The sequence below is a fragment of the Gobius niger genome (assembly GCF_951799975.1).
Source record: "Gobius niger genome assembly, chromosome: 10".
In the NCBI taxonomy this organism is placed as follows: Eukaryota; Metazoa; Chordata; class Actinopteri; order Gobiiformes; family Gobiidae; genus Gobius; species Gobius niger.
The window spans coordinates 24,212,581-24,343,382 of record NC_136861.1 but is presented as its reverse complement, the minus strand read 5'-3'; the positions used below and the strand labels follow the sequence as shown (position 1 = coordinate 24,343,382).

At 40.5% G+C, this 130,802-nt stretch overlaps 16 protein-coding genes and 1 long non-coding RNA gene across 25 annotated transcripts; 5 read left to right on the top strand and 12 right to left on the bottom strand.

Annotated features, from left to right (window-relative positions):
* Window positions 1–14,232: 14,232 nt before the first annotated feature.
* On the bottom strand, window positions 14,233–18,096 carry LOC306969069 (deoxyhypusine synthase-like). Its single transcript, XM_079564673.1, has 10 exons — window positions 17,952–18,096; window positions 17,571–17,767; window positions 16,085–16,240; window positions 15,877–15,998; window positions 15,699–15,795; window positions 15,526–15,612; window positions 15,338–15,443; window positions 15,138–15,241; window positions 14,932–15,057; window positions 14,233–14,418 (listed from the first exon to the last, which is right to left on the bottom strand). The coding sequence occupies exons 2-10, from the start codon at window positions 17,763–17,765 to the stop codon at window positions 14,323–14,325; spliced, it is 1,089 nt and encodes a 362-aa protein (XP_079420799.1). The 5' UTR covers window positions 17,766–17,767; window positions 17,952–18,096; the 3' UTR covers window positions 14,233–14,322.
* Window positions 18,097–19,233: 1,137 nt separating this feature from the next.
* Window positions 19,234–21,812, bottom strand: fbxw9 (F-box and WD repeat domain containing 9). Its single transcript, XM_079565049.1, has 7 exons — window positions 21,727–21,812; window positions 21,501–21,651; window positions 20,470–21,406; window positions 20,237–20,385; window positions 19,897–20,100; window positions 19,758–19,823; window positions 19,234–19,675 (listed from the first exon to the last, which is right to left on the bottom strand). The coding sequence occupies exons 1-7, from the start codon at window positions 21,792–21,794 to the stop codon at window positions 19,601–19,603; spliced, it is 1,650 nt and encodes a 549-aa protein (XP_079421175.1). The 5' UTR covers window positions 21,795–21,812; the 3' UTR covers window positions 19,234–19,600.
* A 1,101-nt stretch (window positions 21,813–22,913) lies between these two features.
* Window positions 22,914–28,511, bottom strand: LOC306969278 (deoxyhypusine synthase-like). Of its 2 annotated transcripts, XM_079564889.1 has the most exons (12): window positions 28,423–28,474; window positions 28,268–28,329; window positions 28,045–28,187; window positions 27,525–27,721; window positions 27,245–27,409; window positions 26,094–26,215; window positions 25,633–25,729; window positions 25,474–25,560; window positions 25,271–25,376; window positions 24,478–24,581; window positions 23,650–23,775; window positions 22,914–23,097 (listed from the first exon to the last, which is right to left on the bottom strand). In XM_079564889.1, exons 4-12 carry the CDS (start codon window positions 27,714–27,716, stop codon window positions 23,014–23,016), a joined length of 1,083 nt encoding a protein of 360 aa, XP_079421015.1. In that variant the 5' UTR covers window positions 27,717–27,721; window positions 28,045–28,187; window positions 28,268–28,329; window positions 28,423–28,474; the 3' UTR covers window positions 22,914–23,013. The 2 variants fall into 2 exon arrangements, with proteins under 2 accessions (XP_079421015.1, XP_079421014.1); XM_079564888.1 differs by having other exon boundaries at window positions 28,045–28,329; window positions 28,423–28,511.
* Window positions 28,512–29,172: 661 nt separating this feature from the next.
* Window positions 29,173–34,303, bottom strand: LOC306969280 (deoxyhypusine synthase-like). The gene is made up of 9 exons (XM_079564891.1): window positions 34,101–34,303; window positions 32,393–32,554; window positions 32,088–32,209; window positions 31,890–31,986; window positions 31,733–31,819; window positions 30,309–30,414; window positions 30,128–30,231; window positions 29,484–29,609; window positions 29,173–29,393 (listed from the first exon to the last, which is right to left on the bottom strand). The coding sequence occupies exons 1-9, from the start codon at window positions 34,290–34,292 to the stop codon at window positions 29,304–29,306; spliced, it is 1,086 nt and encodes a 361-aa protein (XP_079421017.1). The 5' UTR covers window positions 34,293–34,303; the 3' UTR covers window positions 29,173–29,303.
* Window positions 34,304–36,821: 2,518 nt separating this feature from the next.
* On the bottom strand, window positions 36,822–47,638 carry LOC306968508 (transportin-2-like). 2 transcript variants are annotated; one of them, XM_079563890.1, is made up of 25 exons: window positions 47,523–47,638; window positions 46,508–46,607; window positions 46,342–46,417; window positions 46,064–46,213; window positions 45,555–45,661; window positions 45,207–45,340; window positions 44,941–45,022; window positions 44,745–44,867; window positions 44,538–44,656; window positions 44,401–44,461; window positions 43,083–43,251; window positions 42,857–43,009; window positions 42,262–42,487; window positions 41,912–42,083; window positions 41,731–41,817; window positions 41,150–41,257; window positions 40,794–40,952; window positions 40,625–40,712; window positions 40,437–40,535; window positions 40,107–40,202; window positions 39,958–40,033; window positions 39,777–39,876; window positions 39,609–39,683; window positions 39,270–39,417; window positions 36,822–39,092 (listed from the first exon to the last, which is right to left on the bottom strand). In XM_079563890.1, exons 2-24 carry the CDS (start codon window positions 46,604–46,606, stop codon window positions 39,310–39,312), a joined length of 2,667 nt encoding a protein of 888 aa, XP_079420016.1. In that variant the 5' UTR covers window position 46,607; window positions 47,523–47,638; the 3' UTR covers window positions 36,822–39,092; window positions 39,270–39,309. The 2 variants fall into 2 exon arrangements, with proteins under 2 accessions (XP_079420016.1, XP_079420017.1); XM_079563891.1 differs by lacking the exons at window positions 46,342–46,417; window positions 46,508–46,607; window positions 47,523–47,638 and having other exon boundaries at window positions 45,207–45,366; window positions 46,064–46,079.
* A 197-nt stretch (window positions 47,639–47,835) lies between these two features.
* On the bottom strand, window positions 47,836–51,428 carry il12rb2l (interleukin 12 receptor, beta 2a, like). The gene is made up of 13 exons (XM_079565061.1): window positions 51,412–51,428; window positions 50,945–51,099; window positions 50,720–50,862; window positions 50,475–50,619; window positions 50,314–50,390; window positions 49,961–50,192; window positions 49,671–49,862; window positions 49,435–49,539; window positions 49,028–49,162; window positions 48,783–48,953; window positions 48,608–48,689; window positions 48,346–48,439; window positions 47,836–48,261 (listed from the first exon to the last, which is right to left on the bottom strand). The coding sequence occupies exons 2-13, from the start codon at window positions 51,039–51,041 to the stop codon at window positions 47,872–47,874; spliced, it is 1,863 nt and encodes a 620-aa protein (XP_079421187.1). The 5' UTR covers window positions 51,042–51,099; window positions 51,412–51,428; the 3' UTR covers window positions 47,836–47,871.
* A 22-nt stretch (window positions 51,429–51,450) lies between these two features.
* Window positions 51,451–52,335, bottom strand: LOC306969440. Its single transcript, XR_013793324.1, has 3 exons — window positions 52,167–52,335; window positions 51,878–51,969; window positions 51,451–51,535 (listed from the first exon to the last, which is right to left on the bottom strand). It is a non-coding gene; the product is annotated as an uncharacterized lncRNA (long non-coding RNA).
* Window positions 52,336–55,616: 3,281 nt separating this feature from the next.
* rln3a (relaxin 3a) lies at window positions 55,617–57,303 on the bottom strand. Its single transcript, XM_079564074.1, has 2 exons — window positions 57,093–57,303; window positions 55,617–56,014 (listed from the first exon to the last, which is right to left on the bottom strand). Exons 1-2 carry the CDS (start codon window positions 57,250–57,252, stop codon window positions 55,740–55,742), a joined length of 435 nt encoding a protein of 144 aa, XP_079420200.1. The 5' UTR covers window positions 57,253–57,303; the 3' UTR covers window positions 55,617–55,739.
* Window positions 57,304–59,875: 2,572 nt separating this feature from the next.
* On the top strand, window positions 59,876–69,243 carry rfx1a (regulatory factor X, 1a (influences HLA class II expression)). Of its 4 annotated transcripts, none has more exons than XM_079564870.1 (18): window positions 59,876–60,035; window positions 60,924–61,304; window positions 61,485–61,594; window positions 61,678–61,773; window positions 62,308–62,402; window positions 62,494–62,869; window positions 63,516–63,691; window positions 64,000–64,119; window positions 64,199–64,332; window positions 64,426–64,544; window positions 64,652–64,761; window positions 64,843–64,994; window positions 65,255–65,352; window positions 65,452–65,601; window positions 65,693–65,901; window positions 66,854–67,007; window positions 67,339–67,384; window positions 67,480–69,243. In XM_079564870.1, exons 2-18 carry the CDS (start codon window positions 60,944–60,946, stop codon window positions 67,638–67,640), a joined length of 2,667 nt encoding a protein of 888 aa, XP_079420996.1. In that variant the 5' UTR covers window positions 59,876–60,035; window positions 60,924–60,943; the 3' UTR covers window positions 67,641–69,243. The 4 variants fall into 4 exon arrangements, with proteins under 4 accessions (XP_079420996.1, XP_079420995.1, XP_079420994.1 ...); XM_079564869.1 differs by having other exon boundaries at window positions 63,510–63,691; XM_079564868.1 differs by having other exon boundaries at window positions 62,494–62,920.
* A 388-nt stretch (window positions 69,244–69,631) lies between these two features.
* atad5a (ATPase family AAA domain containing 5a) lies at window positions 69,632–79,497 on the top strand. Of its 2 annotated transcripts, none has more exons than XM_079563873.1 (22): window positions 69,632–69,945; window positions 70,216–70,278; window positions 70,373–71,985; window positions 72,055–72,127; window positions 72,208–72,363; window positions 72,440–72,536; window positions 72,637–72,885; window positions 72,967–73,115; window positions 73,286–73,436; window positions 73,943–74,257; window positions 74,350–74,446; window positions 74,532–74,614; window positions 74,770–74,906; window positions 75,383–75,554; window positions 75,628–75,777; window positions 75,857–76,087; window positions 76,162–76,226; window positions 76,304–76,478; window positions 77,057–77,214; window positions 77,304–78,127; window positions 78,712–78,870; window positions 78,950–79,497. In XM_079563873.1, the coding sequence occupies exons 2-22, from the start codon at window positions 70,228–70,230 to the stop codon at window positions 79,026–79,028; spliced, it is 5,184 nt and encodes a 1,727-aa protein (XP_079419999.1). In that variant the 5' UTR covers window positions 69,632–69,945; window positions 70,216–70,227; the 3' UTR covers window positions 79,029–79,497. The 2 variants fall into 2 exon arrangements, with proteins under 2 accessions (XP_079419999.1, XP_079419998.1); XM_079563872.1 differs by having other exon boundaries at window positions 72,440–72,569.
* Window positions 79,498–81,027: 1,530 nt separating this feature from the next.
* On the top strand, window positions 81,028–86,817 carry adap2 (ArfGAP with dual PH domains 2). The gene is made up of 11 exons (XM_079564230.1): window positions 81,028–81,223; window positions 81,693–81,817; window positions 82,874–82,965; window positions 83,042–83,130; window positions 83,300–83,412; window positions 84,463–84,612; window positions 84,694–84,777; window positions 84,982–85,044; window positions 85,135–85,212; window positions 85,298–85,526; window positions 86,716–86,817. The coding sequence occupies exons 1-11, from the start codon at window positions 81,136–81,138 to the stop codon at window positions 86,742–86,744; spliced, it is 1,140 nt and encodes a 379-aa protein (XP_079420356.1). The 5' UTR covers window positions 81,028–81,135; the 3' UTR covers window positions 86,745–86,817.
* A 277-nt stretch (window positions 86,818–87,094) lies between these two features.
* Window positions 87,095–98,006, top strand: rhot1a (ras homolog family member T1a). Of its 2 annotated transcripts, XM_079564999.1 has the most exons (20): window positions 87,095–87,492; window positions 88,474–88,532; window positions 88,623–88,704; window positions 88,784–88,827; window positions 88,903–88,956; window positions 89,041–89,093; window positions 89,168–89,276; window positions 90,081–90,182; window positions 90,261–90,359; window positions 90,513–90,621; window positions 90,689–90,809; window positions 91,555–91,639; window positions 92,164–92,309; window positions 92,435–92,535; window positions 92,609–92,739; window positions 92,820–92,903; window positions 93,054–93,176; window positions 93,262–93,464; window positions 93,771–93,893; window positions 97,044–98,006. In XM_079564999.1, the coding sequence occupies exons 1-20, from the start codon at window positions 87,456–87,458 to the stop codon at window positions 97,159–97,161; spliced, it is 1,983 nt and encodes a 660-aa protein (XP_079421125.1). In that variant the 5' UTR covers window positions 87,095–87,455; the 3' UTR covers window positions 97,162–98,006. The 2 variants fall into 2 exon arrangements, with proteins under 2 accessions (XP_079421125.1, XP_079421124.1); XM_079564998.1 differs by lacking the exon at window positions 93,771–93,893 and having other exon boundaries at window positions 87,099–87,492.
* Window positions 98,007–99,140: 1,134 nt separating this feature from the next.
* On the top strand, window positions 99,141–101,274 carry LOC306969490 (uncharacterized protein; the record flags this gene model as incomplete). Its single annotated transcript, XM_079565118.1, has 8 exons — window positions 99,141–99,302; window positions 99,370–99,456; window positions 99,527–99,624; window positions 100,390–100,571; window positions 100,632–100,685; window positions 100,758–100,841; window positions 100,914–100,970; window positions 101,243–101,274. The coding sequence occupies exons 1-8, from the start codon at window positions 99,252–99,254 to the stop codon at window positions 101,272–101,274; spliced, it is 645 nt and encodes a 214-aa protein (XP_079421244.1). The 5' UTR covers window positions 99,141–99,251.
* Window positions 101,275–102,094: 820 nt separating this feature from the next.
* Window positions 102,095–107,616, bottom strand: cUnh17orf75 (chromosome Un C17orf75 homolog). The gene is given in 11 exon segments (XM_079564222.1): window positions 102,095–102,318; window positions 104,347–104,558; window positions 104,698–104,801; window positions 104,871–105,010; window positions 105,072–105,136; window positions 105,211–105,330; window positions 105,404–105,457; window positions 105,777–105,921; window positions 106,022–106,147; window positions 106,550–106,624; window positions 107,286–107,616. Coding segments are annotated over 10 exon segments (1,185 nt in total). The 5' UTR covers window positions 107,432–107,616; the 3' UTR covers window positions 102,095–102,318; window positions 104,347–104,348.
* A 1,539-nt stretch (window positions 107,617–109,155) lies between these two features.
* Window positions 109,156–112,146, bottom strand: LOC306969577 (deoxyhypusine synthase-like; the record flags this gene model as incomplete). The annotated part of the gene is made up of 9 exons (XM_079565240.1): window positions 109,156–109,233; window positions 109,307–109,432; window positions 110,217–110,320; window positions 110,400–110,505; window positions 110,571–110,657; window positions 110,785–110,881; window positions 111,138–111,259; window positions 111,732–111,884; window positions 111,958–112,146. The coding sequence occupies 9 exons, from the start codon at window positions 112,144–112,146 to the stop codon at window positions 109,156–109,158; spliced, it is 1,062 nt and encodes a 353-aa protein (XP_079421366.1).
* A 2,611-nt stretch (window positions 112,147–114,757) lies between these two features.
* Window positions 114,758–117,606, bottom strand: LOC306969576 (zona pellucida sperm-binding protein 3-like; the record flags this gene model as incomplete). The annotated part of the gene is made up of 7 exons (XM_079565239.1): window positions 117,141–117,606; window positions 116,661–116,776; window positions 116,497–116,600; window positions 116,255–116,429; window positions 116,060–116,177; window positions 115,398–115,480; window positions 114,758–114,986 (listed from the first exon to the last, which is right to left on the bottom strand). The coding sequence occupies exons 1-7, from the start codon at window positions 117,510–117,512 to the stop codon at window positions 114,758–114,760; spliced, it is 1,197 nt and encodes a 398-aa protein (XP_079421365.1). The 5' UTR covers window positions 117,513–117,606.
* A 5,034-nt stretch (window positions 117,607–122,640) lies between these two features.
* Window positions 122,641–130,483, bottom strand: samd9l (sterile alpha motif domain containing 9 like). Of its 2 annotated transcripts, XM_079563879.1 has the most exons (5): window positions 130,415–130,483; window positions 130,019–130,039; window positions 129,111–129,194; window positions 128,911–128,956; window positions 122,641–127,362 (listed from the first exon to the last, which is right to left on the bottom strand). In XM_079563879.1, the coding sequence occupies exons 4-5, from the start codon at window positions 128,933–128,935 to the stop codon at window positions 122,756–122,758; spliced, it is 4,632 nt and encodes a 1,543-aa protein (XP_079420005.1). In that variant the 5' UTR covers window positions 128,936–128,956; window positions 129,111–129,194; window positions 130,019–130,039; window positions 130,415–130,483; the 3' UTR covers window positions 122,641–122,755. The 2 variants fall into 2 exon arrangements, with proteins under 2 accessions (XP_079420005.1, XP_079420006.1); XM_079563880.1 differs by lacking the exons at window positions 129,111–129,194; window positions 130,415–130,483 and having other exon boundaries at window positions 130,019–130,050.
* Window positions 130,484–130,802: the final 319 nt, after the last annotated feature.

Here is a 130,802-nt window from a genome sequence, read left to right as displayed (position 1 = left end):
TGCATTGAAAACCATTTGAAATTGCATGTATTCGAGTATTAGGCCTCTCCCAGCATATTACTATAGCTCCAAACGGGGTAAAGTTCTTCCATGACCAGACAGGTACGCATCAACTTGTCTATGCTCAGGTAGGAACATATCTCAGTATGTAAGACGGTGGCCTGTTCCGTTAATCTCAGAGAAGGCCTTACTATGTCTAAAAGACTGATTTATGATTAAAAAAAAGATAAACACAAGCACAACAAACTTTAAAGAGACTCGATGCAAGTTGTTCATTTTATACTCACTACTGCCACCTCAGGTCTTACGCGTAACTGCACTGTCTATATTAAAGGTACAGGCCAACGTTTTTACATACTGAGATGCAAATTTTACTCAGGTACAAGGACAAAAGCGCTGTCTGATAGAATTAGCAATCACAATTTCCTCAAAAAGTAAATGGTTGTAAATTACTTCTGCTAGCAAGTGCAGGCAGAATGTGGGGCAAAGGCGTCAGGATTCATGGAGTGTGCGTTGTGCCTGTTAACACACAAGTGATTAACGAGACGAAGGAAGTCAGCGGGCCGCAGAGAGCCACTCCAGATGATGTCAGTGGTCAAACCAGGGAACAGAAAATGCCATGCGGGCCTAGATAAGTTTCCTCTCTCATTCATGACAACCAAAGATAAAACACTCCTCATTTCTACTTCACAATAGGAGTATTTTAAGAGATGATACAGGCTTAAGACGTGGGACTTGATAATTCCAGACAATGACTTCATTTCTGCTTCCTCTTTTTCATCGGATCTGCCTTAGGGTGGAAGAAGAACACTGACATTTGAACATGTTTCCAATAGTTAAAAAAGAAAAAAGTAATCCAACCTTTTTTAGGCTTGTGTACCCTCTGGGCATTTCCTCCATACTGGGAGGTGCCTCAACGTGTGTAATGCTGAAACTGATTATTATTATTATCATTAAAGTAGACATTTTTCGCCTTCATTTTTCCCCTCCAATTCTGGGCCAAAAATTGTTGTGCATTAAGTAACAATTCTTCAAACATTAAAGTCAAATACAGCAGTATTTAGTTGTACTTCCATTCCATCTAAAATCATTCGTAGAACCCAGTCAAGTGCTTGTGTACCCTATTTTGGGAAACAAATTACTTGCGATCATTGCCCATATCTAAGATAGAGACAACAGCACTTAGTACACTTTAACAACAACCTATCTGCTTTTAATTCGTCATTTAAAACATTGGTCCTTTTTAAATATGAGCTCACTTCATGAGAATCCACCTCTGCTGTTCTTGTGTTTGTGTGTCCTAACAACTCATCTGCTTCGGGCCCTTTGACCAGCAGCCAAGGGCCCAGACTTGGACTGTGGCTGCTCCACTGGCTGGCTCTGACGGTGCTCAGCTGGTCAGTCCTTTCTGGCCGTGGTCCTGTGTGTTCTGGCTCCCTTTATGGAAGGATGGGTGGGTTTGCCTGTACTTGGGAGGTTTTGGGAAAGCGCCTGTTAAAAAGGCTTCTGTATAAAATTGGCCCGCGTGTCTTAAAAGCTTGAGATAAATGATTGCAATGAATGAGAGTGGGATACAGTGGGCAGTGAGACAGAAAGAAAACAGAGAGGGAGGGTCAAGGAAGGTGGTCGTGGCTCTGGTATTTTTAGCCAGTGGAGTGGGAGAGGGCGGTATCTCTTTGAGGGGTTTTTCCAAGGGAGTATATTTAGAGTGGGATGTGTAAGAATGACAGAGGGGGAAGAACAGGAGGGATGTACCGTGTACAGTGTGCCAGTCTGATGTAAGAGCGTGCAATAAGACCACACACATTCCCTTCATGGCACTGACTTTGCTATTCACCTGGTTGACTCAGTTAAATATACAGCCAAAATACTACTCAGCCAAAATTAATGCCAATAAATGCCTCTCCTGTTCTTCAATATGGGAGTGTACCAAAATTGGGCACGGCAGACTGAGTCAAGAGCAGAGTTGGAAAAATCAAAAATCCCACGAAGCTTAGTTTTAGCAGGCCAACTTGTCACTACATTCCAAATAAGGCAGTCTTGATCACAATATAAACAGTGTATCCTTCTGTATATGGGCTTTTTCTTGTACCACTGTATGACTTTGATAAGGAACAGGTAAGAAGCTCTTCACCGTTCTCCTCATTTTATGGAGCACATTTGCCTGAAGTGGTGGAGTCTGGTTTCAACTGCCAAGCCTAAAAGCTCTTTGATAACATTCTGGCCTTTAGCAAATATCTTAAAGTATTTAATATCCAAGGAGCTCGATTTAGCTCTGGGCAGGTCAAGCTTTAAAAATTCAATAACTTCTACCATCAATGAACACCAAGCAAGCATCCCAGACAGAACCAGTAAGTCATTTTCCACACGCCCAAAAGCACTTGAAAAAGAGCGGCAGGAGTGTGGGGGGAGACAAGACACGCGCGCAGCTGAAAAAGCAATGCTAATAATAATGGGAGAAATGAGAGAGGACGAGAAAAGCAAAGTAGCGGTGTGGTTTCGCTGAGGATCATAGCATGCGCTCTGGCCGGGCACACGCTGAAACGGAGAGGAGCGCAGCCGCAGTGACGCCATTGTGGTTCCTCAGCACTTCCTGTCTACCGCCGCACTGTTGTGTTTGCATGTGCGTGGTATCCATGGCAACCCCCCGCATGTAAATACCGGAGCGCGTGGCTGTTGTCTTTGGGTGAAAACCAATGGTGAAAACAAAGCTTAGAAAGTTGGACTGGCTTTCGAGACTTGAAACTGATTTCTACCGGTACATGCACTGTATATGCGCATTGTATATGCGTGTACTGAATGTTGACACGGATCCGGTCTTTTGTTAATGACTAAAACTGTCCAAATCTATTGTAGGCTACAACCTGGGTCTGATTTTGGCAAATGGATAAAACTGCAGCTTAAGATGAAAAGGGGTAAAGGTCGATTATATTTTTAAGTTGCTGTAGCTGGCTATAGTGCAGCACACAATATGAACTAGGCTACATAACATGGCAAAAGTCAAGACATTTTTCTCAGGAAAGTGCCACAAATTATAGGCTATGTAGCCGAGCTATTTAACTTGATACTGTGTTTCTGCCGATTCCTTTATTGTGAAAAAAAGAAAGAAAAAATGCTCATACAAAATGAGTGTAATTAGACAGGGCCTTCAAGTCCATTTTGTAGTTGCATAATTGGATCTGACTTACCATGGCAACCAAATGTTAGTTGATTTTTTTTCCACACAAACCCCATGGCCCAGATTCAGTTACTTCTCTGAGTCACCAAAGAGGCCAGCCAGGACACTGTCCTCCTGTGTGACACACTTCATAAGCCACATATTTTCGATCAATACATGGAATTTCTTTGTGTTTGTCTAATGTGGTTCTAATTTTTTTTTTCTTCTCTTAATTCTAGTGTCTGTGCAGGTCCAAATGTAGCAGCATGAAACGTCGATGACCTATTTTCTGAAAAAGTCGACAAACTCTCCAAAACTCCTGGCTGCATTCATGAGCTGTAGTAGACCACAACCTCAAAGGTCAGGCCTATGTTACAATGCCTTGCTTGACTTGTATGTTTTTACACCGTCTCTTATACATCCCTCACACACAATAGAGCCATTTACAACCTACAGGCTGTTTGTCAGTTTGCTTTACATGCACAGTTGATAATATTTTACAGAACCATAAATATCTCTGCTTATAGGCGAGCGGGACAGAGCTCTAGCACTGGCAGCACTAGTTTCCAAGCACCACAAGTTTCTTGCCAATGGGAATTATTGTGGAACATTGCCCTCTGAATATTCCCAAAAAGGGAGGGCTGGAAAAGTCGTCTCATTTGTTAATTTGGATCATATTGTGGACATAGACCGAATTAAAGTGCCATAGTTTTGTCTTGCCAGGTACATTCTGGTGTTTCCTTCCACCCACTAACTGTAGCCTTGTGCCAATGGCCTAAATGAAACAAACACAGAAAGAAAAAAGATGCACTAGACTAAAAAACCAAAGAAACATACACTAAGCAAACTACTATAAAATGCAGTATGTAATAAGTTATGGACAACACAACAACAGTTATGATGAGAAAATTAAAATAGCTATGCACTCATTGAAAAAAACTCTACAAATAGCACCTATAACGTTTTAGTCGCAAACCTGTCAGTCATTACAACACTAGTGTTGCGTGTGGCTATAATAATTAGCATCTTCGTGAGGGGAGCCTGCACGGCACGCATCACCAGGGAATGAAAATGAAAACCGTTTGTTTTCGGTTTATGTCAACCACCGTTTTTCACTCTGACAGTCCGGTGATTTGCATTGATTAAAAATGAAATTGACAAATTGCCATTCCCGGTAATCATAACTGAACATATTCATCTCGAGAGTCTGCTAACAATTACAAAGTTTGGGGTAATCATCATGCACTATATAATCACAGTACTCCATCTCGTAACTGTCATGCAAACTTGTAAATCCCCTGTGAAGACAAAAACAAACATTATCCATGTGAGCGTAAACAGTGTGTTGTGTGTCTTCCTGGCAGCAGATATTACAGCCGGACAGAGCGTTGCCTGGAGACGGCCCGTGTGTGTACATGTGGAATGTGTGACGTTCTCGTGCTGAGGGGCGTGGCCGCCTGTGGTAGTCACCGCTCCAACTAACACACCCAGAGGCTTTGGAAAAGAAAGGGGAAGTCATAAAGTCTCTAATAGCCCTTCTCTCAGAAGCTCAGGTTACCATCCCACTGCGGGATGTGGGGTGTTTGCGGAGGGGGGGGCACAGAGACGGACAGGTGCAAATAAAAAGCAAACCTGGACTCCAACAGTCGCACTTGGACATGGATACAGTCTGGGCAAACACAGCATTGCAATGAAGTTTGAGCAAGAATGTTGCATGCCAATTAAAACGCCTGGATGCACGAGACATTTGCAGCTAACACTTGTTTATGTTTTGATTTAGTGTTCAACATTACACCAGTGGATTGCACCTAAGAGGTGGTCAGAATGTTCAAATGGATCCAGCTGTTTTTAAGCGGGATACCAGTTGAAATGACCTTTGGCATCGTCTTTGAGCCAGGGCAATGTAAAGCTGCCTCTCATGTGTATGTTGTATGAGGTCTTTTAACAAACCATATCGGTGCCTTTGTCCACTTGGACTGCACATTACCTCCTCTTCCTGCCTGTCTGCCATTGACTCGTTTATTAGCAGCTGTGTGGCCAATTATCCCCCTGCCCCCTTTCCTGTGTTCCAGCGGCCAGGACTATGCAGCACCGGGCATCAGCGAGAGGGAGGGAGAAGGGTCGAGGGAGGGCTCTTCTTCAGGCTGGCGTCATAAAGGAATTCCCTGCGCTGTTCTGGCCCCTCCTACTCACTAACTCTCAACCCCGTCTGCCTCCGAGAGACCGACGTGTTCACACACACTTCTGTCTGCAGCGCCGCACGCAAAACTCACCTCTGACAAGAAGGACAAAGAGCGGGAGACAGGGGTAAACAATGGGAGAATTAACGGGACAAAGTGAAGTGCAACTTTGGGAATATGAGGAAGACTGCATATGAGGAGTTATGATAATTGTTCAGGTAAGTGTCCCTTGCTTGTAAAACTTCTGCTACTCACTTTTATGGCTTTATTACCCGGTTATTCTGGCCGCTTCAACTTTTTTTTTTCCCATACTGTTCTTTTACAGAGAGAGTTTACGCCTAGTTCGAACCAGCAACCTGTTGATTGAGACGCATGCTCACTACAGTAGACCCAATGCCTGTGTCTGCTCAACAAAATGTACAGTAACTTTTGCTGGGATTACGTCTGAGGTTTGCCTCTATGGAGCGGCTCTGTTACAAAGGTCAGACGTAAATAGTTCAGTTGAATGGGGAAGGCTTAATTTCTGTCTGCCTGTCTGTCTGTCCAGTTGACATGGGGGATTACACATCACTATGAATTTCTTGTGCGGTTATTATGTGCATTTTACTGAACGCTGCTCGGCTGTGTCTTAACAGCAGTGACGACAAAGATCATAAAAGTTGTTAAAAAGTAGGTTGAGGGACGTAATGGTAGTGGTTGACGTGAGGCCGGAGCCACTCATACATTCCTCTCATTGTTCAGGGGCCCTGTAAGTCTGCAAGCTCTCAAACCTCCATGAAAGGAAGGGAATCCAGCGGCTACTGTACTCTAGCGTAGCCACAGTAAAAGGATGGCTCTCTAGCGCTTCCTGCTTACCTCTCTTTTTTCGGCTTAGTTGAGCAAATATTTCTACTAGGTCAGTTTCAGTAGGGTTTATGGCTATATTTGAAATCAGAGAAAAAACAAGGGCACAGCGAGCCTAGTATTTCCTGTAGACATGAGAAAACAGGCAGCAGTTTTTATTTCTACAACTACACCATAACTAGTTGTGACAGATACAATGGGGAAAATTTTGGTAGGGTTGTCTGGGTGTGCCCCCTTTTGAAGCAGGCCCAGGCCTCGGAAACCCTGGCGTAGTGGAATAAAAGTGTGTGGTTTGTGTACATCATGTGTGCATGTGGTGCAGTGGCAGCAGCACAGCGGTGCCTAAGTACAGGGCGGCTCGTGGTGCCGGTGGTGAGGGTGTTTGGCAACAAGTCAGGATAGGGTTTCATTCAACTGGGCTGGAGGGAGTGAGCCCAAAGCTTGGGCTGGGCTCTTCCCTTTTTACAGTACGAACACAACTTTAAGCTTAAAGTTGAAGATTGGGAGTACTGTCTCACTCTCTCAGCACCAATCATGTTAGACTTATTCAGCAAAAGCTTTCTATTTACATCTTGAGAAAATGCATCAACAGCGAAGTGTGTGTGAATGTCATAGAATGTCACAGCCAGAGTGATAATTACACTCTCGCACGCAACATGAAGCAAATAGAGTTTCTGGTCGCTCCAAGCCAGACACCCGGTGTCTGGGGCGAGTGGCCACTGATAGGGCGTGGTGTTGTGTGTAAGGTGAACAAGGTCAACGATCTTGTGGTTTAAATCTGCAGCATGGAAATGGTGTTTACACCAATAATTTATCAATGGTGCAAAAGAAGCTGCGCACAGCTTTTTGTTTGCATTTTTCATGCCTTTAGCTTTAGATAAACATGTCTAAAGAGTGCATTTTTACAATTTATTTTTTACTTCATCAGTATTATTGATAGGAAAGCGATTATGAAAAGCAAAGGGGATAGGGAACTTAGAGATTATTGTAACAAGCACACACCTCTATTGACACACCAACTCCGGCAGTTAGATATATTGCTTCTCATGCGGTAAAAAAATAAATTACCTTCTGTATTAAGGATCTGTAGTAAAAGTTGCACACCAGAGTGCTTATGTTATCCTACTTGCAGTTTTCAGCCCAGAGGTGTCAATGATGTCAGATGGTTTATGAATTTGCACCACTCCTGGATTATTGAAGAGTATGCCCAGTTGTGCTGACATAATATCAATGGCTTCAGTAAGATTTCAGACCCCTTTCATTACTTCTCTTTTAATAAGCACTAGACTGAAATCAAAACCCCCATACATTTGTTTCTTAAATTTAAAAAAAAAACCTCTCTTATCTACAAAAGTTTAGTTCAGTGGTGAATTGCTTCTCTTAGCCAGGATACATCGATGCAGACTCCTTATAAGCATCAAGTAGATTTTTCAGAATTAGAAAAAGAATCATTTTTACTTTCAACTCAACAAAATGGTATAGGAATAAAAGAGGGGTGTGAATACTTCCTGAATCTTCTGTATTTGATTAGGATGAATGGTTGGTACACAGAAGCACACACTGGCTTCTACAGATGCGTGCTATTCACATTGTGAGAGAGCCTAGGCGAGGAGAGAGGGATGAGACATGTTGAAAAAACAAGAGGTCGAGATCCAGCTGTCTCAACAGAGGCTTTTCCACTTAACCGTGTGCCCTTATGTAAACGGCAAAGTCAATTCTGGACAGGCTCAAAAACACAGGCTGAAGTAAAAAAAAAAAAAAAAAAAAAAAACTAAACTTGCGGCCACGTCTACACCCAGATCTCCATGTGCTGTGTTGTGTGCGCCATATTCAAAGTCGCCCAAGAAAGAAATGCCAATAGAGTAAAAAGTGCAGTCATTTAAAACCTACGAAATTACCCCTGAACTAAAAAGGATCCCATGAATGCAGTACGGAAACATTTCGATGTGACCACAGTTTTATCGGCTGGTAATCTGTGTAAATGCGCCTTTCACAAGTAAATCACAACACGCAGGCCCTGTCCTTCACAAGTATGTCTGACCTTTAGAAAATACAATTTCAAGTTCAAATGCGCCGGCCAAATCCCAAAAGTTTAAGCCGCGTTGAGATCCCCGAGTTTTGGCGTTGAAGTGTTTGGCAGCCTGCGTCAAAAAGCAGAATACGGTCATTACTGGGGGGGGGAGAAAGGGAAGAAATGAGCTCATAGGCATTAACGGCTGTGGGTTCGACCGAGGGGAAAGCTGAGCGGTGGAGGGAGAGAAGCGGTGGAAAAGATGAAAAGGCTGAGAAAATAACACACGAGATCCAGCCCGTTGCCAGATAAAAGGGTGGTTTAGGCCCAAAGAGGAGAGTTTTGAGTTTTGACAGGAATTAGCATGGCGTCGTTGTGTGGCGAGGCCTTGAATGACCCTCAAGCTGAAGGCACCGATGCTGAGTGAGGCTGTCAGTTTGATTGTCACATGACCCGCTGGCAGAGGAGAAAGATGCTCCAGGAAAAGGGCATCACAAAAAAGTATTTACTGTATCACCGCACGACTTGTTTGAACTTGGACACTTTTTGTTTTACTGGATGAATTCATCAAAGTAACATTTTACCCCAAATAAAAAGTGGCCCCTAAAACTAAAGGCATGTCAAGGAGAGGCTATAAAGTATTTACTACGAAATGTACTAGGCTCAGCATTACTGCAGAAAAGTAATAAGTATTTAGGCTTTTTGTTTTTATAATTTATTTATTATGGCAGTTGATATGATGATGGTTGTATTATATTCATTGGGTCCGTACTGGCACTTGCTATAGGAATTATGCTCATAATGGATAAATAAAGTGAATTTGATTGATTTTGAAAACCAATACTTGGAATCTTAGCAAGCCGCTCAACCTTGTAAGCCTAAATTATTACATATATAAATATTATTCAAGTATTAAATAAAAAAACAAATCTATAGTTTCTAGAAACCGTTGCACCAGAAAGGAAAAGCAGATCTCAGTGTTGGATCTGTGCTCGCAGACGTTTTTATATTCAGTATTTCATTGACCTCCTTTTGTTGGAACATTCAGACAGTGACCTCAATGACAGTACTAGACCAGTAGGCCAAAAAACTTAAAATACACCCTGGATTTCCCCAAAAGTGTCCCACTGACTCATACTTATGGCTGAATGCTCAATGCTGAAAATACAAAGGCCAATGAGGTGGCAACATGGCACTTGGTTTGACTATGGACATTTTCTCCCATTAGCGTCATCACACCCTACATTAAAATTCAGTTTTTCTTTTTCATTGGCTTCGCAGCGGAGGAAACGCAGCCCAGTGCACTCCACACAGGGGGCACATATTGAGGGGCAGAGGCAGGAGAGTGTCTTTGAAGGGAGTGCCACTTGACTGGTCATTTCCTTCTAACCTAATTCTCCATTCTGTCATTGAAAAGCTATTTTTATAAGAGGCCACAGGAAGTCTGGGAGTGGACAAGGGCACACATACAGTAGAGTATACACATACACACAATGATGAGAACGCTTTGACCTACCAATGACAAAAGCACAGTCGAGTGAATGTAACTATAGGATACAAACAGGCAGCATTAGGTGCAATTTACAAACTAGTGTGTATATAATTCTGTCGGCCAGGGGAATTCCTGGCAGAGTGATTTTTGACACTCCACAATTAAATCACATTGCCAGGGATTTCCAATGGATGACAGGAAAAGTTCAGCCTCTACACTAAAAACACTCATTAACAAACCCATATTTTCTGAAAGTCAAACAGAATATTAATCCCCGTTGGCATCTACCTGCTCCGGAGCTGGCTGTGCGGCCGCAGGACTTAGCTCACATGTGAACAGTTGAGTGTGGGCCATGTTCACAGTGGTTAAGTTCTGCCGCCACAGGGCTGCAGTCTACAGGGGGGCAGTAAAGGTCACGGGGCGGACGCAATGCATAAAAGAATAGGCGCAGGGGCCAATATAGTAGAGAATTGTTCCAAACCTTGAACAATAATGCTGTAGGGAGGATCTTTTATTTCTCATCTCAGATTTTACTGAACAAGAAATAGTATTTGTATTTGTTTTTTGTAAGCTCCCTGAATTGCGCATAGTTTCTAGCTTAACATTTTTCCTTTTCATATGGGATAGGAGAAAGAATGATTGTAGGTACTGATAATTTTAAGTACCACTTTACAATAGGACAATAGGACAATAAAAAACTGACAATCCTATAGTATAAACAACAGACATATTTAAAGAAAATGGATTAATAGGGAACATGCCTCAACAACGGAGCCTTAAGATGTGATTGTACAACATACAAATGTGCCATTCTCTGCTAAAAAATAAATAAAAAATGTTGCACACGAATGAATGTTGTCATATTTCCACAGAGGTTTTGTCACTCGTAGCTCCAGTATAACATCAGGAGGTGAACAGCCTGCAGGGAGGTTCAAAGATGGCTCCCATTGGCCAGCAGGGCGCCATGCGAGTGCAGCAGGTAGACCGTTGGATCGCAGTTTCTCGTGAGAGCCAGTAATGGGCTGAATTAGCTGAAGGCGTGCGACCAGTGTCTGCTAAATGTCATCGCGCTCATTATGGCGTGGAAAGGCTACGAGTGAGCGATATGTCGTCATTTGTGTCCGCAGCTGCCCGGGTCGCAATGGCAACATACTGTGTGTTCGAATAGTGTACTAATTATGTCTTTACTAAAAACTGATCACTTCTGATGCTAAAAATAAGTCTATACTTTACAATAAAATAATACATTAGACAGTGTTCAGACCATACACAATGACTGCAGAACTATTCCTCGCTCTCAGTTATAGTCATAGTATAGAAGGGCAAGTACAAAAGTCCTAATTTGAACATTTTCCGTATCAGAGTTCACCATACTAACAAAGAGGGCTGTAAATACATCCAGAACCCTCTCTTTGTCTGTGTATGTGGGTGTGTGTGTGTCCCTGGCTGGGCCGGTCTCCTGTGCCTGCTGTGCTGATAATCAGTGTGTGACGTCGGCTGGCTCAGTTCAGCAGGAACAGGGGACTGGTCTCATATCTATTTAAGACCGCTGTGATAACTTTATACTGTATGTAGCCCGACATGTACAATGGCTGTATTGTTGAGGTGTGGCGAATGATGAGGTGTCACTTTCATGTTTTCTGTGGTGATAATTTTTTCATAGAAAGTCTTCTTTATTTTTTCTTCATATTGTGTATGGCAGTCATTTTAGTGTGTTACATCAAATGTATTAAAAAATTAGATGAAGTCCTTTGAAAACTTTCTATTGAAATAAATATAAAGCATAACATAGAAAAATTGTCATTATACTAAATAAAACAGTAATAAAATAAGTTATATTTATATTTGTAATAGCAAAATATGTCAATGGTCTTTTAACATGTTTTGGTAGAAAAAAATGCCAATCAAATGTGTTTGTTCATACATGTGCAGCTATTTTGAACTTGTAAACATGTAAACAAAGTGAATTGGAAATAAAGTGTTTGATTCCTGTAAAAATGCATAACTTCAATAAAGAAGCTATTAAGTAAGTATTTTTATGCCTGTGTCTCCTTGTGTTTTAGTTACAGCCACAATCAATATGCACCAAAGCAAACACTTAGAATTGTATTGTTCTTGCATGTGCATGTGGGTTTGTGTTACGTGAGGTAAGAACAGGAAATCCAAAGAGAGTAAACACAGCTTAGTTTCTCTTTTATCAGTGGAGCATAATGATTTATATGAGAGATGGCTAATGTGTGTATGGGTAACTTGTTATTCATTACCCTTCATTCAACTATTAGTTAAGTCTATTTTTAGTCCAAGGAAAAGTCCCACAACTTATTGGTTAAAGAGCTAGACAACAAAAACCATGAAGACTGCTCATTACTTGTGTTTTTAACCATTTGTGTATTGAACAATTTAAATTTAGGCCTAAAAAGCAATGTGCAAACTACATTTCACAGGTTTTGGTATGGTATGAATACAAATCGATGCAGCTCACTTTCAAATAGATTTTTCATGTGATCGATCAGCTCTATAGCGACCGGTTATCAATGCAGAAAACATAATCACGCACCAAGATACCGGCTACGATAAGGGCTGCAATCCGAATGTTTGTCCCCACGCCTCTCGGTTGCTATGGTGACAGCATGGCCAACCGTCATCAGCATCGGCCGGTTGCGTCACAAGTACGTTCAGCGCACTTCCTGTTTCTGGAAAGCAGCAGGGAACCCAAGAAAAGGAAAAAAAAATTGAAAAAAAAACCCCAACAGGTACGACGTAAAGAGCAGAAAGTAAATACCCGCAATTCCTTCACTCCACTGTCATGTTTATGCCCCTGTATCTGTTCATTTTCTGTCCCGCTCAGCACACTTCCTGTCTCTTTTTCTTTTTTCTAACACCCACGCAGTTGGACTCTCTCACCTGGCTGCCACTACCTCATCAGGTATTTGGCCAATAGATTCAAAAGCCGGGAGTTCCTATAGCAACCAAACAGGCAAACAGAATGGTGATAAGCGCAATGCACGTATGATCGTCACTGTATCTCTCGGTATTAAAGCTATTGTGAACTAAAAGCATGGAGGGAGCAGTGGCCGACCGAAGGTGCTAGTTTTATGTCAGGAGGATTACGACAATTGTGCGTGTTTGGGTTCATAGGTATCCAAAGAAAACCCGTCCAGTCACAGGGAGAACACATTAAAAACAGAAAGGCCTGGGGGCTTTAGTGTATGTGTGCTAATGACTCATCATAAAATGAAGACATCTTAAATTGTTGATAAAATACAAACATAAAATAGGTTAAAGACTTGTTCAGGCAAGGTAATATCCCCACCCACACAGTCACTTAAACAGGCCACAATAAATGTTACGTATTATGCAAACGTGCAACCTTGAAATTATTGCTTGTGTCCAATGTACCCACAGGTCCACTCCACCCTGCAGCTGTGGAGCAGATCAGCGCGCCCCGTCCGCCTGGCTGGCTCTCGGTTCTCACAGTAAAAACTGCCCATCTCGCCCAAGGAAAAAGGATAATTGTCATTATGACTGCAGCGGCTCGGCACATCACACAAAGTACTGATTGTTCCAAAATAGTGAAAGGGGGGGTGGGAGGGGGAAACACTGTCGGCTCTGTGTGAGACCAAAGCGCATCCTCACCTCACGGTCACTCTTTGGACCGTCTACTTTTACTGAAAAATATGAGAACTAAACAAACTAAATATTCTAAAGAATGAACATCAAACAGTGGTACACATTAATGTCTTTCTATGCCTGTTCGAGCACACCAACGCCCTGCTGAGGTACAAAGAAATTTGACCTCATCCAAGTTACAATTTCCTATTTCCGAGCATAAAATGGTCCCGATTGCTTAAGTGTGACAACAGATGCCCAATCACTTTGACTTTCACTGAAGTAAAACCTTCTAGTTATGGTCAAAGGACCCCTCAAGGGTTTTCCAGATGTTACTGAAAAACTCAATTCTTGAAGACACCCAAAGATTAATGTTTTTGTGTACTTTTCACAGCAAAAGACGGAAATATAGTGATGGAATTTGTTTTAATCACGATTGTCAATATTTATAGCAGTACATTGTGTTTATTGCATGAAGCAGGAGAGGAGGAGAGGGCGCCACCTTTGCTGAGAATGCTTTGTCACATTTGTCTCCATAGTATTAAAGGTAAATTATACATTTTCACTTAGGTTTATGTCAAAGTTTAAAAACAGGGGGGAAAAAAACATTTGCTCAACATTAAAACCAAGTCAACCCGGTAAATGTTTTGTGTTGCTACTGCTTGGATGCATTCACAAGAGAATGAAAAAAAATCCTTGCAAACGTACCATTATTATTGGATTACGGCTATGATGCTCTTTGGTACATGATGCAGCATGCAGAGGTATAAAAAATCTGCACTAGTCGTTTCCAGGGTCTAGGATGAGTCACGTTCTAAGATGAAGGGTATTACCCCAGTACGACTTTAAAGAAAAAACCTCCCTATAATGTCATGCCAAAATCCAGTCTTGACATTTTGCCCATTAGAATTAAACAACACAAAAGAATACAATATGAAACCAAGCAATATAGACATAAACAATGCTTATGTTTTAAATACAGAGAAATAAATGCTGTGCACTGTGTGTTTCTGACCAAGTAATTGTTGTATCATTCTGTCTTCTTGCCAGCGGTCAGTCTGTCAGCTTGTAACGCAAACGTCTGGGCAACAATCAAAGGAAACACCAAAGAGGCGTCTGCATACACCTGTCGAAAATAAAACATTACACATATTAATTTGAGATAGCTAAGCTTAAGTGTTGAACTAATTCAGCTTTATATGTCTCTGGACACAGGATACTTTTCAAATACTGTTCAAACACTGCCACCTTGAGGCCAAAAATGTGCACCACAAAAGTATGTATTATCAGAGTGTATATTACACCAGGGGTTTTCAAACTTTTTGGGACAGGGACCCCTTACTGAACAAAAGCAATCCCAAGGACCCCAGAATGCCCTCCACAACTGATCAGTGTTATCACGATGAATGCATGAGTTTCAAACAAGTGTGAAAACAAATTTAGGCCAGGCTATGTTTCCATGGCTAATTTTAAGTGTTAAGTGAAAATACAATAACACATTTGCTATTAAAATTATAAGTTAATTCCAATTCCTTCAACACATGGCTCTGGGACTTCTATGAATCCCTGGGCTAAAGTTTGAGAACTACAGTAAAAGCTCAACAATTACTCTATTTCCATTCACTTGAGCAAATGTCACCTTCACAGGTTTTGCATCCATTCTTATCTTGCCCCAAGACACAGCCTCATCGGGTCTGGCTCCAGAGTCCGAACCATCAAACTCCTGTCCCGTGTTCACAAACACAGAGAAGTCCGCTCCATTTCTCTGCACAAGAGTCACAAAACAGAAAAATCAATAATGTAAAAACAAACACTGAAAACCTTAGAAATAAACAGCAGAGTTACCATTAGGTTAGCGTTGGCTATATGATGCTTGACCAGTCCACCTCCGAGAATGATCATTCCTGTTTTTTTAGCAAATACAGCCTGACTATTCATTCTGCGGATATCTGCAAAAGCACACTTCAATTAAAAAGGCATGATTCAATAATCTCAAGTTCACCAAAAATCACCACTTTCTTTGCATAAAAGGTAATGCACTTTACCTTCCACTATATCCAGCACGAGGCCAGGGTTTTTGAAAGAGTGAAAGTATATCATGTCCCCCAGAGAACCGTCTGTCAGAGCTGGACTGAACACGGGAATGTCATTCTGATGAAGAATAAGTATTACTCAATAAAGACTTTACTGCAACAGTAAAATGTACACATTCACACTGCTGATGCCAAATCACCTTATATGCCCAGTAATAAACAGAGTCGGGATTATTGATCTCCTTTCCAAGACGATGGATCATCTTTGAGGGAGTCCAGTGGGTGCCCTGAAGTTAAATAATACATTATAACGATACAACTGGTATAAAGTATAGTTCTATGTGTGTATTAACTTGTTATTATATGCACTCACCTCAGTGTTTTGTTCCAATAACATTTGATCGAGGATGGGAACGAGCCAGTCTTCAAATTTGCAGTAGTTATCATTTGGGACCAATAGATTTCCTATCCTAAATATAGTAAAAGGCACAGAACAACTGAGATATACAAATCTTACATTAACATTACATGAAATTTACACTGCAACTCACCGATTAATTCCTCTCTGACGAAGTTCTTTCCCAGACATACTGAATTCTCCCAGATATGTGTGAGCCAAGCACTTTATGAGGTCCTCCTCGATACCTCCAGCTGTTGTCACGATAACATCAACCTAGCACAGGGAATAAAGCCAATCACAAATACACCAAATACACATTATTAATAAAGGAACAAATGACAGTATTATTGACTATTGACCATTTTATGTTCTGCAAGGTAGCGGATGCTCTCCCTAACTCCAGAGCTAATAAGGTTGGATGTGTATCCCAGGAATATAGTGCATCCTGGCTTGTTAGAACTTGGATCAGACTCATTAGCCTCCTTTGCTTCTGTTGGTTCCAGACGCTTCTCTATCTGTAATATAGTAAGAAACAGGACACAAAATCAAGTTCAAATCTTATTTAAAATATACACTACCACTCAAAACCAGGGCAGTTTTATAGTTTCTCTAATCAGCACAACAGTTGTCAGCAATTGCTCAAGGGTTTTCTAATCATCAATTACCCTCGGACACGATTAGCTAACACAATGTACCAATAGAACACTGGAGTGATGGTTGCAAGAAATACCCCTCTGCACACCTATTTATTAATAATTATTAATATTTATTTATTATAATTTATTCCATTAAAAATCACCTGTTTCCAGCTAGAATAGGCATTCACAACCTTAAAGGGATAGCGGAGGATGTTCTATTTCCGGGTGGATCATCAAGACGATTGGTGCTCCTAATTGTCAATCATTCTGGTGATATGCCTACGTAAGGCCGTCGTGCGTGCTCGCCCCTTGTTAATTTCTTCGCATGCGCACTTTCAGGCCTATGTGAGTTATGCTGTTAGCCATTCATTGCTGCTCGCAGAACGCACCGAGTGGTTTGAAAATGGCAGAGGGTCGCAAGAGAAAAAGTGTCTTCGAAGTGTATGAGAAGAAGAGAAAGGCTTCAGAAGAGAGAAACAAGACCAGAGTGTTTTTGGGAGATTCTTCCTCCTCGGAGGCAGGCAGAGCGTTTTTAAAGAGTAGAGGGCGGTTCTTTCCTAAAATTCGGGAAAATCCTCCTGTATACCGTTAACAATGTCTAGACTGTATTTCTGATTAATTTAAAAGGAACAGGCCACTGTTTTTACATACAGAGGCATGTTCTTACCTGAGCTTAGATGAGTTGATACATACCTCTCTCATCTTTGTGCATGCCCTAAGTCAAGCAAGACCAAAGATGTTGTTAACATTTGGCCTCTCCCAGTGTTATTCCTATAGCTCCAAATGGGAGTGAAGTTGGTAGCTACCACGCTCTTCCACGGGCACAAAGACCAGACAGGTACGCACCAACTCGTCTAAGCTCAGGTAAGAATTTATCACAGTATGTAAAAACGGTGGCCTGCTCCTTTAATGTTATCCTCATTGAAAAAAGCAGGGCTTTTCTTTCAAAAATACAGACATTTTAAGAGACCCCAAACTTTTGAGCGATAGTGTATATGGCACTAAAGAGTGCAGTATTGGAATCATGCAGTCTAGGATACAACAGTAGTAGCAGCATACACAACAGTAGTAGCAGCATACACAACAATTAACTGTTTTTAGTTTAGGGACAGACTTGTTGTGCAGCTCTAAAGATCGTCCAAGGACCAGTATGTTGACATTTTTGTAAAAGTGGAGAAGCATTCATCCACTGTGGCATTTTTCTCACCATATTGTTGATCTCCTGAATGGCCAAACCGAGGCTGCTTGCCTGAAATCCAGTAGTTAAGTATGACTTGAGCAGAGCCTGGAGGTCCACTCCCTGATTAAAATCATATCCTCTGATTTTCAGCATGTCCTCTGGAAGTTCACAGCTGGGCTTGAGAACAGCCTCCATGGCCACAGAGGGAGCGTGATCTGACATCTCTTCACAACAAAAAGATCTCAGTCAGACTTCTCCACAGCAGTTAAGCATTGCATTCATGTTGAGACCACACCAATAACCCATGTTGCCACAAATCTAGCTCGTCTGGTCAACCCGGTTAGCGAGCTGTCAGAAAACTGCCAGCAAACTTGGTCGAGACACATAATGTATGCATAAAAGGCGCACCTGTCCTCGAATGGATGTCCGCAGCAGGGCAGTGAAGATAGATACTGGACTCTCACTGAAAGAAACTACACGTTACAGATGTAAACACTACTGTTAACGGCAGCATGTTGCTCAGCCCTCCCACTGGCGGAAATGCTTCTTCTTCTACGGAACTTGAAGAGTTTAATCAGGGAGTTAGTGCCATCTGCGTTGAAATCTATGGTTGAACCTGAATAAATAGACTAAAAAACAATCTTTCCAACGGGACCAACCTTTTTTTGTCATTTCAATAGTTAAAAATAAATAAATTAAAAATAAATTAATAAAATAAAATAAAAACATTTTTGTCATGCGTACCCGTACCAACCGTAGCCTACTCCACCTAATAATAATAATAAAAAATAATACTGTAAAAATTATTATACTGCGTTTTTTCAACATAAACATGTTCAAAAATAATAATCCATGTAATATTCCTAAAGGTGCTTACAACAAAACTAAGAATAAGTTAAATAGAGAGTTGCAAACCTCCCCCTCACAAGGTACAAGGAAAGCACTGATATTTATACCTAATTAGCACCAAAGTCTCCCTATTAAAGTGGCTCTTCATTGTTTTGGCTTTCAACTGTTTTTATGACTGTAGATATAACTTCATCCCTTTGTACCGTACTCTATGGTGGCTCTAAAGTGATCTGTGATGTTGTTGACCTTCTCAGAACTGTCATATGACCTTTTCTATCATAGTGTCTTTGAAACTGTCCCAACGGTGAACAAAAAGAGTGCACAGGTTAAAAGGGAGGTTCAGAAACATAACCAACCCCAGTCAACGCTTTGGATGGAATAACACAGCCCTTCATTGCTTCATGTATTAGAAGAAATCAAGACCATGTCTGCCAAGGCTTGCAGCAATAATTCAGTTGTTCAGGCTCAAAAGCTGATCCACCAACTCAGGATTGAAGCGGAAATGGAGAGACTCAAGGTAAGAGGAAAATTATCTATCTGTTCATCAGCATTTTGGTTATGAGTCTAAATTATATAACTATTTCTTATTCAAAATTCTTCTCACATTTAGATCTCACTGACAGCTGCTGACCTGGTCCAGTACTGCCAGGAACACAAGCGCAGTGATCCTCTGTTGACTGGAATAAACACGTCATCAAATCCATTCAAAGACAAGAAGTCCTGTGTGCTGCTGTAGCAGTCTCCACTCGCTTCACTCATCATTTTGTATTTTTGTAGTTTTATAAGTCAGCTTGATTTGTATGTCATACCATAATAAGGTTGTAATGTGTGATGTACAAAGGTAATGTATTGTAGTAGTCACTAAAACTGTATCATTTATACATTATACAATGTTATTTGTATGGAAAAGGTTTAATCATATGCACAATAATGATTTCACAGGCAAATTATTTTTATTCCATGCCTTACCATAAAATAACAACAATTGCCATCACAGAAGGTTTTGCCCTATACACTGTATGCATCATCATTGTGTTAAACAGTATTCAAGTGCTGTTGTCATTACTCAAATGTTTTGAAACAAAGAAAAATAAATTAAGAAGAAACCCTAATTTTGTTAAAATCTTGACATCCCAGTACATACATCATTCCCAACTCTTAATATATTTATAGTCTATATAGTCTAAAATTTACATTGGCAATTCCTGTCATTTTCTGGGCCGCCAGACTTCGAAATATGTTTCTCCTGAGGCTACAGCGAGCACTCCAGCCTCCATACTCAACTAATCAGAAAAAACAAACAAAAATAACAATAAACATCTCTGTTTGAAATGTTGTTTTGGTTGCAAATATAAATTTACTAACCCCATTTACTCCAACTTGGTGTTGCAGTGTGCACAGTGTTCTTGGTGGTGAACATGGAATATGAACCTGCAGTAAATACATTAAAATGAGCATTAGAAAACAGGCGAGAAAATAATCTGGCAATACATCCAGTGATCACCTTCACAGTCTTGTCAGAGGAGCAGGTGTAAAGGCTTCCAGGTGACCGATGAATGCCAGTGACCATGGCAGTGTGTCCCACATCAAATTGGGATAAAGCTTTTAAAGCTCCAGATTGCATGGAAAAGGAATGGAGCATGCCTCGGCTGTCTCCAGCCCAAACCTCACTGCCGCTGTAGCTCATGGACAGCAGATAAGATTTTAGCTGTAGAAAAAAGGTTGAATAGCAATTGTCTCATAACCTTAACTACACTTTCTAATGTGGTAAATGTTTAAAACAATGTGTCCAATTATTTCATATAACACCTGTTATACAAATAGTGTATAAGCATTTCATCTACCCGAATTTTCTTTAAGCCTTTTCCAGCTCTGCAGTCATAAATGGCCACTGTGCAGTCTTTACTTCCAGAGATGATGTACTTGTCATCTGCAGCAAGGCACATAACTGCGTTGCCGTGTAAACGTAGACTTTTCACCAAAGGTTCTGCCGCTAAGGGCACAATCACAAGCAGAAAGATCAGTCTTAAAAATACAGGATATCTATACAATTTCTCCAACTGAATTTCTGACTCACCTCTCGGATCATACATGGTGACCTTTCTATCGAATGTCCCAGCCAACAACATATTAGGCTGATGGAACAGACAAAGCACAGCAGCTCCTGTTTTAATCGTTCCCCTCTCTGCCCCACCTGACGGGAGGTCCCATAGTCGCACTGTACTGTCAAAACCCCCAGAAGCCAGTAAGGGCCCCTGAGAGGCAAGACACCACACCCATCCTTTATGAGAACTGAAATTACCCTGTCCTCCCAAAGTGTGCAAAAGTGCTCCAGACGGCCCAGCCTCCAAATCCCACAATTTAACATTCCAGTCTCTGGACCCTGTAGCACAGAACTTCCCCTCACCACCAACAAGCAGGACAGAGTTAATGTGGGCGATGTGGTCTGATGGTAAAGTGACGCACTCTAAAGCTGGCGATGGGCTGGGACTCCTAGCAGGTTCAATCTCCCTTTCAAGAGGTCTTTCATTTCCTACAAGTCTTGGATCTATGCTTTCCAGAGGATTTAAACCTTCTTCTTGTCCCTCATTTCTTCCTTTATTCACTAAAGCGGCCGCCTCCTCGTCTGGTTGGTTGCCAGGCATGTCTCCATTGTCACCCTCCAGAGCTACTTCCAGGCCTTCATCCACATCATACGCCACTTCTTGCGCTGCCACACCGAACCCCTCCACCTCATGAACTTCCCCATCTTCTTGCCGCTCAGCAGCCACAGCCGGACCTGCTTCTTCGGCCTCCCTTTCTCCTTCATCCACTTGTTCTTGATTTTGTCTGGCCAGTAGATGTGCTTGATCTGTCCAATGAGCTATAAGCTGCTCCATCTCCAGACAAGCTGTAGGCCAGTCAAAATCATCCTTTGGCCCAACAGGAAAGTTGACCCGCGAGCCTGTGAGTCTGCGTGCACGGATCTGCCATGCTGTATTGTCTTTGCCGACATTACTCAAGGCATGACACACCTGGAAAAAACATACAATGATACAACTATTATTATAATTATACATTTAAATACACTAACTTGGCTGGAAAGGGGACTGTAGGAAAAGAATAAACCTTAGGCAAGACGGTAATGACACACTGAGCAGGCAGGTGAGAGGCGATGTGAGATACCATTTCCCATGGCAATGACAACAAACCAGTAGTCTCAGCAGCAGAAGAAGAAGGGGGACTGGCATTTGTTGAAGGATGACCATCAGGCAAAGGCCTATATGTCACATGAAACAATACTGGTTTACTGCATAGTGTAACTTTGTGAGTTAAAATTAGCAAAATGTCTTACCCAGTCAGTGTTTTTGTGTTCACATTACCCGCTTCATGTAGTTGATTGCAATCCTTTTCATCTTCCATTTCATAAAGATGTGCAAGGCAGTGGAGCTTTTCGCTCGCCTCGTCGTCAGATTCAGACCGCTCAGAGATGCTTTTCGTTATTTCCTGGACTTTTAGCAATAAGAAAAAAAAACATGCACTTGTCCTTCACAAAGCTAGGCTATAAAACGTTTGCTTGCAATGACAGCATTTCTTCTTATGATACAAAACAGAGCAGTTTTGCAAACAAATCAACACGGATAAGCTAAGTATAGCTCTTAAATGCTAATTGCTAATAAAAAAAAGGTCATACTACACCAGTACTCCAACGAATAGTGCACCACAGTAAACAAAAACGAATAAAAACACTTAAAAACACAAGCACCAGCTATCATTCAAAGCTGACTTGCTGAAAAACTACAAACAACATTGCACTTCCGCTATGAGCGACTGACGTCATCGCTGTGTAGGGAGCGTTTTTTCGACAGATAAGACAACTTATATTTCTGTTCTGTTGTTTTCCGCTTGCTTTTTCTTTCGTGCGTGTGTGTTGTTTTTTTGTGGGGGGTAGGAATGCATGATGTCCATTCTTTTGCTTGCATACATTTGTCTGTATATTTGAATTTTGCACATAGGTTTTTAACTGCACTGTACAGTAATACAGACAGTAATCCAAAAAATAATCCTACAAATTACTCTATATATGCTGTTATATTTCACCAGTAAAGGGATATTTAAATTTGAATTTGAATTTAAACCCAGCCATTTCTTGCTATGTGTGTTCTTGAACTGATGTCCTTCTCAAGAGCTGAAAGTATGGAATAAATGGAAAACCTAGAGTATGTTTCTAAACATTTTTTCAGTCCCTTCACTGAGAATGTCTGTAAGATCATGTTGCGAATGGTTTTACGGCTTAATCAAACATATTCCATTTGGCACTGTTTTCAGCACAGTGTTTCTGTGAAAAATACTCATGTATTTGTATGCAAACTATCCTGCACATCTAGTGACAACCTTGCAGCTCATCAGATGTGTACATTTACACACTCTTTATATTACAGGGACAGAACTCTGCTTACGCTCACTGTTGGTGTTTGACATAGCCTAATTAAGCAAAACAAATAATGCCAATAATTATACAACCACACATACCACAAAAAATATGTATTTCCAATAATAAATGTGCATTCCTGCAGGTTACAGTTTTTGTTTTGTTTTTACATTACATTACATTCTCTTTGAGATATGAGCAGGGCTTCATTCATTGGGTGGTCTTCAGCATGTCCTGAGCTGCAAATGTCTCTGCCACTAACAATGGAAAGATCATCGTTGCATCCCCACAAACCTGAAAGTTTCATAAGGACAAGCCTTGTAAGTACAAATACAACAATAGCTTATTAATGGGGCTCTCCAATACTGTGTAAAATTGTCTAAAACAGTGGTTCCCAAAGTGTGGTCTGGGGGCTCCTGGGGGGCCTCAAAGGCACTACAGTGAGGCCCCCAAAGCTTGTCTACACAAGTACACTGAGGGAAAAAAATATTTTGAAAGGAAAAATACATTTATTTGCTAAAGTTTTCTACTTGTTTACACAAGTATTTACCTGCAGTAATTGCTGTTGCCTTTTAGGACATTTTAGCTATAAAACAATGACAAATCCATTTGAATTATTATTGTTCATTGTTTATCGTTTATTAATGGATCCCCATTAGTCTTTACCTAAGTAAAGACTATTCTTCCTGGGGTGCAGGAAGAATTATTGGAGGCCCTGTTAGAATTTCAGATGAATATGGGGACTTTGGGTATGGTTAGTCTAAAAGATTATTGGTGGTAACAATCATATCAATCATTGTTCACTCTGTGAAAACTTTGCACAGTACTGTATCTCTCTGTAGATACCTTGACTGGTGTAGCATGTTGGCTGATTTTGCCCCAGGACACGGCCTCCTCAGGTGCTGCCCCTGAATCACAGCCGTCAAACTCTTGCGCTGTGTTCACATAGACGGCATAGTCCGCTCCATCTCTCTACAAGAAAACACAATTGGTGATAAAGTGTTACGCTCTACTTATGCGCTTTTCTTGCCGATTTTTAAAAAATTATTATTCAGAAAAAAGTAGCAGTAGCGTAATTGCCGAGATGGGAAATGATAGAAGACAGTGCACTTCTCAGTTCCAGAACACAGTACGTTTTAGTTTAATTAAAGCAGTAATTCACAACTGTGGTTTGTGTACTATTGGTGGTACTTGGGTTTCTTCAGGTGGAACTCAAGACCTGTATTTATTTAATTAGGAACACTTTTATTTCTGCTTTAGTAATGCATTTAAGTGAGGTGTTTTTCTAGTTTAGCCATGGTTTACACCCAGTTTAGACATAATTTAGGTCGCTTTTAGACCCAATTTATTCCTGATTTGATCTTGAACTAGGCCTGGTCCTACTTCGAAGGTTGAATATCTTATGAGTTGGTACTTGGTAGGAAAGTTTGTGAACCACAGTAATAGAGTAATAATACGTCTGAAGTATCAATACTCTGATGTGAGTTGGCCTCAAACTAACATTTGGTTGGACTAACAGAGAGTATAGACCAATTTTGACAATATTTATTATGAATTTAAATCATAATCATAACTTTATTATAACTTATGCACATTATAGCCATATTTTAGCTCAAGTCAAAATACAAATGCACTTTCTAAAATAGCAAATGCCATCATTTAGACCAACCTTACCCACGAATTAGCATTCAAGACATGGTGTTTAGCTACTCCCCCTCCAAGAGCGATCATTCCTGAATTGTTGCAGGCTTTGACCAGGTCCAGGAGGCTTGTCATGTCTAAAACAGAATACAATGTAGCTCATAAAAAAAAATGTTTTAGCAAGTTTGAAAACAGAGGTAAGCTACTTTATTATTGTATAAAGGCAACACTAAACTTTTTTTTTTGCAAAGAATGTCACATTCATATTGCATAGAATATGACGGGGCGTCTCATGACAGGAAGGTTGGGGGTTCAAATCCCGCCTCTTGAAGGTGCACACGGTAGTTGTGTCCTTGGGCAAGACACTTAACCCACCTTGCCTCCAGTGTCTGAGTACACTGGTGTGTGAATGCGAGTGTGAATGGGTGAGTGGATCCTTGCCCTAAAGTAGGTGGAAGAGCGGATAAGTTGTAAGCAAGTGTACACTTCTTTTTTCATATTAAAAAGGTGGTGAGGGTCAGACATCTTAAACTGAATAGATTGGAAGGTCATTTCACAATAAATTGTGTAGATGAGAACAAAAAATGCCATTTGCAAATATCTTTTTAATTGTTTATCAATAAGTAAAATCAAACATTTTGTTTGAATCTAAGAATATTTGGTTCTCCCCAGACAAGCCCACATCTTTATGTGAAGTGCACACTAAAGATCAAGAAAATCAAATATTAAAAGATAATTTATTTTAATGCGTTGGAGCAGTTTACACAACAGAGCCTTACAACTGTTTGGGATTGATTGGTATTGATTAAAATGACCTAATAATTACCTCCAATGATGTCGAGACGGAGGCCTGGTTTCTCTCTTGAAAACAGGTAGAGCATGTCTCCTATAGCCCCGTCTGTCAGCGCAGGACAGAACACTGGGATGTTATTCTAGAGCACAAACAACACCGTTACACCTTTGTGCCACAAGAGGCCGCTGTCTTTAAGGTGAATTTATGAGGGCACATTTCGTCGCAAATGTATATACCATGTAGGCCCAATAGTATACAGATTCAGGGTTGTTGATTTCTTTGCCAAAGCGGTGAATCATTTTAGAGGGGGTCCAGTTAACGCCCTATTTAAGAGAGCGCACAGTGTCAAAGTAGTTTGCATTCTTTTTATGGTGCTAAAAATATAGTTTACCCACTTGAGTGTTTTGTTCTGTTAGCATCTGGTCTAGAATTGGCATGATCCACTTATCAAATGCTTTATAGTTATCGTCAAGCATCAAGGTGTTGCCTGTCCTGTGACAAAGAAAAATGACAAGTTACGGGTGAGCCAAATAGAAATCAAATCATTTTCCATTATTCACAGGCTACTTGGGCCTAAGCACACACAGTGATTTATAGAAGTATTCTTTAAGTCTTATAATTACTACAACATTAAACTATTAAGTCTGCAAATATTTTATTAGTCCTAAAATGCAGGCTGTTTGAGAAAGGTGGTGGAGTTAGTAGCTTTAAAGGGTCAAAAACATTGAACACTTGAACACACAAATTTGTTTTTGGTTTTCTTACATTTTCCAACTCTTAACAAAAGGTGTTGGGCCTGCGTGGGTAATCACTGCATAACAAAATAATAGTATACAACCTATGCAACTGTTCTGACCTGTTCAGGCCTTTTTTGTACAGATCTTTGCCGGACATTTTGAAATCTCCCAGGTAAACTGGACCCAGGCATTTGATGAAATCTTCCTCTATTCCTCCCGCTGTGGTCACAAGGACATCCACCTATACCAAGAGATTAAAGAGGCAAATGCATGTGGCACCCAAGGTAAGACCCAAACCTACCACATCCACATTGTTAATTCAGAAACCTGTTGGCATGAGAAAACTTTACTTTGGCAGTCATTGTTATATGATGAATATCAGCAGTCCTACTGAGATAAAGAATGTCAACAGTAGAGGCAGAAACTTCATGCTTAGATATAAGTTATATATATCATTATAGCAGGATCAGCAATACTGGCATTTAGTGTGTTTACATGCACTCGAGTATCCAGGTCATTAATGGGGATTTCACGTTTCCTGGTTTTGTCTGGTCCATGTAAACCATGGATCTATTATAAACGTAAACACAGAATCCTGGTTTCAGTTTCCTGGATAAGCTATTATCCAGGTTATTAGAAACCAGGATATTCTCCAGGATGCTGTGTTTACATGGTATAGTATTTTTCACCATTGCTGACGTACTGAGCATGTGCGAACTTTTGAAACAGATAGAGCAAAAACTTTTCAACAGCCGCTTTATCTTGTATCTGGGGTTTTAAAATGTTGTATCTTCTAAAAGTTAACAAAATAGTGAAGTAACCTTAAAAAACAAAAACCTTTTTGCTCCATGTTATCTCTGGTGGAAGTCAGCGCTTCTCTTGGATCAAACCAATTTTATTTCAATTCAATTCTCACGTCTGTCGCTGAAGCTGGGGAAGAACTCCACTGTGTGCTACCTTGGATTATTCTTGTCACTGTGCTCGAGAAATGTCCGAAAAAGCCATGTGTTAGCAACATTGCTAAAGTATTTAGCTCCTTACCATATTTGTCATTAGCTCAGCCCCTCTCTGAGGCCTAAATATCCAGGATACTGTAGTTGCTCATGTAAACAGGGATGTGCGTGTCCTGCGTGTCATATCCAGAATATAGTCATAACCATAATATGCCTAATAACCAGGTTACTCTAGCGCATGTAAACACACTCATTAAGAAGTAATACATACTACTTTCAAAAAAACGTAATCAAGCTGCTCTTGTTACAGAGAGTACCATTTGGTGCTGTGCGAGGTAGCGTATGGTCTCCCTGAGGCCACTGCTGATCAGGTTGGAGGTGTAGCTCAGGAAGATGGTGCAGCTCCTCAGACAGGGGCAGGTCGTGGGGTCTTCTTTGACTCTTCCATTCTCTTTCTTCAAAGGCTCTTGCCGCTTCTTTATCTATGTACAGCAGTTTGCATGTGAGATTTAAGTGAAATAGGTGCACACTGTCAAAGAATTGAAAATACAGCACTGGTCCAAGCACTGAAGACAAAACCACTGTGAAACATCTCACCATGTTTTTGATCTCATTGACAGCGAGGCCAAAGTGTGTGGCCTGGAAACCTGTGGTGAAGAAGGACTGGAGCAGGGCTTTGTGGTCCACTCCCAGGTTAAAGTCATAGCCTTTGATCTGAGGGGTGTCCTCTGGGACCGGCGCACACTCACGGTACAGAACCCCCACCAGTGGATGATCATGATGGGCCATTTTGTCTGAAACATTTGTATTGTTAATTAGACTTCATTTACACATGCAGCAAAGAGTGCATATCAATAGAAGGCTAGTGTGCATTCACACCCAAGGGATTCTCCGCTGTATTTGACTCTGATTACATTACGTTGACTTATAAAGGGTCACCTTTCGAACTTACTACTGACGACAAGCGGCATTAAGTGACAGTGAGTCTAGCAGTTATCCAATAGCTCCACTACACTCTTCAAACCCTCTTTAAAATTCACACAAACTTCTGTTTAGTTCAGCATCACATTGCACATATCTACTGCAGCCTTAGAGACAAAGAAGACAGTAATATTACCTGCACACTTTGCTGACAGATGATGTGTGAAGTTTCCTTCCTCTCGGTGTTCTGTCAGGTCCCAGCGGATCCACTCTTACCAAGCTACGTTTAATAGTTAATGAGTCCAATGCATACAACTAGTCCAACCCTCTGCCTTTAGCCTGTTTTGACAGGTAGATAGAGAGGGACTACATGAGTTGAAATGAAATGATAAAGAGACATGCCGTATTTTCTCACACACTGAAGAAGAACTGGGCATCCCTGACTGATGACTTAATCCTCTGCAGAGTGATGCACCGTGCACTGCACAGTAAAACAGAATGCAGTAATTTTGAACTACTTCTATTTAATATAGGACAGTCAACACATGCAAGATTATTTACAAATATACTGTACCTATGAGGGCAGGCATTGAGAAAGTGGGTCGGCCGTTGATGCAGGCAGTACTGCCCACTGGGGGAGGATCTAGCACTGTCCCAGAGACAAGACTGCTTTGAGGGGCTGGACCAATATGCACACGGATTGTTGCCCACATACAAGTAAATACCAACAGAACACAGCAGTACACCACACTCTAATTCACCCTCGATGCATTATAGTAATTGAATAATTCAAGTGCAACATTATTCATTTGTATTTACAAACTGTCCGCTGGTGCGACGCTTATATTCACAGTGAAGACTGTTTTTATTGTGTGAAAAACACCATCCAGAACACTCTTGTCATGGTTGGATTAAGCCTTTATGAAAGTGCAGTAGTAAAGTCTGAGCCAATGTTTCCCCTCTTCACTGCAGAGCCCCCTGTAGTAGAGCAGCCCCCCTCTTGGAGCTATGCCAGACTGCTGCTTAAGCTAACGCCATAATTCAGATGCTTAGAGCAGCTCTATTGCTCGACAGTTTTGCTTTGCTGGTTGCTGCGCTGCGCATCAGGACAGGATTGCTTTGCCTTGATTTTTCATTACTTTGCACTAATGCTCCAGCACACTCATGCTGCATCTGTGCTCAACAATACTGTGCTCAATACTCACATTTTAGCTGGCTTTTTGAAGGAAAAGAAAATTTAAAAAATGCATTCTCCAGACATTACATTTATATAAGAAGTTTTATTTTACTCACACTATATTATTGTCACCTGACTAATGTTGCTGGTCATAGATAAATGTCAATTCAAGTCACCACAAAATGTCTTTCACTGTTTTGGAAATGCTCTGAGCCTCACAGTCATCAAGCTATTACAAGTTCGCCTTAATCAAATTGGTCCAAATACTACCTTGATCCTTAAGTAATAACCTGAGCTGTGGTTTTGTCCTGAACTGCAAATGTCTCTGCAACTAACAGGGGGAACACGAGGGTGGCATCAGCAAACACCTATAATGAGACAGAAAGCAAGTGCAGAAAGATTTGTTTCATATAAAACAATGAAATGCAGTCTGTTCATTGTTGAAGAAAACATACTACCTTGACTGGTTTAGCGTGGGTGCTGATTTTGCCCCACGACACGGCCTCATCAGGCGCTGCTCCAGAGTCACACCCGTCAAACTCGTGCGCTGTGTTCACATAGACGGCATAGTCGGCTCCGTTTCTCTGCAGCAACAAACATTTACCATAAATTGGTAACACCACAAAGTGTTACCAATTCATGATGCATACCATATTAAGCATTTGAAACGCATCTGAAACACATTGGTAAATACTTTATTCATCATACTATGCCAAGGGTTATTACAAGGGTAATAATATAAAAGGGCTTTCCAAATGCTCAGAGGCCCCGTACCTGATTTTGTGAAAGTAGCTTTATGCAGGGGAAAAAAACTTCAGAGACAATGAACTGGCGGGCTAATTGTTTTAGGACTGTATTACTGTGACTGTAATGCTCCTTGAAAGTTGTGAAATGTGCTTTTAAAGTCATCGATGTGAACAATTGGGATGTTAGAAATGTGTTAAAAGCTAGGAATGAGTTTGCACCACAAGTAAAAGTTAAGTATAACCTGCTGTTTGTAACTGTTTGTACACAAAAAATAGGCACAGGGCCTTTAATAGTGTGTAGCTCAGTGAAACCCAAAAATCATCACATCGCTGCATGTATGTAGTTGGATATTTACCCACGAATTAGCATTTAATATGTGGTGTTTGGCGACTCCTCCTCCGAGAGCAATGATGCCTGTGCTTCTGGCAGCTAGTGTGAGGTTGTTAAGTTTGGTCATATCTGTAATGAAAGAATATGATTAGTACTCACCTGATACAGCAATAGATGTCTTAAAAAGACAGTTAGACAAAAAATACCTTGGATTATGTCCAAATTAAGGCCTGGGTTCTTTCTGGAGAACAGAAAAAACATGTCTCCAAGTGCCCCATCCGTCAAAGCAGGGCTAAACACAGGGATGTTATTCTGATACACAAACATTCATTAAATGTTAATTTCTATATTATTGTGTATCAGGTTCATATTAAAATACAATTTTCTACAGGTAAAAACTCAACCATTGTGCAACAATAATACATAAAAATAAAATATAAAGTGCAGCCGATGGTGCTCTAGTGGTTAAGTCTATTGCAGAATACAATGTTGGCCTGAGTGTTTGCAGATCCAGTTAAGTTATTATTCTCAATCATTGTTGTTAGTAACAGAGCTTTATTTATTTATTGTTTTTTTTGGTTGGAACAGCTCATGTTACACATGAACACACATGTGTTACACTCATGCATGTAAGCACTCCACACTGGATTGTAGCCTTGGGCTAATTTCCATCTGTTGTCCCCCACTCACACTCTCAAACACACTCCCAGTCACCCTGAAGTATTGTACATGTTTTTAGTAGTCAGAGAAAACTACACAGACATGTGGAGAACATGCAAACTCTACACAGGCCCCACCCAGGCCCAGGTGTTCAAACCTTATAGCTGTGGAGCACAAGCACTAACCACTGCGCCACCGTGCCATTCACAAAAGCAGGGTTCAACATAATAACATCAGAGTAAATACTTTAATCCTATACCTTAATCCTTGTACGAGCCTTGTACCCTGAACAAGGCTATTCTAGCATAATGCGCCATATGCAAAATGGTGCGGCTTGCCAGTGGAGCAGCAATTCTCGCCTTACTTATAGTAAGAAAGGAGGGCCCAGGTTTGATTTCTGCTCCGGGAAGAGCCTTTCTGCGTGGAGGTTACACGTTCTCCCCCATGCCTGTGTGTGCTCTGAGTGCTCCAGTTTCCCCAACCACTATATGCATGTATAGATAGCATCTGAGGCCAGGACCTTAAAAACATCATCTGAGTGGGACTCAGATCTCAGTTGGACTATTCTCGTTAAAGCAACAAACTTAATAAACAAATCAGCATTAATTTATATAGCAATTTGACGAGTTGCAGGAGACCACTAAGGACCACTACGGCACCTGCACATTCCAGGTGTAGTTTTTGGATACTCTGACCCTCTGACTAGCGCACAGTGACGCAGCAGCGATCTCTTGGGCCCTCAGCCCACAGCACATGTAATAAATACAAACTAGACAAAGAAGCCTGTATTGATGATAGTATTAATGATGAATTGATAAATGACTCTCTGCTCTTTGCAGTCATGGGGCTCATTAACTACCTTTTTCATGCAAACCAGTACTGTGACTACATAATAATCTACATGATCTTGTCTTTACATTTTCACAATAATTGATTACAGTTCATGGCATGGTAGACAGGAGTCATTCACCTTGTAGGCCCAGTAACACACTGACTCTGGATTGTTGACCTCTTTTCCAAGACGATTTATCATCTTAGAGGGTGTCCAGTGTACACCCTGGAACAAACACCATGTTACTTATGCGCTTTATACAGTATACGACAGCTATAGGTTGGGCATGACATACCAGTTTTTCCTGCTCCAAAAACATCTGATTAAGGACAGGCATGATCCATTTCTCAAACCTCTCATAGTTATTGTCAGGCATCAGGGTGTTCCCAGTCCTGTCAATAAAGCAACACCGCAGACTTAATGTAAATGTAACAGAAAGGCAGCTGGGGAACAAATGGCCCCTTTCTGCACATGCCCTGTCAATGCAGTCAACCTGTTCAGGCCTTTCTGGTAAAGCTCTTTGCCGGATGTTCTGAAATCTCCGAGGTAAACCGGACCCAGACATTTGATAAGGTCTTCCTCTATTCCACCCGCTGTGGTCACAAGAACGTCCACCTAAAAGAAAGAGTAAACATCTTTAGCCTTAAATTGGATCAGTTTATGCAGACATCTGGTTCAAATTGTTTTCTTTCTTACTTGAATTTGAACCATCACTGATTAATTAAATTGCCATAGAAAAGTCAATTGTAAAATGAAAACAGAAAAGGTGCCCGTGCACCATATTAAGGTCAGCTGTACCATTTGGTGTTGCACGAGGTAGCGGATGGTCTCCCTGAGGCCGCTGCTGATCAGGTTGGAGGTGTAGCTCAGGAAGATGGTGCAGCTCCTCAGACAGGGGCAGGTCGTGGGGTCTTCTTTCACTCGTCCATTCTCGCTCACAGGCTCCTGTTGCTTCTTTATCTGGAGAGAGATTTGTTCATCTGTAACCTCCTTTTTGTTGAACCTCTGTCTCGACCGACCTACATCACTTTTTCACATAATATTAATATTGTAAAACGTCACAACAAACAGTGATGATCTTCCCTCTATATTCTATTTTAATTAATGCTATAAAGCCTTGTTTACGATTTTGAGATTAGACGATTATTTTATTTTTTCCAAATGTTTGTTTGGCTTGGTTTATAAGGATTGTTTTGCTGATAAACTCCTTTTAAGCCCTGTTTGTTTTTGGAAAAACATGCACATTAGGTGAATCCTTCAGCCAGGTTATTCTGACCATTAGCCTGGCTCGATATCTGGAGATGTGTTCCTAGGCGCTGCAGTCGCCCACTGTTCCTAACAGGTTGCCACAGTGGTATCGAACGGTGGGTCAAATGCAGAGGACAAATTTCCCTCCGGGGACAATGGTTGACTCCAGCAGGCTGTGGTTTGCCAGAGAAGCCTGGTAGTAAGACAGATACAAGCTTCTAGGCGAGTAGATCAGAAAGATGGGAGTAATACCCCATTTATGACCAAGTGGCCTACTGTAGGATTAGGGTAAGAGATCAACATTTCCGCACCATTTTCAGGCAGGTGCACTTTAGGAATCACCCGTTCCTACAGCCCACATTGCCATCCACAAACGGAATGGTGTCCATAGTGCACCATGTGGAGGTGAGGTAGGTTCCTGCACTAATTCTGGTGCTACTACTTCTACTTCTCATGTCAGGCCGAACCACTGCGAGGTAGCACAAATTAAGGTCATACAAAATTTCAGTCTGACTCCAAAATTTCTGAATGTTCAAGAGATGGAACTCCTTTAACACCATTTATTAAATATCTCTAAAATGTTTCCAAAACAGGGCGGTTCACAGAGCTACAGAGGGGCAGGGGCCTAAAGTTTTTTGCTAAAACGTAGTTAACACCATTATATTTAAGATTTTGCTAAAGACTGTACCCAGCTTTCTTTAGTTTTGCCATTTTTGTCATGTTTATAGTTTCACTAATTATTGGACACCGACAGGAAGTGACATAGTTGAAAGCAAACAATGGTAAACTGTTGGAGTGCTGACCATGTTAAGTCAATGGGAAATGAATCACTGCTATGGGACGCTATACCTTTATCTATGTCACTTCCTGTCAGCTGCTTAGAAAAAAAAAAAAAATTCTGCCCAACATTTCTTCATTAAAACTGTTGCTTCACTGAAATAAAATGATAATTGATGAACTTGCAACTGATGTTATCCTTCTAAATAAGTCATAGGCACTTTAAACTTTAAAAGGGGCACATAATCGGCCTGTTTTCTGTTATTATGAAGCTGATTGCCAAGAAACAAAGAGCAATCTCATGCACCACATGCCAACAATCAGCGTTCTGTGCCCAGGTACCCCCTGTGCTTTTTGGAAAGAAAGACCAAAAGTAAATGTCAGCGTAACTCGACTGCCCAGACACGTTGCACTGCTGTTCAGAAGGATTATACATCTAGCACTTCTGCACTTACAACAGCCACTACATTTTCCGTCTCACCATGTTTTTGATCTCATTGACAGCGAGGCCGAAGTGTGTGGCCTGGAAGCCGGTGGTGAAGTAGGACTGGAGCAGGGCTTTGTGGTCCACTCCCAGGTTAAAGTCATAGCCTTTGATCTGAGGGGTGTCCTCTGGGACCGGCGCACACTCACGGTACAGATCCCCCACCAGCGGATGATCATGACGGGCCATTTTGTCTGAAACATTTGAAGAAAAAAGCGCATTTCACTTCATTCCAAAAATCCTCTTCAGTCAATACCAGTGCAATATAAAATGCCAAGACTTCTTTCGTTACACATTAACTCCAAACACAGCACATTGCAGTACAGTCTATAATGTGACGGAAATATTACCTGGCACTTTGCTGACAGGCGCTGTACAGTGAGCTGCAGTCCCACGCGGTCTGTCCCAAGGATGTTTCTCTGTCAGTTCCCCACAGAGCAGAGAGCAGGAGACCTGGTCAAGCTCCGTTTTAAATAGTTAATGAGCAGAATATGCAGAACTCAAGCCCAGCTGCCTTTTCTCTTTTTCTGCTTATTCTGAGTTTGCGATCAGTGTGAGGTGACACCGAGACAAACCCGAGAATTTGATGAGTCCAGCCTGAACCAATGATTTAAAGTGATCAAATATTACTGGAGCTGTACAGTAACGTAGTCTGATCCATTGTACATTAATAGTAAGACCATTTCAAGCAGAATAACTCTTAAAAACATATATATATATAATGAAAAATAATACTCCGAACTGAGCAAATAATTAAGAAATCTGACCAGGGACAGATCTCACTCCTGTCCATTCATAAGAGGTGATTGGCTTTGAAAGGAAGGTCATTCTTTAAAAAAAAAAATCAGTGTGCAACTTCACTATAGAGTCACTATAAGTCGAGATGCAGTATGTGTAAAATATGAAAGTAAAATACTGTGAAAGATGAATTGAAATACAGATTAGATCAGATGTTTTCATTCCTATGTCTAGGCTGGCTCCATCACTCTGCAGGCCAGGCATTAACATGTATTATGAAACATCTGAAACCCAACCTATTGTCCCAGAAAACAGTCACTGTGAGTTCAGCAGGAGGTGGGGAAAATCAAGTTCAACACTGTCCTGTCTCACTGCATAAGGGAAGGACTGACCAGTTTATTAGAGTCTATAAAATTCTGTATCCTGTAATTTTTTGTGGCATGCACATCAGGTGAAATACTATTACAGTCAAACTGCATTCCCTAATTAGATAAGAGCAGTAAATAAGGGAATCACAGGTAAATTTCCAATGGTATAGTGGATTATCAGTGCACAGTTGTTTATGTTACTTTTTATTTTAGTCTTCTTAAGGCATGCCCTTATAGTTTATATAGTTGAGTTTTCACAGCTTATTTTCATCTAAATTCTGGGTTATATGTTTTATGTTGCACGATTGTACCGAGAAAAAATCCTAGTTTGTGAACCTGTTAAAAAATACTATTGTGATTCTGTTGACAAATTTCCTTCATCTTAATTCTATGGAACCCACATCGTTCCAGATGAGGCAAAATCAAATAAGGAAATGTATAACAGTTCCCCCAAACAGATAAGGAATGATGTGCCTATCCTCAATTCTGGACTAATTAGTTTTGTCCTAAGTAAATGTTAAATAAAAAATATCCTAAATTACAGTGAAAGTATTGCTCTCATTATGAAACATGCTGATAAACTTGTCCCTGTAAAGAATTGGGATGTTAGATGTAAGGAAAGATGGTGAGGAGCGGAGTTAGAGCATCATTTTTGTATTTTTGACTAAGTTTTGCAGTAATTTAGTCGAACAATCTCATTACTTTCCAGGAAATGCAGATTTAATGCCAGATGGAATCAAATGCAACTCTTTTTACTTAATTTTGGCAGAATTAATTTCAGAAGTTTAAATGCTTTAACTCCCCGGAGAAACCCTGTAATACATTTGATCGATCGTGGGAACATGAGACGAGCATAAAGGCTGCGGGAGGTCCGTCACTGTTGAAAGCACAGACGGCCATGACCTCCAGGGTTAGTGCAGCCATCAGCACATGGGCTTTTTACTTATCAACTGCACCAGAAATGCAACCCAACACTGCCCTATGCAATGAGAAACCCATACGTAGTAACATTTAAACTTCCTCTTATCACAGCTCGAACCACTGTGGCCTCACAAATGTGCATTACAGTACGTGAAGCGGATAATTACTCCCTTAAACACATCGTTTTATGGGATGTCAGTGATTGTTTTATACCAGTGAAACTTTAAAGAGGACATATATTTAGAACATTGGCCACCATCCTTTTTCCCCTTTTATGATTTAACAAAATAAGTGACAGCTATTAAAGATGAGGATCCTTGAATAACTATGGGACATAAGTGGATGGAAAACAAGGATTAGAATAAAAACACATTTTCATAATACACATTTGAACTAGTGGCTATTAAGAAAAAAGTCAAATATCTTCAGTGAGCAAGTTGGACAAAAAAGTTCAAAGACTGTAAAACTGTCGAGCGGTTTTGTGCTGCAGTTCAAACTTAAACAGAAATCCAACAATAGTCAATATTCAACACATGTGCCCCTCAGCTGGGACAGCATAATAGAGAAAATGGATTGCCTTACAACATGTGCTGCGGCCTCAAAAATTTTTTTTTGCTTTATTTTATCTTTGAAATACAATAACCCAAATTTAATTTAAAAAAAAAAAAAAAAAAAAGACACAAGACTTCAATCAAGATGATAGAAAACACTTTATTCTCCCCCTATTCACAAATTAAATAAAAGGGATACATCAGACAACATCCCACCTGCAGCACAGTTAAGCTAAGAAACAGTACATGCTAGCCTTGATATCAGAAACAAATAGGTCGGTTATGGAAATTTGTCATCTTTGAAGCGTGCACCTCACACAGGCTTGGTTTAATGAAACATTAAGTCTGGCAGAATCAAATGGTTCGCTATAAAACAACGAAAAAAAAAAAAGAAAAAATTCTTTAAACAAAAAGAAAAGGAAATAAAACTTTTAAAGTCCAAAAGAATTTGTGCTGATCTGCACAAAATAAAAATAACTTAAAAAATGAAATAAAAAAATGCTAGGTTAACTGGACAAATGTTTTTAGTCTTGTAATCAGTGATGAGCTACCTCTGGTCTGAGCTTGCCTTGTAGCACATACGAAGATGACACTGGAGACCAAGTCACTGAAGCGCCAATATCACAGACGGGTAAAAAGCTACACTAAAAATTAATGCACAACTTAGAAAAGGCTGAGGGAAATGACAATGCTGATGCTATAAAATGCTCAATAGTGGACTTCAGAGGAGAACTTTTAAAGGGAGGAAAGTGTTGATACTCAGCGACCTAAAAATAACTTAACCGCAGAGTATGTCTGGTACTAAAGTACATCTAGGTAGTACATACCTCAATTTTATATTAAAACACCAAAGGCAAAAGGCCATAGTACTTCAATTACTGTCATCCACTATGGACAATGTCAAAGGTAAAGCTGGATATAGACCACTGCTTTCAGATTTCACTGTGTTCCAAAGGAACAGACAGCGTTCTCTTGTGGCTATACCCTACACAGTTTGAACGGACGAATATATGGCATCTACAAACACTAATTTCCCAGCAGTGCATTGTGTTTCCATTGACAAAGCTCTTAGGCAGGCCTTCTACTGGGACCCGCAACAAAACGTAAGAAAATATAGCGTGCAGTATTTAGGACAATGAGAAATTATATTTTGTGGATTAACAAGATTGGTATGGACTGACTGATGCAAGTCAAAACATTTTGTATGACTCATTCCTATATGTTATTCAATCCATTGTATAAGCTACATTATAAAACTACTTTATGCCTCATTGTCATATCTCTAGTCATTAACCACTGCTTACTAATATAAGGCTTGGTTTAGCAAGCCATTAACCATACTAAAATTGCTTACCAAAATGCAGCAATTATTACTGTCTCTTGCATTTAATTCTAAATGTCTTAGGAAAAAAGTGCATTTATTAAAAAGAACCAATTCATTCTTGGTGATGTCTTATCGCTGTCATTACATTTTGTAAATACTAGAAAAATGAAGCAATAGCAGCATTAGGATTCTCCACTTGCCTACAGCATAGTCGACGACTAGACCAACAAAAAAAATCTCTTAAATTATATCTATAGTCGGTCTGATGAACCCCTTAAAAACTATTAGGGACATTGTATTCCACCAAATAAGTAAAGGACGACAAAAGAATCAGCTTTAAGCTATGGCACCCTCCCTCCCAATTGTCACAATGAAAAATCTAATGGACCAACTGCACCTGAGCAACAAAGACATTCACTCAAACATGCAATAATTGGGGGGTGATCAAAACCATGCAGAAAAGTGGCACTGCAATGGACTGAAATATCTTGCCAACCAAGAAATGGGTGCAAGTAAACTTAGCTAAATGTACATGTGTAGACTTGAATGCACAACATAGTTTGGCTGTTAACTTGTCAAGAATGACATTTCCTGCAATATTACAATGTAAAAGCATCACATTATCAAGCCCCAGGGGTCACACCAGAGTCATTCCACTGACTCCAGGTGCTCCCACATTTGGGACTGACATCCTATTGCTGGTTTAGATGACATCTTTTTTATGTACACATCTACTACTCCCCCTAGCGGTCATCTAGAGTTAACAGAATTACTTAGCTAAGGGGGAATTCCAAACCAGTCTATTCCCTCACGTTTTAAAACCGTTGTGGCGTGGTTGGCTAAAGTCTCTTTTTGAGTGTAATGGATTTAGCGAGGCATTGAATCTGAGAGGTATATGTACTGTATATCCCCAGTTTACCCTCCCACACCCACCACCCTTCCCCCCTCCCTCACAAACACACGGGCGGGAAGAAGTGGGACATCCGCTGAGTGGACAGTCAAGGCCAGCCCCATCCCTTCAGCTCATGTTTCTCCCGATGACATGGCTAGCGCAATGAGTTTGCAGAGTTCCCTCCCCCACGTCAACCTGTAAAACAACCGAAGAAAAGACTCATTAAGCAGCAGTACACGTCTTTGATACGAGCTTGTCAAAGTGTGTGTGGATCAGAACGTTGATTTGGGAACAAAGTGTATCATTGTATGTCAATGAGCTGGGATTGTCATCACTTCCAAATGGTTCTCAGACTTTCCCCTTGTGTCGTACCTAGCAGGTCAGTGTCCTGTGTGGACTCAGTAAGGACAGGTTAGACGCCATAACAAGCCGATAGACGCTCCTTTAGTAACGGCGGGAACTGCTCTGAAAACTGCTGCCAGTTTTCCTCCCCAACTTGATCCTTGAAGCCATGCAGAATCTTCAGAGAAGAGAAAAACAATCACTGAACAGTGTGCAACTTGTTATATGAAAAGTACAACAGTACAAGCCATGTACCACACATCAGATGAAAACACGTCTACAATAGTCAAGTCAGATTTCGAATGTCTGTTAAAGCAATCATCACAGTGTGGCATATTGCAAAACTGATGATTGATTTTTGTAACCAACCTTATAAAACATTTCTCTGAGGTCATCTTTCGGGCTGACCCAGGATGCAACTGCATCACAGAAGAAGATGAAGTCCTAGTGAAAAGGACAAAACACATAAATTTACAGTGGGAAGGACCTAGCTAATTCATACATTTAAAAAAAAAAAAAAATCCTCCATAAGCACACCTGGACAACTCCTCCTGGGTTGACACCAATCATGACACATATCCCTCTGAAGGCAGAGTCTTTTTCCTCATTGTCTCTGATATTTCTTAAAGATGAACACCTGAGAACAGTGAATATAGTAACGTTTATTCAGTCTTCAGTTCAGAGGGAAGGTGGCAACATTAATCTACAATTGGCTTACCATGGTCTGATGAACTGCGGCAGCTGAGGTGCTACTTCCTGAGGACAGACATAACCCAGTCTCCCGATTGTAATGGCTACGCAAGAGTGAATCACATATTAGCCACATGCCAACAAATGACAGGACAGCAGATTTTAATGGGCATTTACCTGTGTTCTCCAATAGTGTCTTGGGTGTGTTGGGTCTATTGATGATTTCCACCAAGTTTGGCAGAACCATGCCCACGTAAGGCTGCATCTCTGTACCTGAACAGCAAGAGAAAAAAAGGATCGATTATGACATGTATGTCAACGTCGGTTAGCCTTTGTAAAATTAAGACAATTGTGCTACATTGTCACAATTTACACATTTTCAATCTGGATCAGATATTTAGGAACAAAGTGTATCATTTGATTTCAATGAGCTGGGTGTGTCATCATTTCCAGATATTTATTGTGCAAAATGACAAAAGTCCATAATTGATTGCAAAGGACACTCACCCATTTGTATTGAGATTTCCCCGATCGCCCAGGTGGCATTGTTGCACACAGAAATAAACTCAGGGTTTAGGTTGAGTCCCAATATGGGCATAAACTCGGCTAAAGAGGGAAAATATCAGAGTTGGTCAACTTTGAATACACGGCACAAAGGCAGAAGGTATAAAACTGGCCGCTCCAGTACAACTCACCAATGCATGGCTTAACATGGGGGAAGCAGGCCTTTGTCAGGTCACCCAGAAGAGCAAAGGAACTCTGTCTTACCTCCGGCATTGTGTCCTGGAAGCAAAGAATACAGCAAGTTCTTCCAATGTTTTAAATAAAGTTACCGTAAGTATCAATCTAAAGTACATTTTATACCTGCATGCACTGAAAAAGCAGTGTCATAATGTTGGATCGGGCCACAAGCTGTTCCACATGACCCCCCAGACCCTCAGCCAAACCGCTCAGGAGATCCAGAGCTACAATCATGAAGTCTTTGTCTGGAGCCTCATATTGGTCTGGATGCTGGCTGTACATCTGCAGAGATCAGCATCTTTGTCAAATACCACATTCACAAAAACATTTCTAGACATGATTCTAGAAAAGTTTAACATTTGACAATTTTTTTTATCTGGATCAGATATTTAGGAACAAAGTGTATCATTTGATGTCAATGAGCTGGGTGTGTCATCATTTCCAGATATATTTGTCAGGTCAAACAGGAGAATCCTTACCATGGCTTGAGCTAGTGTCTTCTGAACAAGTGTAACGCAGCGCTGATAGACCGGTTCACAGTAAGGGAGGAAGCCACTCTGCAGGGCAGTCGCCACTGAAGACAAGCACTTTAAAAAAGTAGAAACGAGAATTAAAGCTACACTGAACACAAACCCCAGGTTTTATGCTGCAACATTACACAAACAACTTAGCTGCAGGCAAAAAGTGCCAGCAACACAAAAACATGCTCCTAATGCAGCGGGTTAATAAAATGAAGCATTTGAAAGGCGACCCATCATGAAATTGATATTTACAATTCATTATAATTTCTGGGTAAAATGTTTCTCTCTGTACCTGAACAGCAAGAAAAAAAAAGGCTTGATTAGGACATGTATAGTAACGTCGGTTAGTCTTTGTAAATTTAAGACAATTGAGCTACATTGTTGCAATTTTACAAATTTTATATCTGGATCAGATATTTAGGAACAAAGTGTATCATTTGATGTCAATGAGCTGGGTGTGTCATCATTTCCAGATATATTTGTTTGTTTTTGTGCTGATAAACATAAAAGAATAAAAATCTTGCCATACTGTCGCATACCTCCAGCAGTGGAAACAGATCCTTGTCCTCGTCCTTAAGCTCATTCCATTTATTAATGAGTGGAGGCATGAGTTTCTGAATGTACTCCTGTTTTGTGGGGCACAGAATCACGAGTTCAGAGGTTTATGGAACATTGTACATTTAACGTCTGAACAGAAGAGTTTGGTACTATGGTACTCACCGACTGATTGAGGTGGTGGCCCACTGAATCTGCCAAAGTGCCAATGGCATCATACAAGATAAGAAGGTTCTTGTGTTGGTATTTCCCAAAGGCAAACACCAAAGTGTCCAGAATGAAGCCCAGGTACGGCACTAACTCTGTACATGCCTCCTCTTCTAATGTAGCAAAAGCACTTTAAACAGACACACAAAAATGTCACTAATGCAATTGCACACATTTATGTCAACAGTTGTCAAATCACAGATGTGGATCAGATTCAATTTTGGGAACAAAGTGTATCACTGTATATCAATGAGCTGGGTGTGTCATCATGTCCACATAAGACTGAAGATACTAGAATAAATGCTCACCTGCATGCCGCCTCCTGCACCCTCTTGTTGCTGTCCAGGATGCGTTTCAGGAGCTCCGTCATTAGGGGTTTGAGGTAGGAGTCTGGGGGCTGTGACACCACCCAATGTGCATAGCGGCTCAGAGTCCAGCAAGCAATGGAGCGCACCAGGGCCTTTTTGTCACAAAGAGACTGGATGAGGTGAGGGATGAGCTCCGGCAGGTATGGCACCATGCCCTGCATGCAGCCTAGGAATGGAAAACTTTGCTATCATGTTGATTATCCATGTACATAACACCATTTAACATTGAACATTCTTTTTTTTTTTTTTTTACATGAATGAGAGAACGCATGTCTACCATTTACAACAGGTATGGACACAGCACAAACTTTGACACTCATCCAAACTAACACATTTCTCACATCCCAAATATTCAAAGGGATGAGGTTATAGGCATTTCACAACTTTCATAGGCAACAGTGTCATGGTAATGTAAACAAGCCTGGCAGTTCACGGTCAATGCTTTATATTTGGATTATTTCGATGCACAGCTCAATAAGCTCTGATTTAAAGATATATACGTTACTGCAGAACAAAACAAATGCTCAAATATTACCTTCAGCTATAGCTCCCAGAACTAGAATACCAGACTCTTTGACAACCCAGTCTGGGTGGAACAGCAGGCCTTTCAAAAGCGGCAGGAGGTGAGGGAGGAGATCGTCACGAAACACATTGGCCAAGACGTCCAATGCTGCAGCAGAGCACTTCCCTTCATTTAAACAGAAATCAAAGTTAGTTTCATTAACAAAGTGTTTAAAGTTCTTTAAAAAGCCTGTGCTTACTCAAGTTCCAATCAGACAAAGTGTCATCATCATCATCGTCATCATCATCGTCTTCTTCGTCCTCAGCTTCACCACCTTCATGCTGAAGTGTGACGGTGCGCGACTTATGGAAACGGGGCTTGATGTCTTGTTCACTGTCTGGCACCGCTTCATCTTCTTCTACATCTCCCTAAAAGTGTACAGAATTAGAATTAAGCCATTTGGGTGAAACACTACAGAAACTTATAGGACTAGGGTGAGGGGACTGTCAATAAGGTTTTGCAATAATTTACCCTGAATACAATGTAAAAGAAAGCATCCCTTCAGCAAAGACCACATTAAAAGTAGGCATCTGGTAGCAATGCAAGCCGTATTTCTTACATTCAGATCAATGTATATCATAGTTTGGCAGACTGGAGCCACAGTGCTACCTTCTCCAGTTCTGGCACCCGCTCTAGACCACTGCTACTATTTATTGTGAAATCAGCATCGTGCTGCACTCTGTTAAAGTGTATATTATTTTATTGCAATATATTCTTGTATAGGCTCAGTTTATTCCACAAAAAGATTAGCTATGAAAGCACTTTGCACTATTCAGCTTTCAAGGACTGTATTCAGGATCATCATGTAAGTTGTAAACAGTACACTGAACTCCAATTATAGTGCCATTTTCCTATTCTATATAATAAAAAGGGGCATAAACATAGCCATTGAGAGTTTTCAGATTTACGAGGGTACCAAAGCAATTCATTTTCAACATTTTTTAACAATTTTAAAGCATTAAAATCTTTGTCATTAAAATTACCAGCCCAGCCCTAGTTTTTAAGCAAATGATCAAGTTTCACTCTGCTTTTTAAATCTCATTTTTAATTTGCATTACAATGTGGACAGGAAGTTGTCTTTGCCGTATATTCTGTGCACAGATCCTTCTATCCTACTTCCAGGTCCAACGGAACTTAAGGGTAATTCAATATAAAAGGATTTTGCTGATTTGAACCTCCCTCATGACTGTACAAAAGGCTCTTTCCAAGCATCTGATTGTACAGAAATACTGTATTACATTTACACTTTCTTTAGTATTTTTGTGATAAACGGTCATATTATTTTTCAATACACAAAGGCGAATAATTATATAATATAGTAATTTTAACTAGAAATACTTGAAATAACATGCCTTTTGTCAATATTTGTCCCAGATCTTATATATTAAGATGTAGGGTTTTTTGTGTTCGTCTATGGAAAAATGCAGTTTGGACCCAGAAGCTTTGTTGTCGTGTGTGATGTTACAACCCAATTGGATTAAGTAAATGCAACTACCTAACCCACCAGCAATGCTTACCTTCAGTAGTATGATGTCTATTTCAGAATATTTCATCCCATTAACCAAGATGGGTGTTAATCTGTTCAAAATAAGGGCAAAAACATTTGAGTGTTGAATGTTCAGATGGTCCTGAAATTAAAATGATTGTGACTTACTGCACTAAATGGCCCGAGAGCACTTCCTTGCAGATGGGCTGCTCTGCCAGGGTCAGCCAAAACTCACAGGCTTCCAAAGCCACATTCTCATCAGGGTCTTGGGTACGCTGCAGCATGTACTGAAGATAAAGACAAATATAACAATCAACATCTCACAGTGAAAGTGCAGTGCTTCATTTTAATCAAAAGCAGTAAATTAAAGCTTACTTGTATTATACTATGCATGTGAGGGATAAGACGATCGACTCTGACTTCCAGTAGCATGACAAGGGCTCGACACACATTTTTTCTAACTTCAGAGTCCTCATCGGCTGCCAGTGCAAAAAGACTCTAGAAAAACATTGAGAAATTAAATATGTTTAAGGTGAGCCACTAAACTCACATGCACATTCAACCAACCTACCTCTATAAAAGTGTCAATATGGTCCATCAAGGCTTGGGCTCTTCCAATGATGAATTGGTTCACACAGGCTATAGCATGGGACCTACAGAAAGAACGTGTGATGACTTACATTTAAATTGTTAATACATCACTGATTTAATAAGTGAAATCTGGCTCAGACAGTATGAATACGAAAACCATCAGACAGTCAAGATTCTAAGTATAATCATGTCCAGATCTAAATTGTCACAAAATACTGCTCTTATAACAAAGATAAGATCATGGACCTGATTTTTGGGCTGCAGTGCTTGAAGAATTGTAGAAATTTGGGGATCATGATATTGAGTGGTCTGTTGAGAGCGTCACTGTCCAACAGCTCTGAGGAGTCTTCACAGATCTTTTGCAGTGCTCCAAACGAGCCCTGAGACACGGACATACACAGAAAGGCTGTCAAATCAAACGCAAACGTACACAGACAGAGGAGAGAACGAGACTGAATCAGACTTTACCATTACCGAGCCCCACAATCTATCAAGTGCATTCTGTGCTAATTAAAACAACGGTGCCTTTTCACACATGGAGGCGATCATCAAAAGCTGAGAGGCAAAACATAAGGGACAAGCGTAAATGCTGACCTCACACGTGTTGTAATCGTCCGAGTTGAGCAAGTTGCAAAGCTGTGGCAGGAGCTCCGGCCATGTTTGGAGTTCCCCCTTTGAGGCAATAGTTGTGATAAGAATACCTAGAGTGCAGAAAACAAAAGAGTCAAATAAAAGAACAAACTAGGCAAACTTGGCACACCAAACTCAGTTTTTTGTAACATTTGGATCAGACAGTATGAATACAAATGCCCTCAGGGGTACTCAGGGTATTTATGGTGCATCATTTCCAGGGTCAACAATCTAAATCAGGGGTAGGCAAGTCGGCTCATTCACAAGCCAATTTAGACGACTAGACTAAAAAGGTGTGAGAGGCTTTGCTCAGGAAATACATTATAATAACACACATATTTTCACCAAGTGTATAGATATTACGCACAATCATATTTCTTAATATCAACCGGTGGCGTCTCAGGGCCTGACATTGCCTACCCCTGATCTAAATGAAAACGGGTTTAGGAATATAAAATGTCACAACTTCTTACCAATTGTGGCCCGAATGAGCGGTGAAGGGTCGCCAATGTTATTGAGGCATTCCCTCTTGATGAAGTCTGCAACCGCAGGGGGAAAGTTCTGGTAGTGTGCTTTAACATTGTTCTTCAGAATAAGACCGCTCAAAGAACGTGTTGGCTCATCTAGAGAGATAAAGAGTGAACAAAATTTACATTCCCGCAGTGACTCCTCTCCAGCTACTCAGTTGGTCCAATCATACATTCCACAAGGTAAAACTAAATGGAAAAACCTGACAGGCGCAAGAACTCACCTTCAGTTTTTAGGCGTGTGAGCACAAAAATAAGATAATTATTAAAGTCTGGAAACTGATTGAGTTGCTCGAGTTTCTGAAATTGCTATTAAGGAATATCCGATTGAGGTAGAACAACACAGAAAAAAGAAGACACTTTTAGGGTGTTTCAGTTTGGAAAGGATACTTGTTGGACAGCTCTTTGAGTGACAGTGTTGGGAGACTGAGAGTCCTTGAGCAGCTGGAGGACCTGTTGAAGTCCCTGCTCATCCGGCTGCCACTCCATTCTGTGAAAGAAAATTACATCCGTTACACAAACCCACTGAACAAACTATTTAAAAAAAAGAATAATAATGAGTACGACTAGAGTGTCAAATGTTCACCAGACAAATATAAATGCTACACCTCCATTGCATTAATTATCGCCTGAGTGAATCGTATGACTAGTCGCACAAAAATGAGGACAACACGAGCAGCTAAAATCTCTGACCCAGCTTAATCGCTTCAAGTTAATCCTGCCCCCACCCCCACACCACCCGGTCATTATTGTAATGTAAAATGCCGTAGCTTTGAGACAAAATTTCTATTGATACCAGGTCATCGTCGCTGTGCATTACACGTGGGCCGAGACTCGTGGTTACCTGCGGGGTCCAGGCGGACACACGGCGACAGGAAGTTAGCATTAAACTATGGCAGTGCCGCATTAATACCAAGAAAACCCTCAAGACCGCTTAAGAAGCCGGGCTTGCTTTGCGGCGCACACACAGCAGCACTAAACTGCACACGTCTACGCGAGTGAAGCTGCTCACAGTTGACCTGTATCAAGTTGTTGCTTTTGTCCAGGCCTGGTCCACCAGAGCACAACCACGTTGGGCGGTCACATCGTGCCGGTCTTGATAGACGATTCACTACTGACTTTAAATGTCTAGTTACGATCGCTTTTAACACAATACAGTTAAGACTAGCGAGTACGTGGTTAACACGATGTTCTGATCAGGCAAACTCAACAGGCTTGGTAAGCTCGAGATAGCAGCAATGAGCCAAGGCCTAAGGTTACAATGCTAAAGCTACGTAGCCACACAATGCTAATTATCACAATCCTTAAGCAAAACCGAAGGGTTTCTCTTATCTAAGCTTATAAACGTTATGCACATGAGAAAAAAAGTTGAGTAGGTTAACATTACACCTTAAATAATACCTACAATATCAATTTCAATCGTGTGATTGGAACTGGGCCGCTCCTCTTCTGTTTCGTAGCGGTTCCTCTTGTTCAAAATGAGCGGAGCACGCTGACGAGGATTGACCTATTGGGCTTCCGTGGAGAGCCTATCCACGCGAGATGAGCCGAGTTCTCGGAGAACTGATACATCGATCATGTGCTCTCCATAGACTGGATAAATATTATGTTCTCTTTTCTCTCTTTTGATTGAGATCATTCATTTCTATAACGTGATATTTTAAGCACGTGACACAAGAAATATTTTTTAGGATATTTATTAAAAAATATATACATGTATATTTACAAAAAACAAACATAATGTAGGCTATAATTTACAGAACAGATAAAACGTTAGTTCTCAATCTTTTCTCTGTTCTTTCTCGCTCCTCTATCTCCTGTAGGTCTAAATCTGTAGGCATGAAGTGCTGTTCATAGCCCGCATTGTCTTCTTCTGAGCTCCATGAACTCTGACCAGTCTCATCTTCCTCATTTCTGTCTTCATCAGAGTCAACCATTTTACTGTACTCTTGTTTGCCACATCCACAATGTGTGTTTTTATGCTCCTCGGTGAGAACATCTTTCAGTGGGTCATCGCCATCTTCATTCATTATTTTGTCAGTTTGGGGGATGAAAGCCAACGATGAGGTCTTAATTATTTCAATCTCCGAGAGTGAAATCTTTTCTACTTCAGGCTTGCGGAGCCAAGCCAGAGAATCATTTATCTATAGATTGTTCATACAACATGTTAAAATACATAAGTTAAAATACAGTAAAATAAGATTCAAATCAGCCGATAAACTTCATACCTGGGTCTTCAACTCTCTGATGATGTTGCTATTATGGGGATCTGGTACTTTATCATACAACGAAGGCAGTACAGCAGAACAGGCTTTATTATCCCTTCAAAACAGATGTATTAAACAAATAAAGAAACATGCATCTTACAAACACAACTGGACTGACTGTTTAGTAAAAGTAATGATCAGACAATTACAAAATTCTCAATTCTCAAGCATTAGCTGCTTTGAGGTGCGCCTTTTCTTTACTCTCAAAATCACGTATACTTACCAACAGCAAAACAGTGCACATAATAGTGCTACCAATCCAAGTCCTCCAAAGATGACAAATAAAATGTTTTTGACATTGGCCCCTTGAAATAGTAAAAAAAAAAATGTATATACATATATTTCATAATAAAAGCAAATTCTTCTATAAAGAAATGTGAGATTTTATTCCTTCATACCAATATTTTCACTGGACTGGGTTCTGAACAGAACAGTAGTAGTTGGGCCAGGCCCAGCCTGATTAACAGCATTTATCCACACCTCATAGTTTTGGTTTTCATTGAGATCATCCAGTTTTATAGTTCTCTTTTCCAGTTGTGGGTGTGCACTTACATTTTTAACTGTAAAGACTTAGAGGTTGAATGCAAGATATTTATAATTTACAAACTCTAACAAATTGTATAGATAAACAATGTACACTTACCATTGTCTTTGCCATATCCTACTTGGTAATATGGAGTGACACCATTCTGCACTGACATCATCACTGTCTCCCAAAGTAATGTCACATGCGTAGTGCCACAGGACTGCACTTTAAATAAAGGCACTTTTGCAGGTTCTGAAAATCAATTTGATCGATTTACCATTTTTGCATTTACCACCTCCTACCACAATTGTAAACATATACCTGTATTATAAGTCTGTTTCTCTGTGCCGTTATATTTAAAATGCATAATTTTAAGTTTTTCTTAAATTATTAGTTTTAATATATCTTTAGTCAGATATTTTGTTTCTTTGATTGATCTTCTAAATATATGCACCCTACTGTGTATTACTACTAATCTTATCTTTAAGATACTTTTTTATTAAAAATAAACATATTATACTTACTTCCTTGAACAAAATGTGTGACATCTGTGCAATAAAACTGGACCTTATTGTGTTCCAACACAGTGAACACTGACACTTGATAAGCGGTGAATTTCTTAAACTGCCCTGTAGATGGAGACAGACATCAATGCATCAACACCAAGTTCATCTATCAACTTATAATACACATTACATGTTCATTATCAGGCAAAAAGTCAGGTATTGATGACTATAATTTATTATAAATGTAAAGTAACCTTTGATTGTCACTTTCGTAACACTCGTATTTAATCTGATCCAATCCAATCCTTGGCCCAAAGAAGATCCAGCTTCTTTGTATTGCACCACATACTCTTTGATGTCGGGAATCCTCGTAGTTATATTCCAGGAGACGGTTAAATTGTTTTCGTTCATTTCCAGATAAATGTCTTCTTCTTTAAGTATTTTTTCTGTAAAAGAAAATAACATATTATCAGAGTCCCAATAATCTAAAAAAACAAAAAAAACAATCTTTCAATAAAAACAAACATTTAAATTTGAATGATACCTTGTGCTTGTATGTCTAGATGAGAAGGCTGTGACACACCCAGTGCATTGTAGGTGTCTATGCTGAATGATTTGACAGTCTTTAGAGAGGAGTTGTAGTAACATTGGGCTTCACTGCACACCAGCACAGAGGATTCAACAGGCTCATTAAAGGCCGCGTGAGTCCCATTATCAAAATACAGTCTCAAGTTATATCCTATAATCTGTCCACAGGCTTTGGTCATGGGAAGCTTCTACAAAATATTAACACAACAGGAACAGAAAGTAAATTAAGTCAAAGAATCAGTTTAAAGTAATAATGTATTTTTTATGATAAAAAAAAGGTTGAAAAAAATGTTTCAGGTTATTTTTTACCTTCCAAGCAAGCACACACTCTGACCTTTTGGGTAACATACCACAGTCCCTCCAAACATTCAATGTTCCAATAGGGGCTGGAGAAAAAAAAATGGGAAAGGGAGATAAAAAAAACAACAACCCAAAATGTGTTATTAAAAAAAGTAATTTCAAGGACAAACCTCTCTCTGCACTCTGTATTGTGTAAATCTCACTCCACTCACTCATCAAGCTTGTATCACATGCACACTGGACCTGAAATAAATAGTTTATGCAGGGTTCTGGACTGTCGAGAGTGAAGCTGCCAGACACACCGCCTTCATCTTGCTGCAAAGAGGAAATCATTCAGGTTGAGGAGTGATGGTAACATTCATTTGCAATTCTTATGAATACTTTTAATTAATTTAGACATTCCGTCAAGTAAAACCTCAATCCATGCTGGCTGTGCCTCTGAGCGATGGCGAACGTTGCAGGGTCCTAATTCATGCATCAACTGATCACAAGCAGATGTCCAGTGAATTTCCATGGGTTCATGATAACTTGATGTGATCTTTGGAGGGGGTGGCTTTCCTAAAAACAAAAGCAATGAAGAGTGATGACACTGCCATCAGTCCGGCCGGAGTTTGAAATTACAAAGTCTAAGTGGACTCACTGATGACCGCTGTATCAAAGGTAATAGTCTCAGATCTGGACACAGTTCCATCTTGATCCTTCGTCTGAACCCAAACCTGTAGTTCACTTTGGCTCATAAACTGGTGGCGCTGGATTACTGCCCTGTGACCTGTAGCTTTGCTCTGAGAGCCTTCCCTGAACATGTTTAAGGTTACAAGGGTTTTAAAATTCATACTACAAATCCTATATAAGTGCAAAGGGGAGTGGAGCAGTTAAAACAAATCTAACCACAACCTGATACCTGTTTAAGAGACTAGCTTTGTAATAGGTAATGAAACTGGAACACCACCACTATTAGTGTGTGGAAGGTAGAAGTGAGCATGCAAGCAACAAAACACATGTTAAAAAGCATGTTTTTCATCAGAAAACACATCAAAGTCTGGTAAAAGGATAAAGTCAATTCAACATTTTACATTTAAATTTAGTAGAACCTTATTTATTACTTACCAATGTAAAGTGTAAGTTAAATTATTGGGACCAGGCATTGGATCCCAAGTGCAGATGATATCAGGACAGCTGTAACTGTCACATGGAATATGGCAATCTGGGGGAGAAGGTTTTACAGGTGGACCTGTGGAAACAATGCAATATTATGACTATGATGTTTCAAAGTCAATTGTATTTCGAGGACCCCCTTGAAAATGAGATCAATCATCTCAAGGGACTAATTCTCTTGAAATAAATAAATGTCAAACAATGTCAAACAAAGCGGAAGGTGAAGCACAAGCTTGAGCATACTGTGTGGGTAACACCTTTTTCAGACTTGCGAAAAGACTTCCGTTCTACAACACAAATCTTACCTCCTTTTTTTAAGTCTGTCTGAACACTTCAAACCAGAGTTTGTACCAATGAGCAATACAAGTGGCAACAACAGGAAATGAACACATGTAAGGCACTCTGAAGGCATACATACCTTTGAGAGACAAACACCAGCCTGCCATCATAATGGACAAAAGCCATAATGTCTTCAGTCTGGCCATGACATGTGCAAAAAACATTCAGAATCTAAAAAGCAGAGCACGCCTGGTCACTACACCTTCATATCAACTCAAAAGGAAAATAGAGGGAAAACGTAGTGACGTTGGGCAGATAGTAATAACTACTTCATAAAGAGATTAAATACTAAACTACACAGTATCAGAGAATTAACAGTCTATAAAAACCTGACAGATGTTCATCCTAAATACATGTTTAAATCTTACCTCACAGTTACCGATGTGGGACCTGATCATCTTGGTTGTCACAATATCAACACAGACATCTGGCCAGATTTTCTTTCTCTTTCTTAAAACTTTGCTTTACAGTGTTAAAAACTCTCTTAATGCGTCCATGTAGCCTACAGACCACAAAGAACAAGTTTCCTCACAGTGTACAGTTATTCGAAGAGATACCCCGCCCATTACAGGAAATTCAACGATCATGCGCAGTTTTGGCGACTCTCCATGTGACTCTCTCTGTAGACCTGCACATGTGAGTCATATACTCTCAAACTTTTCACTAGTTCAAGGGAAAAGCACCTTATCAGATCTTTGGCTTCCGGAGCACCTCCTAAATTTGGTAAAAGGACTTATCCCGGCCAGACATAAACAGAAGAAACGTGTGAAAGCTTAAAGGAATAGGCCGTGATGTAGCCTACTGATATGTTCTTACCTGAGTTTAGACGAGTTGATGCGTACCTGTCAGCTCTTTACGCGTGCGCTCAGTCACGTGTAAAGAGCGCAGATGTTAGCATTTAGCCTCTCCTCCTCTCCTCTATGGGCTCTTCCACGTTATTTCCTATTTAAATACGGTTTCGAGAAGTTACACAATTCAAGTGTAGATACACAAAATGTCGATTTTCTAAGTGGATAAAAGAGGTACTATATTGTAAGGCGTAATAATACCTTCGACGTCCGCACAGTAATCACCGGTGCTATTTTTGCAGGTTTTTTTGGGCCAAATTGCGACAATATCTCCACATCATTAGCTCTGATAAAGTCTTTGTAACTAATGTGTCAAAAAATAAAATCAGAAATCCCAATCTGGCTCAATCTGTTATTCATATTTCGTTGCCGGAAAGAATTAGTTGAATAAAACACCTTATTTTTTATATGAAAACATAAAATCACTGGAAACTAATATGTTTTTTTCCCCTTCATATGTATGCCAGTAATCTACAGCAAGTTTCAAATCGATATCTTTACATTTAAATTTTCCCTTAATTTTTATCTCACTTTTCCGGTGTTCTTTGAAAAGAACTTGTCCCAGAACTATTTTTTTTTTTTTTGATATAAAGATATTACCTCTCCTGGAACCGCCACCTTAACGTGGTGGAGGGGTTTGAGCACCCGAATGATCCTGGGGGCTCTGTTGTCGGGGGCTTTGTGCCCCCGGTAGGGTCTCCCATGGCAAACAGGTCCTCGGTGACGGGTCAGACAAAGAGCAGTTCAGAAGCCCCTTATGAGAGACCAACAGGGCCGGTTTGAATCATGAGGCCGTCCTTCTGGGAACCCACCACCTGCAGAAGGAGCCATAAGGGGCTGGTGCAATGTGATTCCCACGGAAAAGTGGAAGAAAATGGATGGATGGATGGATAAAGATATTGAGAGAAACAGAGAATACGTAAATTATCTACAGATCTTAAATAATTGAGAAAAAATACCATATCAGCCTCAGATGTCTGTGTAAGCTCTCAGTCGTATAGGAGTTGTCCATCTTCAATAAAGGTATTTGAGTCGTCTTCTGTACTCAGTGGTTGGAGGCTCGAACTTTTCGCCTCTCATCCAAAAGAGTAACGGTAGTTTCTGGGGAGGAGCCGGGCCTACCACAACTCCACCCTTTGGTCTTGGGCTGTGGGCTGAACGGAACCTTCGCTGACGAAGCCTTTTGGATGAGAGGCGAAATGTTCGAGACTCCAACCACTGAGTATAGAAGACGGCTCAAATACCTTCAGATATCAGCCTTAATCAGCCAGGTTTGTGTCATTGGTGTTTTCAGTATTTGTCAGGTTAAAAAAAAATGTATGCATTACTAAAGCATAAATGAAATTATTTCTTGTTAGAAGATAATTATGCCATATATAACTCTCCTGGCATTCACATACAACACATAAAAGCTACAATGTTTAAGAAAAAAGTATGAATAGCCTTGGACATAAATAATGTGAGATATTTGATTTGAAGAAACATGAAAATGATAAAAATATATGTAAGACATGAAATATTTAGAAAGTTGGACATTAACAAAATAACAAAATAAATGATGTAAAAAACAAAAACAAAGGGGCAGCTATCATAAGACTGATCACCTCTTTCACTCTTTGTATTATTTAGGAATTAAATAAATAAATACAATGACATGAAAATGAAATGAGAATTAATAAAGTTGAAAACTGCTGATGCCTCATATAAGTAACAGTTTGAGAGTCATGAGCACATTCGTTTGAGAGAGACAGACAGAGACAGAGAGAGAGAGAGAGAGAGAGAGAGAGACAGAGACAGAGACAGAGAGACAGACAGAGAGAGAGAGAGACAGAGACAGAGACAGAGAGACAGACAGAGAGAGAGAGAGACAGAGAGAGAGAGACAGAGAGAGACAGAGAGAGAGACAGAGAGAGAGAGAGACAGAGAGAGAGAGAGAGAGAGAGAGACAGACAGAGAGAGAGAGACAGACAGAGAGAGAGAGAGACAGAGAGAGAGACAGAGAGAGAGAGAGAGAGAGAGACAGAGAGAGAGAGAGACAGAGAGAGAGAGACACACAGAGAGAGAGAGAGACAGAGAGAGAGAGAGAGAGACAGAGAGAGAGAGAGACAGAGAGAGAGAGAGACAGAGAGAGAGAGACACACAGAGAGAGAGAGAGACAGAGAGAGAGAGAGAGAGACAGAGAGAGAGAGAGACAGAGAGAGAGAGACACACAGAGAGAGAGAGACAGAGAGAGAGACACAGAGAGAGAGAGAGACAGAGAGAGAGAGACAGAGAGAGAGAGAGACAGAGAGAGAGAGACAGAGAGAGAGAGAGACAGAGAGAGAGAGAGACAGAGAGAGAGAGAAAGTTAGAAAGAAAGATATAGTACCCACCAAAAGTTTGGAGAGGCTTTTTTATGTATTGACTTTTTATTATTATTATTTCAAGATCATTTTGTAGATTCTCACTGAAGGCAGTTTTCATTTATGAATGAACACATATGGGATTATGTTTAAAAAGAAGAAAAGCCGCATTTTGCTTTGATTACTGCGTTGCACACTTTTGACGTTTTCTCAGTGCGCTTCACCAGAAAAGGTTTCACCTCACAGGACTGTTGAAAACCATTTCTGGTGACTTCCTTAAGAAGCTCATCGAGAAAATACCAAAGGGCAGCAATTTTGAAGAGTTTAAAATATAAAATAAATATATTATGATATTTTGAGTGTTTTTGTTTCCTGCATGGGTTCATCAAATGTCGACACTGAGAATTACACAGTATAGTGTTGAATATAGTGTTGAAAATAAAGAAAGATCAGACCATAAAATGTTTCCAAACATTTCTATATATATATTTTGTATATTATCAATATGCCTTATGAAGCAAACAGATCGAAACACAAACAACGTAGATTATAAATGGAGAGACTATGAATATTTATGAATGTTTATTGCACAATGAATGTAATTTAGGCCGACCAAACAGAAGCCCTTCATGCACATGACAGATATTTATCAAATCAAAGGCAATAGTAACAACTTGATACATAGCTCAGATGAAATAAACAGTCAAAGTTCAGGAGTTTGCTGAAAGTCTGTCAGTCAGTGGAGCGCTGTTCAGCAGAGAGAGCTGATTTCACTCTTGTTACAGCCCCATTTGCAGCAGGCGTTGGACAGTCCCACCACTAAGTCACGGCCCTTGCGGTCTGCTTTACGTAGGGCTTCAAGGATTTCCTCTGAAATGAAGGAACGAGCCTGTCTGGTAAACACTCCATCCTCACTTTCCTTGGAGGTAAAGACTGAGTCTTTGTTCCTTTGAAGAATGGTTTCTGCTGAGTTTTGGCCCAACCTCTCTTCCTCTTGATTGGAATTGAATGGATCATAAAAAACATCTATAACAGTCAAATGAAATTATTATTCACATTCTTTTCATTCTAACCAGATAGGTCAACATGGACTGTGTGTCAAAACAAATAACAGATATGCTGTCATGCTCGAATGTCATCTGTATAATATAGTAATATATAATATATATCATTTTGGTTGGCAAATCAGCCGTAAGGAAGTCCACCCACCACTACAGAGTTGTTATTATTTGATTTGTCTATTCATTTCAGGTCCCATTTTAATTTATATTTAGATAAGCATTGTCAAGATCCTGTTGTTTCCTCCATTCTCCCCTCCCCTCTCCTATGTTTGTTCGTGTGTGTGTGTATGCCGACTCACCTGTTATTTATTTATTTATTTATTTATTTGATAGGGACATGTGTGAACAATAAACATGTAGCACACTACAACATTTATAGCCAAGGCTAATTTGCAATTTGTTGGAGCGTGCCATTTCCCCACACCTGCTGCCTGAGGTCCATCTACAATCAGTCCAGTCCTTCATTACCCGGGTTCAGCAGCCATTCTTCGCCAGTTCGTCAGTAAAGCAACAGCGGTGCCTGTCTCTTGGCTCAAGACTTAGATCTTATATATCGTGCCTGTGTTTTGGATCTTTTTTGTTATTTTTTTGCATCCTGTTTTTCCAGCAGTTACAATCACTAACCTGCTGCACGTCATCCACCAATCCTCCTGGACCCAAGGCTCAGTTCCATCCTGCTCCACCAGTTCACTCCAGCACCACCCCTACCAGTTCCACTGACCCCCCAGCCCGATACCAACCTGCTCCATTGGCCCCCAACCCGATAACCCTTCCTTTGAATGAATTTGGTTAACTTTGCTTTGTGTTTGAGTACTGCTTTTGGGTTCAAAGTCGGTTCCGTTACAAGCATAGTTCCAAACAGCTGATTACAAATCAAAAGTCACATGACTAAGAATGATCTATATACGTAATTTGTATAAAAAGATTTAGCAGATTAATTGACAGTACTACTACAACTGTCTCCCTGCAGCTCTCTTTCGCAATAATCTACTTTTCACGTTTATTCAATTTGTAAGTAAAATGTTTTTTATTTTTTTTCTCACCTGTACTCTTGAGTGACCTTTTCCATCGTGAGCCTCCACAAGTGAAGATGACTGCTCGTATGAACTCTCGACCACACAGCTTAACTCCATAGGCTGGGCTCTCCATTGGCAGAACAGCTGCCACCAGCAAACAGGACACAAGTACCACAGCTTTCCACATAGTGACTGACCAAACAAAATAGGACAGAATTTGCACTTGAGGCTGTTTGTCTCTCTGCTCGCAAAGGATAGTTTGATGATGCAGGTGGGGTTTATAAAGCGCACGAAGGTATTGTACTATGTACACGTAGGTCGACGTAGAACTGACATGAGATACAATCAAAGACCTTTGCGAAAAACAAAAAGGACACCAAAGGTGGAATAAATAATAAAAATGTCATTATTGTTTTCCATTACAAAGACCATGTCTATTATATTGTCCATCAAAGCAAGATGGAAAATGACCAAGATTAACGTTTTAAGGGGAGGTACATACAGGCACACAAAAGTCAAATGCCACTGTTGCATTCATGACAAATGTTTAAGCTAATTATTATTATCTTTTCTTTTACAATGGCCTCATTATAGCGGCCCTATATTGTTGATGTTTTCCTGTAAGTGAAAGGCAATTATTCTTAATGATTGCACACGCACATAGACATGCGTGCACACACACACACATTTTATTTCACTCAGTTATAGAGTACATTTATCAGTGCTCAATTTGATCTCCGTTTGGGGAAACATATCTCTCAATATTTTGGGGTTTACAATCCAAAAGAGATTTTTGAGATTTTTTCCAGATGATATAATAGTGCGATGGGAATGTTTTTACTGCTCTGGCCGCTTCCCCCAAAACAAACCATTGTCACACCAATTCAAAAGTGTTCCTGTAACTACTGATTTAAGAATAACATGTCCTTATAAAAAGGGTGTAATACAAAAACTGAGCCAATGACATTTGCAAAACCAGATAACTCAAAACTTATGACAGAAAACAAGCTAAATACAGTTTATCAGTGTATTCACCTAGTCAAAGGTCACTCATTAAAATGCACAAAGGAAAAAATGAATTCTAATTATGTGATGATAACGTGCAAACAAAGTGGCATTTTACTCTCTGCCGCAGCTCGCTAGAGTCATAGGGCAATAGGCCAAGTTAGTCTATTGTTGCTCAGAAATAAAGGTGAGTTTAGATGAGTGAACGCAAAACATATCACCATTGGGATGAATGGATTGGTTACTAAATGAATATATGTGTTTTCTATATGTTGTGATATATTGGATATTGCTACGGTATGCCGGATTTTTGAGACAACCTTTGTTGCAGTGAGCTGTGGTACCTACAGACCGGGACAAGTATTGACTGCAGCGCATTGGGTTGTGCTGCTGAGAGGGTGATTGGCTGTGACCTCCCATCTCTCCAAGACCTGTTCAGCTCCAGTACCCAGAGGCATGTGGGTCGGATCACAGCTGACCCTTCTCACCCTGGACACGAACTATTCACCGCTCTCCCCTACGATCTATCAAGACTCAAAGATCCCGCCACTTGAACAGTTGTTTCTCCTCCGCCATAAGACTCCTGAACAAAAAACAAGACCCTTAACTTTATCTTTATCAGTTGTTGTCGTCTTACCATATTTATCTTTTATTTTTATCTAGATTCTGTGTCTTATGTTTTATGTTGCACGTCAGCACCGAGAAAAATTCCTAGTTTGTCAACCTGTTCTCAAACCATGGCAATAAAAACTATTCTGATTCTGATTCTAATACTGATGTGTGAGAGGGAGTTCTCCTGTGATTGAATTAGACCTCTAAATAATCTTCCCACAGCTCTGCAGCTAGGATCCTTTGTATTCCTTGTGTGGTTTGTGCTGTACTGGCACCGATATTATATGGCTCAATGAGTGGCAATAGGGAGACACCTGTAAAGCAAAGAGGTCCAAAGGCAGAATCGACCAATGGAGAGCCTTATGCATAAAGATAAGATAAGATAAGATAAGATAAGATAAACCTTTATTGATCTCACAAAGGAGAAATTCACTTGTTACAGTCGGCTTTCAAGAAGATCACTCAGAGTTAATAAAGTGCAGCTGATACAGAGATTATTGCACATGTTACTTTACAGTCTTATTGTACAGTCTGACAGCAGTGGGGATGAAGGCTTTGCGGTGGCGCTCCGTCCTGCACTGAGGGTGTCTCAGTCTGCCACTGAGAGAGCTGCTCAGCTCTTCTACAGTCCCATGCAGTGGGTGGGAGGTGTTGTCCATGATGGAGGTGAGCTTGGCTAACACCCTCCTGTCCCTCACCTCCTCCACAGAGTCCAGGGCTCCACCCTCTGAATGTTACTTTTAAAAGTTCACTCTAACTATGCATCGGCATCGATTTCCCCTCACATGCATTCCTGAAGGTTGATAGTCCCTGGTCAGGTTGTACTTTTGTTTAGAAATAAATTCTTTTTATAATTGGTTTGAATTCTAATAATCTCTGCAACACTAAAACGAACATGTAAGAGTTAATTTTAACAGTCTTTGAAGGACAGGTACATGTTTCTGGATTAGTCTATTAAGCAAAGTCATTCACACTATTAACAAACAGGCATTTTTTGTGCAGCAGCATATGTGCATTTAGGTCAAACATATCCATAGTGCTTGTTTTAGTCTTCACATGTCACTGAAATTGATCAAAGATAATAGAAATATTGGGTGTGCGATGCTTTGTCGTGAGATGCTTCGGGACTGTGCCTTTAAGAAAATTTGGCTGGAAAGAGCCAATGAGAAATGCCGAGGAGGAGGGAAGAGAGCCGGTGGGTAGCAACAGTTGCCCTGGTGAGGACGAAGCGCCATAGCCACGGTAGCCCTGGCGACAAGAACCCAGCAACGAGGATCAACAACAACAACTGAATCCGCCATAAATATAAAAGAAGACTTTTAACCACTGGGAAACACATACGTGGATCCAGAGGTGAAGCCCTTAACATTTCAGAACCGTTTTTTAATTATTAAAGGTTCAACGGAATTGTGCTGTTGCTTTTTGCCCTCATGTTACAGTAGCCATAATAGGCAACTGTCGTTTACTGTTAGCCGAGGTTAGCGTGGAAAGCTAGCCGTCACAATGACAATGACTGTCCTTTGATGGCGAATGGGGTTGTTTGTACCAGCTACTGAGGCGCTCTAAGATGCGTCTACCATGACGACGCAACCATAGACGCATACTCAAGCAGTCTGTTGTTATGGCGATGTCAAATGCAAAAGGTACAAAATGGCGGTTGTTGTAGAGACCAGTTAGCTTGCTGCCCATGTTACAGTTAACATGCTAGGTAGTTAGCATCATTTTTGTCACGACTAGGTTTTTCAATCTGCTATCACATTATCAGGAATCATGCTTTTGAAAACCATGCATTTTCTCCTACTGGGCATGATGCATATTCGCCATTGATCTGGGCAGAAAGGTTGCATATCTGCATATCCAACTACCCACTGAGTTCTACTGCTCAGGGATCAATGGCATTTCAATCATTTTTTACACTCATAATAACTAGCAAATTAAACTTAAAAAGCAGCAAAAATAGATTAGTATCTCCTTATACAGGTAGAAGAGAGAGCCTTTAACAATGGCAAGGCATTCCTACTGTCAATATCTGTATGACACCTGAACAAGGTTGTTTCTGTATGTTGGTCGCCATGGGTTGGGAATAGAAACACCCAGCAATGTTTTAAAAGTACAGATTACTCCCTTTGAATTAAAGCTTTTTAGAAAATGTAAATCGAAACTTTTGGTGCAGGTGCAGGAGTATCTTTGTTTTTCTTCAACTCTCACCTGGTATGACACCTGTTACTGTATTTTTTCTAGGGCGATCCTCACATCTAGTAATGGCCACCACAGGCTATGTTGGAGACATTCAGCCCCCAACCCAAACCCAGGGGGCCAGCGTAACCGTAACACCTGGGCAATCTGATGTCAGCTCCACCCCTGTAACTACGCCTCAGTTCCTGGCAGAGATTCAGACTTCTGTGGTCACTCCCAGTGTGGTCACACCCACCAGTCAAACTGTTTCGACTGAGCAAGCTACTACCATCTCCACACAGAAGCCAGCTGCTGGAAGTCAGGCCCCAGCCACTGCTCAAGGCCAGCCGGCTCCAACACAGTATGTGACGGCAGAAATCCAGGGTTCTCCCACACAATCTGGAAATTCTCAAAGCACACCACAGTACATTGTTGTCACTGTAACAGGTAAGGGTGAAAAAGACATAATTCCGAAATTGTTGTTTGAAATTGATTGTTGTTAAAGTCCCCAAAAATATTGAGATATCTTTATCAATATCACCCAATCCCAAACTCGAAGTGATGAATTTTAGTCTTGAACTGACAGATTGTTGCTTATGTGTACAACATAATTTTTCTCTGCTTCAGAGGGCTCTCTTCACTCAAGTGACAGTGTGTCAGACTCAAGTTCCCCACCAGCTGTTGTACAGACAGGAGTTCCTACACAAGTTGTCCAGCAGGTGCAGACTTCTCAACAGGTAATCACAATGATCATGAACAGCATTAAACACCATGCCTGTGACCATTTATAAAACATAATATTTTTCTGTCTTTTAAACAGAGATCAGTTGTACAGGCAACCTCTCAGATTGCCAAGACTGAACCGGGCACTCAGATTAGTGTAACCAATCTACAGCCAGTTCACATCAGTCAGGAGGTGAGAAGAATGAGTTTACAATATACATTTTCCAAATATTGTGTTGTATTCAGTGTAGCATTTTAATATCCCAAATTAACTGACATCTTTGGATTTCAGTTATCTCCTAGCTGTGTGGATACAGCATTAGTGACAGACAGGGATGTAGAAGAATGGCAACTGCAGGAGATAGAGCAGCAAGAATGCCAGGGCTTGACATTCAGTGAATCCACAAATGAGTTCTATGGCAAATCCATCTACATACCCGCGGAAGCTTTGCAGTGTTACTCAATGTATCAACTTGCAATGCATTCAGAGAAAGGGCTAGAAATCAACCCTGCATGTGCCAGCTCAGGTCATGCTCCGCTACCATCGCTGCCATTGAACTTCCAAGTAGGTCAGGGGCAGAAGGGAGACTGCTGTCATAGGGGCTGACATTTCTGTAAAGGACACACAGACATGGGATGTTATGCTTTTCTTCTAAAACTGGACAGAAAATATTATCCTTTTGTCTGTGTGTGTGTGCGTGTGTGTGTGTGGAAAAATGCTCTTTAGGTCCAGCAGCTCACAACAGTGCCAGTTCAACATGTGTACACCAATCAAGTGCAGTATGTGGAAGGAGGAGAGACCAACTATACAACCAGTACAATGTTAGAACAACGTCATAATATATGAAGAAATAGTATGTATTTTAAATTGTGACTTATTTATAATACATTCTATCCATTGTCTGTTCTATAGTCGATCCAGCACTTTTCCATATACTGAGACCCCCCTGTACACACAAACCACTGCGGGTCAGTACTATGAGGGCCAGCCGACCTCGGGCACACAGGCCTCCACACCTGGAACTCCTCTCACCGTCTCTGTGACTGCGGGCACCGCAGGTGGTGTGTCCATGTTTGTGGCTCAGCCCACCAGTGCTGCTGCTGCCACCGTGGTTTCCACAGGCGGTACCACAAATGGGACAGGGGATGTAACAGGCAGCAATGGTGGCTCCACTGGCAGCTATGTGATCCAGGGGGGTTACATGCTGGGCAGCGGCAGCAGCAGCAGTAGCAGTGCAGCAGGCAGTAATCAGACTTACTCACATACCGCCCGCGCCTCTCCAGCCACTGTGAGTATTACAGAGGGCGAGGAGAGTAGCGTGCCGTCGGCAGACAAGAAGGTATGCAGAGGCGCTAAGCGCAGCAATTTCTCCCTTGTTTTGTTCTCATTCACTCAACACTGATGATGTCATTGTTGTGATTTGTCCAGTGGAAAGCACAGTTAAAAATGCATCACAAAATCGTGACAATATGGTCACCATAAAAGTTAAAGCATGTTTTTAATTGTTATTTCCTCATTTGACGAAACAAAACCGTGACATCCTCATTTTCATACCATAATAGTGCATGTGAAAATGGCATTTTGATTTGTCTGAAATGTTCCAGCCCTAATTTTCATCACAAATTCACCATATTGATTTTCTTAATATAGTGGGCATCAACAGATCAGATCCATCAGTATTGCAAGTCATTAATTCATTGCATACCAGTTGTATGCCACGGCACGCAAAGAAATGTATTGATGTAATCATTTTTGAATGATTGTAAATCAAGTGCAGTTGTTTTTTGATCAAATGGATTGACCAGAATGTGCATGCTTTGAAAACTTTATTTATTTATTACAAACAGGCATGTGTTTTGTACAAATCTGTATTTTGGATCTTTCTAACTGTACTAGCTTCTTTTCCTCTTTCATTGCCTGCTTGTCAGGTACAGTGGTTGCTGGACAACTATGAGACAGCCGAAGGTGTTAGTCTACCACGCTCCACTCTCTACTGCCACTATCTGCTACATTGCCAGGAGCAAAAACTAGAGCCTGTAAATGCTGCATCTTTTGGCAAACTCATTAGATCTGTGTTCATGGGGCTACGCACACGGCGTCTCGGCACACGGTGAGAGAGCATTCAAAAGTAAAACTTACTATGTTCTCAAATCTAACTAGAACTACTGTTACCGTGTAACAGCATGTAATTGTCTGTAGTGTATTGAGGTTTGTTTGAAACACAGGTCAGGTTAATTTAAGTAAGGGTTGCTGTACAAAAACCTACGGATTTGAAGAAATAGCAGGGTGTGTCTGATTATTATCCAAGATATTTGCTACATAAAAACTATATAAACATTTTTGTATCGTTTCAATTTTCAGTTTTGCTTGGTTACCATAAGTGTGCACCTGGCAATGTAATACTGTGTTATTTTGAAGGGGCAACTCTAAGTACCACTATTATGGCCTGAGGATCAAGGCTGGCTCCTCTCTTCTGCGTCTAATGGAGGATCAGCAGCACCTGGCCATGAGGCAACAGCCCTTTTCTCAGAAACAGAGGTACATAAGCTTTTACAGCAGTGGGCGTCACATCTCCTGTCTGATACTTATTATGGCATACCTCTTGACTTTCTGAAAGGTTGAAGCCAGTGCATAAAGTAGAGGGAATGACTAATGGCACTGCATCAGGAGCCGCTCAGCAGCAGCAACAGCAGCAGGGTTCAGCTCATGTGGACATCAGCACCCAGGTCCAACAGTACCAACAGTTCTTAGGTGTGTTTTCTTTCCGTGAAGGCCACAACCCATACCCTTTGTCATTGACTAACATATCCACACAACCTTTCTGATTTCTGTTTTTGTTTGCAGATGCTACGAGGACTCTCCCTGAGTTCCCTGACATTGACCTCCAAGGAAAGCCTCTTCCGGAGGGCATCGAGATTGAGCATATAAAGAGTTTTCAGCTGCTTTATAGAGAACACTGTGAGGTAAAAAACGTGGTGATTTCTCATAAGTGTATGATTCAGGGCTCTTATTCAAACTCTTCATTCAAAGTTCAAGGTCCTACTAGCATGATGTTTTTCATCTGTATCAGGCTATTCTGGATGTTATGGTAAACCTCCAGTTCACTCTGGTAGAAACGCTGTGGAAGACTTTCTGGCGGTTCAGTCAGAATGCTGGTACTGGAGATGCCACAATGTCTGTGTAAGTCACAAAGAATAAGGCTCACCAGTATTTTGTGTGGTATAAATAAGATTTATTTCAAAATGATCTATTTTATATCAGTCATGATGAATCAGAGAAGCGCCTCCCAAAGTCCTGCCTTGTCCTGCTGTGCAAGTATGATCCTGTACTTCGCTGGAGCCGGGACTGTGACAACAGCCTGTACCAGGGCCTAGTGGAGATTCTCATCCCAGATGTTCTCCGGCCTATCCCGAGTAAGACTGCGCCAGACAAATCAAATCTCACATTTCACACAACAATAAATCACTAATGCTGGAAGTAGTTATGTACATTACAACTGCTTTTTTAAAGCAAGCAAATACGCACATAGACCAAAACCAAATAACTTGGCTTAAATAAACTTATGATGGATATGGTAAAAAAAAATTAATTGCCCATGCTATTAAAAAGATAGTCAGTGATTAGGGATGGGAAAAGAAGTGAAGAAAAGTGATTGCCTACTTGTTTTCCTCAGGTGCCTTAACGCAAGCGATTAGGAACTTTGCCAAAAGCCTAGAGAGCTGGTTGACCAATGCCATGATGAATATTCCTGAGGAAATGGTCCGCATTAAGGTAGAGTTTTACATGTTTTTAAGATATTAATTTGTAAATAGTTCACAAAAATTTACCTCAAATGCGACCTGTTCTTGAATCTTGTTTCATTTTTTCCAGGTGACATCAGCTAATGCATTTGCCCAGACACTGAGGCGCTACACGAGTCTGAACCATCTGGCTCAAGCAGCGCGTGCTGTTCTCCAGAACACAGCACAGATCAACCAGATGTTGTCTGACCTTAACAGAGTGGACTTTGCAAATGTCCAGGTTTGTTTTTATATCTTGTGCCAAGAGGCAGTCGTTAATTAGTTAATTAGACCATTAACTTGAATCAACAGATATGGGTCATTGTTTGCAGGAGCAAGCGTCTTGGGTGTGCAGGTGTGAGGACCGTGTTGTCCAAAGGCTGGAGCAAGACTTCAAACTGACCCTCCAGCAGCAGAACTCCCTCGAGCAGTGGGCTGCGTGGCTCGATGGTGTAGTTTCCCAGGTCCTGAAGCCCTATCAACAGAGTCCTGCATTTCCAAAGGCTGCCAAGCTCTTCTTACTCAAGTGGTCTTTCTACAGGTAACATGGATCCCTTGGTAATTGTGTTATTTGTTTGTGTAAATTTGCCCATTTAATTCAGCGATAGCTACTGCGGCTGTGCAATTTAGTGTACACCTGTTACCAGGGTTTTTTGCACGCTCTGTTGTTCACTGTGCACAAAATTATAAACATGCTTCCTTCAGAGTAATCATTTTGTAGTGGAAACATAGCTCATTTTATTATTTATGACACATTGTTCATTCATGATGTTGTTGTAGTAGCTGTAGTAGGTGTAGTTGTTGTTGTTTATGCTAATAGATTAGTTTTGTGAGCAGCCCTGACACTTGGCTCGCCCAGTTTAACTTCCTGCCCAGGCTCGGCCCAACCCCTGTTTTGTCTGTTGGCATGTGTCGTACAGATGTCACGACAGAGCTTCGTCTTCTGATTGATTAACAGGGCACAAATTGTCCTATTTGTCCAAATTGCCATCAAAGTTTAGCAAGTATTCATTGCACTTGCTGTACCCCATTCCAGCATCAAAAGCTCAAATCATTGGTGCCACCCTATTCGCCTGAAATACACAATTCACGTTGCTTTATTTACATCTAACACACTGCATTTTGATTTTGCCATCAGCATTAGCGTTGCATAATCTAGACGTCCAGGAACCGAAAGTCAGTTGCCGTCCCCGCAAATCTTCTTTCTGAAATCCACAACGAACTCCTTTGTTACTGTGCATTTATCTTTCCAAGATAAACCACAGCCTTGGCAGACGTGCATCTCCTAATCCGTGTTTTATTCACAAACATTCTGTCAAACAATGTACAATGCAAGTAGTGCACTCACTAACTGGGATTGTTGACTCAAAATATGGTTGTTGCTTTAGTTCCTTATAAAGTGCATGCTCTAGTATTGCATTATGAAGCAATTTTAATTGTTCACATCAACACTGCTTGACCTGTGTCTTCCTTTTTTTGGTCTCATTTGTCAGTTCCATGGTGATCAGGGACCTGACTCTGCGCAGCGCAGCCAGTTTCGGTTCCTTTCACTTGATCCGCCTGCTTTACGACGAGTACATGTATTACCTGATAGAGCACAGAGTGGCACAGGCAAAAGGAGAGACCCCTATCGCCGTCATGGGGGAGGTACAGCAAAGATCATTCATATTTCCTCTATCACTGTATGAAGTCTACACAGTTAATAGTTATTGGACTATGGTAACACTTGAATACAGAGTTAAAATTTGGTTGGGTAAATGTATTTAATAAAAAGGGTTGCAATTCCAAAACGGCATTCACTATTAAAAATGTCCATTGATAACATATAAACCCTTTACAGAGTAACTTTTTTTGTTGGCAACACATAACTAGTTGGGTGAATTTATAATAAAAACGGAGTGGTGAATAAGAAATATTTTGCTGCTCAAAGATGCTACTGGTATATTGTAAAGATTTTCTTTTGTTTTGTGTCTGTCAGTTTGCCAGCCTCGGTCGGGGGCTGAACCATCTGGATCCGGACAAAGGTAGTGACGCTATTTAAGCATTACCATAAACATAACCATTATTACCGTATAGTGAGTATGGAAGAGCATCTTGTGACAAATTTTGTTTTATGCAGAAGAGGAAGAGGAAGATGAAGAAGAGAGTGATGAGGATGGCCAAGAGCTGACCCTTCCATCAGATGCGGCCATGCTGGGTGAAGAGTCTCTGGAGCCTCCTGCCAAATTGGCCAGGACGGACCAGAGAGTCCTGTTCGCCACTGGATCAGCTGAGAACTAAACGCCAAATAGAAGAGTGTAAAAGAGGTTACTTGCTCACAGGGCGACGTAAAAAAAAAAAGTTTATTCATGTGGATACTGTATTTAATGTGTAATTTTTTAATGTAATTTCAACACGCATTGTACTGGTGCTGCTGCTGTATCTCAAAAGCCTGTCACCAATGATTTTATTCACTGTCATTGGCAAGATGTGGCTTCTACACACATACTGACTGTTGTATAGATTTTAAAACTGAAAGGCTGCCATTAATCTTTTATAATACATTGCGCCCTGCAGTCTTGTAGTGTCTTAGCTGACAAATTCCTCCTCCTTCAACCGTCACTGCCGTCTCAAAGTGGTCTTGAAAGAACATTGCTTGTGTATTTGTGTAAAGATTATATAGGTAGATGGACATTGCCGATGACATCTGTACATTGTTTAATGAACTGGCACTAATTTATTGACTTAATGCGGCGTTTCAAAGGGAGCATATGGGGAAAAGCTCTGAAGGGTAGTTGGTATTGTTGTGTGCCCTTACTGAGTGTTTTGTGTTTGTCTAAATGAGCACTGAAGTCACACTGTCCTGGAGCCTTGATTGAAATAGCTCTTTCATATTTATATTGGTCCAGCTGATCAAAGTGCTGACTGCTTTTACTGTACATATTTTAAAGACAAAAAAGGAGATTTTTAAGTTTTTGTGTGCGTTTGGGTTTATTGCCTGTAAAAAGGTTGTTTTTGGTGTGCCTGTCACGTGTTGACTGAGGAGCTCCTTATCTGCTGCAAAATCCTCTCAGTTGTAGAACCGCTGGTTCTGTGGGAGGGCCTGTGTGTCGTCATTTTTGTTTAAGTGCATCATTTCTTCTCATTCATATCTGTGTGGCCTCACTTTCCCTGACTTTATTCCATGCCTTATTTAAATATTTATGTTTGTGCCAAGCCTTTTTGCTATCCTGAAATCCCATTGTTCTTTTTTATTTTACAGAGGACTGTGCCTCAATGAGAACAATATACTTGTACTGTAAATTTAAACTATATTTTTAATTTGTTGTCACTAAGTGAACCTCTTGTGCAGTGTATAGTGCTGTGTTGTCACACATTATAGGCAATCTTTGTGTGCATTATTGGTTTGTGATTGAATGTTAAGTTTTTAATCCTATTAGTAATTTCTTTAGGACCCTGCCTCTTTGCACATATTGATTATTGTTATTACAGTGATCTGACATTTTTGTTTTTTACCATGGGGTGGAGGTGTTGGGTTTGTCCTCATCCCTCTCATCTCAGCGCATCTCCACTCGTCCAAGGGCGTTGTTTTGCTTTAGCATCCTTTTCTCAAACACTTTGTTCAGAGTAGTTAATTGTTAACAATCATTTTCTTTGAGTTGTACTCAGTGTCTTCAAACAGCTGCGATGGGTTTGCTTTTAGCAGGCTTTGCAGTCTTCAAGCCAGCACATTTTGTTCAGAACATATCTCTTCTGTTGCTAAATCATTTTTATTTAATATCCTGAAGGTTAAGTTATTTTATAGTGAACTGTTTATTGTATATGGCAAATGATTTATTGGCAGTGTTTTATGAATTTGGTCTGTAAGTATGACTGTGCCTTTGGAGGTGGTAGAATGCAATTCAGATGTTTTTAATTTTAACAATAAATTAAAAAGAATTGTTAAAAAATAGATGTCTGTTCAGTACCTTTTGTTATTTGGTGTGGCTCAACATGTGTGATTTTTTTTTTTTCTTTATATAACTCGTATTGGCGAGGGGGGGATTACCTGACTTGGCCGGCAGACTTTACAACTACAATATAACTCTATGACTTGGCCTCTGGTAAACAAAAATACATTTGAACTAAAGAAAAAGAAAGAAAAGCCACCCGCATCTTGCATTTACACATTGGTACCTTTAGGGGTCACTGTGTTCATCCTTAGGGCGCCATGACAGTGACGCAGGGCCGTGACGCACCACGGTCTCGCGCTGTGATTGGTGCATTGCCCGACACGCAGGGGTCACGTATATTTGGCGCTTTTCGGTCGCTCTCCTCCTGGCGCGTTTTTGAAAGAGAACCCCGACAAACATGTTTACACATTGTTTTCGGAAACTTGTTTAAAAAAAAAGAAGACAGGATTGAACTGCCTTAACACAGAGCCATGGCCGTAAAGGAGGAGGTATTGGGACCGCTTTTATCGCGAGCGGAGTTGGAAATGACAGCAGCAACCGCGGTGTTCTAGCTTGTACTTTTGTTCACTTATTTGCCACAATGGAGCTGTTTCTGTGGTAATTTTTTAGGCTAGGGACGTGAGCTACCCATTACTGTATACGGGATAACAGAGGTACGTGTTTTCTAAGTTATTTCTTTGTATGTATAACCACTTCCGTACTTATATGCTTGTTTCAGTAGCGAAATAGCTTTGTATCTGAACGGTCAGTTAATATGACAGTACGTCTCGACACAGTGACGTGATAGTTCAGTTTGTTATGTGTTAATATAGCCAGTCCAATTTGATACAAAGTGTTGTTAAGCATAGTAGGACAATAATGTAGAGATGCAAAGCTTTTTTCCACCATGCACATTGTTTACCCCGGTGTCTATTTTTTACCAGGGCTTGTAAAGTATGGCTGGTGTTGTGGCCATGGCTTCTGTCATTGAGGACTTTGACACTCAGGTAACATTTTTTCAGTAGATTATTATTTTTGGTGCAAATCGTCATTGCTTGCTGATAACACCTAAAGTGTTTGTCTGCATATTTTTGTTGACAGCCTTGCAAGAAAGCGTGCAAAGATGTCGACAGTCCTGTGGTCAAGACAATCACAAACTATTTCTCACCTGTGGCAAAACCAGCTGATAAACCCTTTTCCCCTCCTCGCTCCAACAACATCATGGATTACTTTAACCGAAAGGGCCCCTCCCCTAAAAACCATGTACTGTCCCCAAGTCAGGCGAAGGAGAACTGTCAGACTGGGAAGCAGATAACTCCTCCAGCCGCGCCGAAACAGCCAGGACAAAAGCGCCGCAGGAAGGCTTCCAAAACCGCGAGGAAACTTGTAGAGATGACAGAAGACTCTAGCTGCATTGTCATAGAGGAAACCGATGAAGTGACTGGAACATGTGGTGTCTTGGGCAGCGATACAGCTGTTTTACTGGGACAGATTTGTGCTGAAACTTCTGCATCCAGTGCAACATCAGACGACAAAAGTGTAGAATCTGATCAGCACAACAAGGCATTGCTTGTTAAAAGTAATCACTTGAACAGCATAGAGTTATCTCCAATTTTACCTCCAAAAGATAAAGCTAAGAAAGCTAAAACACCTGTAGGGAAGTCAAAGAAAAGGAAAAAGCTTGAAGACGAGCTGCCTGAGCCAGAGGTGCAGGAGATGCAGGAGAAGTCTTTGGGCGACATCAGCCTGGAGGTCAATGTAGGTGATGCTTCACAGTTAAACAACACTGTCACAATATCTTTTGAGGATTTTGTTCGAAGTCAGGACAACAGTGAACTTTGTGAAGAGCCTGAATCCGTGGCTGTTGATGAGCAGCTACAAATCACCAGTGCTGAAGAAAATCAGCCATGTCTTCAAGTCTCACCGCGGATGGTCACTGTACAGGCGGAAGTGCACACCGTTTCACCACAAGAGAAAGTCAAAAGTGCAGGAAAAGTAGCCTCCATCTTCACCAAGGAAAAGGTTTCTAGTGCGGTTCATGTGACACAAACAGAATCTAGTCCTCAGACAGCATCAAAGTGGAAGTCTAATGTTGTTCTTCAAGAAGAAGATATTGAATTGTGTGTTCTCGAGAGCTCATCCACTCCCAAGTGCAGTCAGGCTGAAAGACAACAGTTCATGGCCGCTTTTAAGCGACCTTCTCTTGATGGGAGTAAACCCAAGCCGAGTAAGAGCCAAGGCAAACAGAAACCAAATGGAGACAAGATGGGCGATGCAACAGATCAAGTCATTGAGGAACACCCTGAAATTCAGCCTATTGCAGTCCCTGAGAAAGGTACAACTGTCTCACAGGACGATAAAGAAGGCAAAAAGAAACCAACAAGGAAAAGACAAAAGAAAGGCGCTGACAAACTGGACACCACCTCAGCACCTGCAGCTGTCCTGGGAGAAAACGCAGAGGTCATAGATGTTGACATTGATGATAATAAAGAGGATGAGCCTGCTGCTTCTACTCCATCTGTCCCTGTGGTGAGGAGGTCCAGACGAGCGGCAGTGGCCAGACAAACTTCCACAATCACTGTGGCCGAGTCTTCCAAAAATCGCAGTAAACTTGGCTCTGCAGAGGTTTCCCCTGCAAAGAAACGCAAGTCTAAACATGGGGTGTTTAAAGCAGAGATGCTGTGCCCTGCTGATGAGACACAAAGTCCTATAAGGTGAATCTGAATCTGAAGCATCATTTACTCATTTGCACCTTTTTATAATTGGTGTGTTTGTGATTTCAGGATTCGATTCAGACGAGTCGGTAATTGTAGAAATAAAGAAGACCATACATCATCAACACCTCTGGCTACAAAAGTAAATACATTGTTTAATTCAGTGTTTCAATATAATAATAGTAATAATAAATAATAACAAAAAACATCAATACATTGTAGACCACTAAGGACTCCAAAAAAACAAAGCAGGCGAAGAAGTTACTGGAGAAGGCCAAAGCTATAAAGCAGAATAAGAAGGTTTCTACTGAGGACAAGACGTTAAGACGCTCATCAAGAGCTGAGGCTTCTGTTAGACGCAGCTACTGTGATGATGAGGTAAACCATTTTAATGTTGCAAAATTATTTTGGGGGATTTTATTGTCTGAAATAGATATTTTTTCTCTGTTTTTAGGACTCTATTATTTGTGTGGAAGACAGCCAGAAAAACTCGCCGGTGCCAGAAAAGAGTAAATCTAAGAAAGCATTGCGGAGCCTTAATGATGTTTTGGGTAAAGCTGCTCCTATCAAAGAGGCTGCCCCGGGTAGACTGTCCCACTACATTTTACTGCCTCAACGTTGTCTCAGGCTAATATAAAATGTGTTTTACAGGTTCTAAAGTGTGTCAAGATAAGGCTCCTCGAAAGCCCACTCCTGTGTCTATATTTGACGACAGCAGCCGAGACGGCTCGGAAAATTCCCAGGATGATGAGCAGTTTAGGGCCCGAAGAGAGTTCCTTAAAAGTGGTCTACCGGAGTCTTTTAAGAAGCAAATGGTTAAAACCGCTGCAGCGATGGAGGCTCATGCTAAAGCTTGTTCCTCGTCCCAACCAGTCATACATATCACTCAAGCGCCTCTTGGTATAATTTCATATTAGCAGCAGTACTCATTTATTATCACTTGGTTAATTTTTCTAAACACCTGTTGTGTTGTGTTTATAGATTGCCCGCTTTGGAAACTGCCTTGGCCGCAGTCTGCATTTGTCAATCATCTAAAAGAGATTCAGTTCCAATTTTCCGACATTTGTATAGAAAACAATAAGTTTTTAAAGTGGAAGACACAGCCAGTTCATAGAGTCTCCTCAGAAAAGGTATTAATGCATTAATCTGTTGGGAGCTAAAGAAAAAGGTCTGATAACATAAATTAAGTATTGTATACCAGTTTATGTGTAGCATAAGCAGATCCAGTCTACGCTGGTCTTTGCGAGCCATTTCTGTGTTTTTCTTTTGTGAATAATTGATATGTGTACTTTTATTAAAGGTTTCTAGTTCGGGGCCTGTGTCTTCTGCAAATGTCCGTGAGGAGCTAATGAAGGAGATCAGTGGCTCTAACCCTGCCTTCCCTGTTCAGAAGTTCATGAGTCACTTTTTAAAGAAACGAGCTGACCTTACTCAACAATGTGCTGCCTCAGGTTGGTTGATAATTGTAATCATTTATTTGATAGGGACAAGTTTGAACAATCAACATGTACCACACTACAACATTTCTAGCCAAGGCCGTCCCTTTGAAAATAAAAAAACTTTTTTTTTTTTTATTTGAGCCTTTGGCTATAATATTGTTTCATCAAAAACTTACCCGCAGAAGAATTCTGCTTCATTAATTCTAGTTAATCCTGTTAAATTTTGTTCTTCTAATGTAGAAGAAGCTCTCCAATCTGTTTTTGCTAGGTTTAGTTTTGTATTAGATTCGGAAATGTGTTTGCTAAAATGGTTGCTTGTGTCTAGTTTTTATTACGGCTCATTCCTCCTGTGGCCATCAGAGCGAGCTGCAAGCATCATACAAGATATATCTCAGTCATCTTTGCAATACACACACATTCATATTAAAATGTAAAATTTGCCAATGCTGAGGTTCCCAAAAGCAGGATTAAAAGCCACAATGATGCATATTTTGTCCACTTTAATGTCTTCTTTATAGAACCATCCCCTGTCCCCAAAGGGTCAAGCCCCGAGCTGCCAGCTGGAGGGAAAAGGAAGAGAGCAGAGGATGAAGGCGAAACGGTTAAAGTTGCCAAAAAGCAGCGGAGCAAACGTTCAGGGGAAAACCTAAGCACTTCTCCAGCAGAGGGAGCACCTGCCAAGAAGGAAGGACGACCAAGACGCGGAGTTAAGTCTGTGTCAACAGAGGACGGGATGAAAAGTGACCCCTCTCAGAAGGCAGCACGTGTCCAGTCTGAGGATAAAGCTGTCATTGTGCTTGATGATTCTCCAGAACCAAAGACGGACAAACTTGGTGACTATTCTGTGTTGTTACATAAATCGGCTTTAATAACTATAATTTCTTGTGAACTATTGTATGAAGTGTAATCATCATCAAATCTGCAGATGTATTGACAGAGGACACGCTGTGGACGGAGAAATACCAGCCCCAGCACTCGTCTGAAGTGATCGGAAACACTGCCTCAATTAGACGCCTGCACAGGTAAAAGCAAAACAAAAGGTTATTTCAGTTTTATTAGCTTTTTTGTATAATTCTTCCATGTTTTTTTTTTTTCTTGTTATTCCAGCTGGTTGAAAGAATGGAAACTTCGAGCCGATAAAGAAGACAAAAAGAAACAAAAGGACCAAAAACAGGACGATGGGAGCATTGGTAAGTGCCAAGAGTTAACATTTCTGATGGTTTCAAAATGAATGACGCTAATGTGGGAAATGGTGTGGACATGTAACTGTTGAATGTGATTTATGAAAGTCGGATAAAGAGGCTATAAAACGAATTAAAATAATGGTTCTGATGATTTGATTTAGACAGTGACTGGGAGTGTGGAGAGGAGGAGTCTCGGGATGCAGAGGACACGCTGTTTAACACAATGCTCATAACGGGCCCCACTGGAATTGGGAAGACGGCCACAGTTTACGCCTGCGCCCAAGAGCTTGGTTTTAAGGTAATCTATACTTTTAACTAATCTACATAAACATGCACTATAAGTCGCACTTTTTTTCATAGTTTGGCTGAAGGTGCATTCATTTCACATGTTAAAATTTTCACACTGGCAGCCTGGCTTGTGTACCAGTATCTGCTACTCCTGTACCATTTGAAGATTGAAAAACAGTAATGGAGCAGCAGAAAAAACAGTTTGGAGTGAGCAAGAAACTTGTGAGGAACTGGCGAAAAGCAGAGGTTACTCTTACTGCAATGAAGAAAACAAAAAAAGCTAATTGTGGCCTAAAAGCTAAAGCCACAGGCAGGAACGATTTATTTTTACTATCATTGTACTCCGGCGTGACTCACATATGTTTTTTTCCTTCATTATGCATTTATTTTGCTGGTGCAACTTATACTCTGGAGCGACTTGTAGTCCGGAAAATACGGAACATTGCGAGTTTGTGATGTACAGTTTTTCCTGTTTCGTGCCTTCAGGTGTTTGAGGTGAACTCTTCATCTCAGCGAAGTGGCCGCCTGATCCTCTCGCAGCTGAAAGAAGCCACACAGTCTCATCAGGTGGACAGTCAGGGGGTCAACGCTCACAAACCCACCTATTTTAACAGCTACAGCACAAGCAGCAGCGCAGGCCGACCAGGATCCTCTCCAAGTATGTCGTGAATCCCTTATAAAGTCTTCTGGTTGTCTTCTTTTGCTGTAATGATTTCTCATATTCGTGTTAGGAAAGGTCAATTCTCCTCGCAGAGCCGTTTCATCACCGAGAAAACCTCCACAGTCGCCCAGAGGCGTCAAAAGAGGAGGACTGGCGCCCACCGCTTTGGCTAATTTCTTCAAAATGTCTAAACCGTCTAACAAAGAGCAAGAACAGACAGGTAGTCATTTGAATTCTTCATTATCTATATTTAACTTTACGTAAGCATCACATCACTGTTGTCTATCTTTTTTTTGCAGCTGTGTCAAAGAAGAAGCCAACTGAAGTGGACAGTAAGAAAACATTGATCAAGTCACCACCAAATGATTTCACTAAAGACTGTAATCCGGATGAGCTGAGCAAGAAGACGGCCACTTCCCTCATCTTGTTTGAGGAAGTGGATGTGATATTTGATGATGACTTGGGCTTCCTAAGTGCCATCAAGACCTTTATGACGACCACGAAGAGACCTGTAATCCTCACTACCAGCGGTAAGTTTTAGGAATAACCATAACAAAATAAAGCTTTGTTCTGTAATGTGCTAAATTATTTGTTCCTTGTGCAGATCCCGCCTTCAGTGCAATGTTTGATGGGGATTTTGAGGAGATCATATTTGAAACCCCCTCTGCTGTAAGTAGTAAATTCAAATGTTTTTTAATAACACATTTAAATGCTGTGTTTTCATGCCATGGCTGTTTTCGGTGCAGGTGGATGCGGCCAGTTACCTGCAGCTACTGTGTTTGGCTGAGGACACGAGGACAGACCTGAAGGATGTCAGCGCTCTGCTCAGTCTGAACAGCTGTGACGTCAGGAAGACTCTGTTGCAGCTGCAGTTTTGGACTCGCAGTGGAGGAGGGCGGCACCTTCGCGCACCGCCCGCTGGTGAGCAAGTGAACAGAAACAGCAGATCTAAATTCATTAGTGCAGTTTGTGTTGTGCTGTTTGATTATGTCATAAATTTTTGACAAACGTGTTGAGCAATGGAGAGCTTAGTTGTCTAGGTCGATTTTTTTTAAACTTCAGTAAAACAAACCAACATTAACCACTTAACTGCCACGTTAGGGTCAAAAATCATTTACATCCAAATATGAAAGCGTATTGACCGCAGAGCTTACAACCTATATGCCACTGTGATACCTAAATTGAAAGCCAATAATTTCTAGTTTCTAAAAATATGTGTGAGATCTGTGTGAGTGAAACACAACTTGTGTTACATTTGCCGTTCTTAACCCTAATTATATCCGGATTAGGGTCAACTAACCCTAACCCCCTGATAAAGGGGGACGGCATGTAACAGGTTAATTAAATGTTTTACCATCCACTTCCAGCCTGTGAAGCAGCTGCATGTTTTGTTTTTTTAAGACTATCCAGTTGGCTAATTTTATTGGAAGATGTGAAAAAATATTTGTTCTCCCACTTTATTATGAATGATCATGACTGTGCTTTGTTTTATATTACAGAGGAGTTGCAACAAAAGGCAGACGGTGCTGTTGCAGTTTTGGCTAACTGTGAAGTGAAAGATCCAGCCCCTCTTCCCGTCTGTGACACTGGATGCACAGAGAGCATGCTGGGTCTGCTTAGTGTTGCCCCTCAGCAAAATATCTGGGAGCTGCTCAAGGTAACACACCAGAGGATTTTTCAATGACACTATGATTTCCAGCAATTCTCACTTGTTCACTCACTCTTGTTCTTTCTTTGTGCTCACAGAAACGGGAGGAAGATTGCTCAAAGGTCGTGACTATGAGCAGGCAGCAGGGAGTGGACCTGCTGTACGCTAACATGGAAGCATTACTACCTCTCCCCGTCACAACACTAACCTTCGCTAATCACAAACAACAGCGACCTCTTCCCCCGGCTCTAGACCAGCCTTCCGAAAATCCTGCACAATCTCAAAAACTCCCATCACATGCCAAGCTATTGCACGCTCAATATGATTTGTCAGACGATGCTAGCCCAGTTAAAGTCTCCAACAGGATGAAGAAGAATAGGAAGAGACGCTGTCCACCTGAGCAGGGGACTTTGCAGTCAGATTCAGACTCTGAAGATGGTTTTCTATCTATCAAGCAGCAAAGCACTCAAGTACAGAAGAATGCCACTTTGATGCCTGTGAAGGTTGTGAAAAAGCCACTGAGTCGTGAGGAACTGGTAAAAAGTGTCCCCGTTTCACAATGTCTTCGATCATTGGCTGACTTTATGGATGATATGTCGTTCATGGACTTGTTGAGCAATGAAGAATGCAACATGAAGGATACGAGCGGCACTGCGGTGGTGAAAGATGGTCTAACAGACGAAGCGAGGATAGACACCGAGAGGAGGAGGAGTGGGCCCATGCCGGAGTGTGCCTCAGAGATCAGCGCACAAGTGCAGAGTCTCAGCTTTAGCAAGTGCTGCTTGTCTGTCAGCGAAGCCTGGCTCAAAGTTCAACAACTGGATGGAGAGCTGAGAGAGGAAGCGGAAAGAGATCTCACGCTGCCTGTGGCGTCTCATAATGAAGGCTGTTCCTTCACACAGCAAGGCCTTTGTCATCCTCGGTAAGTCTTCAGCTACACTGTGATTTCACCTTAGCTAAAGGTAGAAGTATTGTGAAAGCTTAGTGGTTAGTGATGGTCCTTCACAAGGCTCTGGGTTCAACCCCCGGACGAGGCCTCTCTGTGTGGTGTTTATATGTTTGCCCCATGTCTGTGTAGGTTTAACCTACCACTAAAAACATGTTCAATAGGCCAAGATGAGAGTGTGTTTGAGCGAGGGGATCGACGGGTGGCTACAATCCAGTGTGTTGTGTTTAAATGCATGAGTTTTGTGTGTGATCAGTAACATGCACTGCCCCGACCACATAAATATAATATTGTATCTGCATGTTGACAGTTTAAAGGTATATTCCACCGTAGAATAGAAAAGATAGATGGAATAGATCTGCTTCTCTCTCAGATTAAACTATTCATGAGTCTGAAATGCTGAAAAAAATATTACTCTAACAATTAATAAATCAAAACAACATTGTGTCTTCTAAATGCTCAAACTTCTTACAAACGGTCTATAATAGGAAACAGGACGGCCATGAGTGGATGGTGACAGTTGAGTGATCCTTCTTTATGATGAGTGATTATTTTTTCAGGGTCGTCAGGCAAAGGAGAGCAGTAATGGATGACCTGGAGGTCAAAGGAGTGTTTGGTCCGATGGGGAACAGACCGGCAGCGGCGCAGGACTACCTCCCAACTCTGCGAACAATCTGCAAATCTGAGCATCTCAAGGAACAGGGCAAAGTGAAGAGAAGGTCAGAGTCCACCACTGTATTTATAAAAATTAGATTACTTCAGATACGACAACTTCTCTTTAATTTAATTATTTTTCAGGTTCTTGCATTACCTAGATGCAATCCACTTGGGCCTTCAAAAGTCTACTCTGGAGCGCCTTGCTGAAGAGTTTCCTTAGCCCAAAACGGCCTTCAACGCATCTCTTGTGTGGACTTTTGAGTTGGTAGCAAATAAGAAAATGAAGTGCCTGTAAGATGTCACAAGGCAACTCACTAAACCTATGGACATGCTAACCTTTGGTGCTTTTAATAAATGCACTGACTACTTCAACTTAATATAAATATTGAATTTTAAGACTTGTATATTTTTGTACATTTTTGTGTGTAGTATTACAATGTTTCTTTGCCTTTTGCAGAGCCTTTGAATCAGGTTGATTTTCAAGGGAAATTCTAAACAATTAATAATCTACATAAAGCATCTGTAAATTTGATTGGCTTATGAAGGCTGCGTAGAGTAACATACTTTTACCTAACACTCAGGATTTGTGGTTGTTGCAAAAGCAGCTGCTTTTCAGGCCTCACTTCACTGTGATCACTTTGGTTCATTTTTTTTTATAGATCTGTAAATCCATATTTCTATGAATTTTGTGTGGCCAAATAAAACTTAATAATCACTCTTTGTGTGAGGTTTTTATACAATGTGTCTGGAAAGTGGGAACCAATTACAGAACGAGGAGGGACGGCAAGACGAAGACGCGCTATTCGACATACGGAAGCTTGTAGTTTATTTACGGACAAAAAAAAAGTTTATTTTCGTACATTATCACTTTTTAATGGACACCTTCCAGCCAATCAGAATCGAGTATTATAGTGTTGGGGTGAATACTTTGAAATTGTAGCCTATTTAATTACCCTGCATAATACTGACCACAACTTGACTTAAAATGTACTCAGTTACGTTATCAGTATTCTGAACGTTGATTTGCATAATAGAAAGAACTCAGGAAGTCAATGACAAAATTAGTTCATGGGGGAGGGTGCTCTTTGGTGTTTGGGGAACTGAGACTCAAATAAAATAATAAAAAAAACAAGGCACTCCTCCCACATCATAATTCTATATTTGCATTTAAAAAGCCTTTATTACTACGCAGATGAATCTTACTTTTTTTTAAAAAACATAATGCTGGTTTTCTTCCACGCGTATCGGCTCCAAACAAGCCTTTGTCAAGAAGTGAGGACCAGCGACTCAGACTACCTGGTGCCAGAGGGTGTGGCCGCACAATTAAGCTACATAAAGAAAGAAAGAAAAACAACACCACTCAAACAGGTTAATAATGATAATACACTACTGCTCGTTTGTGTTCCGACACCCTGTCCTTTAGTTGTCGTTTTGTGGGGCCAACATAGAAGCAGCTGCAAGATGAATGAATATATGTTGCATGTTTTTCTATTTTTAAAATCAATACAAGTTTAGCTACATTCTTTTATATTTGTACAATGCCTGCAAAAAACACATTTGTCTGTGCCTTTTGGTGGTGGAGGGAGCCAACTACGTTCTTTGGCAGCAAGGTGACTGGGCACCAACCTGTCTTTTGAGGTGGGAGCACGTGCGAAAGTCACCACTGGAGGAACAGGAAAATAATTTTGAAAAGGGGGTCACGGTTCTTATAATAGGCTATTCTTCATCTGGTATGAGAGGGAACTGTATTTTGTAACAAAGTGGACTGATTGCTGATTACCAGATCTCCTTTTGGAAAAGCTCTGATCTGTGTGGACTGGGCCTTTTTGTATGCATCATGAAGGGTGTCAGTTTTATAGCCCCTTTGGGTGAGTGGGTCTGTGTCGGTTGATTTGCATAATATTCATGCATAAAAGCATAAAAACCTGCAGTTAGAGGTGTTACTTTACAAATACACACAGCAACAAATAACAGAGATATGAATATGTATATGGAACTGAATTTTAGTCATTAATTAACTGCAATGTATCCCTTTAATACTAGGAAAGTAAGTGTATCATAAATACCCTCAAAAGAGAGAGTAACTTTACCAGAGTACAGTTGTATTCAGTCACTCCCCAAACTGCAGGTAAACTTAAAAGCCTGCGTGAGTAATGAAGTGGCTCATACTGTAGTGAATGCGCCGCTTCCGTCTCGCAGCGCATTGTGTCAGACCAACTTCCAGTTCCAGCAGGACAAGCGCGCCGAAGCGTCGAACTATGACAGCTCAGCTATGATAAGATTTCCCAGCGGAAAGCTCTGATATTGAATTGTTATTTTTCAACACAATGGCAGGTGAAGAACGAAACCAGATGATTTTATTAGACCTGGTGAAGCTGCCGCACAACAGCGTGTGCGCGGACTGTGGTGCGCCTGGTAAGTGCATGTGCTGAGGGGGAATGCAGTAGTTTCCACCTTCTTTTTTATAGTGATTTCTTTCAATTGGAGCTTAATTTGAAGTCCCTGACAGAATTTACAGAATAGTCTACTCAGAATTAAGCCTAGGTCAGTGTTTCTCAAGCTGTGGTACTACCACGGGTGGTGTTGGTTTTCTCTTTCTAGATTTATTTCATTTTAATTAGAAAGGATTTCCTTTATGCTTTAGAAATACATTTACATAAGGTGTTTTTTTCTGGTTTAGATAAAGTTTGCACCCAGTTAAGACAGAATTCTTCAGTTTAGATTTGCATTTTAGACGCAGTTTATTGATCTGATCTTGATCCAATGACTTGGTGCTTGGTTTGAAAAGTTTGACAGACCCCACTCATCTAGGTTATGCAGTGCTTAGTGTTTTACAAAAGCACTATAACAACCACTAACTTGTTTAATCCTCTGTTGACCTCAGATCCAGATTGGGCATCCTATAAACTGGGCGTGTTTGTGTGTCTTAACTGCTCTGGGATCCATCGCAATCTCTACAACAAAGTCAAGTCCATCAAACTGGACAACTGGGAGGACAGTATGGTCGAGGTGACATAACTTACTTCTGAAAAATGTGCATATAGTAAAGGTAGTGATAGGAAATAAATCAAGGGAGGCTTGTTAAAGCCCTGTGTGTCAATGGCAGGCCTAATAACTGGACAAAACCCTACATTAAATTAAAATATTAACATTTATATGAAACCACTCTTTTACACCACAGGAAAACTGAGAGCAATGTGTTTAGGCTGCTCAAAAAACACAACTTTTATTTCATTAAAACATGTGTAAAATATTCTAGGAGGGGAAAAAAATCAAGGCAGTTGTGTTGATGCCACCATATCATCTAAGGCAGGGGTCCTCAACAGGCGGCCCGCGGGCCACTTCCGAGATGATTCAGTACAGCCCATGACTTGTAGAGCACTTAAATTCCTGAGTATGTAAAAAGTAAGCCCAGTAAAAAGTAAGTATCAAGCCCATTCCTTTGCGGTTATGCATTTTTAAAGAAATAACCAGAAAACTCACTCCAGCAACTAGGGGGCAGCTTATATTTTAAAAAAGGAAACACTTTCAGATGTTTCCCGCAGAGGGCACTGACATAATAAGAGCTCAGGATATAAACAACACATTATAGCCATGTGGTAAATGGTCAGTCTGGCCCAGTGCGGCTGTGGCTACAATAGTCACTTACCACCTCCACATGTGGAGTGAATAAATAATGACTACAGTGTAGCAGAAAATTGTGACACAGGTTTGTAAAGTACAATACTGGTGTACGCCATTATTATCAGGCTAGATTCCTGTCAGGGTCATTATTAGAAATATTGAAAAAAAGTTTTCTCAGTAGCAATTCCCCCCCAAAAACATACTGGAGCTTTTGTTTATGGACCCCAGTAATACACTCCCGACATATTTTGGCTCCCAGGGTAATTTACTTGGAGACCCCTGATCTAACAACATCACTGACACAACAGGCTTTTATAAAAAACATATATATAAAAAGGATGGAAAAATAATCAAAAAGGTGTGCCGAGCAACATTTGAAAATTTCCAGTGAGTAAACAATTTTTTCTCAAGCCCTATCTTCTGTTTCTTGTTTCTTTGCAGACTATGAAATCCAATGGGAATGACAAGGCACGTGAAGTGTATGAGAAGGCTGTTCCATATTATTTCTATCGTCCCCTACCAAATGACAGCACGTATGTTGTTATTACTAAACAGGACGTTTTTGACAAAGGCACCAGGTGAATTAATGTGACTTCATATATCTGTCAGTGTCCTGAGAGAGCAGTGGATTCGTGCAAAATATCAACGTTTGGAGTTCACTGGAGAAATCAAGTACCCCCCGCCCTCCTACACAACAGGTTTACTGTTTACAAACACACCCATCTCACCAGCATTTACATACCCGGTCCCCTGCATGGTTGCACGAGAAAATCTTGTTCTCTGGCAGGAAGGAAAAAACAAATGTACTTTTCACTTTGGGATTTAAATTTACTTACAGCTTTATTCCCTGCCATTGTTTTCTGCCAGGTTTCTATGAAGGACTGCTGTGGAAGAAAGGAAAGGAGAAAACACAGTTCAACCAGAGGAAATTTGTGTTGTCAGAGAGGGATTTCACTTTGACGTACTACACTGATGACACGGTTAGTAAACCCAACGTGCAGAATGGTATCAGACTGGTTTTCAAGCACATACCACAAGTTGGAATGAGGCCACAATCTTATCACAGTGGCCCAATGGAAAACCCCAATAAACTAAACACGAATCCTCAAAGACCAAACTGAATTGTTTTCTTTTCTCTTTTGTGTTCATATTGGGAACAAGCACAAAGCCATAGATGTAAGAAACACATTGTCATTTGGCCATGAAGCATCAACAATTATATTCTAATTCACATCTGTGGTCCGTGCGATGATTTAATGTGGCCCTTTGAGGAGCATGTAAAAAAAAAGTAAGTCTCTAGCCCATTCCTGTGCTGAGTTATGGATTTAAAAAATAAACAAATAAATAACAAGTTTGCTCACTCCAGCCACTAGGGGGCAGCTTAAATCAAATAAAGGAAAGAATTGTGACCAGCAGAGGACGCTGACACAATAAGAGATCAGGACATGGACAGCATATTATAGCCAAGTGGTAAATGGTCAGTCTGCCCCAGGGCGGCTGTGGCTACAGTAGTAACTTACTGCCATCGAATGTAGACTGTAAGCTGTTGTTATTGATGAGGCCACAATAAATGTGGCCCGCGAGCCGCTGTGGGGGCCCTCGACCCAAACGACTTCGACACCCCTGTTCTAATTGTTGGAAATATTAAAGGTGCATTATGTGACTTTTGATGCAAAAAGCAAACTTGATATTTGTGTGTATTTTACCTTTTAGTGACCCAGTGGTGAGCATGGCACCTTTTCATCGCAGTGATGACTGTGACGCTCCAGGATCAATTGTTTTTAGAGTTTCTAGTAGGTTTTCACTGCTCTCCCCAGAAACCTTACAAAATAATGGATCCTGGAGCGTTGTACAGGCCACTCTGAAGGAAATTAGAGTTGCCATTCTGACCGCCCATACAGCCTTTGGGTTAATTCGCACAAAAAGTTACACAATGCACCTTTAACAATTATGTTCTGAACAATTGTGGACATTTACTTTAGACGCCAATCCTGCTTTTTAAAATATAAATTACAACTTGTATGTTTCAGGAAATCAAAGGGCCCAAGGCTGTAATCCACATCAAAGATCTAAACGCCCTGTTCCAGCCGGAAAAGATCGGACATTCTCACGGGCTGCAGCTGACGTTTCAGGGCGAACATCGCACGCGAAACATCTACGTTTACCATGAGAAGTCTGAGGTGCCGCTGCTTTCAATGTAATTACAAATCCACCAAAAGGAAAACAATGAAATGTGTTTGATTATTGTTCTCGTATTGTAGGACATTGTGACTTGGTTCAACTGCATTCGAGCTGTCCGCTTCGCATACCTGAAGACGGCATATCCCACTGGAAGTAATGACGAGGTGCTGCCATACATGACACAGTAGAGCTTAGATTTGAGGGGATCAGAAAATGTGTAGAAATGATACCTAACAGTCAATTATCTTATATATTAAACTACACACGTTACACAATTTCTTTCACATACCCGAACAAGCTTTGAAAACAAATTTAAAAGAGATAATCATTCATAACATTGTATTTTTTTCTTGTGTCTTTCTTGTCAGCTAATACCAATGATCACCAGGAACTACCTAAAAGAGGGATATATGGAGAAAACAGGACCACTGGTAAATCCAACTTTATACATTTATTTCACTTTTTTCCCCTCCTAAGTTGATAACTAGTTACTGTAATGTGTTTATGCTCTCGCGCACTAGCAAAGGGAGACATTTAAGAAAAGATGGTTTGTTTTGGACTCTCAAAGCAGGAAGTTATTCTACTACAAAAGCCCACTGGTGAGGCAAAATCCCTGTCTATTTTTCAGCAACCAACAAACTGTTGACTAAATGTCTGCTTGCTTTTTGTACATGGTCGTTAAAGGATGCAGAGGAGCTGGGGGCCATTTTCATTGGCCCGGAGACGAATAACTACTCTGTGAAAGAGTGCGTCCCTAAATCGGCCAGAGGAAACAAGTGGAAGTATGGGGTGACAGTGGACACGCCGGAACGTCAGTATATTTTTATGTGCGAGGAGGAGAAGGAGCAGAAAGAGTGGCTGAGCGTTCTACATCAGGTGCTGCTCCGGCGCATGGCACCGCGGGACTACGCCAGTAAGCTCGCCTTCATTGTTGTTTGTGTTGCTGAAAGAAATGTATGAAATGTTTTGTGTTTAATCAAGCACATTTTCCTTAGATCAGCTTTACATCTAAAAGCTTCTTGGCTTGAGCTGTGTAACTCCTCATTTGAAAGCTAAGACCTGCAAAACTGATCCAAGATGTTTCCACTCAGTGCTGCATTGTCACTTTTTGAACATATTTTTGTTGCTTTTTTGTTGATTTTCCCTCACTTTTGTCACTTGTTTTGAATTTTTTGTGTGTGTGTTTTGCTGTCTTTTTTTGTCCCGTTTTTATTTTTGCTGCTTTTGTAAAAACATTTTTGACACATTTTTAAAGAGACTAGATGCAAGTTGGCCATTTTATACTCACTACTGCCACCTCAGGTCTTAAGCGTAACTGCAGCTTCTATATTAAGCTCGTGCATGACTAGCCTGATAAACCACACCCACCTTCTTTCTGCACGAAAGAAGGTGGGTGTGGCCACGCACGGTAGACAAGTTGTTGATTGGCGGCTAAGGCCGAGCCGAACCAATCACGACCGTCACAGAGAAATGAGAAGATTACGTCACTCGCTGCACCTCTATGTTTTTAGTTCAATTAACGATAACATCAGCCAAAACTAATCATTGGATGAAGTAGTCAAGGATTTTGCCTCGCGTTCTCCGCGTGAGTTTATATTCACTTCATATTTGTTTAACTGGACACGGCTGTCGTCACGTCTGCTAATCGCTAATTGGTTTATTTCACTGACAATCTGTGCGCGTTAGGCCCGCCCCTTCAAACTGCTCCAATTGCTCCGTGACCAGACTAATTCCCTGCATGGAATGGACAGGGAAGAGTATGGCAGAGCCAGGCAAGTGCATGACGGCACTTCGGACCGAATTAACACCTTTTTGAGTGCAGGATTTTAGAGGCAGTTGTGGTGAACAGGTCTGAGCTCATTCTAAACATTAGTACATGGCTGGATTGGAACATGTAGGGGGAGGAAAATACACAATTTGAACATTTTTAAACTCCATATGGTCCCTTTTAAGATGCTTTTTTGCTGTGTTTTCATCCTTATTTTCATCCCGTTTTTGTTCAAGAAGCTTTTAGATTTGTGTAAAGCCAAACTGGGGAAAATGTGCTCAGTTAACTCTGCCCAGTCACCTGTGTTACCTTTTTTTATATTTTTATTTTGCAGCTGAAGCGAACATGAACCGTAAAAGGTAAACATCACCAAGTACTATGAAACGGCTGTCCTCATCAGATCATACACCACTACTCAATACCCAATAATGTTTACATGTTTACATTTGTTTATGCTTTAATGTAATAAAATCTAGTAAAATATACAGTTGCAGCACTGTTTTGATTATCGTCCAATTCCACAAACAGTCTCTAGGGGGCAGCATTTCGACCTTTTCAACACTGAAGAAGGAAAAAATAAAAATAAATAAAAGATCATACGCAACGACTTACACTCCAGCCCAGTAAGTGGCGGTAATGCCCCGACGCTGGTGGCCAACCGCCAATAAACAGAATAGAAGAAGAAGAAGGGGGAAAAAAAATCCCATGAAGTTTGTCTCCTCGGGCTCGCTGTAGTCGCCGGTTAGGTCAGGCATGCTCACTGAACAGCAGTGGGAAGATGCTATGTAAGCGATTGGAAACAAAATCGCCTTTTATTACTGGAAACTACCACGTTACAGGCCGTGTTTTAGATGTTAGCTTCGTTTGCTGGTCAGGATATAAAAGGCCGTTTTGAGCAGAGACGCGAGGAACGGGGAAAGATCGGTCTGTCCGGTTTGTCCTACAAAGGCGCGGAGAGTTTGACAGGGCTCAGTGCGCAGGCCTGGACTTACGTGAGGAGCTGGAGGAGGAAGGTTTCCAGAGGACTTTATATGAGAGAGTAAAACCTGTCCTTTCTGCAGCGACACCGCCAACATGAGAAAGGACGTGAGGATTTTACTCGTGGGGGAGCGTAAGTTGTTTATATTTCAGCGGTGGTGTTTGTTAAGTGTTGAGGTGCGGGGCTCACGAGAGCTAGTGCGGCTACAGCTAGCAGACTGGTTTAAAGTGATAGCTTTTGCTTAAGTAAGTGTTGATCATGTTTGATTTATTCTGTCATGCCATGTGTCTGCCACTGTGATCTAACTGTAACCATATTCAGTTGTCTGCAAATGCACTGATTCATGCCTTTGGAAATTGACTTAAAAAAAAAGGAATATTTTTGGTTAAATTGACTTGTTGACCAGAAAAAACGCTCAGCTTATGTTGTGATATTACAAGCTCATTCCCTGTTAAGACTATAAATAAACGATGCGGATCTGCCACTTGACTGGCCCACATTCTCAGTTTGGGATTTGGTGTTGAGCTGCCAAGTGCTATGTGCCCAGTTAAATGTGGGACCGCCTGCAGGTGCTCGTGAGGGCAGTCCAACAGTGAAACCCAAGGAGATTTATGTCAACAGAAATCTCCTTTAATTGTAGTCGAGATTTAGTCATATCATTTTCTTCCATTTTTGTTTTAGACATTTGACTTTAAGACAAATTTAGTCGACTCAGCATTTATTATTGTAATCGTTTATAAACAAGGTCCTCTGCTTTATGGAGCAAACCTCAGTTCCTTTGGAAATTAATTTAATTGATATGAGGCTATTTCAGACTGTCAGTGGAAGTTTGGATGATTTTAGTCAATTGTTTTTATTTTTATTTAAGCCCTTATGGCTCCTCCTGCAGATGGTGGGTCCACGGAAGGACAGCCTCACGATTCAAAGTGGTCTCTCATAAGGGGCTTCAGAAGACTAAAATTATGACAAATATTTTGGTTGACGACATGAACACTGCAATGACATTTTTTAATGTTTCCCTTTAGTCTGGCCTAAAATGGTCTACATTCTGACTTTGACAATTAAATGACTGTTATAAAGCAACTAAAGTGTGTACATTGTTTGTCCTTACAGCGAAGGTGGGGAAGACGTCGCTGATAATGTCTCTGGTCAGTGAAGAGTTTCCCGATGAGGTCTGTATCAACCGCGACACGTGTTAATAGATTTTCACCAGCCTTAATCTTCTATGTATCATTATGAAATGGCTCATTTTCTGCCTCCAGGTTCCTCTGCGTGCTGAGGAGATCACCATCCCAGCAGATGTCACACCTGAGAGGGTGCCTACTCACATTGTTGACTATTCAGGTAATGGACAAGGTCCCTGTCATTTAAGAATATGGAATATTTGTTTCCTTCAGTCTGAATAGCCCTTCATGTGTTACAGAAGCTGAACAATCCGAGGAACAGCTCTTCCAGGAGATTTCAAAGGTTGGAGTAATAAGATGTCATTGCACAAACGTATGAACTTTATTTTAAGTAAATATGATGTTTATTCCTTTACAGGCCAATGTTATATGTATCGTTTACTCTGTCAACAATAAGAAGTCAATAGAAAAGGTGACACTATAAATCTAAACTATCTTCAGAAATGAGGCCAAATAGACACATTGTTGTGACGTTGACTGTGACCTCTTGTTGCAGGTGACCAGTCACTGGATCCCTCTCATAAATGACAGAACAGACAAAGACAGCAGGTGAGCAACAGATTGTTTTTTCTGGTGACCTCATAATGTAACTGTATAACGAGTAATCTGTGCTACTTGTGCAGAGTACCCCTGATACTTGTTGGGAACAAGTCTGATTTGGTTGAACACAGCAGCATGGAAACCATTCTCCCAATCATGAATCAGTATCAGGATATTGAGACCTGTGTGGAGGTAAGAGATGGAAATCACATTCTGGATTATTTTAATTATTTTGAAACTTTGACTTTACCTTATGCAACATACACTACAGTGGATCCAATGTGACAGACTGTCATGCATGTCTTTTGGTGTACTCTGGCCACTCAAGCACATGATTAGGGTCAAGGAATGTTAATGTCTGTCAGCAAAGAACTGGCAAGCTGAAAAGAGCTGTTGTCAAGACCTTGTAAAGGATATAAACTTTATCTTGCATATATTTTTCATTACTACTTATTTGTTTTATTTCCATTTACTTGCTTACTTAATAATTTAAATTCTGTGTTTTCATCATACAAATATAAATACATTTCTTGTTGTGGCTGAGGCCTAGGCACTTTGAGCCTTCTCTGGCTTTGGTCCAGCTCCTGACTTCAGTTAAAAATTTATATTACTGCGCTGCGGGCCGAGCGCCCTGCGGCCCGGGCACACTGACAGTGTGAGCCGAGACCAGACCTGGCAGGGAGGAAACTGCGATCTGTCTGCGTTACTGTTTGTCACATGAGAGCGTCTCAGTCACACAACTCTGATCTGGATTCATTACGGGGTTAAAAGAGGGGCACATGAGGGACGTGAGGGGAGGCACACACACTGCAGCCTGAGTGATAAGGCCAGTGGTGCAATGTGGGGCTGTGAAACTCGAAGATGTGAGGATAATTTTTGAGGGGGGTTAGACTTACATGTATGTCTAATCACGTTATAATCAAGCAACATTGGACTATTTCTCATCTTTTTTTTTCAAAGTTGTTTCACAGCTTTGTTATCTGCTTCTCTGTCTAGTGTTCAGCAAAAAACCTGAAGAATATCTCTGAGCTGTTTTATTACGCTCAGAAAGCAGTGCTTCACCCGACGGGGCCCCTGTACTGCCCTGAGGAAAAAGAGGTGAGCTGAAAAGATCAAAAAGCCACATGAGGGCAGAACAGACACATTCTCATGACATTTTTCATTTGTTTTTTTCAGCTGAAGCCTTCTTGCATCAAGTCCTTAACCCGAATCTTCAAAGTGTCTGACCTGGACAACGATGGCATTTTGAACGACAATGAACTCAATTTCTTCCAGGTAAGTGGCTCTAGCTCCCACAGATTTGCATACCAACCCAGGCTGTGTGACGGTTTCTATAAAATTTGAAAATAACAAAACCGGTTTAGTCACGCAGGTTTGGACATGGCACAAACCTGACATTCTTGAGTGTAACATGGTGGTTGTTTGCAGAGGACATGTTTCAATACCCCGCTGGCGCCCCAGGCTTTGGAGGATGTGAAGAACGTGGTTAGGAGGAACATGAACGATGGAGTCAAAGACAATGGACTCACACTTAAAGGTTTGCGTTTGTTTATTTCAGCTTTAGTGTTGCATTATGTGGTTTATTGACGTCCATGTTATTGCAGGCTTCTTGTTCCTTCACACCCTCTTTATCCAAAGGGGTCGCCATGAGACCACCTGGACCGTCCTGAGGAGGTTTGGATACGACGATGATCTCGAGCTGACGCAGGAGTACCTTTTTCCAGTGTAAGAAATTGTGATTTCCCCTTCACAGTATTATGGCTGCTTGTGTTTAGGGTTGTGTACCGTCAAACGATCGGAAAAAAAGGTTCGATTTCTACTAGTGTCGAAAAAAATCTTATATTTTTGCATCTTAGTTTTGTTGCTGCTGGTCCAGGGACAGCATTAGAGGAAGTTACTTGGTTGTTTCAGCTCAAATAAGTATTTTTTCACCCCATTTTTGCCTTTTTTTATTAAGATAAGATAAGATAAGATAATCCTTTATTGATCTCACAAAGGAGAAATTCACTTGTTACAGTCTGCGTTCGAGAAGATCACTCAGAGTTAATAAAGTGCATCTGATACAGCAGCTGATATTCCCTAATCCCTAATTTTTGCTCATTTTTATTACTACTGTTTTCCTCACTACCCCTCAATTATTTTATTTTTTTTCCCATTTACTTTTTTATTTTTTTTTAACATATTTTTTCCTTATTTTTGCCACAATTCCTCCCAATTATGTCCAAATAATTCCCAATTTTTCACACATTTTGGACGTTGGAGATTAACCCCCGATAATTTGCATGTCTCCCACACATTATTGTTCTGTTTTCTGAATCTAGACTAATATTTTCGTATAGGTACTAAAACCCAGTATCATTAAAGTACTGGTATCGGGGAGGAAATGTAACGGTACCCAGCCCTACTTGTTTTGTTGTTTTAAGTTAAATGTTATGGGAAACTACAAATCTGCTGTTTTTGCTCATTCCAGCGTAAAGATCCCTCCAGACTGCACCACCGAGCTCAACCACAACGCTTACCTCTTCCTTCAAAGTGTCTTCGATAAACATGACAAAGTACGTACTGGCTCAAAGATAGATACCCAGTGTGTGTGTGAAAGTATGCAGTATGTTTCTTTTTTATTGGTTAAAATTATACGCATTAACATAAAAAAATAGACATTGACATTGCTGGGTTGCATTTGAATGATCATAATAGTTTAGATCTGTCAGGCCCTCATTAATATATTAGATTCCTAAAATGTTCCATACAAATACCCGCCTGGATTTTTTGATTGTACCTAACCCAGCATTATCACAGGAGGAATATCTAGCTGTAGAAAGTTTAACAGTTGGCATGCTTTCTAGTGCGAAACTAGCTTGTTCTGCAGCCACTAGTTGTGGTAAATAGGTCCAGGCTCATTCTACTCATTAGGACACTGCATGTAGGTAGAAGAAAATACATCATTTTTAATTTCCAGTATCAGACTTCAACAGACATCACTGGAAAAAACTTCCTCTCATTTTGCCCTTAGTTACTTCCTTTCTCTCTTCTCCATTGCCATTGTTTGAGACTCATTCACCTCTCGATGCGTTTGTAGGACAGAGATTGTGCGCTGTCTCCTGAAGAGGTGAAGGACTTATTCAAAGTCTTTCCCTACATGCCTTGGGGTCCGGACGTCAACAACACCGTATGCACTAATGATCAAGGATGGATCACATACCAGGGATACCTCTCTCAGTGGACGTGAGTGTCAACATGTATTTGCTAAAAATAGATACACCCGACATTTAGCCTGATGACCTGCAGCTTTATTTCTATCTACAGTATGTGTAAAATCACTTCTCGCCTTGTGTTGCGTCGTTTTCTAGGCTCACGACCTATTTAGACGTACAGCGGAGTCTGGAGTATCTGGGCTACCTCGGCTACTCCATCATTTATGAACAGGAGTCCCAGGCAGCGGCCATTACGGGTGAGTCAGCATTTCTTTTTGAAGCAACAAGCACGTATCCTTACTCTTTTTGTTCACTCACTTTTTTTTGCAGTAACTCGTAACAAGCGCATCGACCTGCAAAAGAAGCAAACCCAGCGTAGTGTCTTCCGGTGCAATGTTTTGGGAGCGAGGGGGAGTGGGAAAAGCGGTTTTCTTCAGGCCTTTCTGGGCAGGAATCTCCAGGTGAGGAAATAAATAAAGCGTCCTTTGAATTCGTAGTTAGTTGTGCGAGGTTCACCCACACTTTTTTTTTTTGTCTACAGAAACAGCGGCGGATCAGGGAAGACCACAAGTCGTTCTATGCTATCAGCACGACATATGTCTATGGTCAAGAGAAATACCTGCTGGTAAAGACTTGTATTATATGTAGAATTTTCCTCTTATCATCAGCCTCTCGGTTAGCTTTAGCATGGACTTGTTTATTCTCCATGAAACACTGGCTCGAGGATACAATGTAATTTTATACTTTTCTTTTGTTCAAATAATGTGCCTACAAGCTCCACGAGGTGATGCCAGACTTTGACTTTCTTTCGGAGGCTGATTTGGCCTGTGATGTTGTCTGCCTGGTTTATGACGTCAACAGTCCGCGCTCTTTTGAATACGCTGCCAAAGTCTACAAGGTAAACAGACACATGCCTTTTCCCTCCTTCATTTCCTAATTTATTCATGTTAATATTTGTGCGCTCTTCTGTTCTCTGTGCACAGCAACACTTTATGGATAGCAAGACGCCCTGTGTCTTTATCGCCGCCAAGTCTGATCTGCATGAAGTCCGGCAGCACTACAGTCTGTCCCCGCACGACTTCTGTCGCAAACATAAGCTCCACCCGCCCCAGCCGTTCACGTGCAACACGACCGACGCCCCCAGCAAAGAGCTTTACACGAGACTCACCACGATGGCCATGTATCCGTAAGTATCACCGAAAACACTTCTTTTAGTGTCGGGGAAAATGTGATTGCCACTATCAAAAATGTCAGCATGGATCTTAAAAAATGTATGAATTATATTTTACTTTTATAATTGTTAATGATTAAGTTATAAATAAGTTATTAATTATTTTTTGGTGTATGCAATGTTTTAGTCTATTGGAGATGGTTCTGTTTTCAAGACTGCTCATTAATGTAAATTAACTTTAAAGCCTTAACTTAAGTTGACTGGTGGCTGTCTGGTAGTTTTCTGTAAATGAGGTGAAAGCGGTTGTCTGTCTCTCCGCAGCCATGCCCGTCTCCGCTGCTCATGTTCGTGCAACAGGTGCACCGTTTGCCTGTGTCACAACCTCCTCAAGTTGGAGCTGCTGCGCAGTTTTAAGGCCCAGCTGCGCAGGGTCGTTTTGAACAGGTTCATGCTTAGATCAAGCCGTAGTCTTTTTAACATAGACGCTCCTCTTTCCCCTTTGTTTCCCTTTGGTCGTTTGAACCCGCCTTAGCACTCTCTAGTTTGGCTCTGTCACTGTGGTGGCTGTGGTAGTGGCCCTCCTCTTTCCTTGAATGTCTTTTATGCAGAGTTCACGGGGCCCGTCACCACAGGGAAGGGTGTTAGGACGTGCATTGTTTTTGTGGGATGTGAAATGTGTTGGTCACTTTGTCTTGGTCTCTGCCTCAGCTCCAGCCAGGCCTCTGCACCTCTGTTCACTTTGCAATGTGTGGCTGCGCTGTGTCCGATAACACCTCTGCTGTTTGCCAGGGAGGTAACTGTGTGGAGACCTGCATGTGAGCGCCTCACCTACAGTAGGGCTGCACCATTCTGCAAAATATAGTCACTATCGAAATACATCATAAAAATGTTCACCCAGCATTAACATTTGAGAGCAGAAACAAAGTAAGGTTCGCATTTCTGAACCTGTTTGTTATTTTGTTTTTATTTGCGATAAAAAGGACTGGATTTTGTTTGTAGAGAATATTGTACAACCAATATAGCTGCAGCCTGTGTAGCTATATTGGTTGCGATCTTTCGTGCAGCCCTTGCCAACAGTAAATACACATTAACACGATGCTTTATATCATTATACTCTTAGATTTAACCTGTATTTTTGAGATGTCGTTTCTGAAAGCTTGTGCAGCGCAATTACTATTTATTTGCATGATCAGAGAACATTCTTTCCGGTTGTCAATCTCTTAACGTTACTGAAACGTGTCTGTTTGCCTGGCATTCTCTTAAATCATGTGTTCACTTGATTTGGTGTCTTGATGTCTCATTTTACACCTAAATGTTGCCGACTGAAGGAATGTGAAGTAGAAAACTCCTTCCTCTGTGGGTCTACATTTAGAGTTGTTATAACCAGTATGTTTTCCATTTTGATCATCATGGAGATTTGATCCTGTTTTTTTTTTTTCTATCTCCTCTGTCGTCCTCTCTAGGTGTCCATACACGTGTTTCTGGCTGCCTCTCTTCCTCTTCCTTTTGCATGTTGTCACTTTCTACTAACGCTCCCACAGTTCTGTCATGGCCTAACATCTCCGTGCATATGGCTTAAAACAGCTCCATCTACTGGCCGTAACATGAATAACGAGCACGATAACTACCATTCTAAAAAGCACTTTGTCAGTCGTTTTGTTTGAAACACTTTGGGTTAGGGAGCTGTTCTCTCAGGCGCTGCCGGCATGCGTTGTGCGCCTCTTCAGTACCGCAGAGTTGAGTTTGTTCACTAACAGTTTGTTATTAATCTGTGTTTGCAACTAATAATGGCATGTGACTAAATGGATTTGGCCTGGCTGGGCGGGATACCGACACCACGAGAAAGGCCAAATATAATTATAGCGTTAGATCAGACGGGTGAAGTAAGTAAGGACCCAAGAAGTAAACTTACCTTGATCTGAGCAGGCATTGAATTTGACATATGTGAATCATATAAAGAGAAGTTAACATGTGGTGTGTGTGTATGGTCACATTGGTCAGTTTGCCGGTGTTTTTTGTCTCTCTCTAAATTTGGGAAGTTGGTCGTGAATGCTTGGTTGAACTGGGTGATTCTTGTGCACTGGGAGTGAGGGCAAAAAAACATGAATATATTTTTGCCCTTTATTGACATTGTGGCGCTGAGAGACGCCTCGGCTCCACTGCTTGTGTGTGTCGTTTGTGGCTGTTTGTGCGTAAAAGACTGAAGGGAACTGGGTGGAGGCGGAGGCAGCTCACTTTAATCTTCTCCAGCAAAAAGGGTTCGTCTAAAAGAAGCTACTTGTCGACCATCTCAGGTAATAAAAAAAAAAAAGAAGCACCCGAAGCATTTTGCAGCTGGTCGTTTTGTCGTCTCTGAGACATACAGGTCTGAAATGAGGAAATCCGTGGTTCAAAAAACCTAATCCATTGTTTAGGTTTGTGTAGAACTTGATTCAAATGTAATGATTCCTATAAATATTGTGCATTTCTGCTTCCCATTGTGTCCCAAAGCAAATAACCCTGTTCTGACCTTTTAAAAGAATACCGTAAATGTAGTGCTCCACCTTTTAAATTTTCCACACACTGCTTTAGACCCCACCACCTCTGTTCTTCCAGACCACACAATACAGACACAAGTGAACGCATGTGTACATCGAACATTTGTCATTTATATTTGCGTTTTCTTTGCTTGTTTTTTTAGCTCCCGCCAAACGCTATTGCAATTTCCATTTATGTCACTTTTCATTAATTTACAGTAGGCTTGTTACCATTCCAGGGTTTCCACAGGGCATTAAGAACAAGCATTAGAAGTCAGACTTTTTTGTGGAAGAATTAAGGCATTTAATTAACGTTTAATTAAAATGCATTAAATTGGATTCCAGCTGGCATTAAATACAAACATTTTGAAATGTGCCAAAAACGCAGGAGTTTTTAAGATTTGGGTAAAACTGGAGAAAATGCACTTGGTTAAGAGGTTAAATTTGACTCGCAGCATAAACAACTCTCAAGAGACAAAATATTTTGTTTTCAAGTCTTAAAGCAGTACTAAGTAACTTATTTACCTAAATCATTATATATCATAATACAAGTGTTAATGAGATGATCCCCCTGGTGTCTCTGACCAGAAAACTACACTTGCAGCTTTCCTGCACCGGGTCAGAGGCACAATACACGCTAATAGAATCACAAAGAAGAAGAAGTTAGGAGGCTAACAGGCAAAGCTAACTGAGGGCTAGCACCACTTAAACAGTATTTACTGCCAGCTCCATTGTGTAATTGGATGTACAATATCCCTCTTTCCCTTTGTCCGTGAGAGTAAATACTACTCTGACAGAAAAGATAATGAGTAAAAAAAAAGCAACATGCTACGACACCTGCGGTGGCGCTTATGGCCTCTAGGGGCATGAGTTACTTAGTACTGCTTTAATTACACTTTCACCCTCACTGTGAAACCCATATAATAGCCACAACATTATCACAATAGTACCAAAATGTCCTAAATACAAGTAACAGTAAATTGGCTGTTTTTATACACATGCTTTCTCTTGTTAACTTCTTAACTTCCAGACCCACCCCCGCCTTCATTAAAGTATCTGCCTTGACATGTTTCCACAGGCACATGGCACAAGCGGACCTGAAGAACTCTACGTTCTGGCTCAGAGCGAGCGTTGGCGCCACAGTGTTCGCGGTGCTGGGCTTCGCCATGTACAGAGCGCTGGTCAAGCAGCGGTGAAGGAGACGTGCCATTCCCTGTTGTCCCCACGGGCCTTTGCCTCCATCCTCAAAGACTGACAACCCTGACTCCTCGTTTAGCGCGTTTCCTTTCTGATGCATCTCCAACAAAGCAAAACAAAAAAGATGAATAATGCAAACTAAACTGTCCTTATTTGGTTCTAAGAGGAAAGGAGCGGGTGCTTTTGATAGATCATGCGCCTGTAAATCAGTTTGTACATGCACTCTCTCCTGGACGTTTATAGTCTTTTCTTCCTCAGTGTTATTATGAACTCAAATGTTGGAGACAGGTCACCTCAAAGGGACTTCATGTTAATAGATCTGTATATGCAGTATATAAATATATATATTCAGCTGTTATAGGCCTGAACCCTAGATGCCAGAGGAGTGTCTTTTCCTCACACCAGATCTAACAGTAGAAAGGTCCTGGAAGTCAAGCGCTGTTTATTTTTGTGTTAATTTATTCATATTATTTTGATTCCTTTTCTTTCTTTTTTGACTGCCCAGATGCTTCTTTAAAAGGGATGTATTTTTGTATGCTATGCTTTGCTTTTTATTTTTCTCATTTTGTCAATAGTTTGTCATGCACTGATCAGGCACAACTTCATGACCACCTTCTGCAAATCAGACCCAAGAATCAAGCTGAGACTCACTACAATCAATGATCGTTGTTTATGTAATCATTTCTGTTATGTCCCACCGTAAAACGGGTGCTATTATGAAGAGATGATCTGAGTTTATTATGTCTGTGGTCAAGGCCTGATCAGTGCATTTTATTTGTAAATTGGACTAAAATAAATAAGTGTGTATTAACTTCCATGTGTTCATTCTCGTTTCAGTATAATTTACAATAAACTGCTGTATGAACCAATGGTCCTGGTGTGCTGGTCTGATATGAAAGTGTAAGGTACAGTACGGGGTTTCTGTGAGGAATTAAAAAAAGCAATAACCACCACAGCGTATCGAGTGTATGAAAAATGACTACACACAAGCACAATACAAGTGTCAGCCATTATTATCAAAAGCATTAAATCTTTCCCTGCATTTGTTTACTCCTTTTTTTTTTACTAAGTTAAAGGGATGTTTCAGGATTTTTGACATGGGGCCTCATTTCCTAGTTATCCAGAGAGTTGTTTATTTTTACTGAGATTTTTTTTTTTTTTTTAATCATGCAGTCCTTATATTTGAAAAGTTTAGTGGTGCTAGGCTAATGCTAGGCTAGCACATGTAGTTCGTTTACCTGCGGCCGGCAATACTACACATGGGATTCTACAAAACAGATATGGCAACGTTTGGAGGACTACCCAATGATTTTGAAGAGGTTTTTAATGCAGGCTACTAGTTACCATAGACGTGCGCTAGCCTAGCACTAGCCTAGCACTAGCCTAGCACCGCTTAACTCTTCAAATATAAGGACTGCATGAGTTAAAAAACAATGTATATCTCCAGAAATCAACAACACTCTGGATAACTAGGAAATTAAGCCCTATGTCAAAAATCCTGAAATATCCCTTAATTTTTTTTTTTAAATAAATAAAAATTTGGTGTAACCGGCCAAATTAATCCCCAATTAGTTCAAATTAATTTTTCAACAAAGACATGACAATATTTGGTACATAAGTGTTTAAGTGTTGACACATTATGACCGCGGGGGCAGAATAGAGAAGTGAGAAGTGCACCAGGGGCCAGTGATGCTTCTATTGCTTGTGAGGGGAAGTAGCAAACCACACACAGGTAGATATTGTCACTGATAAGTTTATTCAATATGTTACAGAATAGGAGCAATTGTCTGTGCTTTGAGAGTTTTCTACAGAAGAGGAAAGATACTATGGTAAGCCAACAAAATGGTTTAAATTTGCCAGTATGTTTTTATTTTTTACCTTTCTATTACTATTTTATCTTTGCATACTTACAGCATTGACTTAACTTTTTTTTTCTTTTTCAAATTCTATTGAACTGAAGAAATTAAGATGGGTCACATATTGGTTTAGACTACAAAACACAACCTTGTTTTTCTACACTCAGAAACATGGAAATGCAGTAAGTCTATTGTATCTAACTTCATATTTGGAGTTTTGCTTCTCATATTAAATGTGTATTACTTTGCAGTCACACCTGCGCGGCCACTACTACATTTACACCGTAAGTGCTGCTATAAAATGTGCTTCCATTTCATAAAGATATAGACTAACAATGTGTAAAATATTAGGTGCAGTCAGTTCGAGAAGTCCATAATGACGACAGTAAACGCTTTATGTTTGAAATCATCATGACCAGTGGAAAGAGAAAAATGCTTGTGAGTTCCTTTGATGTTGAATTGATAAAGAGAGTCAATAAGTTGTATGAACTTTGTCTGTTTTGTCCAGGCTGCGGATTCAGCCGCACTCAGACAAGACTGGGTCAGAAAGTTGTGGCAAGCCATGCACTTGTCCTCTTCTGGTGCTGGGATTGTACGCAGCAGAAAGTAAGAAAAAACAACTATTTTACTGAGAAAAAGAGGCACAAGCATCAAAGTGTGGCCTTCAGACCAACTTTTGGTGGCCCTCAAGCTTCTTGATGAATTAGCGCACATTCCCAGAGATGGTACTTTCTACTGCAAATGTAATAATTCATAATTATAGCCTCAAAAACTAACATTTGTCTGAGACAGAGCTGCATTAAGCTGCATTAAGTCTAAATCATGATGTGGGACACAGTCAAAACCCAGTTAAATGTTTCACTGTTGACCATTGGTTTGTGGCCCTCAACATCATATACACTTCGATATGCGGCCCTCAATGTAAAACGCTTGGACACCCCTGGTCTACACCAAGCGAAGGCCTGTTTGTGGAGGACCGAGTTTCATCATTGCCAAAACATTAAGGGCCGAATATCACCATTTACCCAAAGTCAAAAAAAAAATTTGTGCAAATACCATATATTATATATGACCAAGTGGGGTCCTTTTTACATAATAATGTTTCTCAAAATCATACCTACCCCTTTACACAAACCAAATTTATTACTAAATGTCCAGTCCAGTGAGTAACTCTTTTTCCTATGAGATACATAAACCATATAATGGTATAAATCCACTGTAAGTATTTTATTATGGTGACTTCATGCCCTATATCTTTTGTGTACCTCACACAAAATTCAAATGTTTTGACCTTGATCCATAATAATTTGCAGAAATAATTAAATTACTATTAACAAGGCTTTGATGATTTAGCCTTTATTCTCCTCATAGCCAAGAAGCGTCCCAGCAGAACGAACGCGGCAACACCTCTTCAGAGGTCGAGCGTCTAAACAGCAACATCTATTCAGACGTTGAGCGTGTTGTCAAAAACAATGACTCATGTCGTCCTCCTGTTCCTGAACCCACATCAGAGGAGCCAATTTACCAAAACACAGTCTTTCAGCACGCCAGAGGTAAGGAAATATGTTTTATTATGACACTGTCATAAGGCACTGATGCAGTGGGTCCCACAGTGAACGAAGACGTCTCACAAGAAGGAGTCTATGACGTGTTGCCATCGAGAAAGAGTACGTTTGCAGAAACAGAAGCCCAGTTATGTTAATCTAGTGACAACATTTGTGAAGTTAATGTTTTATTAGATTTACAGCCGGCTGAACCATCCTCTGACACAGATAATGGAGAGTATGAGAGTCCAATTTCTTATAGAACAGCTACTGACCAAGGTGAGAAACACCTTTTAGTTAGACCTTTAAGTCATTAGTCAATAATTACTCATTTTTATACATTACTCACAGAAAGTCCCTATGATGTACCAAGTGCCCTTTTGAGGAAGTTACCGGACAGCAGTATAGGTAAATACTTCCATTGGTCACATTTATAAATGTCTAAATGATTAATTAATACATGTTGGAATTGTTTATGTTTTGATTTTACTAATAATTTTAGAGAGAAAATTAGTTTTAGATGAGCCGGTAAGTAATGTTGGGAGCAATCGTTTTTAACAGTGGTACCTTTTAATCAGAGTTATATTTTACACTATTTTGAAATGAGACCACACTTTGGTAGCATTGATTTTTCAGCAATTTTGTAACATCCAAATATATTGGTGTGTTTGTTGTTTCAGATGATGAGGATAGTCTCTACTGGAAAATATAAACAGAAAGCGTATTATGCTGTACTTTAAATTAGCAAACATTTGTCAAGTATTGCACATTGCTGGTTCTCAAAAATAAAGCTACAAATGACACTTTGCACTTTGGTGAGCAATGCTTCAAGCCACTGTTTTATTTCAGGACTCTACATAAGCCCACAGACGCCCGCAGTCATTAGCCCTGAACTTGAAACATAACTCACACACGTATTCACCACCATTTTATTGCTATTTCACTTTGGACTGGAGGTACTTGGATTAGTCGAGACAAATACAATACAACACATTTAAAATAGATGAAGCTTTGCCAATGACATTTGTAAACTACAATAATTCTCACCTTTGTAAACAACACCCCCCGATACATCGATTACAACACATTTCTAGCATTTTCCAGTTAAGTCGTGTCAGTTCAGGGAAAGACGGGGATGGGGAAGCAAGCAAAGCGTTCAAAGTGATTTGTGCGCTCAAAATGATAAATACAGTTACACTTTCATATACACACACACAAAACGCTACATATTTAGATCGACATGCAAAAGTCTCTTCACTCACTTCTGCTTTGTTTTGTTAGAGTTAATTGTCACTTAGCAACGAGTATTTGGTATTTCAGTGATTCTCAAATTGTTTTTTAGAAAAGTTTAAATCAATATCCTGTTATATTGATCCTGAAGCTAGACCAAGTGACAACCATTGTTTAACACACACACAGGAAATAAGTCTTAAATAATGGGACAATGCTTGGTTTGGTCTGGAAAGTGACAGGAATTAGAGTTGTCGAGTTAACAAACAGGATAGAATAAACTTGTTGTTAACCTTTGTGAAGAAAACAGCATAGCTATGGTATATCTTACAGTAATGATGATCTAAAAACTATTTAGAGGTAAATGTCCATTGAGAAACCACACTCTGAACATATGTGTGGTCTTGTTGTGGTGTGTAATAAAGAAAGTGAAATACAGAATGACTGTGTTGAAGAAATGGCGGACAGGAAACAGGCTCGACTTAGTGAAGTGTCGAGAACCGGGGTCCGAGCCTCAGCCCTCCAACTGAGAACGCCTGGTGAGAAAGACAGAGTTTACTTTAGATAATAATGATAAAAGGCCACAGAAAACAAAACAAAAACCCTTGGTAGTACGTTTACCCCAAATGTCTAGTGTTGTGTTGAGCTGAATCCATAATAAGACTTTAACATTTGAGTGGAGGGGTGAGGGTTAGTTTGGGTAAAATATCACAGTGCAATTTTTCTGATCAGCAATTCAATTAGAGTCATGTAGATTTTTGTTTTACATCTATTATTAGCGCACATTTGACATACGTTTAGAGGCATAAGCAAAAACTGAAATAGGAACTGTTGGCTGGTGATCATTGTAGGAACAGGGGAAAGCTGCAGATCCACCGTGAAGCGAATCCACTGTTATAGTGCGCCCTCTGCTGGAGAAGCTTTTACCGATTCTACTTAAAGAGGGGGTATTATGCTTTTTTCAATCACACAGCACCAGTCTATAGCACACTACAATGATGACGAAACCTTCTGTTGGTCTGTAAATGCAGTAGATTAGAATAACTGCCTTGTATAAAATTGCTCTCTCAAAATGGCCGTAGTGAATGTCTTGAAATAGGCCTCTGTCTCTTTAAGAACCTCTGACCCTTTCCGACACGCCCCCTCCACACGCTGTTTGTGGCATCAGTGGGGAGGGGGTTCTGCTGAGGAGCAGTGGTTGGTTACTCGGCTGGTGATGAAAGCTCGGAGGCGTCTCCAGGAGGTGGGGGCGTTCCTAGGAGGACTCAGGCAAACCTATCCCTAAAATGGCTGCCATCAGAGTTTTTACAGACTACTCAAAAATACGTGAATGTGCCAAGGAAACACTTCAGGCATGTTTTTAATGAGGGAGTGACATAATGACATGATGTAAAGCTTGAAAAAGTCCATTTTGCATAATACCCCCCTTTAACGCATGTGAGTTATTTGAATTTTTTCATAATAATACTACAAATAATAATGATAATAATGATGAGAATAATAATAATATTAATAACAATAACAATAATAATTAACCAATTTGGAGCGTGTAAGTAGATACTTGATTAAGATAACATAACTTCGAACAGCATAGGAATTGCTTATTTTTGTTCCCAAACGGCCCCAACCTAACTCTAATCTCAATTCAAACAAACCTAAACTAACCCTAACAATATATAGTGTAAAAATATGTTAAATGATACTGTCGTGGATCAGCTCGTACCAGAAGAGGGCGCCCTATCAGGCGAATTTTTGGATTGTAGTTTATACAATTATACAAATATAAGTTGCGTTCCAATGAAAACAAGTTATTTTGTTGTTTTCAGAGCACATAATATCCATGTATCAATATTTATTAGAATATTATACTGTAGTTTGTGGACAACACTTTTCTGGGTAGCCAAGAGTCTTTCAGTTCTATTTTTAGGTATTTTAGCCCTTTCTCTCTTTGTAAAGTCTTCCAGAGCAGAGAGATTTCTGGGCGGTTTAACATGCACAGCTCTTTGGAGGTTTATCCACAGATCTTCAAGTATTTGTAGGTCCGGAGACTGTGAAGGCCACGGCAAAACCTTCAAAGTGTTTACAATCATTACCCATTTGTAAAAGCCATCTGCTTTTCAACTTTTTCACAGATGGTGACTCATTTTTCTTCAGAATTTGGTAATAATTTGATCTGTTCTTCTTCCTCTTCTGTTTGAAGAAGGGGCACAGAATTTCATGAAAAGAACATCAGTCCAGCTGTTAAACCTGTGGGTAGATCCATCATCCTTCGGGTTTGTATAGCAGCCACAGGGAACATTTCTTAGGTAGAACAAAGAATGGATTCAATTAATTTCCAATAAATTCTGGAGGAAAACGCAACACCATCTGTGAAAATGGGTAATGATCGTAAATGCAGTTCAAAATCCCCAATGGACTACATCTTACTTACAATAAAGCACTTACTTATCAAGAGGCGCAGTCTGAAGGTTTTGGTCAACAAAGCTGTGATACTTGCTATATTTGGGGACTACGAGGCGTCCGCTCACACTCCTCTGTATATCTCCCATCTTACCTTCAAGCCTGAGCCTGCTCCCTGATGAACTCCTCCAGGACACTGATGATGCTGCAGGCCTCAGTGCTGTCGCTGTGCTCCGCCCGGGCGTTCTGCAGCAGCACGTCCCCGTTCCCACAGCCCTGAAGGAACTGACAGCAGCGGAACAGGGCGTAGTGGCTCATCTCCGCCTGACGCACAAACCTCTTCAGGCTGTTCATGTCCTGGATGGCCTGAGGTGAACAGGAGAAACACATTTACAGCACACCACAGCCAGGTCTATTAGTGACACATTCATAAACTGTTTATCAATACAACAACTACAACTGATCCATCATTGTATTCTTTTACCAGATGTTTCACAGTGGGTACCTTTAACTTGAAATTTTCTAGGATTTGTCGAAGCAGGAAAGGGTTGCACCGCTCTGCCGCATTTAGAAACGCCTGAATCCAATCGTCACAGAATCGATTGCTGGCTAAAGGAGGGAAAGCGTTTATTAGATTTGCCTTGTTTGTACTTTCAGTGGAAGTTGCAGTGGAAGTACCTGTGTTGTTCAGGGTGGGAGGGCTGGTTGCACAGTCTATGATGAGGTCTGAGGGCGAATCTTCAGAAATAGCCTTACACAAAGACGCCGCAGTGGTGTCCTGTTGGGACAAACCCTGGAGACTGGCAGCTTTGATGAACCTAAGCCAGAATGTTTCTTGTAAACATGTAGCATGAATTGGATAAATAATCCTTATCTTACCTGGAAACATCGGCTTTTGTCCGCTCATCTGAATTTATTACTTCTACAGGTGTATGACTCAAAGCCTGCATATACAACAAACTTTGAAAATAAATGGCAATTCACTAAAATCAAGTGTGTTTATACAAAACCAACTTACAGCATGTAGTAAGAAGCTTATTTCAGTCTGAACCAGTTGCACGACCCGATGAATGTGCATCACAGACTCCTCGTACCAGCGGCTCAGGTAGGGTCGCACCTCTGTCTCAAGATTTTGCAGCTGTTACAAAGAAGAAACAAGACTGAAAGTGTTGTCAGCCATAGATCTGTATAATGATTTCTTATGTGTTTACCTCTGGAGTCTGCAGGCTGCCATGCAGGCCTTGGACATATTTGTCCAGCTCAAGTCTAAATGTAAATTTAGTGAAGGAAATTGATAATAGTTGTTTCTGCAAGTTCTATATATTTCATGTACCTACTATAATAAAAATAGTTTTGAGTGCTCTGGACAAATCCTGGATTAAACAAGCTGGAGTAGGCAGTAGTTAGTTTTCTCTCGATTTATAATTTATGCAGAAAATAAACGCTTGCTTAATTTAGATTAAATAATATTATATCTTAAATAATAAAATAGACCTAAACAGTCAACACAGTTTTTGCACATTACATGGTGAAACCGCTCTGCCGTATATAGTGAATTTTAATCATATACCCAAACTAATACCAGATGTTGCAAGGATATAAGTTAAGGCCCTTCTCAGAGCCACCCATAAAGCAGATGACGTATCCATTGCCATCAGAATCAGGCTGTTCAGGGGATCGTTCCTGCTCCAGTAGACAACAGTAGCAGCCCACTGCCTGCTCAGGAATGCTGTGCAAAAAATGAATGGCTCACTTGTTAATAATAACACCTAGAGCAAGTCTAATGTATGTCGCAAATTAATAAATAGTACAATTATTGAACACTTTACCTGAGCTCCACTGTGGCTATATTTCCCATCCCTCCCAGCAACGCCCCTTTGCTCAACCTCCTAGAAATGTAGGTCCTCAGCTCTGGCTCAGCCTCTTCTGGCAGGCTGCTGTCTATGAGCGTCAAACTGTGGAGTAGAGAGGAGACTAAGGACACAGTAATAAGACAAATTGATTGAGAAGATGAAGTGAAGATGAAGTTTCAAAGTCAGTCATGACAATGGAGTGAAATGACTGTAAGCCACATCCACCACAACGTCAACCACAATCAAAGACAGAGCTTCACCAGCCAAAAGAAGTACAAGTCATGGGGACAAGAGCACAGCAACACAGATCTGCAAAAAGATTTTACCGTATAATTCAGCCACACAGCAATGACAAATCAAATAAAAAATCATGAACAAACGAATACTGATTCCATGATGACTTGTTGATTTCCAACTGCAGCTCATGGATGCACAACAGTGAAATTCAAAGAGAAACGACCGCCAGAGCAGCAGGAGGAAGGCATGATAATGACACCTCGTTACCTAAAGTCATCATGACTGGTTGTAGAGTCTGTTCTCCGCTGATTCCATGTCACATTTTCCCCAGTAGTCTCAGATCTAAGACAATTGACAGTTTACTCATCCCCTGTTTTTAAAGAGGCTTCTCAAAGTTAGCAGGTTTAGTATCTGTCAGAGGTCGACAACAAAGTTTCTCAAAGCAGTGATTCCCAACCTTGGAATCAGGGCCCAAAACATCAATGAGCGTCTGAAAAAAGTGGTTGATAGAATTGTTATGAAGTGATGGGATTCTTACGTGTATTAGTGTTTGTAATAAAAAAAATCAACAAATACAGCATGACAGGTTGGGAAAGGGTGTTAGGATCACTGAGGGGGTGGCCACTGGGGTAGCACAGGCGACCTTTGCAATCTGGCTGACCAGCCCTAACATGTATTGGGGTTCAGTAACAATATCAAATTAATTTTACTTGTACATTTTAGCCAAAGATAGGCAAATATGATAAAATGACAATAAATAAGCACAAACTTAATATGCATCTAGTAAATTGTGCCAGAGTGCTGAAATTGAAGTGGTTGATAATCCAGGGGACACGCCCCTACCCTAGGGTTAGATTAGGGGTCACTGGGAGACAAAGGTTGGGAACCACAGCATGAAAGGAAAGGCAACTACAGATACATTATATAGCAGCAATATAAGCAAGTAAATAAACGAACGCTTGTTGACATGCTTTAGCCTCCAGCTACATGTACATAACGTTACCTTGTGCCCTGGTAGAGATAGATGGTATAATAGCAGTTCAGCTGGATTTTTTGACTGTATCCAGGGATTTCCTCACTGTCAAAGTCGTCTCTCTCCTCCACATCGATCGAGTCCTGGACGAAGGACGACGTCTGTGAAGTAAACATGATTCTGCGGAGGCTCCAATCAGTCCAAATGCAGAGATACAGCAAAAACACTAATCTGTATCAACAAACGATGGTTTATGTCTTCTTTTCGACGATGGCTTATGATTTGTTCGTGTTTTATCCCCGAAAGCCCAGTAAACTGCAACATGTAAACTGAGCGTTGTTTACGTTTTCATGCCAAATGCGCATGCGCAGAAACATCGGTGTTCACTCAAAAACCACCGGGTAGTCACGCAAATGTTGATTGGTTCCTCTCATGTTTCCAACTAAATAATTAAAGCATGCTTACCAGTGTTAATTTTGACAACATATTTTAATTTAGTTTTAGTCTTTTGACGAAAAAGTAATTAGATTTTAGTATAGTTTTAGTCAAAAAAATATCTTAAATTTTAAGTAAATTTAGTCGACTAAATTTATGACGAATTTAGTTGACTTTGCATTGATAATATTCATTAAAATCATGTTTAATCTTGTTCCTCTGCTTCATGGAGCTGCTCCACATGAACAAAGCTCGAACAAAGCTCAGAGCTGATCGTTTGGCAGTGAATTTACATGATACGAGGCTCTTTCAGACGGTCAATAGAAGTTTGGATGATTTTAGTCTCTCCTTTTCATTTTTATTTAGTCTTATTTTAGTCGACTAAAATATCTGGGCATTTTAGTCATAGTTTTAGTCTCATGAGAAACTTTTAATTTAGTTTTAGTCCAATTTTAGTCGTCAAAAATATCACTTTGACTAAAATTAAGACTAAATATTTTAGTCGACAAAATTAACACTGATGCTTACAGGACAGAACAGGACAGAACAGAACAGAACAGAACAGAACAGAACAAATAAAAGGTTTTATTTCCAGACAAGACTTTTATTTTAAACCCACCCAAGTCTTTTGTTTCTTTTAAAATTGTCTTGAGATTTAGTTTTACACAATGCCGGTGCAAGTGCTGTAACACGGCAAAATGCAGAAGCAAATACTGATATGCACAGGTGGATATGGATGACATGGGAGTGTTTGTAAAAATGCCCTAAAAGCTGATTGACGAGAAACAAGTTCTATAAGTCATGTAATTGGAAATTATTGAATGCATCATGTATTTTTACTTAGAGAACCCATTATTCAGATATTCTTACACTGTGTTCACACATAAACCTGTAGTGTGTGATGTGGGATCGTTGCCACACAGCTGGTCTCAGGCCGATTGTTGGCGATACTGTGCCAATGACCGACTCTACTACCTTCAGAAACACCCTCACACAAACACGTGGTGTCAATCTCATTTTGGATCGTAGGCCACCTTTAATGTAAACAGGAAAATACTAGAGAACATTTTTCCAATAAATGAATAATGAGCTGTGATTTGGTCAAAGCCGTAACTTGACTGTAGCCTAATCAAAAACACACAATGCAATAATCATGCTGCTGTTCACTCAGGTCCCAGCCACCTGTAGGCTCCACCAATTTAGAACGTTTCATGTGTTGTGAATACCAAACCCAAAGTATTTGTTTTTACACTATGCCAAATTCAACTTGTAACGTTTCTTGAGCTCAATGATAGCTTTGAAATGAAGTACTTTGATCTGTGGTTGAGTGTTTTTTCTGTCTTCTTGTCTGCCCCATAAACACACATTTAACATGGTGCAGCGGTTGGCCCTCGTGTGTCACAGCAAGATGGTCCATAATGAAGCAGAATAGTAGCCTGTAAAATTATTGTTGACTGTTTTTATATCAAGCATTTTCCATTGCTTGAACTGCAAAGGTCTCTGCCACTAACAGGGGAAAGATGACTGACGCATCTCCAAAAACCTGAAAATGAACAGGTTAGTAAAGGGACTTCAAAACACTCACAGAACTCTAGTTGTGTCCATTTGTAACTTGCCTTGACCGGTTTGGCCTCTTTTTTGATTTTGCCCCAGGACACAGCTTCATCCGGTTTAGCTCCAGAGTCCGAGCCGTGGAACTCCTGACCAGAGTTCACAAACACTGAATAATCCGCTCCGTTCCTCTGCAACAACACAGTTTTAAAACATCACTGAGATTAATCGATATGGTCAGCAATAGAAACACAGTCTCAGACAAATTTTATCCACAAGATAAATTGTGGCGTCACAGTAGCTCAATGAGAATTAAGAGCCTTAAAAAAAACAGTAATAGAATAATAATAAAATAATAATAAAAGATATAGATATAGAAAATAAAGGATATGCATCAATATACATATTTGTACACGTGCATATGTTCACTAGTGACTTAGTGTTCTGGATATTGTAGACTAATGAGAATATTCAGGAATATTCTCTTTATTTACAAAATGTCCTTTCTACATGTGATAATCTTATGGTTTCTACACATACAAACAACAAAACAAAAGTAGTGGAATTCTCTAGACCTCACTATGAAATATTCTACGTATACTTGGACTGTTATCTATACCAGTGGTTCTTAACCTTTTGGAGCAGACCGTGAGAAATAGGGACATTTGCCCATACAATTCTTATAAAACAAAGAAATTGCTTACACAAAATTAGATTAATAATGGTACTCTGGTAAAATAGCGCACACACGCTACAATATTATATTATATGCTAATAACAATATATTTTAAAAATATATTTCTCATCTAGAAGATCTTGTGACCCCTCAAATTAGTCTCCCCAGGTTGAGAACCACTGATCTCTGCTATAATTTCAACTGTAAGTAGTAGTCAACCTCAACCATTGCTCTGCATCACCGCCCCACGGACATACTTCAATAATTTACACAAAAGTCGGTAATTGCTAAAAACCTACCCAACAATTGGCATTGCATATGTGGTGCTTGGCTAATCCTCCACCCAAAATGATCATCCCAGAGCTGTTAGCAGTGAGAGCCAACTTGTTAATCTCAGTGATATCTGAAAAAAAAAGGATCAAAAAGGAGTGAAACAAAGACGTATGACCATTTATTTTTATCTTCAAAATGTCCGTTTGTACCTTCCACAATATCAATGATCAAGCCAGGGTGCTTAATTGAAAACATGAACAGAATGTCTCCAATGGCACCGTCTGTCAGCGCAGGACTGAAGACCGGGATGTTGTTCTGCCAAGGCACAAACACTTATAGCTAATTTTATTTCCAAATGAAGATTTAAATGTTTATACCACCTTATAAGCCCAGTAGTAGACCGACTCAGGGTTGTTTATCTCTTTGCCCAGACGATGAATCACTTTAGATGGAGTCCAACGAACGCCCTACGGAAACAAAAAAACATAAGAAAATTCCCTTCTAGCACATTTGGACGTGTGCAACAGTCTACAGTAAGTTAAATTGAATAATTGTTAGGTGAGTTTTAATTCATATAGGAAAAAACAAACACACCTCTGTGTTTTGCTCAAGAAGCATCTGTTCCCAAAGAGGCATCATCCAGTTCGATAGTTTTTTATAGTGGGAGTTTGGCATGAGGAGGTTTCCAATCCTGTCAAAAATTACTCCATGTTAGAGATGACCTCACAATAGTACATAACTTTATTTCAAGTATAAATGACTAAAATTATATTCCATTGGCCATAATACCGAAAAGTACAGCCATAAACAGCAATTTGAACATTTTGAGTACCAGACTTGAACATAATAAAATAGAAAGAGATCTGATGAAAACCTCCAAAACCCACTGTACAGTATACAATAGTACAATTCTCCAGCTTCCAAATGCTAAAAGCTGCATGTCTGACCTGTCTAAGCCAGTATCCCAGAGCACTTTTCCAGAAAGGCTGAAGTCTCCGATGTAAACTGGGCCCAGGCATTTGAGCAGGTCCTCTTCTATTCCTCCAGCTGTGGTCACCATCACATCCACCTGCAAGCCCAATGTGCACATGATGGTCAAAAAGAGCTTACACAAGTGTGCAACAATCCAGCCCCCCTCCCCCCATTGTATCTATACTACTTTTTCATAATCTACAATAGCAATAAAGTTAATCTAATTTACACGTACAAGGGAACCATCTGCAGTTTCAACTTCTGGGCAAAACAAAAAAACACCAGAAATACATTCAAAATTACATACATGTAATTTTGTCTGATTAGAGGAGACTGAGTATACATGGATTTGTTTTAAGTGATACACTATAAGGTGAATGGCTGAAAATTTGAGCCATGTAAGTGTCCGTGTTCAGATTGATTTTTACTTAATTTGGCAGATTATGCACATTTTCCTCCTGTGATGTATAATGTTTTGTGTCTGAGATCAGACTGGTTCTGACCACTGCTCACCCATGTCTACATTATATAAAGAGGCAGCAGCATTTGGGCAGTGGAAGTAGACATACCATATGATGTTGTGCGAGGTAGCGGATGCTCTCTCTGATCCCACAGCTGATCATGTTGGAGGTATAACCCAAAAAAATAGTGCAGCCCATGAGAGAGGAGCACTTTCTTTGGTCTCCAGTTTTTTTCACCACTGGTTCTTTGCGTTTTTGTATCTGCACACATATACACAAACAATTCAATAATACAAAATTCTCTGCCACCAATTGTATTTGTAAACAATCTTACCATTTGGTTGATTTGCTCTATGGCCAGTCCCACATTGGTCGCCTGGAAGCCTGTGTGGATGTAGGAGCGCAGCAGCCTTTTGTAGTTGACACCTTGGTTAAAGTCATAGCCTTTAACCTGTTGGGTGTCCTCGGGTATTGGGTCTGTGTCTCTGTAGATTGAGACAGGGTCCACACCGTACACGTCCATTATTTGCTGGAAGACAAAAGAAAATGACTGCAAAAATATCAATGAGCAAAGTGAATGCAGACTGAGGGCTGACTTACCTGACACACTTGTGCTGCGTCTTGCTTTAAGGTGCGGTTAATGTGGCAATTTGAGAGGCATGTCGTGCATCAAGGTCTAGAGCCAGTTTCACTTCCTCTGCACACCGACCATATATGGGTCATTGACATGATGTGCATATTTTTGTGTAGTGTTACATTTCTTATAAAAATAATTTGTTCTTTTCATTACATGTATCACTTTTCATCACATTTCAATAATATATATATATATATTTTATGTTTTCACACCTAAAACCCCTAAAATGTCAGGTGGTGCAACCGTCCGAGCAAATGATTAGACTAATACAGCTTCTGAAAATTGTATTTTCAGGGTAACAAATTAAAAATAAAGCATCATGGCATAATTGTGTGTTAAATATCTTATAATAAATAAGCCATCATTTGTGAATATCAATAGTTTTAAAGCTTTTGAGATCACTAAAAAACCTTTGTCCGACAATTTGTAATCTGAAAATGTCAGGGTGGCACAACCGTAAGAACAGGGCAGGTATTTTGAAATAAAGAGAAGTACCATCAAACAGGATATAACATTAGACAGAATAAGAAGTCTTTATGGCTGAGTGAAAAGGTTTGAAGAATTGAGAAAAGATAGCCTTTTTTCAGACTCATAGGTAAAATGTCCCACTTTCGGTGTCAGGTGGTTCAACCAATGTAAATATTGGAGAAAATAATTTCATCATAAAAGTTTTAATTACTTAAAAAAAAAAAAAAGTCAACCCATGCTTAGAAAATGTTAAAGCTAATGTAAGAGTCCACATACAAGACAATTGAAATTAGTTGCTAATGTCAGGTGTTGCAACTGCAAAAAAAATGTCAAATGACCTTTAAACATTATAGGGATGCACTGATCCAATACCTGTATCAGTTATCAGAGTCAATACTAGAAAAACAAGACCACATATTGGTTTAAAACATCCGATAATGAACCAATAACTGTTTTGGGCTGACACCAAGCACCCCGTCCGTGGTCCTCTGGTTTTATGGCTGATTACAGCATCAGTCTGTTACAAATTACAGATGAACTGATCAGAGGAGAAAGGCTGCCTAAGATATACTTGGCAAAGATTTAATTTTGTACAAAATATTGTAAACTTTTCAAATTTTAGATAAAACTTGGTTGCGCCACCTGACAGTTTATACAGAGAAGCTACAAGTACTTTGTACAAGCGTGCGACAAAATAGTGTTCAGGTGTCCTGGGCTGCTGCGGAGTGTGGTGTTCTGCTTTGGTCAGCTCCACCTCCTCCTGCAGCTCCCTCCGCTCCACAAGTCTTTCACCATCTCATTTGTCCCTTTTGGTTTCCTGTAGCGCCTCCACTGTGCTGCAGGTCTTGGTGCCTCTTCGTCTCAGAAATTTGTAGATCTCAAATGGGTTTTGCTGATGAGCTAGCATTTTACAGATACATCAAAAATGTAAATTCGTTGAAATGTTATTTAACATACATAACTTGTTTAAACACGTAATTATCGACTCAATATGTATGCCATCAGTTTTGAAAAACAATGTTTGTAGATCCCTTATACATCATTGACCAATAAACGTTTAGGCATTAGTCTATTTTGTCATAACATCCAAAAACACCCGAGACATAACTGCAGACTTCAGAGTGTCGTGAATGAAACTTGTTCAGGCCTTAAAGGAAATCAAAGCCTTTCTACAATATAGCCTAGTTGGGATTGAATAATTTCAAGTCTCCCAAAAAGTAAAATAAAAAAAAATAAACCTCAGAAATGTGTTCAAAGCAAGTTTATTATCGCTTTGGATCGTATGCATCTGAAAGGGCAGAGTCTGTATCGTTCATTAAGGTGGTTATATTATATACTGGAGTTAGAAGGATGTCACTGGGGTTTGGTGTGGTTTCATATTCCTGGACATCCACAACTTTTGGAACCAGCTTTTCACTGGATTCCAAGTCATTTGTAGCTTCTGCCAAGTCATTTGTAGCTTCTGCCAAGTTATTTGTAGCTTCTGCCAAGTCATTTGTAGCTTCTTCTAAAGTTTCATATTCATCAGCATAATCTGGAAATTAAAATTATTAAAACATCAACAAACCCACAGGAAAATGTTGTCCATTTTACCCAAACCATTGATAGTCTCATCAGGATGAAAGTCTTGCTCAGTCTCAGTGATGTTCTCCTCTGGGATCTCCTCTGAACTGAGAAACTCGTCGGGAACAAAACCTTCATCGGGGACAACAAATAAAATAAAACATGGACTAAAACCTGATAAAGAAAACATCAATACTAACCAGTGACATTTGCAATCAAGCCTTCAGATTCAGCAACTTCACTGTCAGTTAAGCCTTTGAGGAAAAATAAATAAATAGATTTATAGATTTCATTACAAGTAGTGGTTAATAGTTAAACACCTGTTTTTTGGTGAAGTCCACTCCTCCAGCCACTGCCATATGTGGAAATCTGTAATTCCGGCTCAGTCGTTTGCTCCGTTGGCAGAACAACAATTGGACCAACTTTGGCCTTCTTCATTTCTGAAACAAGTATGGACCAAGTACGATCACACATTGACATCTCGTAGTGATTCAAATTTGCCTCGACATGAACAAAAAGTGTTGGGTTTAGTGCCTTGCTCAGTCTTTTGTCCACTTCTCCAATGTTCATGAATCTCCGGCCCCCCGAACGCTCGAGGTCTGAATTGGCTGCTGGGTTTGTCTTTGATGTGGCCCTCTTCATTTTGGGTTTGACAGTGCCCACACAAGTAGTCGTTATCATCAGCCGAGCGCCACCTATGGGTTAAATGGAAAAGGAATACGTCTGCATGCATAGAGAAGCACCCTTTGTCTAGCACAATACAATGAATTTAAAGTTACATTGAATATAACAAACTGCAATATTTCCAAGCAGAATTCACTTATTTCAAAACATTGATTATGGAGGCGAAGAATCAGCTAAAACAATTAGGACCACACCACCATCTCTAAAAATAGTCTCAAGACCCACTGGTACGGCAGATGCGTGTGGATCTTTCCTCTTTCTTTTAACGGCTTTCCTCAAATTGTACTCGTGAACAATTAACATTACTACATATAGCGGAAAAGATCTGATTTTCACATAAAACCTGACCATACTAGACTAGCAGCGCGACCTGTCACGCAGGTTGCAACACAACGGACCGCGTTTAAGAAGTCAAGACTTACCTTCCATTAACAAAAGTGCATGCTTTATTAGGGGCCTCTGCATCATGTACCGGGACAGCAGTCACGTGACATGTGATGTACAGCTGCCAAAGTAAAAGTGCAGTTAATGGAGGCACTCAAGGCCTGACATAAGTAGTGTACTAACCAACACATTTCCTAAGCTTAACTGTAGATTGTACTTGATAAGAGGCGTTTTTGTATTCATCCAAACTTCATTTCCTCAACCATGTATTGAGTTACATGCCAGAAATAAATCATGGCTTTGAAACAGTCAAAGTGCTAAAAGAATGTAACAATTGCTTAAGTTTATGACCAGAGTTTGAGTGAGGGAACTTTTATGGCTGGCCAGTTTGACAAGACATCACTTAGCCACTCTGTCCAGAGATCATCCTGTGATCTTTACTTGACCTCCTGAAACCACTGACAGCAGCACAGAGGGGGGAGAACTTTGGTCGAGTCTGTATTGTGCTCCTCAGATTATTGGTAATATTAAACTACTCAAATGGAGATCTGTTTTCTGTTAAATGTTAAGGTCCAAGACATGAAAGGCAGAAGTCATGACAGTAAATCCTCTATGACAAAACAACTGGTCTGCGTTGGAAGATTTTTTTGAAGCCACCTTTCTACAGACAGCCTTTTCAAAAATAAACCTTTACCCTCACCTCAGCTCTATCCTCATTATGAAATCTGAACGCATCCAGAACCAAGTGGAGTTTATCATCCGCGACCCTTGGCAAAAACTGGGATCGTGAATGAGGAAGTTGGGAGTCAAGCAAGCACCTGTAAAAAAAAGGCAAATCCCATATCATCATCAATACGCACTATTTGGCAAAATGAGGCAAGTTTTTAGTGCTTACCCATCTTCAACAAAGACGAATCTGGGCATGGAGTGCTCATCCGGGGTGAGCGTGGCCACACAAGTGCTCAGAAACACCCTCAGACCAATGTGATGTCCCCGTCTGACGGAAGCCTCTATGTGGATGTCCTCGCCAAGGAAAAACACGTTGGAGCCCCGTTTGTAGACCCAGTCAGCTGCACAGAATCACAACCCTCAGTGCGCAGGAGGTTTCAGAAAGGGCACAATATGAACTGGACTTACGAGTCATGATCTTCAAATCAAAATTCAACTTTTTGACAGCGGACAAAGTCGAAACAAAAGGAAGCCAGGTCGGCGAGAGAGCGGGGCTGGACAAACTGTACTTCCTGGAGACCGAAAACAAGCGTTAAACATTCAGGTGAGGTTTTTAACGGTCATAAACGCACCTGTTGTAGTGGCACTCTATTGGAATGACGGCTTCCTCCATCCTGACCACACCACCTATAGGGGGCTCTGGTGAGTAGATGAGCAGGTTTGTGTAGACTAGGGAGTCCTGTGTCATCTGAAAGTCAAAAAGGAAATTAAAAAGTTAAAAATAAAACATTATGGAAGATGATAGTTTCACATTACCCCCAGAGAAGGAATGCAAGGATTGGGCCTAATGGTTGTGTGTTTAGACTGTAGTTTGTCCCCCCATAAAATCCAAATCTATGCACATCCCAACTGTCAGGGTTTGGATATTTTGTCACGTGTTGTAGTCTCTGTGTGTAAAGAAAATGAGTCTATGATTGCGTTTACAATACAGGTTTTACTTTCTAAGGTCTGTGTCCCACCATATCAAACAACTTGTCCCTCTTTTTGGATTTGGTTTCCAATCTCTAAAATGGTTGGGATTGGCCCAGTTCTATAAACTGTTTTTTATTTACCCAGTGTTTAGTGCCACAGTCCAGCAGCCCCACGGTGATTCTGTACTCTTCACTGGAGGACCCCGTGGCTCTGCAGCGCTCATCGTCCTCCACTCCCAGCCGCACATCACTGCTCCTGACCGGGGCGCCCACTCCAAACAGGTCGGCCCGGGCAACGATCTCCAGAGAGTCCGGGCGGCAGCTCACGGCCACAGTGTTGATCTGCTCTCGCTCATCGTCAGCTCCTGCCTCTCGGCCCTGCGTGATGACCTGGCCTCCAGACGCCTGAGGCCTCGGAGCCCAAGCCTGTCGTTTTGACGGGAATGCTGGAGCGACGGCATGGAGCTCGGGCAGCAAAACGGCGAAAATAACCACAGCGTACAAAGTCTCCATTGAAAAGATTAAAATGGTCAACTGTATGGACAGAGAAGAGGCTGACGCAGAGCTGCGAGGCCACTGACGCTTTAACGTGAGTGCGCACCTGGGCCCACTTTATACTGATTGGCCTGTGTCTCGTGCGGGATAAACACGACATGGGTCAGAAGTTGTTGGCACCGTCATTAGTCGATTACAGTTCACATCGTTTGGAGCATCTCATAGTCCCCCAAACATCTCAATCCTAATTGTTTTATTTTACATAGGCTGTACGCAGTGATGGACAGTACAAGTACACCTTTGTTGAACTTTTGAATTTGACTTTTATTTTTTCATTTAATTTTTTCATTGTTTGTACATTATAAATTGTTAGTTGTTAGTTAGTCCGAACTCATTTCCAATGCATTTCTGCATCCCAAATTCTCACCAGCATATGAGTTTATATGTACATTTCACAATTTACAGTCACTGTAAAGCAGGGGCGGACTGGGACTGAAAAACAGCCCTGGACTCTGGGCAGCCTGGCCCAAATTAGCGTAAATGTGACACTTCCACAAATACATATGTTAACCTCTTACCGCCCGCCTTAACCGAGAGCATTTTCTCCAGTTCGGCTTTACCCAAATCAAAAGGCTTCATGACTGGAGAGCAACACTGTAACGCCTCATTTGAAAGATAAAATCTGGAAAAGTGATGGTAACTTTTTGTCACGTTGTTTCTGCATTTTTGTTGCTTTTTCATTACTTTTTTGTGGCTTTTTGGCAAGTTTTCGCCACTTTTTCGTCACCTTTTTGTCACTTTTTCATTGGGTTTTCGTCTCTTGTTTTTCGTTTTCTTTTTCCATGTTATTGTTGTTTTTTTCATCGCTTTCTTCATTGCTTTGTCGTCACGTTTTTGCCACATTTTGTTGTGTTTTTGTCACGTTTTTGTCACTTTTTTTTATTGCTTTTTCAGCACATTTTTGTTTTTTGGATGCTTTTCTTTTAAGCTTTTAGATTTGGGTAAAGCTCGGTTTCGCCCGGGGGTAAGGGTGAGGTAAAGTGAGAGGCCAGACCGGTGGCCCTGGAGCCAGTGGCCCTTCTGTGCTCTTCCAGAATGGACATATGGCCTGTCCGCCCCGCTGTAAAGGTAACAAAAACTAGTCTAGCTGCTTGTTGTTGAGCAGGAAACGAAAAGTTTTATCATCAGATGTTCAGAAGGACATAAAAACAATTTAATTCCACTACTGGGAAAAATATCAGGTACAAAATGTTAGGATGGCTACTTCTTTACATTTTCAGGCAGAAATCTGTACTATGTTCTCTAATTTTGGGGGATTTGGGATACAAAGTAAAGGTATTTTCTAAACTGTTTTTTAACATATATTTTGAAAATGAATATTATTTCAAATATTTGTTTTCAGTGACTTGATGTTGCTGTAAAGTATTTCTTATCAAACATCTGATCACAGGCCTAATTACATGGTTTGATAGGTACAGTGCAATTCTTCACTAAACATATTGCACATTTAACAATTACACTTTTGACAGTAAAGTACATTTGAAAGTGGATTTTTTAATAGATTGACTTAAGTAGAATTTGAATGAAACTAGGTAGGCCTGTATCTGCACTCAAAAAAAAAAATCTAAAACTTCTTCCACTGTAAGACAATTTGAAGCATAAACATCGTACCTTTGCTTAAACTCATAACAAAGAGGAGACAATTTTAGCAACAGAGGAGAGGAAGTGCAGAGGAAATATGAAGTGGGTGGCTTCATTGAACAGCTTTTCTTACCACTGTGAGGTATAGCTTGCAAAAATAAATAATGAGAGAGAAACGTTACAGAGCAGGAAATGGGAGGGGTAGCTTAGGTCTGTAGTGTTGTATCCACAGTTGTGTCTCATAGCATGTGTTCAGGTGATTGAAGATGGCATTGGTATTATTTCTTATCTTCCTTCAAATTTATAAAGGTAAGAAGAAAAGAGCATGGATGTTGGCTACTATAGGCAATTTGTCAATGTGTTTGTCTGATGAATTAGATTAACTTAGCTCAGAAATATAAGATACTGTGCACTTTTACAATGCTGTGTTGCATGTCAGGGAGTGCAGAGGTCGTCTTCTGGCGTGCAGCTGAGGGCCAGTCTGTAGAGCTGTCCTGTCCTATCACTGAGCAGAGCCTGTCCCATCTTCACCTGTACCTCCGTGGGACACACACCCAGACCACCCTGCTGTCTCTGACCAGGGATGATGCTCCCAGAGTGACCCCCAAGCACAGGGGGCGTCTGAGGCTGAGCGGGGGGCTCCGCTCTGCTCAAGTCAATGTCACTCTTCTGCACTTGGAGCCGGGCGACTCTGGACTGTACCTGTGGGAGATGACGGAGAACAATGGCTCTAAGCACATCACCTCTGACCAGAGGCTCTTCTTGTTGGTTGAGTCAACAGGTATGTAATTAATTCATACATGATGAGAAGACAGGATATGAAGAAAAACCTGTCATATTCAATAACTACATTTATTCATCTAATAAATTATTAATCATCATTATTCTCTTGTTAAAAGTTGAGTTTCATAGACATATCTTCTTATTCATATTCACAAAGTACCATCTCAGATCAAAAACTAAGTCTTGGGCTCAAAGTGGCCAGACTTTAGGCTGGACACACATGGCTATGCAGGTTCTATGTAACAGCAAGGAAAAATTTGGAAAAAACTCCATAGTTCATGTCAGCATGTTTTGGTGCATGTCATAATGAGGAGCAAATGTGTATGTTATGAAGTGTACACAAGGAATACAATACCGGAATACATCAAGTGATTTGATCAGAATTTAGGCCCTAATAAATGCTGATAACCTTTTAATTTTAGCGCGTTTATTAACTGATGTAACTGATATAGTGAAAATACATTGGTAAAAGCCTGTTCTGCACCTTTTTGTTTTGTTGTTTTGCAGAAAAGTTGTGCCTGTGCTCATCTGTTTATCCGCCATTATTGTTCACAATCTCTGCAGCTGCAGGACTTATTCTGGTCATCTTTAGCTGGATTGGAATAACTAATTGTGTGAGTATATTGCATTTCAAATACATTTTTATTACAATGATGTGGCAGTTTTTTTTGTTGCCAGATGCTCCTGGAGCCTGTATCAACCACTGTAGATCAAGTGCTCGTGAACACGTCAATAATGATTGATGGGCAGATACTGAACTTAATCTCACTGCAACACATATTCCATCAATTTATTAAATAGATTAACCTGGCTAACGCCAGACTGCTGTGTGCGCTCGAATCATTTAGAGTTTGGCGTTAGCCATAAATAGATATGTATTGGTATGACTGTCATCCTGGACAATGTTAATTTAGAGACAATCTAATCTTCTTAATTGAAGACCATACAAATAAAACAAACTGAACCCGAAACACCACACAATAATGAATGTGTTGCGTTCATTTTCGTTTAATTCATTCAATCTTTATTTAAAAAGGCAAACATATGATCCAAAGTTACACTAAAAATAAAGAGATGGTAAAAAAAATATTAAAATACTGCAAGTAATTACAGCAACAAAAATAACAGGCGCCAGCAATTCTCTACCTACATAAAGGCATAAGCGCCAATGATTCCACATTTTTCTCGTGAATCTCATTGAGCTGATCTCAGGACACACCAGAGTCCGTGTAATGGCATTCTGAGAGTTGCTTAGTCTACACAGGAATTTAAAATAACAATGACGAAGTGCAGCAGGACAAGAGCGTACTCTGCAAACAGACTGGCACTACAGTGTCATCTTTAACAGCAGCCTCATAGTCATTATTTGCAACTGTGAGCCTCTGAGAGCTGCACTTTTTAACACTTTGCCATAGCTGAACAAGTGTACAAAGGAGGACAAAATGCTTTAAGCAAGTTTGACATCCACAGAACACATATGACACTTTGTTAGATTGTCCATACAGTTTACACAGCTGCCTCTGCATTTCCCTGTCATCAGTAAGATCACTACAAATACTGTAAAAGACCCAAGTACTTCATCTCATTCGTGACATTAAGAACACTGCCACACAGGGTGAACTCAGGGAATGTTAGAGACCTATCATCCTTAGTTCTCGCAATCATTATATAGCCTTTCATAGCTTTATATATATATATATATATATATATATATATATATATATATTTTTTGTAATGCACATTGACATTTCTGCATATGTAAGTTTCAGCTCTAAAGCTAGTTTTCAACCGTAGTTTTCTCAAGTAGTTTCTCATAACTGATTCCATTAAAAGCTTTAGAAGCATCAAGTAAACACAAATATAGTTGACAATATTTATTTAGTATTTCAAAACTACATTTATCAGTACCATGCTCTGGTTTAAAACAGCAGCTGTATAGATACGGTTCACGTCTGATCAGCACTTTTGAAATAGAACTAGATAGTTGTCCATACTGCTTAGTTTACCAGCTTTATCTTTAATCATTGGAACAAGTAAAACGTATAGACTCGGCAGGGCCATGTACCATAAACCAAGTAAAGCAAATAGCCAACAATAATTGATTTTTTTTTGTTGTTGCAATACTTAGGTCAAGTCTAAACAGCATGAACGTCAGCCCTCTGCTCCCATCTATGTGGAAATGAGCAGGAAGCAGCAGACTGTGGCCCAGGATGTCCCTGAGACCTCTTTACAACTGGAGGAAGCCCAGTTTCCTGTCTATGCAAACCCAAACTACAGAGTGTCCCAGGACAACTACTACGCCTGTCCCAGACAGATGGGGCTCAAGGCCGCTAGACATTAGATTTCACTGACCACAAGCAGACAGCAACTTTATGAAATTTAGATACTGGACAGTCATTAAATATATGTGTTATGTTGTTACTCCTTGAAAAATAAGTTACATAATCCAACTTTGAATATGATTTAATAAATCCCTAAGAAATAAACCATTTCAACTTGTTCACATTGTTATTTTTTTTATTAACCCAGGTGACACATTAAAATAATAAATGGTAAAACAAGAGGTTCCCTAGCTGAAAGTAAATTCGATCTTACTTTTACGACCAGCAGTACTACTACTGCAGTACTGATGAATTTTTTTTTTTTTAATGGTTTAGTTTAGTATCCTGGTTTGTTTATCTAATCATGATTTAGCCTGTAGTCCACGTTTTGTCCTGGCTCTGGTAATTGGTGTGAAAAGTTTGAAAACCACTGCATTACAACATATCAGAAATACTCATTAAAACTAGGTATAAAGAATAGAAGCCAAGTTGTAATCAGCGTATTTGTATATGTATTTATTCATTAACTTGAATGTCTGAAGCAACCACCCCAGTAAATGAAAAGCCCAGATAGAAGGTTACATTCTCATTTCCAAGTGGTAGGGAAGCAGAATATCGAGGGAATACCCTGATTGTGTTGTCTCCACACTTGGTAAACAACATTCCATTTTCAGTCCAACCATCAACACGCTTCAGCAACTGGGTAACCTCCCTCTTTTTCCAAACTTCCCCTCCCAACCATTTTTCTTTTCTCTTGGGACCTCTATTTTGCTTATCAATCACACTTTTGTGCACTATCTTATTAAGGCCCCGAGCTTTCCCAAAGTAAAAGTGGTCTACGGTTCTGCGTTTTCTTGGTATCACCTCTTTGATTTTTGGCTCAGAGAATTTCTGGAGATCATCAATAGCTGTTAACAGGATCTCACTGTCTGTGGGACTTAGTTCACTGTCTGTTTCAGGCCAAAGTAGAAGGGACACAAGATAGCGCCCAGTTACTGGGAAAACAAATCTTCTTTTCTTAATACAACACTTGACAAGATCTTGAAGTTCTTTGAGAGAAGAAAGTTTTGTTGATCCAGACTTGATACAGTTAAGAGCAATTTGGCAAAAGATGTAGAGAGAAAGTTCTTCTGGGTCAAGTTCTTTCAATTGTAAGTGTTCATACATGCTGAGAATTCTTTCCAGGTTTTCTGCAGATTTCCTTGTGTCTTTACGATAGATCAGAGACAGGATTGATGTTACATTTCCTCCTCCAAGTTTGTAAGTCATCATCTGTCTTTGAAGTTGCGAGTTTTGAGAAGCAGGTACAATAGCATTGTCTTGTTGGGCATTGTTGACATCGATTGTATCACAAAAAAAGTTAGCGTATTCTTCACTTTTCTTTGTGAGCCACTCTCGAGGCAAGTATATTTGTTCAGGGCCACGTGTATCAAGCTCCTCATCTTCTTCACTGATATCAGTTTGAAAGTAACACAGATCCTCAGAAATGTGCTCAAGTGCATGGAACAAACTGTTCTGTAAGCCTTTTAACAGTGGGTGAAACTTTTGCCAGGGTTTTTTGAGAGTTTCTGGGATGAAGTCCGTTAGCAGGTAGTTCATCAACAGCAATTTTCCAGGTTTGTATGCAAAGACATCCACTTTAGAAAGGAATTTCAACAGCCTGCAGCCCACATCCACTTCCCCATAGTACGAGCTGTTTAGACTCACAGTCTCTTTCTTGGGTGCATTTTCAGCGTCTCTAAAAGCAACAATTGCTTTTTGTGCAATGCTTACAATGTCAATTGCTTTCTCAATTGACGGTTCTTCTTCAAGACTGTCATATAAGTGGCGGAACCATCGTCTATAAACTTGCCCCAATGTGTCAAGAACAAATGGATCATAAGGAAGACAGGACTTTGCTTCCTCAGCCCATTGAAGAGCTTCTTCAAATCTATGGTTTGTGTAAAGCAAACGAGCCAGCTGTTGTGCCACAATGCCATCTTTTCCTAGAGAATGATAAACATCTGTCATCAGCACAACAGCTTTCTGAAGCTCTTCTGTTTTTGTGATGTGCTCAATCAGAGGTGAAAAATCAGTATCTTTCAGATCTCCTCTACTCTTTTTGTTACGTCTGATGAAGAGGGCCCTGAGGAACTTCAGAAACTCATCTTTACCAAACCTGTGATTAATCAGTACTTTGTCTGTGATGAGGTCCTTTGCTATTTCACTTTGTGGCAGGTCTTTGGACATTTGGTTTAACAGCTCTTCAGCCACCAGCTTATGGATAATGCGAATGGAGGAGATGTGTGTTGTGTCTTCTCTGAGATCTACAAAAAGCAGTTTTGCTTCTTCACTGAGGCCATCTACAAATGCATGATAGTGAAGTTTATCTATGTAGGTGACTATTCCCAAAGAAGCCTCACAATGTGACACAGACATATGGGAGTTTTCCACATAACAGTTGAGAAGAGCCACAAATCTGATGAGGCGAGTGACTTGTGATGAAGGATCAATTTTTGCAAGTGTATTTCTGACAAAATCCTCAATGTACTTTCTCTCAAACCCCTCACTCAGCAGCACAAAAGTGAGGATGAAGTTTGTGTCTTTTAAGGCCAATGTCATCTTAAGCTCTTCCCCTTTCTTTGTAAACATGGGCTTTTCATTTTCTGACAGTTCATGGGTGACTGTCACAGTTTGTGACGTTCGACACATTCTTCCTGGGTCATTTGATCTTGTGCAAATGAGCAGAATGAAGCACACAGCACATGAGGTTATGTTTTTGGTAGTAATAACGTTTCTGAGTTCTCTTCTGAGAAAATCTATGTCATCTGATTTTTGATCCTCCAAGAGCAAGAGCACAGGCAGACAGTGGTTCTGGTCCCTCTCCTCATGTTCTCTTAGTTTAACAGCATGTTCACACACAGTAGTGATCTCCTTACAGTGCTTCACAACTGCACATCGTGCTTTGTTTTTCCATGTCCAGAGTACTTGTCGTGCCACTGTGCTTCCTCCACTGCCAGGATGATGGTATATGTGTACGCTCTCGATGGGGCGTATGGTGTTGTAACAGTTCACTGTCTTCTCCAGGATGTCATTTGTTTCATTGTAGGCATCTCTTTTAATAACGTCTCCACATTTGTGTTTGTCAGCAAGCCAAAAGTTCATCCAGTCAATCTTACCCCCATGATAGAAATACATCTCTTTTTGTTTGATTTCATCTTCGTCCATGACATCCAGGTTAGTGTTTTCACACTGGTCCACACTGATGATTTCTAAAGAGTGAAGCTTTGCTTCATCAGCTGACTTTAGGAAGCAAACTCCTCCGCTTGACACAGGTAATGTTCTGGTGGTTTGGTTTTTGGAAAGCTGGATACTTTGAACAGTGGCATCCACATGACTCAGAGGCATCGTGACACTGATGTTGTCGAGTGTCGGCCCGTCACAAGAAAGCTGAGCCTGAGCTAGACTATACCATTTTTTGTAGTTTTCTTTTGACTCAGATAAAACCACTATAGATTCGAGCCCATTCATCTCTTCATAGAATTCAGAAAAGGTCTGAACAAGTGGCTGCTCAACTTCAGACATCAGCAGAAAGAGCACAATCAATGACTTTCTTGGCAAGAGTTCATTGCAGATAAAAGACACTGCTTTTTTCAGTTTCGTTTTTCTTGTCTTAATCCAATTTTGTTCATCACAGGGTTCTTCTTTCTCATAAAAGTTATTTCTGCCGTTGCAGAAAATCCAGCTGGTCTTTTCAAAAAGTCCCAGTTTGTCACTCATATCTTTTAAGTTAGATCGTTCCTCATTAAAATAGTCATCAAGAAAGTGAGGGGTCACAGCTTTCTGTTTCCTAAAAGTGGAACATAATCCTGTTTCTAATGAGTCCGGATCGAAGTCAAAAACACAAAACGTGTTCATGTTAACCAGGAAGGTTATGTTTTCAAGGTGTTGTGGGTGAAACTTGTTGGTTACAATAATGTAAAACAGAGAATCGTCCATATGCTTTTTCCCACCTGTTAAAAGTTTAGAAAGCGTTCTCTTCTGATCTTCTCTGAATTCAACAGTTGTGTGGTGTTTAGTGGACTCAGCCTCCTCTCTCTTCTGGTCTGTTTCGCTGAGGCCTTTGATAGATGAAAACAGGTCATCTATTGGAACTGTGTTTGCTCCCACTCTGCAATAGGGAATTTGGGCTTCTGATTTAACTTTTTGATCTTTGTCATGGAAAGGGATCCCCACTGTGTAAAGCTTATCTTTTAGAATACTAACATTTGGAACGACATCATACTCAACAACAAATGTTTTCACATTCATGTCCTTGTCAATAACTTCAACAAACCTTGGGTTTCTTATGCATTTCCGAGGATCATTTGTCACACATTTTTGAGGTAAGACTTTGAAACATCTCTCAATATAGTCTAAAGCATCAACAAAGTCCTCTCGGTTCTGGACATCTACTCCAATGATTTCACCATGTTTGTGAGTCCCTTTCACTTTATCCATTACACCAAAATGAATGGTTCCATTGGATCTCATGTTCATGCAAGCACAGGCAAATCTCAAAACCTCTCTTGCAACTTTTACTTGTAGTCTTTTTGAGTCAAGTTTTTGTGCGACCTCTAGTGACTTGTACTCGTGGCATGGCACCAACAGATTTTCAATTCCTGTCTCTGGAGGAAGGAGACGGTGTTTGATGTATCTGAAGTCTTTTCCATCATCATCAAACTTACGGTATTCACTCCAAGTCAAAGTTTCTGTTAAAGCTGTGGCCTCACAGCTCAGTGTGGGAACATTGTGCTGCTCCCCTGTGTTAGTGAGTATTTGGGAGTCAGAGACCAAACTCTGTGCAGCGGTGGGTGCCGTGGTCTCTTCATGCACAGTTTTATCATCCACAACACTTTTGCTTTTTTCTTTGTGCTGTTGAGACTTTAAAAGCTGTTCTCTTGTACTAATAAGGAGTTCAATTTGGCCACTTTTCATTCCAATTGTCTTTCTTAGATAATCTTCACGTAGACTGATAAGGGCTGGGCCTGTAACCTCCTCATCCTTCAGTTTATCTATATAGCACTCTTTTATTCCCACATGTTTGAGCCAGGTACCAACTTCCTCTTCTGTCCATTTGTCGAGGGGCATTTGGTTCTGGAATCCTACAAATATCAGAAAGAAAAATGTAATCAAAACCAACGGTAACAGCACAAACGAAGATTTTGACAGCACAAAACAGCACAAATATAGCACAAACGATTGACATATTTTTCATTTAAATTTGAGTATGATGGGGGGTCAGGTTCACACTAATGTGTCCAGCCTCTTTATCTACAGCAGAAATCGCACGAGACTGAAAGTGGCGCTCACCAGTGTCTCACCAGAATCTCACCATCTGTGCGACAGAGATGATTTATCTTTCACCATTCTCACGATCGTAGCGGCCTGCTGCGGCTTTATTCAGTCGCAATCGAGACCGACACTGAATTTTGTGCATGCCTGACATTCAGCTGCGACACATACGCCAACTGCGATTCACACCTTTTCATGCGGTCAATAGCGGTCGCTCGTGCAAATGCCCGTGCGCCAAAAGAGAGTGTTTGCACGACCTTCATATTTTGAGGGCGCAAATGATCGCATTGTGCCCGTACGCCAATTGTGACAGGCCCTTAAGAGCAGTGGACAGCCGCAGTGGCAGGCGCCCGGGGACCCATCTCCAGATGTGGAGCCAGGCTTAATGGCCAGAATCACCTGACTAAAGGATTTGTGGAGTTTGCATGTTCTCCCCGTGTCTGCGTAGGTTTCCTCCGGGTACTCTGGTTTCCCCTACCACTAAAAACATGTACAATAGGCTAGGATGAATGATGTGTGTGCGTGAATGCATGGCAGTGGTCAGAGGGACCGTTGCCGCAGATGTGTGCAGTCGTGACAGCTTTTCCCCCAGGGAAAACTGACCATCACTGAGTATGGAGTGACTGTAAATGTCTCCTGTTCACATGTCTGTGAAAGGCTGTGAAGCACAAGCGCTTACCGCTGCACCAACGTGGGGCCCATGGCATGTATAGTGGGATGGCATTTCCCTTTTATTTTGGTTTTATAACGCTGATAATTGTTGTATTAAATATCAAAAAAGTGCAAAATAAACTAAAATGCAAAATTCAAATGGTGCAAGTTCACGGTTGGTGCACTTGAAGTTAACTTTTAAAGTCAAGTTTGCCTAACCCTGGTGTGATCCCTGTGCAGGGTTCTCTTAAATGTACTTTTATTAAATAATAATGGCAGCGATACTTCTACTGTAAAGATAGATGTTGAGTAAGTGCATGACAGGTGGATGCACCCTGGACAATGAGCCGCTAAAATTATATGCCAACACAAACACAATTATAGATTATTATATAGATAGATTGTTATAATATATTTAGTTATCTCTTATTACTTAACTTTTGCAGATTCATTGAATGTGTTCATAAACTCAATGTTTGATGCGCAAAGAGGAAAGGCACCGGCAAATTTGATTAATCAAGCAAAGATATGGAAAAATTGAATTCTTATGGGAGCTATAGCTATGGAGTCTATAATACGGTATGTGGTCATCATTTACCACTATTACTGCCACTCAAGCTTCTGGTTGGACACCCCTGCTGGACAGTGTTCAACAAGAAACATGCGCAAAGCACGGGGTTGCTGTGAGCATAGGATGAATTACTTACTTGTTTTAGAGGAGCTGTTTTCCATTGTTGTGTAAGTGTGAAAGATCTGGGGGGGAAAAGTGACAAATAATAATAATGATGATAATGATAATGATAATAATAATAATAATAATAATAATAATAATAATAATAATAATAATAATAATAATAACAACAAATGCATTTTGTTGTTTACAAACAGCAGAAAACTTTGAACTTACCTGTAATGTTTCTGTGTGGTAAACTTCAGGTTGTTTTCAGTTCAGTCATTGCAAGAACCAGAGTAAACCTTGGGATGACATTTACTGTGGAGAGGAAAATATTTCAATTTATATTCAATTTCAAAGTATCATATAAATATAACACACAAGTAACAAAAAGTGTGTCTTCAACTGTTAATATTTAGGCCACAATTAGACGAATGATTACATTTGTTGAAACATTTTAATGAACTAAAATAAAAATTGAAAATACTGAAAAGTGCCATGCAATTAGTTAATCGCAATTATTTTGGCCAAGATCATGACCCCAAATTTCATTATTGTCCCATCCCTAACGGTGAGTCACGTGGGGACCTTGCAATGGAAGCACCAGACAGTCGACCCCTCCCAGTGTGAATTCTGGGCAAAGTGCATTGTTTGGCCCAACTGTATGTGGACTGCTCGCACAGAAGTGTCAGCGCTCAGCCAGAACTAAGCAGGGTGATATGGCAAATACCTGGATCGCATACTACATACCTGTGACTGACACACTCACAGGCCATTCATTACCTGTTCAAAGTGTAATGGGCTTTAGCTTTAGTGAATCCCCGCCCTTCTGATCACGAGACGACCTGCTCTACCTTTTTATGTCTCCTTGAGCTACTTGAGTAAAATTAATTTTAAGTAGCTTACGTTCTCTTGGGTAAATATTTTGACTACCCACCTCTGCTTACACGCCCTTGTGTTTCTGAGTGACATCAGGGAAACGCAATAAGGTCACGTCGTAGCATAAATTGAATAGCCTATATTTAATTTGTTAATCATTTCAAATATACTTTTAATTCCTATCTGTATTATTCTCAATGTATCTCTGCAGAACCATTCACAAACAGAAAAAAAAAAGAAAAATATTTTTAAAATTAACTTACCAAAATGTAATGTGTTCGAGTCTGCTTTAAGAACCAGGAGAGGAAGGGGAATGAAATGTCAGTTCTTTATCCTGATAGCTTTGGCCACAGATGCTGGCAAATGTTAATCATAGACCTGCCAAGATAAGATAGTCTTTATTGATCTCAATGGGCACATTTACTTGGATAGATAGATAGATAGATAGATAGATAGATAGATAGATAGATAGATAGATAGATAGATAGATAGATAGATAGATAGATAGATAGATAGATAGATAGATAGATAGATAGATAGCACATACGCTATATCGGCAATATGCTATTCTCATATTTCACATTCTCAATTTCGTCTCATATGAACAATCAAACAAACAAAGCAAAACAAAAGCCACATGTTGTATATAAATATACTACAAACCTTCTCTTGCAGCCTGCTCAGCGCTCACAGTGATAAAGCATTATTTTCCTCCACAGAAGACCCTGGTCTGCAGAGTGGTGCAGTGGTCACGCAGTTATAAAGCAGGGTGTTGGTCCAGTAGAATCAGTAAACGGAAACCTAATTGTAGGAGGAAAAAGGAAAACTGAGGAAAATCAGTTTCGATTTCCTCATAAACCGAGAAGTGGAGTGCTCGCCCTAGTGTTAGGTTTGGTTATTACAGAACTGCGCAGTCAAGAAAACTATGGCGTCAGATAAGGCACACATGCAGGCATCGAGGGCGCATGCACTAAAAGTGAGCGCAAAAACTATGACAGAGCGCGTGTCTCTTCATACGCGCGCGGTGCTTGCATTTCAGCGCGCTTT

Excerpts from the sequence above, each read along its gene's own strand:
- atad5a (XM_079563872.1), top strand. The coding sequence starts at position 70,228 with ATGGCTGGTGTTGTGGCCATGGCTTCTGTCATTGAGGACTTTGACACT. Across the intron at positions 70,279-70,372 it reads TTGAGGACTTTGACACTCAG|CCTTGCAAGAAAGCGTGCAA; the intron begins GTAACATTTTTT and ends TTTTGTTGACAG. Across the intron at positions 75,778-75,856 it reads CAAAGAGCAAGAACAGACAG|CTGTGTCAAAGAAGAAGCCA; the intron begins GTAGTCATTTGA and ends TTTTTTTTGCAG.
- samd9l (XM_079563879.1), bottom strand. The coding sequence starts at position 128,935 with ATGGAAAACAGCTCCTCTAAAACAA. Across the intron at positions 127,363-128,910 it reads AAACAGCTCCTCTAAAACAA|GATTCCAGAACCAAATGCCC; the intron begins GTAAGTAATTCA and ends TGATATTTGTAG.
- LOC306969278 (XM_079564888.1), bottom strand. The coding sequence starts at position 27,716 with ATGGCCCATCATGATCATCCACTGGTGGGGGTTCTGTACCGTGAGTGT. Across the intron at positions 26,216-27,244 it reads ACCTCGCACAGCACCAAATG|GTGGATGTCCTTGTGACCAC; the intron begins GTACTCTCTGTA and ends CTCTTGGTATAG. Across the intron at positions 25,561-25,632 it reads TAACAGAACAAAACACTCAA|GGCGTTAACTGGACCCCCTC; the intron begins GTGGGTAAACTA and ends TCTCTTAAATAG.
- LOC306969069 (XM_079564673.1), bottom strand. The coding sequence starts at position 17,765 with ATGTCAGATCACGCTCCCTCTGTGGCCATGGAGGCTGTTCTCAAGCCC. Across the intron at positions 15,999-16,084 it reads ACCTTGCAGAACATAAAATG|GTTGATGTTATCGTGACAAC; the intron begins GTCAATAGTCAA and ends TCCCTGTGCTAG. Across the intron at positions 15,242-15,337 it reads CGTGCTGGATATAGTGGAAG|ATATCCGCAGAATGAATAGT; the intron begins GTAAAGTGCATT and ends GTGCTTTTGCAG.
- LOC306969280 (XM_079564891.1), bottom strand. The coding sequence starts at position 34,292 with ATGGCCCGTCATGATCATCCGCTGGTGGGGGATCTGTACCGTGAGTGT. Across the intron at positions 31,820-31,889 it reads TTTTGGAGCAGGAAAAACTG|GGTGTACACTGGACACCCTC; the intron begins GTATGTCATGCC and ends TGTTTGTTCCAG. Across the intron at positions 30,415-31,732 it reads TGTGTTACTGGGCCTACAAG|AATAACATCCCTGTGTTTAG; the intron begins GTGAATGACTCC and ends TTTGTGTATCAG.
- rhot1a (XM_079564999.1), top strand. The coding sequence starts at position 87,456 with ATGAGAAAGGACGTGAGGATTTTACTCGTGGGGGAGC. Across the intron at positions 90,622-90,688 it reads CAATGGACTCACACTTAAAG|GCTTCTTGTTCCTTCACACC; the intron begins GTTTGCGTTTGT and ends ATGTTATTGCAG. Across the intron at positions 92,310-92,434 it reads GGATACCTCTCTCAGTGGAC|GCTCACGACCTATTTAGACG; the intron begins GTGAGTGTCAAC and ends GTCGTTTTCTAG.
- adap2 (XM_079564230.1), top strand. The coding sequence starts at position 81,136 with ATGGCAGGTGAAGAACGAAACCAGATGATTTTATTAGACCTGGTGAAG. Across the intron at positions 83,413-84,462 it reads CGTACTACACTGATGACACG|GAAATCAAAGGGCCCAAGGC; the intron begins GTTAGTAAACCC and ends TGTATGTTTCAG. Across the intron at positions 84,778-84,981 it reads CCACTGGAAGTAATGACGAG|CTAATACCAATGATCACCAG; the intron begins GTGCTGCCATAC and ends CTTTCTTGTCAG.
- fbxw9 (XM_079565049.1), bottom strand. The coding sequence starts at position 21,794 with ATGGAAGATGAAAAGGATTGCAATCAACTACATGAAGCGGGTAATGTG. Across the intron at positions 21,407-21,500 it reads TCATTACCGTCTTGCCTAAG|GTGTGTCATGCCTTGAGTAA; the intron begins GTTTATTCTTTT and ends TGTTTTTTCCAG. Across the intron at positions 19,824-19,896 it reads CCTCTGACAAGACTGTGAAG|GTTCATATTCCATGTTCACC; the intron begins GTGATCACTGGA and ends TATTTACTGCAG.
- LOC306968508 (XM_079563890.1), bottom strand. The coding sequence starts at position 46,606 with ATGGAGTGGCAGCCGGATGAGCAGGGACTTCAACAGGTCCTCCAGCTG. Across the intron at positions 45,662-46,063 it reads GCTCATTCGGGCCACAATTG|GTATTCTTATCACAACTATT; the intron begins GTAAGAAGTTGT and ends TCTGCACTCTAG. Across the intron at positions 41,258-41,730 it reads ATCTGTTTCCACTGCTGGAG|TGCTTGTCTTCAGTGGCGAC; the intron begins GTATGCGACAGT and ends ACTTTTTTAAAG.
- rfx1a (XM_079564867.1), top strand. The coding sequence starts at position 60,944 with ATGGCCACCACAGGCTATGTTGGAGACATTCAGCCCCCAACCCAAACC. Across the intron at positions 62,403-62,493 it reads AACTATACAACCAGTACAAT|TCGATCCAGCACTTTTCCAT; the intron begins GTTAGAACAACG and ends TCTGTTCTATAG. Across the intron at positions 64,545-64,651 it reads TTTATAGAGAACACTGTGAG|GCTATTCTGGATGTTATGGT; the intron begins GTAAAAAACGTG and ends CATCTGTATCAG.
- il12rb2l (XM_079565061.1), bottom strand. The coding sequence starts at position 51,041 with ATGAGCCAAAGTGAACTACAGGTTTGGGTTCAGACGAAGGATCAAGAT. Across the intron at positions 50,193-50,313 it reads AGTGTGTGCTTGCTTGGAAG|AAGCTTCCCATGACCAAAGC; the intron begins GTAAAAAATAAC and ends AATATTTTGTAG. Across the intron at positions 49,863-49,960 it reads TCTAGACATACAAGCACAAG|AAAAAATACTTAAAGAAGAA; the intron begins GTATCATTCAAA and ends TTTCTTTTACAG.
- rln3a (XM_079564074.1), bottom strand. The coding sequence starts at position 57,252 with ATGTGGAAAGCTGTGGTACTTGTGTCCTGTTTGCTGGTGGCAGCTGTT. Across the intron at positions 56,015-57,092 it reads AAGGTCACTCAAGAGTACAG|ATGTTTTTTATGATCCATTC; the intron begins GTGAGAAAAAAA and ends TGACTGTTATAG.